Source organism: Sphaerodactylus townsendi, linkage group LG06, assembly GCF_021028975.2.
Source record: "Sphaerodactylus townsendi isolate TG3544 linkage group LG06, MPM_Stown_v2.3, whole genome shotgun sequence".
Classification (NCBI taxonomy): Eukaryota; Metazoa; Chordata; class Lepidosauria; order Squamata; family Sphaerodactylidae; genus Sphaerodactylus; species Sphaerodactylus townsendi.
Window position 1 is genome coordinate 47,042,917 of NC_059430.1, and position 144,179 is coordinate 47,187,095.

Below are 144,179 nucleotides of genomic sequence, written 5' to 3' on the forward strand. Positions count from 1 at the left end.
AAATGGGAAGGAAATGCTGGAAAATTCAGAATGCTCACTAGGAGTATAAATTGTTTCAGGGAAAAACAAGTACCTCCCCGTCGGGGAACCCCGGTCTCCCGCGTGACAGGCGGGGATACTCACCACTATACTAACGAGGATTTACTTATGTGACCAACTTTTTTTGCAACCTTTAATTTTTTTCTTCAGCAATTGGTCATCCTTGATATAATCATATAAAATTTGACCAATCCGTACAGGAGTACCTCTCGCGAAGCATCATGGGAGTGGTAGTCCAGTCTTCCTCAACAGAAGTAAGCTATCCCCATTGCAAGAACTACCTCTCCCAGAGGCGCTCTTTAAGAAGCACCCGGAATGGGGCGGCCAGTAGCCGGCAATTCTTAATCACTACGCGCTGACTTGGCTCGCGACTAGGAGGTCAGAGCGAAACCATGGCCGAGGCAGATCCTAGCTCCTTTGCTTCTCCTGATTGCTGCCGCACCCACCATCTTTACCTGCGCTGCCGCGTGGACTTCGAGAGCCGCTCCCTGCGGGGTACTGCGGCCCTTACCGTGCGGGCGGAACGCGACCACCTGCGTTCCTTGGTAACGCTGCCGTCCTTCCCTTGCAGGGCGTGGGGGACTCTTCGGTCCTTGTTGTGCAGAGTAGCGCCGAAGTAGGACGCGAGGGTGGGAGGAGTTGGCGTGAGGGGAACCGGCGGGGGTCTCCCAAGAAGCAACCCAAAGCTGTCCCGAGCATAGGCTTATGCTTAACATGTTACTGGCATGATTCCAGGGCGGTTCTGAAGTTGCAAGTGTCGCCTTTGCATTTTCTGACATTTCAGGTTCCTCAGCATTGGCCTTTGATACTCACTGATACCGTATCTTGGCTTGCGGGAGCAAACGTCCAACAGTTCGAGTTTTGCTGGTTAAGAAGAAAAAATTAAAAAGGCGACTGGTAGAGTTTTTATTATAGGGTTAACTTTTTTGGCGTAGAGTCCACACACCATGAAATGTGGCAGCCAGAGGGAGACACAGAGACACACAATACTTGTGATCAGTGGGGTTAAAACAGTGCAATGCAAATCATTTGTAAGATTATGGCCTGTTTGGGCCTCTTATGGGGTCAGTGGTAAGAAAATTGATTGATAGAGAAGCTATTTCTGCCATTTTAATTCTGCCTAATCCAAGTTTTGAATTATTGACAAATTAAGTCCAAGGTTCCTTTTGCACAGAAATCTAGCTTGCAAATCATTTTCAAGTTTTCTTGTCAGTTTCTGGGATGCCTTCCATAAGGGTTGCTCATTCTTTCAAATGTGACCCACAGGGATGAAGTTATGGAAAGTTTTACTCATTGCTGCTTCAGTTTAAATTAACTTCTGATTTATCAGACCCTCACAATTTTTGTATTTTTTAACGCGCCTGTGGACACCTGTAAGGTTTTTCTGTGTTTGTTTGATTCGCTATCAATAGATGTTTGAGCCAATTCTATACCTGAAAGTTTTATGACTCATTTACTTATGTTTAGGTTTTGGACACAAAGGATCTTACAATACACAAAACACTTGTCAATGGACAGGAGGCAACGTTTGCTCTTGGGGAATGTCATACCTTTAAAGGAACACCGATGGAGATCACACTACCTTTTGAGTTGGGGAAGTATGTCTTTCTATGTTCTAGATTTATTTTGAAAACACTTGCTAATGGCTTGGTCCTAAGAGTTACTGAGCCAGCGTATAAATTCTTAGCATAAGATAGCCTAACAGTTATACTGCTATAATCTCTTAGTATATGACAGTGGTGGCGAACCTATGGCACGGGTGCCAGAGGTGGCACTCAGAGCCCTCTCTGTGGCCACGCGCACACAGAGTTTGTCATGGGGGGCTTGCTTCTGAGTAAACCCTCCTAAAGTCATGATTCACCCATTCGAAGCGTTGCACAGATGCTTCAAAGCAAAGCCACCGACTACCACCAAGCTTACTCCCGAGTAACGCGTGCCTTGGAGCCAACCATTTTTCCTAAACTAAAACCTCAGTATTCAGGTTAAATTGCCTTGTTGGCACTTTGCGATAAATACGTGGGTTTTGGGTTGCAGTTTGGGCACTCGGTCTCAAAAAGGTTCGCCATCACTGGTATATGATATTATGCCAAAATTGAAAATATCGTCATAAAACTGAGACAAATATTTTGAATAGCCTTTGATGTGTCACTATAGTAATCAGATGTCTAAGAAAAATGCTGTGGAAAATGGCTCTTTGTTGTTGAGCGTCAACCTACATTTGGCAGCTGCTGGTATCTCTTTTGGGTGGCTGATACTGGATGATCTGTTAATTATTATTGCTGTCTTTGGTGAACATGGGAGGAGGGCTTTATGGAGCTTTTTCTTTAGGGAGTGCCAGAGCTACTTGCAGTGCAGTCTGGGGGTGGGGGTAGTTGTGCTGCAACTGGGCATGGTGCAGCCGCACCATCTCTTAAGAGATCTGCTGCGCCATAGCCAGGCAATACCTTTATTGCAAAGGGATTGCTTTTATTGTTTTAATAGTCAATTCCCGTTCCTGTTAGTTGCTGATTTCTCCACAAAGAATTGGGCAAGGCCTTTCTCTGTTTAGAAAATATGCATAATCTCCAGGCAGCTTAAGACTAAACAATCAAACATAAAGCAAATGGTCGCAATGGAAGCATAAATAAGACAATCCAAAAATAAATAATGTCAGGCCCATCAGTAAAAAGTCAACAAAAGCAATCCAGTTTTAATAAAGTTTTCACCTTCTTACATGTCTAGGACCTGTAGAATTATTGTGCTTCACAAAATGCAGCATTTCTTTTTTAAAAGTGTGACTTGCATTATAAAAGGTTTGCTCCCTTTTGGTGGACATTGTTATAGCTATTGCCTGAATAAATGTGTGAGAAATCTTTTAAGTAGCATTTAGCCATTTGTAGACTGAGGTGGGAGGGAAGGCTGCACGGTGTGGTCTAATCAGATCTTGGAAGCTAAGCAAGGTCAGTATTTGGAAGGGACATAGAGTCAAACCACCTCTGATTCTCCCTTGCCTTGAAGGCTTTTTTGGGGTCATCATAAGTCAGATGTGATTTGATAGCATTATGCACACTTGATTTGATGGCATCATAAGTATATGCAGACTGAAGCACAAGACTATTCTGTCAAACTTATTCCTGTTGACTGACAGCCCAAATTATTCCTATTTTCATTATTGCTATTTTAATTGTCTCAAAATATTGTAGAAGTTGCTTTTTGCTGCCACAGGCAGGCTTCATTCCTTTGCCATAGAAGCTTTCAAGCACTACTCTTGTCTCCAGTGGCTGCTGCAGATCTAAGGGCAACTATAAGCTTTGTTTTGGAAAGCCATCATTTCTTCCCAAGCGGCTTTAATTAATCAAATTAATTTGCTCAATGGCTTCAAATTCCAGCGAATCAACTCTTGGCCCTATTACAATTTTTTAAACATTGGTTTATACTGTCAGAGAAAATGTGAGAAAACCTTTGTATAGATAGGACATAACAATGGATAAAAGTAGCTAAAACGGAATCAGTCCACTCTAAGGAGTATTGGAAATATACTGGTAAAGTTTACTCATTCATCCCTCACATATGGTGGCAGTGTCTGGAAGCAAAAGGCTATTGGCAGAATGTATTTAAAATGCTATATATCAAATTACAAAGAAAAAACTACCTTGCAGTTCTAAAATTGCCCAGCTGGGACTGCTTCCCAAACAGCTGAAACTATCAATTAAGAATTTGGTTAAGAATTTGTAGCTTCTTGAATTATTTGGACATAACATTGGAGGCGAACAATTTTGCCAATACCAGCAGTTTGAGTTTGTAAAGCCTGGTTTAGCATGTTAATGAATAAGGTAATAGTAATCAGACAGACTTGTGATGGAAAAAGAAATGTTTCGGAATTTTTTAGTATGACTTCACAGCCATTTCTTATTCATTGACACTCATTCAAAATGAAAGAATGCTTAAGAGGAAATGTTGAGGATTGTGCTATTGAATATGTCACTTTGAAATATGAAAGCTATATGATCTGGTCTGTTTATGATATTGTGGATAAGTTTTGTTGATTTACAGGACAGGCAAACATAATTTTTTCATAATTAAAAAAAAGGTTTTAACTAAGTGAAGCCAAAATATCTCCTGCTATAGTCCTGTTCTCAAACGCATGACAATATAAAACCAACCAATAAAATAACATATTTCATTTTTTGCAGGGGGCAAGATGTGGTCATAGAGATCTCATTTGAAACTTCTTCGAAGTCCTCAGCACTCCAGTGGCTTTCTCCAGAGCAAACATCAGGAAAAAGACATCCATTTCTCTTCAGTCAGTGTCAGGTGAGCAAGCAGTGTTGTACTTTCTATCATGAGCTGCATTTTCTGATATTATGCTTCCTTTAGACCAAACAGTGAATCCTATGATCTCTTGAGCTGAGACTTGACAACAGGCTGTGTCTGAAAGAACTGTGTGTAAAAGAACTGTGTAATGTGACATGAAGAATCCCTAAAAGATTGTGGACTATAAATGTCATTGCACAGTTGGGTTCGCAGGGAACTGTCACAAAGAATGGGCTCAGTTAATGGTAATTGAGAAACTCAGTCTTTCCTTTTGCATGTGATTTCTTGAAATGACATACATTGTTGTGATTTTGGAGGAGCTGTACAACCTGGTGCTTGAGAAAAGGAGGTACTTATTGACTTTTATATCCTAATATGAATCGCATTGCAAATAAAAAAGATGACAGCATTATAATTAGATGACAGCGTCTAAGCCAGGGGTAGGGAACCTGCGGCTCTCCAGATGTTCAGGAACTACAATTCCCATCAGCCTCTGTCAGCATGGCCAATTGGCCATGCTGGTAGAAGGCTGATAGAATGTAATTCCTGGAATTATCCCTGAGAGAAAATTCTGATTCAGTCTTCTTACTCTTGTCTTTGAGGTGCAAGTACAATGGTTAAAAGGCGTGCCGGTTGCTACCAAAGGTCAAAAGTAATGTGCCATCTAAATTATGTGCTAATAGGACCGTTACTAAAGGAAGACTGTGCATAATTTCTAATAATTTTGTACCACAGACAATGCATCTCTGTTAAATCCACAGTATATGTGGCTAGGGAAGCAGCCGTGAGGAGTGCATGCTCACCCTGCCTTGATTTGTTGTGCTGCAGCCTTTTCCTTAGAGACCAACACGATTTGAAAGGTGTATAATAATGGTGGGGATCCTACAATTCCACTGATCAAAGTTTGGAACCTTCCTCTAACTTAAGTGTTTCAGGAAGGCTCCTTAGGCTATAAGAAAGGTTCAGACTGTGCTCACTGAAGTGGTAGGATCCACCCCAGCATATCATTACTTTGGGCAAGTTTCTAGAGAGGTTCTCTATGTATCTCCTAAATAATTTGAAGTTTTCCTTTCCCTTCTGCTGGTTTTCATAGCTATTTCTTCAACTTCTAAATGATCCCTGGAAAGTTATTTTCTTAGGTTATTTTTAGAAGGTTCTGTGCTTTACTTTTTTAATGAGAAAGAAAATGTATGAAATGTGATTATAGGCTACCTTAGAGAGGTCCTGTTAGCTTTACATTATGGCAGAACAGCCTCTCCTCCTGCTGAATTTCAAATTGCCATCTGAAGTTGCAAATTGGGCAGCTGGGCTCATTGAAGAGGAGAGAACCTGATAAATTTGAGTGAGTATTTAGATCTGGTTTGTGAGCATTTCTAAATCGTTGCAGTTGCAGTTTATAAATCTGCTGATGGTTAATCTATTTCAGTACTAGGAACTCCTTCTTGTGGTTTATTGCAAAATCCTTCTGTAAATTTAGTGTCTTCTGATTTTGTATATTTTCCCCCCTCAGGCTCATCACTGCAGAGCTATTCTTCCCTGCCAAGATACACCTTCAGTGAAATTAACATACTATGCAGAGGTAGATACGGAGCTTGTGGTTATATTTCCAGGGTGCACAGTTGTATTGTTCCTGTACAGAATTCAAAGTAGTGAAGCATTACACATTTTCTGGGAGCATGGTCAAGCATTTTGTGTATTTTTGATCACAATCTAAAAATATTTAGCTGAGCTCAGCTGATGAGAAAAGCCCTGCTGGATCAGCCCAGTGGTCCTTCTAATCCAGCACGCTGGCCACCGAACAGGACATAGAGACCAAAGTCTTTCCCTTATGTTGTCTCCAAGGTACCAAATTGTCCTTTTCACTTCTTACAGTCTGGGAACTCAGCTCCAAATGTAATCTGTTAAGTGAGTCTAGTTTCAATTAATTGGCTTATTCCGATGCATCTGAAGGATGCTTTCTCTAAAAAAATAATAATAGCAACACAGTTAGTCAGCTTCCTCCCAGCCAATTGCTGCATGATGCTGGCGGCTGGGAGTCCTGACATATGGAACCTCAGCCAGCGGCATAAGATAGGCGTGGGGCCAGGGACTTAGGTATAGATTTTTTATGGGGGGGTTCGGGGGTGGGGCCACACCCCCACCCATCCCTAGGGCATGGCCACGCCTCCCCAAGCCCCGTCCCTGGCCTAGTGCTTATAAAAGCAGCTCTCCAAGGTCGGGGATGGCAGACTCCCCTGCCCGCCCCTCTGGGCAGAGGCATAGAGAGAAAATGGAGCCTGGTTACCAAAGGAAATCTGAGTTTCACTTGATACCAAGCAGCTAAGCTGTGATGCTGGAATCCACCCCCCAAACAGCATCACTTTCAATGGTGTTTAAACTAGAAAGCCCAAATTCTCCTTTTAAATCCACCTTAAAGGGAGAATCTGGGGTCCACCCTAGATTAAACAACATTGAAAGTAATGCTGTTTTGGGGTGGATTATCCCCCACCCTGAAACAGCATCACTTTCAATGTGGGCATTAGTGGTTAAGAGCAGGTGCAATTTCCTAATCTGGAGGGTTTGATTCCCTGCTCTGCCACTTGAGCTGTGGAGGCTTATCTAGGGAATTCAGATTAGCCTCTGTGCACTCCCACACACGCCAGCTGGGTGACCTTGAGCTAGTTACAGCTTTTCGGAGCTCTCTCAGCCCCACCCACCTCACAGGGTGTTTGTTGTGAGGGAGCAAGGGCAAGGAGATTGTAAGCCCCTTTGAGTCTCCTACAGGAGAGAAAGGGGGGATATAAATCCAAACTCTTCTTCTTCTTCTAAACTGAGGACCTCAGATTCTCCCTTTAAATCCATGCTGAAGTGGGTGGATTTAAAAGGAGAATCTGGGGAAAATTTGGGGGGGGGGTGCCTGCTGTCAGGGGTGCAATGGTTAAGCTAGAAGCACCAAACTTTCAGGGTATCTTTAGGAGTCTCTCCTAATGATACCACCCAGGTATGGTTCAGGGGGTCCAAAGTTATGGACCCTCAAAGGTGTATCCCCATCTCCTATTAGCTCCCATTGGAAACAATGGGGGATGGGGGCACCCCCTTTGGGAGTCCATAGGTTTGGACTCCCTGGACCAAACATCATAAAACCTGGGTGGTATCAATAAGAGACTCTCCCAATAGTACATCCCAGGTTTGGTGAAGTTTGGTTCAGGATGTCCAAAGTTATGGACCCTCAAAGATGTAGCCCCCATCTCCTATTAGCTCCCATTGGAAACAATGGAGGATGGGGGTCCATAGCTTTGGACCCCCTAAACCAAACCTGGGTTGTATCATCAGGAGAGTCCCCCAAACAATCCCTGAAAGTTTGGTGCTGCTAGCCCAAACAATGCGCCCCCTGCAGGCCAAAAACCAAAAAAGCACTAAAATGTTTTAAAAACCAACAGGTGGGCGGAGCTTTGGACATGAATGGGGGGGTTCAAACCCAAGAACCCCCCCTTACCTATGTCCATGCGTGGGGCTTCTCAGTGGCAGCACCTCTGGGAAGCCCTTTTGGGAGTGGCAGGGCAGCATGGCCAGCCACCCAGTCTGTAATGGGGCTGTTAATCACATGTGAGGTACTGAATGACTCAACATTTACTCCAGTAGTAACCATATTTTTCCCTTGATTTAGATATCTGTTCCAAATGATCTGGTAGCTCTTATGAGTGCCAAAAGAGATGGAAAGAAGCCTGATCCAGAAGATAGTACTAGGACGATATATCGTTTCAGTCAAATGGTACGATTGTTCACACATTTGGTACACTAAGGTCATTTATACAATTTAGAAAAAGTGACTTGTGATGTCCTTGGTTGACTTTGTCAGCAAATAGATTAGAGGAATATGAAATATGGCTTAGAGCTCTGTTTTAATAATAACTCTGTTTCTTTACTTTTGGTTAGGTTCCAATACCTTGTTATTTGATTGCTTTAGTTGTTGGTGCTTTAGAAAGCAGGTGAGTGTCACTAGACAATACCTTCATAAATTAACAGTTTGTAGCATCTAGAAAATATTTAGTTTTGAGTTCCTGGAGAGGGATTAATTCATAAAATTGTTCTTCTGTCCTTTGCCAAGGGCTTGAGAGTAGGTTACAACATGTGTTTAAACTCCCCTTTCCTCATTTGAATTGAGAAACAGTTGTCCTATAAGATTTGTGGCTGAGAAACAATCTGAACTGGGATACCTTGCAGCCACACCAAACACTTCATCTGCTGTGCAGGTCTGGCCGTTAGATTGATCCTAATAATATGTTAATGCATGATAGGCAGATGGATTTTCTCTTGTTATACTGAACTTCTGCCTACTCAAAATATGGAATGCAAACTGTTTGGTAGACAAGTTTCTAGAATTTGATGGGAGGCTCTTTCACTTCCCTTTGGCTCACTGTTATTGTGATCTTGTTGCCCAACTGCTGGGAGAAGGGGAAGTTGTACACGATCTGTATGTGTTGCTGAGTTTATTTTGGACCAGATGCCTTTGCAGTAATGGTCCAATTGCTGAGCTGCAGAAATCATTTACATTGATACTGTAAAGTTTTGATACTGCTCTGGATTCTAATAGCCAGTGCAGACACAGTGCAGACACGTAATGACGAATCATGACTTCAGGCTGGCAGATAGAACTTGCTTGCAAGAGGAGAGGCTGGTATGATGCCCACTGCCTGACTTTAGCAACTATGACTCCCTTGGTAGCCCTTTTGCATCTACCTTGTATGCCAGCTATTAAAATATTAATAGATCCGTAGATTATTTTTATATATGCGTGCATTTTAAATGCTTTTTAATTATTGAAATTTGAATGGTCTCTACCTTGCGAACCCTGAATTGGGTGGAAAGGGGAGCATAGAAATATTTTATATTTGTGATTTTATTTAACTTTACAATTCACAAGAGGAAAAGTAATCACATCAAAGATGGCATCCTTGATTTTCCTAACTGAACTTTATTTTTCAGAGAGATCGGCCCAAGAACCTTGGTGTGGGCTGAAAAGGAGCAGGTGGAAAAATCAGCTTTTGAATTTGGAGAGGTTGGTGAAAATTGGTTAATTATATGGCTGAATTATATATCACAAATCTGCCTTACAATGAGTCAGACCACTGGCCTGTCACAGTCAGTCGCATCGACTCTGGCGGCTGCTCTCCCTGCTCTCGTGTAAAGATCCTTCACATCACCTGTTACCTGATCCCTTTAACTGGAGGTGCTGGGGATTGAACCTAGGACCTTTTGCATGTAAAGCACATACTCTGTCACTGAATCCCTCTGTTTTTTAGAATGTGAAGCTGTTATCTGTCCTCCTTTTGGTGGTTGTAAGATCTGAAGGGGAAAAAGAACAATGGATGTTTTAATATCCTAAAGCAAGACATGATAACTCTATCTGCCTAGCATTAGGGACTTGTTAAATACCTTGAATAATTTTCTGCCTTGGCCCCAGCTTGGTGGAACACTCTGCATGGTGAGATCTGGGCCCTGCAGGTATTAGCACAATTGCACAGGGCCTGTAAGACAGAGCTGTTCCACCAGGCCTGTGGTTTTCCGTCTTGACCTCCCCCATCTGTATCCCCATTCCCATCTGCTACTTGGCATCTGCCACCTCTTCCCCTCAATTCCTGAGAAATTATAAAGTTGGTGCAATAGGGGTTGGTTTTATTGTTGTTTTATGGATTTTTACTGTTCGTTATTTTTAAATGCTGTTAACCGCACTGTGCCCATGAGGGGAAGGATGGGGTACAAATCTAAAAATAAATAATAACAAATAATATCAAGCTTGAATGTTAAGAGCCAGATTCTTTATTTATTTCAGACTGAAGCCATGTTGAAAATAGCAGAAGACCTTGCTGGGCCCTATGTGTGGGGTCAGTATGACTTGCTAGTTTTGCCACCATCATTTCCATATGGTGGTATGGAGAATCCCTGCCTTACTTTTGTGACTCCTACTTTACTAGTAAGTGTCATGTTTGTAGATTACATAGCATAGTTTTCTTCAGGTATTACTTTGAACCCAGTTAGGTCTGTGAAGTTATATAGAGTCTTGGTTTCAGCAACAATCTTAAAGCTGACCTTACCTTTACCCAAGTTTGAAAAAATGGTTTTCTAATTGAGCCTCTCTGTGTATAGTGCATGATGTTGGCTTGGATTTATGAAATCTATGAACTTGACATTAAGAGTTTAGTATCTGAAAGACCATTTCTGCTAGTATAAGCTTATGCACTGACTTAGATGTTCCTTTCCTTTCTTTCCCTGAAGAACATTATCTGTCACGGCCTTAGTCTTTCATATCAGTGGCATTTGCACTAGGAAACAGCCTCTCAGACACAGTGCTATAGGTCTGTAGTATGAAAACTTTTTATTCAAAGAAGCTTTTATAGTAATTAAATTGAAGTACGGAGTTATAGCCAATTACCTAGCAGCTACTTTACCGGTAGCCCACCGTCGGGCATTTATGTTAGCCAGATTCAACAGTTTTCTTTCAGCCTCTACCAACGGAAGGTATCACCAAATTCCAAAACAACAAAGACACTGTTGCTGTGGCTCCACTGACTCTCTTACCCATGTCCTCCTAGGAGTGCCAAATAAATGCTGGATGCTGCTGTCTCAGACTAATCCATTCCCTTTATTAGTGGCGATGGAAAATGTTCTTAACCCTACTGTTGCCATATGTTTTCTTCTTGGAGATTAAAATGCTCATACAACACTTATGGTAGCTCTATACCTGGACAAACCATTTTTTAAAAGTGCTTAATTTATTCCCATTTTATTACTTTTAACTGTAACTATTTTAAAAAATACATATCTATATATATATTATACCAATTACACTAAACCATATTGGTTTTATCATTATTTGGCACAGAACTTCAAATTCTTTAAATATCATTTATCAGACAAGCGCTTAAAAACTCGATTAATTTGCTTTAACAGTACAGAAGCCGAGCTATCTGAAGTTGTAGCTAAATTTCTTTTGAAAGTTTTGTGGGGTTAGAAAAATACCTCAGGTTTTGCTAAGCTTAGCCTTGTATTACGTTTTGACACTTTGTCTTTTCTTCTTTTGAAAATGCCTAATAAAGGTTACTGAACTGAACTGAACTGAAATTGAAGCAGTGTGTGGTTAAGTTAAATGTGTGTGTAGCAGTGACATAGGTAGAGATATTTTATGGGGTGGGTTCAGGGGTGGGACTATACCCCCACCCGCCCCTGGGGGCATGGCCATGCCTCCCCAAGCCCCGCCCATGGCCTCAGTGCTTCCCTCTCTGCCCCGCCCACCTTTCCCCCTCCCCCACTGGCTGGGCTTCCATCCAGCAGCCGACAGTCCCTTCTGTCCTCCCCTCCGGGCAGAGGCATAGCTAGGGAAAATGGAATCCAGTGCAACATCTGAGTTTTGTGGGCCCCCCCAAATGGGCGGCTGCTGTGATGCTGGAATCCACCCTGAAACAGCATCACTTTCAATGTTTAAACTGGGGACCTCAGGTTCTCCCTTTAAATCCATGCTGAAGGGGGTGGATTTAAAAGGAGAATCTGGGGAAAATTGGGGGTGCATGCTGTGAGGGGTGCAATTGTTAAGCTTGCAGCACCAAACTTTCAGGGTATCTTTAGGAGACCCTCCTGATGATACTACCCAGGTTTGGTGAAGTTTGATTCAGGGGGCCCAAAGTTATGGACCTTCAAAGGTGTCTCCTATTAGCTCCCATTGGAAACAATGGGGGATGGAACACCTCCTTTGGGTGTCCATAACTTTGAACCCCCTGAACCAAACCTCACCAAACCTGGGGGGTATCATCAAGAGAGTCTCCCAACAAATTCCTGAAATGTCGGTGCTGCTAGCCTAAAAACTGCACTCCCTGCAGGTCAAAAACTCTGTTAACAAACTCTAAAAAATACAAAAAACCCACAAATGGGGCGGAGCTTCGGACATGTAATGGGGGAATTGAGCCAGGGAAACCCTCCCCCTTACCTGCGTCCTTGGTTTGTAGCATCAGCTTTCCTGGTATTAGTAAATATTTTGGCATTTATGAATACTTTGAGTAACCATTGACAGTAGGAAAGTTGGGGTATAAACATTTTAATAACTCCTAATTCTTTTTTTTATTTGCAGGCTGGTGATAGATCACTATCCAATGTAAGTGTAAGATGCTGGAACTGAAGATGGTGCATATACTTTGTGAAGTCAAAATTTAAGTGCCAAAAAAGTTTGGTGGTGTGCAAAATTAGTAAAATCACCAGAAAAGTCTCTGTCAACAGACTTAAAATTTAAATAGCATGAAATAGATAGCCTTTCTTTTATGTTTTCTTCTTCAATTTAAGAGAGATTGGCAAATCGTGTAAATTGAATGAATGAATGTTTATTTACGGTTAACAACCAGTAATACAATAATTCATAAAAGGCCAAATTCCAAATTTTTACAAAGAGGTAAAAAGTTAACATATAAAATAAAATAAAACTTATTCTAACCTTCCTCTAAAAGAACTGATGGTCCACCTGCTTTCCGGTATTTATTTACTAAAACACAAAACCAAGCTATATTACTGAAAATTCTTTGGTCCTTATCCAACAGCAAAAAGTTCAATTTCAATTTATTTTCCAGCCCATTTAGTCTAGTGTAAATTGCTGTAAAATATTAATGTCTTTGGTCAAAAGAAACAACTATTTTGGGTAGTTCCTGGTTTTTTTAAAATATCAGTTCAACTGTTTTTTGAAGCCCACTGTACCCTAGGTTGCTGCAAATTTATGTAGGAATTTTATGTAGGAATTGTATTCCGAAACTGCAATGGAAATGTACTTTTGAAAGGCTTTCCAAATTTGGGTTAAAACTTGGCTTAAAACTTTGTATTTGTGGTGGCTACCATGAGCGTAAGTCTCACAAGAACTTTGGAAAGAGTTATGATTTTTTTGTCACTCCTCTTGGGTTCTGCTGATTACTATGTTTCCAAGGAGAAGTAACTTTGCACTGTATGTTGGGAATGAGAAGGCCTCAATGTCTTATTTCCTTCTCTAAAACATGCATTAAAATATAGAAAAATGTTCTTGCATCAACTTATTTTAAAAATGTTATTATTAGGATCAAACTGTGTGTGTGTTAAGAATGCTTTGCTGTTAGAATAGGCACAGTAAAAGCTCATGCATTCTAACTTGTTAAGAAAAACAACCACTCTTATAGTTCATTCAGAGGGGAACCATACAAATAACTCCTTGCATGGGTAGTCTATTTACAAGAGTTGTGCTGTATCTGGGGGGAGAGAGAACATCACTTTTCTTCCTCTGTGGACTGAAAACCTGCCCATTTGACCACAGAGAAAGAAATGTCTCTTGATAGCAGGTATGCTGTGTTTCTCTTCCCTAGATGCTATGCCAGTTATCTTTGCACAAGTGCTTAGCTTTTAAAGAATCCTATGTGTAAAATGTTTGATAATGCTCTGACTGCAGGGAATTAGAACATTGAGATGAGATAATATGAAAATTACTTTGTTGACAATAGTTAGGATAGTGTAAACTAGATATTTTTACACAGTTCACTTTTGACATTCTGCTGGCACAGAGCCTGGACAAATAAGATTGAACTAGATTCAGGAATTGTAGAGAGTCTTAAATGGGGCAAATGAACAGTTTTCTAAAATGTTCTGTTCCACCAATTTAAAAGAATAATTTAGTTACAAAATTTCCACTTCTTATGTTATAAAATTGAGCAACTTGTATTTTGCTCAAAATCTTTCTTCACAAAAGCTGGAATAATTGTTGGGGCTTTCCCCACCCAATTGGTACCCACCATCCCACGTGTGTGTGTAATCATAGAATTATAGAGTTGGAAAGGGCCAGACAGGCTATCTGGTCCAAGCTCCTGCTCAATGCAGGTTCAGCCTAAAGCATCGCTGACAAATGTACATCCAGCTGCTGCTTGAAGACTGTTGGTGAGGGGGAGCTCACCACCTCCCTAGACAGCTGATTATGTACCCCTCAACTTACTTTTTTCCAGACTGAACATTCCTAAATCCCTCAGCCATTCCTCAAAGGGTTTGGTCTCCAGGCCCCTGAGCATCCTCATCTCTGTGAGTGAGATCACAATACACTTCCAGTATTTGATGCTTAATGACCAAGTGCTGAAAGTTTAGGGTTTAATGTATTGTCGAAGGCTTTCACGGCCGGATTCAACTGGTTGTTGTGCGTTTTCCGGGCTGTGTGGCCGTGGTCTGGTATATCTTGTTCCTAACGTTTCGCCTGTTACACAGACTTCTCTCTGTGATACACTTCTGAAGATGCTAGCCACAGATGAAGGTGAAACGTTAGGAATAAGGTATATCAGACCATGGCCACACTGTTCCAGAAACCCCTCCAAGAACAACCAATTTCTGAGAGTCTAAGTTTGAGTAAATTGATGCCTGGAACAGAAGAAACTAGGCAGTCTCTATGAAATAGAGGTACTTTTGAGTAATTTGGTAGATTTTTTGTCTTGAGCAAGTTATATGTTTTGGATTTTGAAGGGCAAATTTAAAAAATTTATTGACCACATCTGATGTTTTTGTGCTTTTCAGGTTATTGCTCATGAGATTTCTCATAGCTGGACAGGGAATTTGGTAACAAACAAAACATGGGAGCATTTTTGGTAGGTGAAATCCAAATACTTTAAATGATTTGGGGAGGGGGGGTGGAAGGAATCTTGCTTCTGTGTACTCTCATGCAAATTATCTAATCAGTTTATTTGCTGTTTTAGGCTAAATGAAGGACACACTGTTTACTTGGAGCGCCGAATTGGTGGTCGACTCTTTGGTGAACAATTCAGGCATTTCCAGGCTCTGGGAGGCTGGAGAGAATTACAAAATACTGTAAGTATTTCTGTTTATCTGAAGAATAATGTCACTTTGTCTAAAATCATGTTTACAGGATATATGTGTAAAGTATGTATGTATATATGTATGTAAAGCAGGGGTCTTCAAACTATGGCCTTCCAGATGTTCATGGACTACAATTCCCATCAGCCCCTGCAAGCATGGCCAAGTGGTAGGGCTCATGGGAATTGTAGTCTATGAACATCTGGAGGGCCATAGTTTGAAGACCCCTGATGTAACGAAAGGGGAGAACTAAGTCTCTAGCCCCTGAAACAGACATGTTGAGAAATGGCTTCAAGGCATTAAATGCACCACAGTTAGAGATGGTCTTATTATGCATTGACTTCAATTCAGTTTGCTCAAAAGAGTTCTCCCTCCTAAGCAATCTTGAAGAATTTGGGTCAAATTCATTAGTGGAATGCAGTTTTCCTACCCTTCAGACTGACCTCCATGAAATTCTGCTCCTGTGGATAGGGAACCCTGAGTAATAACTTGAGTGGGGTCTATAGTGGGAAGGGGTGAATTTATGGAAATTGACAATTTAGTGTGGATCCAAGTTACATTGTACCACTCACAATTTAGTGTGGATCAAAAGTTACATTGTACCACACACCCAAACAATCCCCTTAAGCATCTATCTGTGATCAAACTGTTGAAAGAGTCTCAGAACAAGTTTTGCCCAAAGACAGCAGAAATCTATGATTCTAAATCTGTATGAGCCTCACTAGAACTGACGAAACAGCTTTACAACTTATGCTCAACTAAAAGTATCAAATACAAAAGTATCCTTTAAAGAGAATTCAGTGGTGTGTTCTTGAACTCAAAACATTTTGAAAATATATACTGCTTGTCAACTATATATACCTGTTAAATCATCAATGATCTTTGCTTATTCTCTTGAGTGAACTTGCTGTCTTCTAGATGCTTCCACAAAACTTTTTTATAAACTAGTTCATTTCTGACTGAACTCCAGCATGATTAAAAATAAAGACCTAATATTGAATTTTAAATAGGGAAGGGATAGTAAGCCAATTGTGTTTTGCAAATTGATGCAAATTGTAAGAAGAAAGACTTCTGTCCCCAAGGAGCAAGAAGAGATTGGATGAATGAAGAAGCCTGTAGTTAGAAAGTAGCTAACTAATCTTGTGACTGGTGGGGAAATGTAATGACACATTCTGACATGTATTAGTACAGGGGTAGGGAACCTGCGGCTCTCCAGATGTTCAGGAACTACAATTCCCATCAGCCCCTGTCAGCATGGCCAATTGGCCAATTGGCCATGCTGGCAGGGGCTGATGGGAATTGTAGTTCCTGAACATCTGGAGAGCCGCAGGTTCCCTACCCCTGTATTAGTAGATTAAACTTGGTTTGTCCTTTATCACAAGTAAGTATCTCACTGTAAAATGTTTATTTCCTTATGATTTAGTATTCACAACTGTGTGTGTTCTAGATAAATACACTTGGAGGCACAAATCCTTTGACTAATCTGATCCCTAATCTGAAGGAAGTAGACCCTGATGTTGCATATTCTTCAGTTCCATATGAGAAAGGTTCTGCTTTACTACTTTATCTTGAGCAACTTCTTGGAGGACCAGGTAACTATGAAGAATGTTTTTAAAGTATTTTTCCGTTTCCTGTGACAACACTCTACTGCTATTGCTTTTATTTGCTCCTAGATATTTTCATTGGCTTCTTGAGGGCATACATCCAGCAGTTTGCATACAAGAGTGTAATGACTGATGACTGGAAGAATTTCCTGTACTCCTATTTCAAGGACAAGGTCGAGTGCTACTGTTGCAGCTTAAGATTCTATGGCTACAATTGGTTGAAAATAAAACATTCTTAAAGGAAGAAGAAAATTAACTGCCTTGTGAATGTCAGACCTGTGGCCCTTCTAGCTTGCTAACTGTATACATGGACTTGCAAAAGCTACTCCAGGATGCTGGGAAGGTTCTCAGCCTTTTTAATATATTTCTTTCAACTTGCAATACTGTGGGAGAGGAACTGAGGAACCCATTTATTCTAGAGTCCTAGTCCCATTGGATCATTCTTGCAGTATGTCGAGTTACAGGAGACTGTATGTTGTGTTATGACTGACTGTTCTTTAAAGTAGAGAATCCAGACCGGAATCTTTCCAGATTCATAGAAACAGTCCTAATTGTACAGGTGAACAGATTTCTGACATGCATTAGTGTGTGTTGTTCAAAACAACAAGGCTATATTGAGAGAAGTAACATTCTGAGAATGCAAATTTATAGTTCAGAATTTATAATATTTATAATCTAGCAGTAGTTCATTATGTAACATGCATATCAATCTGAGTTTGGCCTTGTAGGTAACTGACTCCCCTCATCCCTGCCACATGACAACAATACATTGCAAGAACCATCTACCAGAAAAAACCCAAGTTGTATATTCCACTTTTGAATAACTGAGGCAGATCAATGTCCATTAAAATTCTAACTAGAAAGCTCAGTCTCCAAAAAAACCACTCAGTGTTGTCTATCTTGAATAGCCATTTTGCTGAATCATTCAGTCAGCCTAGTCTGCTGGATTCCATAGCTTTCTGTTGAGTCTTTTTGATATCTGTGTGTTTAATATAGCAAAGTAATATTAAGCCTGATATGTTGGCTTGAATAACATGATTTGGGATCAGAATCAGTGTTCGTTTGACAGAATACTCAAGTATATAGTAACAGTCTGCCTGACTGAAGTAGTGTTAATATTTTACATTGAATGAAACATTTTTCCCCAAAAAATGAAGAGAACAGATGAACCCTCAGTTCTCACAATTACAGTAATTCAAATAAACTGATATAAGCCTTTTTATATGACTTGTAGCCAAAATTCATTTAAAAGCAGCTATTATTTTTTATCAAACTTCAAGGAAATCCTGAGGTCCTGTGCGAATGGTCTGCTTTCTATATTTGTTTTTTTCTAGGTTGACCTTCTTGACACAGTGGACTGGAATGCATGGCTGCACACCCCTGGCATGCCACCAGTCAAACCAACGTGAGTGTGTGCTCTTTCCTTGTGCTATTTCTAAGTTTCTTTACATTTCCAAGACAATCTGAAAACATTTTCATTTCTGAGAAACAAACAAATGTGAATATTACTTGGCTTTTAAAGAGAAACCAAAGGACAGCTGATATGGATTTGGGTTGCTGCTCTGGAAACAGGAACAGGAGTAATTCTGGTCCCACCCTAGCAGTGCTGGAGCACTGAAAGCTGGAGGAAATGTGTCCCCATCACTGAGCAGATGCTTTGTACATAATTGGCCAATAATTTCACTGGAAGAACTCAGTAAAGAATTTGCAAGGACTATTTATAGTCAATTTTCTGATAAGAAATTGGTCAAAATAGAATATAGATGTGGGTGTGAAATAGAATGTGTGCTTTGTGCCAACAAAATGTATTTAAAAATCCACAATTATATGAAAAACCCTGATAATTTTTTCTGACTTCTTCAGGTACGATATGACTCTATCAAATGCTTGTGTTGCCTTGAGCCAAAGATGGATAAAAGTGAGTGGATATACCATAAAGCCAGCCAGGCATAATATTTCACCTGAAGAATGTAAACCTGCTCATATAAATGGATTGGTACCAGGGTATCTGAAGGGCAATTTTCTCCCATATGTTCCTGCTCAGTAACTTAGATCACAGGGAGAAGCCCACTTGATTGTCCCACCAATGAAAAGATGTTTGTCTGGTGGGGGCACTGGAGCAAGAGACTTTTTGACAGCAGTCCCATTATTATGAATACACAATCCCAAGGAGGTGTGCCTGACTTTTGGTCTCTAGAAAGTAGTTGACAGTTTTGTTTAGGACATTTGATTAATTTGCTTTTCCTATTAATTGACTGTCCTGAATTGTTATTTTGAGGTTTTTGTGTGTGTTTTAATTGTGATTGTTTGTTTACATTGTGAGCTGCCCTGAGTTCCAGATGGTAGAAGGGCAACTAATACATATTTTAAATACATAAATGTATATGTTGCATTTTTGCATTCTCTCAAATTTGTATTTCTTGATCCGCAGTTGTAAAATGTAGTGCTAAATATGTATGTAATAATTTGATAAAGACAAGATTTTGTTTTTAATGGAAAATGAAGTCTCTAGTTATTGGACCCTTGTGCTTTTCCAAGTCTTTCATCCACTTCTTTTTCTACTTGATATTTGTAGTAGTGAAAGAGAAATTGGTAAGGTAGTTTGTATTTATTTTTATACAACGCGGGAAACAATGCAACTTTGCTCACAACAGTATGCCTCCAAAGTGTATACCTAGCTTTGCTTAAACAGGAGTTCTCATGTTCTCTTCTGCACCCAGGAGTGGATAGTATAAAAGGTAGGAAAACAAAAGTGTGCAAGTTCAACTTGAGTACATCAGCATTGCGTAGCTTCCTGGGTACTAACTTAATTCTTTCTGTATGCCTTGTATGCACTCTTCCTTGTATGCACTCTATGAATGCCCATTGGCATTCCACAGAAGAAAACTACAAAGTCTTGAGCATATGGAACCATGGATCACACTTATTGTTTCTGTAACTTAATTTCTAAGTGCAGTTTTCAAATGCAGTGATCTTGAATGGAACTGCTAGTTTTTGGAAACAAGATCTATATTGTGCATCCTGTCTGGAATGCCTTAGACCAGTGTTTCAAATTATTGCCTGTTGTATATTCTAGGCCAGTGAAAATGACCTCAGCTCCTTCAACTCAGCTGATATAAAACAAATGTCTTCCCACCAGCTTATTGAATTCCTTGCACTACTTCTGCTGGAGGTAAGTTTAGTGTGTGGGGGTGTGTTCATGTGTGGCTTAAGATAGTAACAAAGAAAACATCTGTAATTGTTCAAGTTACTCATGCAACTTCGTGTCATGCATTAGGATGGCTGACACAGCATTTAAAATGCAAAATACCTGATGTCTCTTTGATTTTATTGTGTGTAATTCTGGATCATCCTTCATAATAATAGAAGAGCTATAATGGGCCTTATATTTTCCCCTTCCCCTTTTGCTGCTGTTAGTAAAATGAAGATTAGGTGATGGCTATATATTTCTCAGGCATAGAAGTGTTCTTTTTTTTTTTACTAATACTGAAAACAGTGTTCAATCTTGATACCTTGGAAAATACCTTGGAACCCCTGCTAGCTTTCTTATGCCAGATCATTAATTTCCTGGAAAGCTGTGCACTCCAAAAACGTTTGGGTTTGTTTTGATAGAAAACACAAGTAAAACTATTACTGAAGAATCATGCCTTCATTTTATCTTTTTATTAAAACATAATTATTTAAACCTTTGCCATATAATATGTTAAAATAATATATCATCCATGCATGTTTATTTAGATCATTAAAAAAGAGCAATAATTTGAGCTCATTAGTTTTTCTTGCCAAAAGTCAGCAGATTACAGGCAAGAAACTCTTCAAAGAAGACACTCCAGTTCAATTCAACTTCCCATATATACGGGCTTTCAAAATCCTCTTCTAGCAATAGCAAGTTGTCCTGCTTGACAGGGCTTAAAGACTTCATGTATCCAAACCTCAAACATCATACAAAGTTATCTATGTTCCAATGTCATCTTTAAATATATAAAAACTATTTGTCCATTTTGTTATAATAAAGAATATCAGAAGTAGGGGTTATGGGTTTGTCATATACCATTCCAATCAACACATTCCATTTTTTCATCATATCTTCACTTCTGTATTTATTTGGACATTTATGGCATTTTCAGATGTCTATTGCTCTTGGTTCCAGACACACTAATTATACAGTTTCTAATCGAAGAGAGACCATATTATTCTGTTACTCCTTTTTTTTCTGAAATGTGTTTTATTCTAAGAATTCCCTATTTGATATGTTCACCTGAGAGACCAAGCCAGCCTTCTCTGACCTGCCAAAGCATCATCCATGACTGTGCCCCTATATTCCTGGCCATGTCCATGATAGAGGATTTTGTTAAGAGCAAGTGCTGTTTCCAACCTCCATCTTTCTCACTTCAAAAGCAAATAACCCCAGCAGAATGGGTGCCATAGTGACCTTTAGCTTTTTGGTGTAAAATGTCTAGGACTAGCATAGTCATCTTGATCCTCCTTTCTCCACTCCTTGTATCTTCCCCTTTTTTAGAATCCTCTTCCAGTGAGCCATGTAAGACGAATGGAGGAAGTTTACCACTTCAATGCAGTGAACAACTATGAAATTAGATTCAGGTTAGTAAAATCTGAAAATGTAGGGGTTGGATCCACGAACATATTCTGTCAAGTGAAAAGTTTCTTGGCTCCAACGTATAATTTGGAAATGCTTATATAATTGATACCAATTGTTGGAAGTTATAATTAAATATACTGTTCAATTTCTCATAGCAATTTTAAAAGTACCTGGCACTGAATAACATCATAAAATATTTGGAGAAGTGTGTGCCTATTGCCTAATCTCTGGAATTGCCAAACAAATGTGACATCTGGCATCTTTTTCTCACCACGATGTATTTTGCACTTCCTTTTTTAAAAAAGTGCTCATAGCCATCATGACTGGGGCCTACCTTGAAACATGACGGTGATGTCTGCTAAAACTTCAGCAGATGGTGATTGAGGAGTAGCTGATAAAATGGATTACCTGCCAAACAGCTTCCTACTCCTGGAATAATATTTCCTGGACTTTTACAGGCCTCATATTCAATTTTGCCATACATTGTTGAATATTGGGTGGTAGGAGCTTGGATAAAGTGAACAGAAAAATTAATGAAACAAATAGTACAAATATTTAACTTGCATAATCTAGTAAAAAATGGAGGGGTTTTTAAATTGGATTTTGATTTGATCTTTGCATAAAGTTAAATCTAAACTTATTTTTCAGATGGCTGCGCCTCTGCATCCAAGCTGGTTGGGAAGATGCCATTCCTCTAGCTCTGAAAATGGCTACTGAACAAGGCAGAATGAAGTTTACTCGCCCCTTGTTTAAGTAAGGAAGGCATATAGTTTCCAAATGAGTGAGCCTTTTCAGGGAAAATATGGCTCACTGCTGAATGCTCTCTGCTTAATTCTAAATATGGGCACTGTTCCTCTTTATTCTCCAGGTTTTGCAAAAGTACCAGTAATCAAATTACCATCCTCCTTGGCATTCCAAAATTTTCACCCGTGCCAGAGCTTTGATGTATGGACCGAACTTATCATAATAGCCTTGATTTGTCATAGAAGAATGAGTGAATTGCTTTGAACCACATGTTGCAAATAGATACAAGTTTCCCAACTTGGAAGTGACAGAAAAGTCACAGTGTAGCTATCATAATGCCTTGTTTTTAATGACAAGATTTGAAAATCTGGCATAAGCTTGATTACAGTATTTTCCCTATCTTTGTTCTGGCTATCTCTGTACATAGCTACAAACCAGTTATGAACATTCTCTTTGCATGCATATTTCAAACCCTTTTTTCTCATATCAAAATCTGCATTTAAAGTAAAATGTTAAATTCCAAGTATTTATTTATATTTTAAATTTCTTCCTCACCAATCTCCCAAGGGACTCAAAATGGCTTACATATATAAACACAATAAAATACAAGAATATAAAAGCACTGTAAAAGTATAAACATTAAAACCAGTTAATAACAAAATGGTGTAAAAAACTACCTAACATAAAGGAGCAAACGTTCGTGTCACACCCAGGCAAAGGCCATGGAATGATTCTTTAAAAAGGAGGTGCCCAGCTGGCCAGACAGAGAAAGCCTGGTGGAATAACTCTGCTTTACAGGCCCTGCAGAACTTCTGCAAGGCCCGGATGTCATTAGGGAGTTTATTCCGCCAGATCTGGGCCAGGGTATGTAGTATGGGTATTTCATTGATAGTGGAAAATGATTTCCTGTTCCTTCAGGTTAGAACTATGTAGTCAGCAGGTGACAACATCTCTAGTGTTAGGGCCAGGGAGGGTTGCCAGTTAGAGATTTTGGTTCCTTTGGACCACTGACCTCTCTGTATCTTCTCTTCGTTGATTCTGTGTTGTATATTTTCCCTCCTTCTGTCCATCCTCATCCAAAATCTTGAAACAGTTTGATACAGAATACATTATGCTGCTTTTCAGATATAAATATATTTTATGGTTATGCTTAAGTCCAGTTATAGGTTCTTCATGCAGAATGGATACTGTTTTAAAAATTACAATTTGACAATAACATATTTGCTACTGAACGGAATTAATTAACTTTGTGTTATGGAATCTGTTTCAGGGACCTCTATAAATTCGATCAGTCACGTGATCAAGCTGTCAGTGCTTTCCAGAAGCATCGAGCCGAAATGCACCCAGTGACTGCAATGTTGGTTGCCAGAGACTTGGAAGTGACTGAACAAACAGCCTAATCTTTGCAAAATTCTAAGGATTAACTCCTGCAAAATCTTTTCTGTCCCCGTTTTTCCCAATCATGATAACTTGCATGTTTGAGTACTAAATCAGATTTCTGTCCCGAAGATAAAAAAATAATGCCTTTCTGCTGACATTATACAAACTTCAATCATTATACAAACTTTGTGCTGACTCTAACATTTAAAAAAACTGTAAACTGTAAAAATATTTTGACAAAATAATTGCCAGTACACCTCACAGTGTACCATTTTGCTATCTGTAATGCCTACTTAAAGAAATAAATCTTTTTGATAGATCAACTTGTGTTTCCATAACCACAATTAAACTTGTACAACTTAACACTATGCAAAACTAACCTGCATATTAACATGTCCTGCTGGTACTTGGCATTTTTAAAAAGGTTGTGCTGAGTAATTTTACATAGTGCTAGTTGGAAAATGGCCAAGATAGTATTTCTGAAGAATTTCTTGTGAATGCCTTGTTCAATGTTCTTTCCCTTGTAAGGAAGTGACCAGCATGCCATTCACTTAACTAAAATTAAGAAATGAACCCATAGCACCAAGTCTGCAGGATGTAGACAGAGACCAAAATATCCATTTGGCATGTTTGGCTGGCTTCCCCTAATCTAGAAGTTTTGTCTTGTAGAGCATTGCTGGAAAGTTTGAGCCATGTTAAGATTGTATACCAATCAATTATTTGTCTGAATTTCCTATTATACATGCAGAAGCTCTCCTGTAGAGCTTTACAATAAGACTATAAACTAGTTTAAAATTTTGAACAGTTTATCAGCTTGATTTAAATAATACATCTCTTAAAATTTAATGACTAAATGCATCTCTCTTTCTCTGAGTTTTTTATAAAATCTACTATATGCATTGCTGAATTCAGATATATACACAAGTGTTTCAGTGCCTGGTAAATCCATGCATAACACTGCCAGTCTTGCTACCCACATGATGCTTGTTTAAATTGCTGTGGTCTAAAGGTTATGTTTTGATAGTTACTTTGTGACCAACACTTTTCATTGACCTCTAGGTCTACAAGATCATGCAGATAATATATTTGGATAGTATTTCATTACACTATGTGGAAACCTAATAACAGAGGATGAACTTACTATGTAATTTTCATGATCAGGTCCAGATAGATTATGAGCATCATGTCGTCTTTATAAGCAATAACAAGTTGTCCTAATAACATAGCTTCCTGAGAGACGTGGCTATTCTTGCTACTATTTAGTGATACATAGTTCTAGGTTGGTGGATCTGGTGAGAATAGCAGTCATGACTATATTTCTGCCCCCTTAGCAACTTCTCTGGCATTGGTTGTTGTGGGTTTTCCGGGGTGTGTGGCCGTGGTCTGGTATATCTTGTTCCTAATATTTCTCCTGCATCTGTGGCTGGGATCTTCAGAGGTGTATCACAGAGAAAAGTCTGTTATACAATGTGTCCAGTGAGAAGTCTGTGTTTTTTGTTCATGGTGGGTGCTTACATATAACCAGATGGATGAATAATATGAAGCACACAAGTTAACATACATCAAGGATTCAAAGTACTTCATTATTCTTTTATCTCAGCTATATTTATAAGGCAGATTTTTCTATCCTTAACCTTTTGCCTGTAAAATTACCACGTGTCAACACCCCAAACTGCTGGTCTTTGAACTATGATGTAATTCTTATTAAAACTAGCCTGTGTAAAGGATTTAAGTGCTTAGGCTTTCAGAGAGTTGAAATACATAAGCACATGAATACAACTGATAAAAGTAAGATATTAAAGAAATTTGATCACCTGAAATTTAGAACATAAAATTGTTTCTATCACCAACAGCTGAAGCACATATGTTTGAGTTTGAAGAGTCTATTATAGCATAGATACTGTTAGTCCAGAGTACAAAGTCATAGGAACAGAAAATTTTCTCCATAACATCGGCCTCCACAATGAAAAGACCCATTTGACTCACCCAGGAACTAGATTCTTAGAACAGGAATAAACTGTCAGGATTGGGTAAGAGATACACAGTTCGGCCATTGGGATCTGAACACATATACTCAGCATTACTTCCTAAAGTATATTTTGAGTCACATCCTGTTCTTTGTGACTTTTATTATTTGAGAATCCCACCCACCCCTGCCCTTTCAACATGGACCTCCAGTACTCACAGGACAGCTTAAACTGGCAATCCAAATAATAAAACACTTAAAACAAAATCAGAAGTAAGTTATCTGCAAAAGACAGCATCAAATGGCAGAAGAAGAAAAACACAGGTAAACTTGAACACATTGAGTTGAACGCTTGCCTCCAAATGTCTGGAGTAAAAACCATCCTTTGTGATATTCTATGAATACCAAGTTCCATCATGAGCCATCATGGGGAAGTGGAGGATTTTAAATTACCAAATCCAGAGGAAATATTGGAGGATGTACAAGAGAATGAGTTTGTGGAAGTCAGTGAGTGAGTGATCATTGACATTAAAGTTGCTGTACATATGTTAAGAAGTGACTAAAAAGGTTTAAAAAGCTCATAACAGGTTGATTAATCAATAGTTGAGCAGTTTTGTCAATGACCAGCAGCATCTCAGCCTGGACTTGGCACCAGTTTGCTGTTTCAGGATTGAAAAATATCACTCAATTTGTCAATTATAAAAACATCACTTTCTATGCTACTGAAAACAATTTGACAAGAGAAATACAAAGAGATGGGGGGAGAGGTGGTCCTCTTGTGCAAAGCTTATTACCTTTTCAATGATTGCTAATAAAAATCTTTCTGTGTACTACATTTGTAGGCACTAAACCTGTGTTGCCATCTTGACACAACACAGAAAGAATAGCATAATGGTAAGCTAAAGTTTCCAGCAATAATTTGGTAGTCCAATGAAAAATTTAGCAAAAGCTAATCTCAGAACAAAACAGTTGTGTCTCTTTTCAGAGATTAGGCTATTCAGTTAGTGCGATCAAATCATCCTGGAGCAACTTTTAAAGGACAGGTTGCCATACAGATCATCTAGTCCAATCTTCTGCTCAGGGCATGATCAGCCTAAAGCATTCCTGACATGTATTCATTCAGTTGCTGTTTGAAGACTGCCAATGAGGGGAAAATCACTGCCTTCTTAGGCAACTGACTCTGCTGCTGAACTACTCTACAAAAATTTTGCTACTGTAAAATTGTTTTTCCTAATATCCAGCAGCTATCCCTCCATCCATAATTGATGCTCATAATTGATGCCCATTAAGAGTCTTAGACTCTTCAGCCAATAGGATCATCTCCCTCTAAGAAACAGCCTTTCAAATATTTAGAGCAATCATATCCCCCCAATGTCCTCTTCTACAGATTGAATATTTCCAAGTCCCTCAGCCTTCCTTGTAGCATTGGTCTCTAGATCATCCTCATCTCTCTCCTCTGCACCCACACTGTTTTGACCACATCTTTTTTGAAGTGAGACCTTCAGAACTGCATATAGTACTCCATCAATGTGATGTACAGCAAGACCTTGACATCTTGCAATTTGGATGTTATGTCTCTGTTGATATACACCCCAAGGCAGCATTAGCCTTTTCAGCCACTGCCAGTGGCGTATTTGTAGGAAATGGTGTCCAGAAGCAAGTACTGATTGTGCCCCCCCCCCAATTGTGCCCTCCCTCCAAAATTGAGGAGGGCTGCAAGTTTATTTTATGTATTTATATTTTGATTTATAACCTGCCATTCACTGCAAAGCTCAAGGTAGTGAACAACAATAATAAAAACACAAAAGCAGATTAAAATATTTACAGTAAATGGCACCATTCCATACCCTTATACATCCCTGGGAGACCACAAACAATACATTAATTCAATTCAGACTCGGTTGGCCAGATGTAAAAGCCTGGCGGAACAGCTCCATTTTACAGGCCCTGCAGAAACCTGATCTCACTGGGGAGCTTGTTCCATCAGGTAGGGGGCAAGGCTGTAAAGGTGCTGGCCCTCGTGGTGGCTAGGAGATCTCTGGAATTACACCTGAGCTCCAGACCGCAGAAATCAGTTCCCCTGCAGAAAATGGCAACTTCAAACTCAATGGTATACCATTGATTGTGAAATCCCTTCCCAAATTCACCCCTCCGTAGGCACAATCCTAAATCTCCAGGAATTTCAGATGCCAGAGTTGGCAACAATGCACTCTAGGAAATTCAGCAGATTTCACTCCCATCCCTATGGGTAAAAGCTTTTAAAAATAATGGAAAGGATTGCAGTCTTCATCTGACCTATCACATTTAATTTCTTAATTACTGTTCGCCCATTGCTTTCCCTATTGGAAGAGGTGTTGTGAGTGTCTTTGATTATATACTTGGGTAAATACACATGCAGAGCAAGAGAACCGGAGAGGGTGGGTACCTGTTTGGTGTTTTCTGATTGGAAGATTGGAAGTCAGTCAGGTGATACAGACTATCACTGGTGCTCAGTCTAATACTCTGGAGTAGAGACAGCCCTAGTTTAATGATAAGAATGCCAAGGTACACAGTACATGTCCGAGGGGAATGGCTTGCTGTGCCTTGTCAAAATGGTACGAACACAGTGCGGTGGCTGGGCAAAGAAGCTGTGAGGCGTTATATGAAAAACAAGCCTGATAATGGTGGGTTTACATCTGTGGAGGAAGTGGAATTCTATGTCCGCCGTTGCAAAGGACTTGGGCTGCTCGATCATGATGACAAATTGGAGGTTGCTCTAGAAGACAATGAATTTGTAGAAGTTGGTAAGTAAGCTGCAGATGACTGACTTAAAAATCACTGTCCTTGCACATTGGAGGAGTAGTGAACAAAAATACAACAAAATTAAATATTGTGGTAAGGGAGAGCTCCATGCGAATCCCGTAAAGGTATATGGGACTTGAATGTGTTTTAAGTGTGTGATGTTCAACTATAGATATTTCTTAGAGCACAGAAACAGAAATGCCTTTTCACAAAAGATACCAAGAGCAGTATTTGTTTTGTCCATGTTTGTAAAAGGAATGAAAGGCTTACATTGACCTAAATATACTTTTGATGCAATCTACTACCTTCTATGACTCATTAACTTCACTGTTCCAGATTTTGAACACTATCTGTAATTTTGTACATTATTGTATTTTATAATTTGCTCCTTTTATCTTTTCATTCCTTGCTGTTAAGTTCTACCAGTGCAATCCTAAACCAAATCATACCCTTCTAAACCCATTGGTTTCAGTAGACTTAAAAGGGCATAACACTGTTCAAGAATGCGCTAATTATAAATGCTCTAAAGTGTTTTTCACTTTTGTTATGTACATTCATAGAAGACATGTATTTTGGTTGAGAGAGGTTCAAACTACTTGGCAATATTCTAATTGCAAAACAAAAATTCTATAACATTTAGGGCTAAGATAAATTTCACTTACTTGTAGCAGCTATTGAAAACAATGTGATATGAGAAGTGCTGAAGATGGTGAAGAGGAGTGAAGAGGTTGGAGATGTGAGGAGTTCATTCTGTGTTTTAGTAAAACTTATTCCAATTTTGAAACATAGTCAGTGATTGCTGATAAAAACAGAACTATAGAATATGGACAAAGGCCAAACAGGCAAAAACCTCAGTTAATTGTGAAATGGACAGACATTTGTGTAACTTGGACCCTTGGGTAACTTGGACTTTCCTTGGACACTTGGACACTTTAAGCAAAAATTGTGTGTTTAGTGGTTAGAGTGATGGGACTACAACTAGGAAAACACCAGTTCTGGTTTCCATTCAGACATGACGTGGGCTGGCTATTCTTTCTCAGCCCAACCTAACTCTCTTATATGCTACTCTCACATACTTGGGGGTGGAATGGGATAAAAATGTAACAGATGCCCATAAGAGAGCCATTATGGTGTAGTGTAAAGAGAACTGGATTAGGACCTGGGGATACCCAGGTATGAATCCCCACTCAGCCATGGAAGCTTGTTGAGGGACCCTCAACCTAACCTAACTCACAGGGTTATTGCAAAGATAAATGGTAAGAGAGGAAAACGATGTAAACTGTTTTGGGTCCCCACTGGGAAGAAAGGTGGGGCATAAATTAAGTAAATAAATACATGTACACAATAAGACATGCTTTGACAGGCGCTGTATACATCAATAGCTGTTTGCCTGGAAATAAATTCTGTTAGCCTTTAAGGTGCCATTGGACTTTTCTTTTACTTTGCTTTCCATGTAACCATGGATAGTGTAAATCTGTATTTGGCTGTTGTGGCTGTAGTCTGGTAGTTTGTGCTCCTAACATTCTGCCCGCATCTATGGTTAGCATCTTCAGAGGTATGTCATGGTGAGATGTGCACATCTTATCATGACATATCTCTGAAGATGCCAGCAAAAACTACCAGATTACAGTCATGCAGCCCGGAGAACCCACAATGGCCGGTTGATTCTGGCTGTGCAAGCCTTCAACAATACATAGTTCAGTATCTCTTCATCAAAAATATCTGTCCAATCTCAGTGACGAAGGGAGGGAAAACTGCGCCTGGGCATGAACTGCCTCCATGTCCCTTCCCACCCCCTTCCAACCCCACAACACCCACAACACACCCCACCCTGCCCCGACATGCCCCCACCCCCGACACGTGACTGCAATGGCAGCACCTGGGGTGAGCCGCCCTAGATGTCCCCATTGCAGCTCCACCTCTGTTCAATCTGCAGTGACCTTTCATGCTTGCGAACTTCTTCTGTCCATATCCTGATATATCTGTTTACTTAACACTCAAACTCTAGAGTTTTGGTCAACAGCCACTACCCTATGGACACCCATCAATAACTCAACATACTTTGCACCCTTACAGTTTTTTCAATAACTACTCTGGCAGCAAAAGAGTGGGCAGCCAATTTTCATAAGGGGTTTGTTTTTCTTCTTTCCAGTTATACAAGGAGATGTAAGTTCTCCAGACTTCATTCCATCACAGCCAGAAGGAGTTTATTTGTATCCTTTTAAAAGCTGTTTGTTGTCTGTTGCTTTTCTTATTTTTTGAAGTTGAATATACATAATGTGGCATGTTATATTTCCTGTTGTCATTTACATCATCTTTCCAGACTGCCCGTAGAGAGAGATTGATTCAAATGCCTCTCATCATAATCTGTTGTACCTCTAAAAGCCTCTTTCAACTGAAAAGGGGGTATAAGACATTTCTGTGAATTTATACAAGTCTGAAAAGAAACACTGATTGGGGACGGAGGATTATTGTACATTTCCCCAGTTCCTCTTTTTCTATCCCAGTTCCTCCTGTTCCCAGTTTCTCAATTTTTGTAATGATAATGGCTATTCAGTTTTTATTAAAACAAAGCATTTTATTATAGTAGTATATATGAATATTATATACGAATTTATACTATTCTGAAATGAGGTACTGATTGGGCTCAGAGAATTATTGCACATTTCCCCGTGCCTCTTTGTAATACCATATGGGGAAGGAAAGCTCAAAACAACTCTTGTGAGTTTTTCCCATAAAAGTTTTGCTACCAGCAAAGTCACTGTTAAGGCCTTACGGTGCTTTTTCTTTAACAAGGGCCATGGATTACTTCCTGCTGCACTCAAGGTTTTTAATGCTAAGGCATGCCCTCAACTCCTATATGGTGTCACCTATATGGTGTCCCTCTTCAGATCCATTCCTGAAATAGGAATATTGAACGGATCCAATCTACCTTCTTTTATAAAATCTTTGGCCTGCCCCATTCAGTACCCTATTCTGCTCTCCGTTTGGAGGCAGGTCAACACCTACTTGAGATCAGGGCCTGGAATATAACTTTCAAATATTGGGTAAAACTTTGCTTTAGACATGATGATAAGAGCTTTACCTCTCTTGCTGTATCCACTCTATACTCTTTGGATTGGTGGGCTCTTATTGAAGCCAAGATGACTGCCCTGGGTCTAACGGTGGACACCCTAGCCATGTAACTGTCAAATGAAGTGCTAAAGACAATCATAGGCAAACTTTATGAGTTTGAATATCATGGCTTGATGGCCCAGGCTAGCAAATACTGCTTGCCAATTTCCCTAGGTATTTCATACAACTCCTGGGGCATGGCCAAATATTTGTTTTTACTTCCTGATCCTAAGCTGCATCGTGCACTAACTTTAGCTAGGTGCAACCTTCTGCTGTGAGACAAGGAAGAGGTACAAATATCCCGCACCATGAAAAACTTTGTGAATGCAGGTTAAAAAGTGAGGAATCTATACATCATGTTTTGTTCTACTGCCCTCTATATGAAACAGCTAGATTAAAGCTTCTGCTACCTCTCTTGGCCAGTTCTGAAGGCTGGACCGATCAACAAAATACAGTTCTTTTGAACAACATTCTGGGTGCTGCTTTAGAGCAAATAGCTAGGTTTCTTAGGCTGATTCTGCATGGGCCAAAAACAGCGGTGTGAAAATGGTGTGACAAAAGTATAAACCCTTTTACACCATTTTCATACTGTTTTCACACTGCTGTTTTTGGGCCATGTGGAATCAGCCTTAGTACTGTTATAAGAAAGCGCTCTTAATCAAATTTTTGCCTGGTCATTGTAAGTTCATGTTTGGTTACTGAACCATGTACCATAAAAGTTTACTTCCACACATGCACCATTTCTTGTAGGTCCCCAGTTTGTACTCAAAATTAGTGAGCCAAATGTGAATCAACTTGTAGAATTTGTTTTCCTATGCGTTACTTCAGATATAGTAAATATCGAGAACCAGAAGAGGTATGGATTAATGATCATGTAAAATAATAACAAAATCTCCAATTTTCTAATATTATCAGTTCTGTAATGTCTGTACATTGAATTCACGGAATTCATTTTTTTATATATATATATTTTTAAACTTGTACTGAGCCCTTTCCCAAGAGGCTCAGGGCGGCCACAGCATCTTAAAACAAATACAATAAAATCGTAATAAATATTTTAAAACAATCATTACTAAAACCTTCTGCAGATGGCGACTTACAAAACTAAAAATGCCCCCCCCCCCTCAAGGAGGCCAAAAAAAAGATGCTAAGATGTTAACCCGGTTGGCCATCAAGAGAAGCCTGGTGGAATAGCTCCGTTTTACAGGCCCTGCGGAAACTACTCAAGTCCCTCAGGGCTCCTGGATCCCCAGCTAAGGCGAGCATATTCCATCTTTCGAGGGTAGGCTTGTGCCAGGATCTGGAAAAAAAGGCCCTGGCCCTTGTTGAGGCCAGCCAGATAGTTTTTGGGCCAGGGATTTCCAGGAGGTTTCCCTCCAAGGAGTGGAAAGACCTACTAGGGCAGTATGGGGAGAGACGGTCCCTAAGGTATGTGGGTCCAAGGCCACTCAAGACCTTAAGGGTCAGAACCAATACCTTGAAAATAACCCAGTACTTGATAGGCAGCCAGTGGAGATGAAAAAGGATAGATTTTATGTGGTCCCTACTCAAGGCTTCAACTAGGAGCCTCGTGGCTGCATGCTAAACGAGTTTCAGCTTCCGGATTAGACTCAAGGGCAGGCCAGCATAGAGCGAGTTGCAATAATCTAGTCTGGATGTGACCGTTGTATGGATCACCGTGGCCAGATCAGAATGGGAGAGATAGGGGGCCGGCCAACTGCCTTGCCTGACGAAGATGGTAAAATGCAGTCTGGGCTGTTTTGGCAACCTGGGCCTCTAGGGAAACCTTTGAGTTTAGAATCATCCCCAGACTGGTCACCAATGAGGCCAGCACAGGCAGACTAAAGTTGGCTGGTAACTCCCCATGACCTACCCACAGGACCTTCATCTTTGCTGGATTCAGTTTCAACCTGCTAGTTTTTAACCAACCAACCACAGACTCCAAGCACTGCTGGAGAGCCTCAGGGGCCGAGTTCAGCCAGCCCGTCATTGTAAGGACAAGCTGGTTGTCATCTGCATACTGATGATACTGCAGCCCAAATTTCATAAACTGAAATTTGGCATTTCACTATGATGGGTTCGTTAAAGAGTTCTTAAAAGTGCTTTCCCATTTGCGATAACATTGATTATAGAGAGGCATCGCTTTAATTTCCATGTATAAAAGCTGGTACAATTACATAATTCATGTGCCTTGATCTAACAAAGTTATTTTCTACAGTATATTTTTTTAGATGGGAACAGTCTGACCACAGAGAAGTTAGTCAGTTTAGGAAAGGGCCTCTACAAGATCAAAGTGAGTATTTGGAAAGATTGTAATTCTCAATGCCTACAGCTACTGAAACAGAAAAGTAAATAAGGGCAATTTTATTTCTAGCTTACTCCTGAAGCTGAAATTAAAGTCAGAGAGTCAAGTGATGTTATTAAAAATATTGTAGAAGATGCAAAAGGTAAGCTCTACAAAGTTCTTTTTAAACGAAGGGGTGGCAGTTGGGAATGCAATTTTTTGTAAGGGCAATGGCTATTCAGATTTCATTAAGGAAAGCATTTTATTATTGTCTTTTTAGATCCTGTCTATGGAATCACTACAGGCTTTGGAAAGTTTGCACGGATTCGTATTTCAAAGTGTAAACTACAGTATGTCTTTTCTGCTTCCTTTTTATGCCTAAAAAGCCTATAGACAACATGACCAAAAATATATAGTGTTTTTCTTTAATTGGATTTCTTTCCACAAAGTGATTTTTTTTCTTTTCTTTGCTCAGTTTTTGAAAATTATCTTAAATTCTACATATTATTTCTCTAATAATGTGTTTTTTTCCTCTCTGAGGGAGCTTCAAGTGAATTTAATCCGGTCACATTCTGCAGGTAATGAAAAATTGATTTCGAGTGGGTTTTTTAAATATAATTGTTAAAGGCAACACCAATAACCCTGATGTTTACCATTGTAGGTGTTGGGAAGCCTTTAATCCCTGAGAGATCACGGATGCTTTTGGCTTTACGGATCAATGTCTTAGCAAAAGGATATAGTGGGATTTCACTAGAAACTCTTCAGCAAACTGTTGATGCATTTAATGGTAATGTGATCTATTCTGTATTTGATTTTCATGGGGTTCAGTTGTTGGCACAAAAGTCACCATTTTGGAGGGGACAAAACTCTTATAGGAAGGCATTTTGTGAAGAAATTGTGAGGGATTTAATAGTGCACTTCCCTGAAGCAAGAACAGTTCTTTTAAAGGAGGGGAGGTTCTGTAACAGATCTTCCCAGGTCCTTTGTCAAGATCTGGGGAATCTTGTGGATCTTTCAAAGGAACTGTTGCTGCAGTCTGTTTTATGCCTTCCTGTTTTTTGGCCAAAGACTTGCAAGGAAAAAGGGATCCAGTTTTGTTGCCTCTTTTGAAGTAGCAGCTGCTCCTCTTTAAAAGACAGTCCACAATCCAGTTCATCCTTTGTAAAAGGGAGTGAATATTTCGGCTATTAGTATGTATTCCAAAATGTGCACGGAGGGTGGAAGGTTATGCAAAATGGAACTCTTATATTCTTGAAACATATTACCCTTTCCTGACCCAAATAAGCAGCACAAATCTTTCTCAAGTTACAATTTTAATGTTTGAGTGAGGACAGCTCCATGAAGGGAAACTGTTACATGGGAGCAATGGTTAATAGCACAGATTAGAAGATAATTGCTAAAGAAGTAAATCTGAAGTAGTGGAGTGGATAGATCAGGACTCCTTACTAAAGCCCAGCTTTTCTTCTTGTTAGCATCCTGCCTTCCCTACATCCCTGAGCAAGGGACTGTTGGAGCCAGTGGAGACTTAGCCCCTCTTGCCCATCTTGCACTGGGACTAATAGGAGAAGGAAAGATGTGGTCCCCAAAGAGTGGATGGGCGGATGCAAAATACGTAAGAATTATATAGACAATACTCTGCAGTAATTTTTTGTTTGCTGTTTGGTTTACCATGCATTATTTGCCTGGATTTGTACACTACAGAAACATAGGTTTTGCAGTTTTGATGCCTTAAATGATAAGAAACCACACCATCAGCTTCATATCAAACCCAGTTTTCTTTGGCAGTCTCCCATCCAAAAACTGACTGTGGCCAACCCTACTTAGTGCCTGAGTTTAAGACTAAGCTAGGCCATTTTTGCTGCAGCTGTGATATCCATCCTTGCACTTGTGAAACACGAAAGTTCCAAATAAGGGATCTTTATGTTACTCAATGAGTACTCATGCCATGTTCTTTTTCTTCTCTGTAATGTTCTTGCATAATCATTTTTTAATAATTGCAAAATATTTTTGTAAAAGTGAAGAAAAAATTATTTACACAAAAAACACCAAATGTAGTGAAAATACAGACAAATGGCGCACCATCTGCAAAGCAAAAACTTTGTGTCCTTTTTGTAGTTTACGTGTCAGACAATTACTTTGAAATGGATGTTATCTGACAAAAATTAAATTATTGTAAATAATTAATGTAAGTGTTGATTCTCTCATGGGAAAATCTTGATAGTTATATTTTGACCTGGGTTTAAATGATATTGTTGGAGGCTTCCTAAAATAATAGTCCAGTTCCATAAATATTGTCTCATAGGTAGTGATGTTCTATGCTCAGAGCACATGGATGAAGAAGTGTTGTTGGTATATTTCGAATACACTCATTGAATCAGTTCTTTAAAATTGGGGATGTGAAATACAGCTTTGTGACCATGAAAGTGAAGATCGATTGCCTCTTTTAAAATCAAAGTTTTAATAATTATTATTCATACTGTTCTACAGGTATTGGAAGCCCATGGACTGAAACCAATTAACTTAAAGCCAAAGGAGGTAATAAAGTGCTGAAAGTCTTGTTTCACTATTTGACAGTTAGGCACATCTTTTGACAGTTAGGCACTATTTGACAGTTAGGCACATGAAAAAGTTTACTATCTTTAAGACTATTTGTGGAAAGTTTTTTGATATGGTTGATAAGATGACATAGCTGCTTGAGCACAGTGGAATCAGGGAAATATAGGGCCTTTCCCCACTTACCGTAAGCCCCGCGCTACTTGAGCAGAGTAGCGCGGGGTTCCTCCTCCCTCCCCACGGCAGGGGCAGCCACAGCGCAAAGCCGGGCTCTCAGCTGCCGCTGTCGCTACTCTTAGCTGCTAAGAACATCCCAGGTCTTCCGAACGGCGCTCTTTGACAACCCTCAAGCATGCAGGAGAGCGCAGGATCGTGGGGACGCCTGGGCGCGCGCCTGGGATGCCACGCGCTGAGAGCAGCGCGCGGCATAGGGGGGATGGAAGGGAGTGGGGAAAGGCCCATAGAGAAAAGTTAACACCACACTCTGTCCCAGTGCTGTAGCCCACATCCAAATGTAACATTAATCCCCTAGCTGATTTTTTTAAAGGTTAAACTATTAATTATAGATTACTTACATGTGTATCTTAATCCTGAGAACAGTTAAGAAAGAAAATAAGGAATAATTGCTTATTGTAATGGTGATTTTTTTCCTAAAAATCTTGGATGGCATCCCACACAATTCCTTAAACCTCTGACTAATGTAAATTAAGCAAAAAGCCATTCTAATTTGCCCATTGTCCTATTATATGAGATAATATATTTTTGTCACTTATTCCTAGCACAGAACCAGCAGGCCCAAGTACTTCATACAAGGCTGAGATCCATATCAGTGTTGGATATATTCATGATATAGGACAGTCAACCTCCTGGTAGGCCTGAAGGTCTCCAGAAATTACAGTAGATTTCAGACTATAGAGATCAGTTCCCCTAGAAAAAATGACAGGTCTGGAGGGTGGACTCTATGGCATTATACCTCACTCTATGGCATTATATACCCTACCCAGGTCTCACCATAAATCTCCAAGAATTTCCCAACCTAGAGCTGGCAAGCCTATTGTGATATATTCATGATGACATGTTGTTATCACATGTGAACAGGTGCCTAGAAATGCCAGAATTGCTCAGTCTAGTTCCTTGACAGATGTCATTGGTTTGAGCATTTTTAGTCCTTATATGTCTTTTCTAGCAAAAGATTATCTCACATGCTTGAATATTTCTAATTGATTTCACACACCCATCCCCAAAAGGTCTTTTTACGTTGCTGAGGGTTTAAAATAGTTGGCAATGACATGGTCACAAAAACCTGTATATCTATCCACAGATTACTGATGAGGGGTTGAAATAGAATGAGAAAATATCTAAATGAAGCTTTGGACTTGGAATTTCAGTTTTTAAATCCCTTTCAGTGAATAAGGTGGTAACTCAAACTTGGTATGAATTGAGGGTTTTTAAAAATTCTTTCCTCAGGTAACCCAAAGAGGCCTATATCTTCACAGAAAAAGGAAGGAGGGAACACTTAATTCTTTTCAGCTCAAAATCGTGTTCCCAAGTTGATTTTTGGCCTGTGAATAGAGTGGAGTGGCCATAGACACCAGTTCAAGGCTTGAACCGGAAGCCTCGTAGTCCCATGTGTTCCCTGCCTTTCCATCCCTTCCTTCCACCCTCCTTTCCCCCCTGAGCAAGGATGTTGGGGTGTGCCAAGACTACCAGGTTGACATCTGATCTGGCAGCCTTGCAGCTGTTCCCTTCTTCCCCTTTCCCCCAGTCACAATGTTCCCTCTGTTTACCCAGCCTCTCCCTTCCTCCTCAGCCACAACATTTTCTTCCTTCCCCACCTCCCTCCCTTCCCCCAGCCACAACATTCCCGTCCTTTCCCCATTCCTCTTCCATCCCTCCAGCTGTGTTTCTTTCCTTCCCCCAACCACAACGTTCCCTTGCTTTCTTCCTCATTCCTATTCCCTTCCCCCAGCCACAACATTCTCTATCCTTCTCCCCAGCCCCCTCCCTTCTGCTCCAGCCACAATCAAACAGAAGAAAATGGCAAATACTGCTAAATGAAATTGTTGCACTATGGAAACAAACATTCTATGCATGATTTTAGGTAAAGTTATAACTTATGGCATGTCGTCAAGAGATTTCTAAACATTGCTCACTGTGGGCTTTGTGAAATAGACAGATTACTTAGTGCTGAATTAAGAATGTTGACGAATCAACCCTTGTGCAAAATAAATATTATTTTTAAAAACCCATGCATTTGTCAGCTAAAATGAATTTTTAAAAATCCCAACCCCCCCCCCCCCCACTCCCACAAACAGATTTCCAAAGGTAAAGTTGGGAGCAGTGTCTGCAGCAGGAGCAGGGGAGCCTCCAGTCCCCAAGGCAAAAACTGTTTCCAATCTGTTTGGGGCAAGGGCATAATTTCAGCGCTTGCCCCGGGCCCCATTTCCTCTGGAGATGCCCCTGCAAGAAGTTCATGCATCTTTCTAAAGACAGAATCACTGAAGATAATGAATGTTTGCTGTTTCCTTGAAGGGTCTTGCTCTTATCAATGGGACACAAATGATCACCTCACTGGGCTGTGAAGCAGTTGAAAGAGCCACTGCAATTGCCAGACAAGCAGACATAGTGGCTGCTCTCACACTTGAAGTTCTGAAGGGCACGACAAGAGCATTCGACACTGGTTGGTTATTGAAATTTTAAGGTTACTAAATGATGTACACAAGCAGCTATTTATTTGTTGTTTGTTGTTGGTGTGTGCAGGAGGTTAGACTAGGTGGTCTGTATGGCCTTTCCAAATCTATGATTCCATGATGGTAGCATTAGACCTGTACTGCATCATTTATGCATTCTCTAATTTAGATTTGATAGAAAGCAATTCTTTTAATTTATTTATGCATTTATCTCCCACTCTTCTTCCAAGGAGTTCAAGATGACCTGATGAAATAGGTTAGGCTGAGAAAGAATAGCTGGCCCAAAGTCACACAGTGAGCTTCAAAGATGGGCAGAAACTAGAAGTTGAATCTGGCACCCTAACAGCTTGGCACCCTTACTCAGTCATGAAGAGCAGGAGAGGTCAGATGATAGAGTGAGATAAGGTGATCTAAAGGAGGAGTAGGGGAGCAGTGCCTAGGTCAGTGGTTCTCAACCTGGGGGTCAGGACCCCTTTGGGGGTCGAACGACCCTTTCACAGGGGTCTCCTAAGACTCTCTGCATCAGTGTCCTCCATCTGTAAAATGGATAAATGTTAGGGTTGGGGGTCACCACAACATGAGGAACTGTATTAAAGGGTCGCAGCATTAGGAAGGTTGAGAACCACTGGCCTAGGTAGCTGATTGCTAGTAGCAGGAAACAAAGCATAAGAAAGCCAGAAAGATGACTGCAAAGAAAAATCAGCTAACTTTACACAATGGCCTTCTAAAGAGCTCCCACCTCCTTTTCCACTCTTCAGTTATGGTACTTGGGCAAATATTACTCATCTACCTTTTCACAGCTATTATTGTTGCTGCAGGGAAAACACGAGGGGAATGGTAGGGTACCCAACCAATTAGAGTTCCTAGAACTGAAATATTAGTTCTCCAAACCGATCAGTATGTTTTATGGCTAGTGATCTGTGATCTGAAGTCTGGGTGACAGCAGGTGGTGTGTGCAAGTGTGTGAGTTCCCACCCTTCAGAAGTGATGAGGAGAATCCCAACCTTCTTTCCTGGAAAACTGGGGGCTGTATCCTCACATTAGTCAGATGAGCAGGAGAAGCGTTTACCTGATACCCTGGAGTACTGTGGACCCCAATTTGTGAAACACATCCTTAGACTATGGGGAGAAATGCCTCCATCTTAGAATGTACTCCAATAATTAAACCACTGTGTTACACTGTATTCATTTCATAGAAGCTCCTCTGCTAATCTATAGTTGACAGGGAGACACTTACTAGGAATGATGCATCCCTAAGCACAGACCACTCAAGGTCTTAGTTATGCAAATGGAAGAGTAGGGTGGGAGATAAAAAGTGTCTGCCATCATCCACCTTGCTAGGCTGTCACATGTCAGGGGATAGATTAGGAAACAGCCAAATTGCTTCCTCTTGAGGTAGGAAGATCAGAGTGACTCCAGAGGTGATGGAGTCTTGAAAGGAGTTTGTAAATTCCCAAGACATGGAAAAGAAGTTTTCCTCTCTTATGGCTTCTGATCAAAGTGACAGAAGCTATGCAGACCAAAATCTTTATCTAGGCATTCCCATCCTGTTTGTGTGGGGAGGGACAATGGATAGGAGTCCCAACCCTAAGAACTCTGAAATACTGCTATGCTTCTGTACAGTAAACATGCACTTGCACCCAGGAATTTGCATCAAAGGGCTCCAGTTTACTTGACTGCCATTTGAATTAAAATATTTTTTCCAATTTTTATTCGTCATAACTGTACTCTTTTAAAAAATTAAGCATTTTAGTGCTACTTCTGAAAATACCCTTAATTTACAGAGAATAGCCCAAGTGTTGTACTTAAGTCCCTTTGTCTTAAACAGATATTCATGCATTGCGACCACATCCTGGGCAGAAGGAGGTGGCTTTTCGATTCAGGTCACTTTTAAACTCGGATCATCATCCCTCTGGAATCGCAGGTGAATAGTGATATTGAGGGATATCGAGTATACTTGTATAGAAAAGAACCTGTGACAGATTTCCGAAGATTCTTATTTCTTCCTAGAAGTTTCCAAATATAAAAATTAGAATGCTTTAAGGACATATCAATTATAAATTGTACAAGTAGGGGACCTGCAAGGACTTGTGGGAGACGTCTCGTTTTCTCTTCCCTAGCTGCCCCATGACCTTAGTCCAGCTTCCTTCTTTTCTTCTCAACCACCAGCCATCCTAGTATCATATGACCTCCCTGTCTTCAGCTTCTCCATCCCTCCTCCTGACCTTCTCCCTGGAGAAAGTCTGGCCACCTGTGTGGTAGCCATCAAGCTGGGACAGGTCCAATAACATGGTGGCTGTTGGGCTAGGCCAAGTGGTGTGGCAAGTGACTCTCTGGTGGTTGCAATCAGGTCTGTCCCCAGCAAGTCCTCTCCATCAGGGTTTATGACAGAAGAGAGGGATGGTATCCTTTTCAGAGCTGTTTAGCTCCTCAAATCCATTCTGGCTCCCTGTCCATGGCTATTCTTTACAGAAACCAAGGTCTGGAGTTTCAGCAATATTGTTATGATTGCCTAGCAACCTCCAAAATGACAATTGAAACTTCTATGGCTACAGATGTTGTTTCTATTATTTGGAAGGGTTTTAACCACTTCCTTTTTTAAAAGATTTCAGATTTTTCTGCAAACCCAGGACTTTCTTGGGTAATTTCCCCTATTTGTCTCGAGCTCTATTTTGTGGGTCTATTAATCCACAGTCTATGGCTTGGTTTGGAATAGCTCGAGACAGATAGGAGAAATTCACAAACCCAAAAAAAGTCCTGGGTTTGCAGAAAAATCTGAAATCTTTTAAAAAGGAAGTGGTTTAACTTAGTACCAGAGAGACTTAGTATTAAAGTGGCAATTAGCTGTTTCAAAACAAATCTTTTGTTTGGTTGCATTTTGTAGAATCTCATCGATTTTGTGAAAGAGTACAAGATGCATATACGCTACGTTGCTGTCCTCAGGTAAAGACAGTAATAAACTTTCATACATATATAGTCAGGGACATGTTGAATCCTATCTTCAATTCTGTAATGGTGGTTATTCAGCACAGCCAATCACATTGGTAAATGTATGAGCCTGATGTATTAAAAGAGCTGGTTTCTTCCTCTCTACAGAGAAAATATAATGAGCCAGGTATATGATAAGCAATCAGGTTGGCTGTGTGATCACTGATACTTTGTATTTGTCTCATGGGGTAGGACGAGGTCAACTAAAATATAGACATAATTATATTTGCTTATAATTATAATGGTTGGATCCAGTGATGGGCAGAGATACAAATGGATTTAATGCAGTTCTGCTTGAATTAGTGTGTGACACCTAGCACTTTCCTCCCTGTATATTTCTGTGCCCAGAAAATATTTGTATAGGATCTTGCACAAGTGGAAGTGAAACTGGCAATGCAATAAGCCTGACTTAACACCAGTGGCTACCTTGGTCATTTTCTTGCATTCCTGCTTGTACAAAAGCTCCAGTGAAAGCAGAAATTTTGTGCTGGATCCAACCTGATATTTATAATAGCCAGTATTTGATCAATCCTCTCAAGCTGACATTACAAAATTGGTTATTTCAAAAAATCAAAAAGCTTCTACATACATTACTAATATAGCATATGCAAGTTCATATACTGAAGGAACCTGTAATGTGTTAGATTAATATCTGACTTTTGTTGACAGCATGCATACAGTGTATACATGGAATGGGCACATAGGATTAGTTTTGCATCAGAGATATGAAAAGGAAGTCAGGTTCAATGTTGGGCCATGCGTCATTTAAAAAAACTGAGTTGGGTTCATAATGTCAATCTTTAGTCCATTACCTGTTTAAAAGAGGAACACATTTCAAAATAAGACTTCATAATTTCTGCCCAGTCATGAAGAAATTCTCAGGGACTGTGTCCTTGATTCAAGGGGTCTTCTTCCCTAAATTTCAGGCAATTCAGAGAAAGAATCCCCATTCAATAGGAAATTAAAGTTATCACTCATATTGCAGGCACAGGGAGGTGTGAATTGGCAATCCATGAGTTCCCCCCCCCCTTCCTTTCCCAAGCAAGTGGTGGGTGGGGGAATGTCTAGTGTTTTACAAGAACAAAATGGGTATGTAAGTGAACTTAACCTTATCTTCACCCATCTTACCTGAATGAGATCAATTTTGGGGGACATTTTTTTCCAGTCCACCTGATTTCTCTTATGGAAGCCTAGCTAGAAGGAAGGAGCTGAAAGCATTGGAGTAACATGCAGGATGGGGACTGTCACTTTGCACACTGCATATTTGTTTAAAACTAGACCCACACATCCAGTGAGCCAGTGGGGCTGCCTGTTGTTCTCTCCTGCTGGGACTTATCTTGGGGTAAAGATTCAGTTGCTTAGTGCTATGCATGACATTATACTTGTAGAGAGATTGCAGATCCTGGTTTAGCCGGTATCTCTCCCTTGGAAAAATAAGCTGATCCTTTCTCATCAGGGACCTTTCGAATTGTATTTGATCTACTTTGTTTCAAAGAGAAGTCATGGTGTTTCCACTTCAGGATATACAGTGTGTGTGAATATATACTCTTTAACCCTGTATGTTAGCAGATGCAAAGTGTTCACCGTCTCTCCTATGTAACTTGCTGGCTGACTGGCAGTGTCTACCTATTAAGGGCAGACTTTAGGAGTTGATGAACCACAGACCTTTTGTGCTGCTGACACAAGCAAAGCCTTTCCTTTTCCTAATAATTGATTGAAAAGATGAAGGTAGACCCCTGTGCAAGCTCCAGGACATTACTCATCCTTGGGGTGATGTCACATCAAGATATTTACTAGGCAGAGATGGGATAGCTTGCCATTCCCATCCTTCCCCAGTTCTCTACACTTTACCTCCAGCAAGCTGCATACTCATTTTCCTACACTCAGAAGGATGGAAGGTTGAGTCAGCCTTCAGTTGGCTACCTGAAACCAACTTCTGCTGGGATCGAACTGAGCAGATCTTTTGATTGCAGTACTGCAGCTTATCACTCTGCAACACAGGGTTCCTTAATAATGAATTAGCTCATGCAAATGGTTATATAGAATCAAAGGTCTCCCCAAGGCCCTGACAATCCTGTTCCCAACTTCCCTGCTACATATATACCACTGATACAGACTTATTCTTTCTCTTGCAACTCCTCCCACCTCCTGTTCCTTGAGAAATCAAACTCTGACAGTAAAATAAGCATCTGATTAGAAGGCTTCAGCTGGCACCCAGATGTTGGATGTGAATGATGTTCAGATTTGGAGCATTTCTGGCACTTATGACTGGGTGCTCCTTGTTCTGGATCTTGAATCCCTGTAGCACATGGATGTAGCTAAAGCAAGAAACTGCAAGGAGCACCTCATATACCTTGAACACTGTATATACCTTACACAAAGTGTGAATCAAGATACATTTCTTAAAATGTTAAGCAATGTGAAGATGACATGTTTGACAAGCAGAGATGGGATCCTGGGAGCAGGATAGAAGATTCCTTTAATGTAAACTTCTCTAAATTGAAACACTAAATTACCAAAAGACACAAAATACAGCTTATACTTGTCATTTCTTATAGGTCCATGGTGTTGTGAATGACACAATAGCTTTTGTAAAGGAAATAATCCAAACTGAAATCAACAGTGCAACAGACAATCCTGTATCTTTTTTTGTGATTCTGCTGCTCAAGGAAATTTGACTTATTTACAGTATTTACAACCTGCTTTCCTGCCCAGACAGGGACACCAAGATGGTTTGTGTTTTGTCTGTTGTCTCCCCTCAATAACTATATTTACAATGTTTCTTCAGAGAATTAGTTTCATGTAGGGACTTTAATCATTTCCTCAAAGCTCTCCAGATAGAAGAGCTGCTCAGTTCCTGTATAAAAACTCTTCCTCCTGTAAGGTGGGAAATTTAATTCCATGATCATGGACTTCATTTTCAAAGGAAAGTGAAAATTAGATGCTGCTTATTCACAGTTAAGTCTTAACTTGTCTATAAAGATGGTTTTCGCTGAAAGGAAGGAGACCATTTCTGGAGGAAATTTCCATGGTGAATACCCTGCAAAGGTAATTGAACATTCGACAAAAATATGTTAACTTATCATCTGAACTTAAGGACTTGAAAGTCTAAATCAAGAAGCACTTGCCTTGCAGGCTTTGGACTATCTTGCAATTGGTGTCCATGAACTTGCTGCAATTAGTGAGAGGAGAATTGAACGGCTGTGCAACCCATCCCTCAGTGAGCTGCCACCATTTTTAGTCACAGAGGGAGGTCTGAACTCAGGATTCATGATTGCACACTGTACGGCAGCATCCCTGGGTGAGTAGACAAAGGCTCACAATGGTGTTTAGATAGAGTGATCATAACATACTTCAGTGCTTTGACTTTCTTCCATATTCACTTCAGGTAACATGACGATTATTATACCTGCATACTGTATGATTGCCAGGGTTTTATTCACACATTTGTGAGAACCATATCAGTATCTTAATATATCTCATCTCTTCTTTTTTATTTACAAGGCCAGAATTCAAAGGTTTCCCCACCTATACCTTCCTTCTGCTGCTCATAGGATAGGTTTTCTTTCCTTAAACTTTAACTTGGGATAGAATAATGCATAAGGAAAAGTAATATTTAAGAGATTTTGTTCTGTATACCCTGACACAATAAGTGGTGGTGTCTTTAACCAGTGGTTGTGGTACAAATCATAGTTTAAATGGTTACATCCATGATGATCTGTAGTTTAGTCTATCATTTCTGTATAACAGACCAGAGTTTGTTTACATATCCCAATTTGTCTGATGCCTTGTCTGCTTTCCCACAACCAAACAAAACCATCAGATGCTGTTCCAGGCAAAGCAACATTACATGCACAGTCTACTTGCTATCAGTTTCCACTTGCTCAATTTACTCCTGATTTTTTTGTCAGCTGATCCACAAGCACTGGAATCAGTATGAACAGGGTTCTTGTTCCCTCCCTGGGAAGTCAGTTCATTTTCTTCGGTGCATCCCTTAAATAATCAGGGTTTTCAAGGGAGGGTATTGTCTTCATTAGTGTCATTATTGGTGGTGTCACAGCACCCCAACTTTTTTCCCACCTGCTTATATTAATACTATGGCTGTATTGTTGAAAATTGCACTAAAAATACTAATATTTCAATATACTGTTGGAATGAATTCCTCTCAGTTCTCAGCTTTCTTTTGTTTTTTTAAGTACGTCTTTTTCTCCTTCCCCCATACAGATATTCCTTTTTACCTATATCTCTGCAGTAGAAGAGGCTAGAGACTCACCTTTTGAAAAAATGAGAACTGATGCAATCTAGCATTACAATTATAAACTCTCTCTGTGTATATATACACACACACACACACACACACACATATATATATACATTTTAGTGCATTTAAAAATTGAAAAATGAAACCACTTGTCTTCAGAAGGATGATGGGGGGAGTGGTTTGACAGTGATGACAGCCACCCAATTATCAAAATGTGGGTAAAGGTGGGTGAGAGTGGACAAAGAAAACCAACAGAAAATTATACATGAGGAAAAAGGAGTCAATATTGGCTTCCAGAAAAAGATTGGTGGAGAACTGGTCTAAAAAGAACCAGATAAAAGGAAACAAAAAACCAAAGTTAAATCTAAAGATACAAATGTACATATGGAAATCAGGGGATAGACCAAAGCAGTACAGGGCCAGAACCAATTTTTAAAAACCTATGTGGAAAAGCCCGTTATTGCAATAAATAGGCAAGGAAGCCAAGCCTCAAGCTTGGCCATCAATCACCCTCACCATTTCTTTCTCAATGTTTCACTGCATTCCAAAGCCTTTTTTACATTGAAATGAAACGGATCTTTCACAACCGTTGTCCGTCTCTTTTTGCCATTTTGCTGCATTCTCTGCCCTTGTTTTGTCCTAGAAAGAAAACAAAAGGTTGCGGGGAAATGATTGTGGCAACATCACTCACCTCACAAAAGCATATTGGACAAAAATCATGCATCAACTGTTCACTGTTTAAATGTAAATTTCAGCTTGGCAGTCTCAATTTTTCATGGAGACCATGCAGAGATGGGAGAGGGAGTTCAGCTTTGCAATTTTAAATGTTTCTAATTTCAAAATGTTATGTTTACACACACATATATGACTATCAATATAAGATACGCTTCTTACATCTGATGAAGTGGGCTCTAGTTCATAAAAACTTTATGTCACAATAACCTTTAGAAAGTAAATTAGTCAGAAATAAATCTCAGTTTTCCTTATGCCTTTGTCTAGCACAAAAACAGCAGCATAAGAAGGTGCTGAATGTGATACACTAGGACAGCGGTTCTCAACCTGTGGGTCGCGACCCCTTTGGGGGTCGAACGACCCTTTTCACAGGGGTCGTTGAAGACTCTCTGCATCAGTGTTCTCCATCTGTAAAATGGATAAATTTTAGGGTTGGGGGTCATCACAACATGAGGAACTGTATTAAGGGGTCACGGCATTAGGAAGGTTGAGAACCACTGCGCTAGGATAACTGGGATTGGTTTTACTGACATATCTTGTAAAAAGATTTAAGTTGTTTGTCATATAACTTAAAGCTTAATGCCCACATTAGCACAGTTGCATTTGGGAAATGCCATATCAGATGGTTTACCATACAATAACAATAAAAACTGATGGCTTAAAATATAAAATATAATCACTTCCAATTATTGCGGGGAATAGTTTTATCTACTAACCTCAGATTCCATATGTGCTCTAACTAAAACAAGCCTAAAACAAAACATATTAAAAACCACAAAAGTAAATTATAGTCACATACCTAACCTACAGTGATGTTTGTTTGTTTAATCCAGATTGTAAATTACTATTCCACATTTATAACCACAAATACAGATCAAAACTTTGCTCCAGTGCTGCTTTTGTTGAGTAGCTTAGTATCCATCTCAGGATAGGCACATATTTAAATGTGACTCTAATGACTCCCACATGGCTATCTACCTCAGCTTGGGAGAGGGATTTGTGCATCTCCTAGGATTTCTCTGAACTGTGCCTAACCTGATTTGCGATGAAGTTTTGGAAAAGATCACAATATAACCGTGGATGGCTCTGTATGAAAGACAAAATTTGATTTTTCCCCCCATCCACACAGCAGTGATTTTCTCTGGGATTGCACTTGTAGCATCTATTTTCTCCCCACTCCCTGCCATAAGAAGCTTTAATTTTTTTAAATTGGTGTTAGAATTTAATTATTTTAAATTCTAAAAGTCAAGCATAAGCCCATCTGTGGATTTGTAATCAGGGCCATGCTGACATATAGTTCTGCAAACTTGGAGAACTAGGGTTGCCAAGTTCCAGGTGGTAGCTGGAGATCTCCTGCTATTTATAACTGATCTCCAAGCAACACAGATTCACCTGGAGTTCACCTGGAGAAAATGGCTGCTTTGGGAAAGTGGACTCTGGTGGCATTATTCCACATCAAAGTCTCTCCTTCCTCAAACCCTGCCCTCCTCAGGCTCTACCCCCCCACCCGCCCCCAATCTCCAGGCATTTACCGCCCTGAAGCTGGCAACCTTATGAGAGACTTGTTTCTGAAAAATCTGAAAAATTACATTAGGGGACTTAAATCCCCCTCCCAAAAAAACCAAGAATGTGGGATACACATGTGTAGACAATGACCCTATCTTCTTTGTCAGCACCTGGGAGCTGTGGTGGAAATAGTAGAGGAGAGCAGAAGCCGCATCTGGCTGCTGGTGGGGGTGGATGGCTCAGAGGAATGGTGGCAGAGATCAAGACCTGCACATGACCTGGTAGCAGAGACTGAGAGCCGTGCAGGATCCAGTGGTGGTCGCCAGGGATGGTGGCAAAGCTCTGGAGCTGCAAAGGGTCCAGTGGTGGCCTACACTGCCAGCCCAGTCTGCACTGCTACTCCTGGCGTGGCTCCACAGGTTTACCACCACAGCAGTACCCCCATCTCACCTGAACTCAAATTTGTTGCCACAATGGTGGCAGCGTAGGCTCAGGAAGCCACTACCACTGTTAAACTGGTGTCAGGTCAGAGGTAGATGGTACTGTTACTGCTGTTAAGACAGCAAACCTGGGATTGGACAGAATGAGAGGGGCCCAATTTAGTCTTCATTCGAAACCCCAGTTATTACTAACCAGAGATTGCAAGTTCAAGCCATAGTTTGTTTGTTTGTTTGTTTGTTTATTGGTTGCATTTTTATACCGCCCTCCCCAGAGGGGCTCAGTTTAGAATCCCAGTTTAGCATGCACAAGCAAAGCAAATAGTTGTTTATTCAAATTCATACATAACATCAAACCAGATGGCATGCTTAAAGACCAACAGGATTTTTGAAGCATAAGCTTTCAAGAGTCAAAACTTCCTTCATGAAACCAAAATGTAATCAAACATCAAATATAATCATGACAAATATTGTTACATGTTGTAGATTATTATTATAAAAGGTATAAGGATTCTTTGTTCCTCTGCATGATTATTGTTCAATATGGGTCATCATTTCCATGGTTGCAATCCTAAGAACACTTTCCTGGAAATAAGCCCCATTTATCACTTAAGAGATTGACTTTTGAGAAGACCAGCTTAGGGTTACTCCCAAAGTGTAAGTTTGCCTTGGAGTACAACACTTATTCATGTTGAACTTTTGCAGTTTCTGAGAACAAAGCCTTGTGCCACCCCTCTTCTGTGGATTCTCTTTCAACTAGTGCTGCCACAGAGGACCATGTGTCTATGGGAGGATGGGCTGCCAGAAAAGCACTAAAAGTCATTGAGAATGTTGAACAAGGTAAAGTGTGGGGGAAGAACCCATGTATGCCACCTTGAGCCCCTTGCAGAAAAGGTAGGACTTTTAAAAATCACCAAATAAACACTTTATTTGGCTGTATGTCCCATGGCCTTTTCTTGTATTATTTATTACATTTATCATTACTTATTACATTTATCATGCAAACATGTTGAAAGATCAGAATGATAGAGACTTAAAATCACAAACTGTTTAAGAGATTCTGTTCTATACACAGATCTTGAAACTATGACTTTCTGTCTGCCGTCAGCATTGTGTGAATGGCTAATCTCCTTTCAAATCCTCTCGATTTAATTATGCTAGTTTGCTCTCATGCTACACTGTAATTTTACAGACTAAAATTCATCCAAAGTTTAAAGAAATCAAAAGAAGTAAGTTCCTTCTTGTGCCTTAGATATGTAACTCGTCCCCCACACCAGCATCACAACTGCCTGTTCTGAGATATAGGCTTCTTCAGTAATAAACAGAATGAGTTTTTGCATTTATTTCATATTCAGATATATTTGAAGAAACAAAACATTAATATGTTACTTTTCTTAGCAGATTTAAGCTGTTTCCATAACTTCCAGTTGAGCTCTTGTTTTGCTGGATAAATGGCAAAGCATTCATTTCACATGTCAGATTAAGTATGTATCCGTTCAACCCACATTCTCAAAATGACTATGTGAACTGCCATAATATCATTTCTATATCTTCTGTGTAACACCTGGACCACCTTCAATGTGCAGAGTTTACCACTGTCTTTTCCACTGGTTTTGTTCCCCAGTGTTGGCTATAGAACTGCTTGCAGCTTGTCAAGGCATTGAGTTTCTACGCCCTCTGAAAACTACAACCCCATTGGAGAAAGTCTATGACCTTGTACGCTCTGTTGTCAAGTATGTCAAACAAATGCTCTCCAAAGATAGTAAGTTTTCAGATCATTGGCCAAACATTAACCTCTAGCACTACTACATTTAGGAGTTGTACAATTTTTCTGCTTTCAGACCCTGGTTAAGAGATCGCTTCATGGCCCCAGACATTGCAGCAGCTCATGGACTGCTTGTGGACCAGAAGGCAAGTACTGGCACTAGCAATTGATGACACTGAAGATCCTTTGTTCCTTTTGCTAATTGTTACAGGCTGACATTCTTACTTCACATTCCACCACATTCTATGAAAAAATACTTTATATATGGAATATAGGCAAATAGGCTGGGCAAACCTATATCTTCAGGGCATTTGTTTAGTACTAAAGAGCATGTGAAGGCTTCAGGAAAAGAACAATAAATAGTTATTAGAAGTTATATTAGCATAAGAAGATAATTGCAAAATGTCTATTGTTAGGCAGGTGGCTCAGCAAGCTAGATATCAAAGGAATTAAAACTAATGGCTTAGACCTTTCTGGGTTAAACTACACAAACACAAGATATCATCCATTAGCTCAGTGATGGTGAACCTTTTCGAGACCGAGTGCCCAAACTGCAACCCAAAACCCACATTTATCGCAAAGTGCCAACATGGCAATTTAACCTGAATACTGAGGTTTTAGTTTAGAAAAAACAGTTTGCTCTGAGGCACACGTTACTTGGGAGTAAGCTTGGTGAAGCAACCGTGCAACGCTTCAAACGGGTGAATCACAACCCTAGGAGGGTTTACTCAGAAGCAAGGCCAGCCTACCTGTGTGGGGGAGGCGATTTTCTGCTCCCCCCACATGACGAACTCTGTGCGCGCGTGCCCACAGAGAGGGCTCTGAGTGCCACCTCTGGCACGCGTGCCATAGGTTCGCCACCACTGCATTAGCTTATTCATTTCCCAGTAGTTTTCTTAGTCCAAAGTACAACTTTTGAGATATGTCCTCAAGTTTCAACCCACAGCATTTGAGGGACTTAGAATAGGGTTGCCAGTTCCCTGGAGGGGGTGTGGAATCCTCCACACTTTGTTTCTCACTGCTGGGGGAGAAAAAAATTGTCATAGGGCTGAGAAGCCTCTCCGAGAATTGCCAGGGAATCCAGAAGTGCCATGAATCCTCTGGTGCTTCCTAGAGAGACATGACATCACATTTTGCCAGCAGTCCCTCCCCCCACCCAGTCCTCTCCACAATCTTGTGCTGTTGCCCGACCGAGTCTGCAACCCTAACTTGGGATGGTAAAATAAAAAACATTTGTTTTTATTAATATTGACTGCCTGAGATACCAAGGAGGAGGGCCAAGAGGGACAAAATTCTGGGGTCCCTGATCACTCTGATGGCCCATGGCTGAGCTTAAGCTGCTCATGTGACTTGTAGTCATATAATGTTTTTATTTGGCGGGAAGGGGGTGGTAATCAGAGAAGAGCACCCAGAGACTCATGCAGGTCTGGGGGCCCACAGAGGTTCGTGGCAGCCCTAAGGCTACCACCTGTGTTGCTATAGAGCCATTTTAGTTATATAAGCATTTTTTGGTCTCATGCCTCCTGGCAGACACAGGAATGGAGTGGGGTGGGGGAACTAGAATTCCATAAAAGGATACAGGAAATGTTTGTATAGAAACGTAGGATGTAGCAGATGGATGGATATTGGCTGCCCATAAGTGCTTACTCATGATATATATAGCTATTCTTTCTTCACATGGATTACGATCAGGATTTTCTCTTCTGTCCCTCAAAAGAATTCCTTCCCTCTTTGATCAAAGTAGAAGCCTCTGTCGCCCCCCTTCATCATGTCTTTTCCAAAGATAATATCCCCATAAGTGTCTGTGTTACACTGTGACAAGGGAAAACAGATCACACCAGCCAGGTCTATCTGACAAGCTCTCAGAAAGCAAAGCTTTCAGCCAAGAGTTTGCTCACTCAACCTTTCAGCCAAGAGTTGCTCACTCAACCTCTGCCTCTTCCCCTCCAAACCCCCTCTCCAACTGTCTTTTCTATTTAAATTAACCATCCACTGGCACTCTGTCCTTCAGCCAACCAGAAACGATCTCTCTCTTTCATTCATGTTTCTGTAGTTAACCCTTCATATTAGATTGGCTCTACTTAGTTATATTTTAGCTAAGGAATCCACCAAAACATTCCCACAGCATCAACTTCTAGCAGTGATATGTCTTTTATTTCATTATATCTATTATTTATTTATTTACAACATTTATCCAGTGACCTGCTCAAGGGGTCCCTCAAAATAAACACAATGCAATAAAATCACTTAAAGATCATAAGAATTATCAGTGTTAAAATAAACAATGAAAACATGCCAGGAGCATAAAAGCAGCATACAATTACATCTGCTAATATTTAGCCGAGGTTCAAAGTTCATTTTTGTTTCTGATTTGAGTCTCTTCTTTTGCATCTAGGTTTGGGAAGTAGCTGCTCCGTACATCGAAAAATACCGAATTGAGCACCCTCCAGAGCACAGGCCAGGGTCCCCCACTGCTTTTTCCTTAGCACACGAAGACACCTCACACTATCATCATCATCATCATCACCACCACCATCATAATAATGAATCAGAATGATTCAATGTATAATGTATCAGTTTATGGCTTACAGCTACCATTTCAGTATTATATGTTTGGCTTGCAAGGAGAATTAAGCTGCTTACAAATAGATTCATGAACCGAAAAGCAGGGGAATTAAAAGCTTGCCATATCTTCCATGTCATGTAAGCAGTAAACATATTCTATCTTTTCCCATATTGTACTCTTATATCTAAGCCTATATATACTTCCTGGTCTTTAGTCTTAATCTACTACTATTGCAGGCTAGTGGAACTCTAAAGCAGGACACCATGGTGGTAAGACACACTGATTCCCATCTTTCACTATGTTTTCATTTGGTTTAGAACATGGTGTACATTAGTAGGATGAGGCTGTATATGTGGGGTTAATAGAGAATGTGGGAGAAACACAACACCAGAAGCAAATGGGCACTTTGACGTCACACAAAATTCCAATATAAAGGGTGAAGTGAATAAATAAATCATGCATAAAACTGGCTTTAGCAGAGGCTGGCTCTGTTTCAAATGGATTAATTAAATCCATCAAGTTTATGAGACAAATCTGCAGGTCTCACATATTGATAATACTTGAATACTACCTTTCTGACTTTAGCTTTTATAAAAGATACACAGAGTTGTGTTCTTCACAGCTTAAGAGTTTGGTTGTTAAAAATTGAAAGATTTATCATTTACAACCACCGCCAGCCAAGTTTTGGTAAATATGCATAAAACTGTGCTATGCAGTTTAACATTAACATCTGGTTATCAATAAAGCTTTCAACATTAAAAGCATATATTTCACTGAAACTTGACACCACTGACTTCAGATTTAAGATTTCTGTAGCCTGAAGAGGAAGAATACAGGAGCTGAATGACCAAGAGAAAATGTGTGTATAAAGCCAAAAGCTGTGAGCACAATATGGGAGAATGTAGAATGTGTATTCATAGCAGGGACATTAAAGTGGAAATTCTAAGTTGGGTGAGAGTCCTATTTCTGTGCTTAAAACAAAAGGTATTTTAATTGATTTTTATAAAGAAATTCACTGAATTACTTGACCCCTTGAAAGGTAGGAGGTTAATATTTAATTTTAATATGACTTTATAACAGCTTTTATACTGCATGTGTGGATATTGAAAGCAATTAAGCTATAGTATCCCAGTAATTTTTATATCAGCTTTGTAAGGAGAACATTTGAGCTATAACTCCTGTTTTTATTATTATATTGTTTGTCCAATCATTCAAGAAGCATGCTAGATATTCAGTATAGTCCACAGCAGTTCCAATATTACTCTAAGGAATGAGGGGGCTAAACCTGACACAGAATAGGTTACAGCAATCTTGGTAGGCCACAGTTCTAATAGAGTGCAGCTCAAATTAATTCATGATATCTCAACACACATGTAGAATACATCACTCGAGGAAAGGAGCATATCGAGAAAAGGAGCAATTGAAGTCACAATGTGGATTGTATTATGTATGTAAGAATCATTAATAGATTTTACGGACAATAAAGAAAGACTTACTCGACATGAAGTCTTATGAAGCACTCCTCTCTTACACATGTACACACGCACACTATAATTCTGCCTCTCAGAGAAGTAGGAAGACAGAATCACAACATACAGGTAACATCGTCTTCAATATTATCAAATTTTCAACATGGCTCCACCTGTGGAAATTTAAATTCTGAAATTGGAGCCAGGAAACAGACAAATTAGTTTTTTCTATAAACCTGAGAAAAGCCACAGGTTTTCAGAAAAATCTGAAAATCTAAAATAAAAAAAAACAAGAGGGGGGATAGCCTATACATTTAAGAAAGGAGGTCTTAGTGGCCATTGTGGAGGTTGCTACGTAACCGCAACAATATTGCCAGCCCTCAGCCAAAAGGCAGAGGGGAGAGTGCAGGATTTTTTCCAGGAGCACTTTGGCCTCCCAATTAACTCCTGCTTATCTCCTGGACAGAGAACTCATTGAGGCTGGGCAGTGACCATTGGCAACTTTCTACCATTCAAAACAAATTGTGGCTAGGACCTGATGGCACACAACTTCCCCAACAGCAGCCTCCAAGTAACTTGCACAACCTTACTTGGCTCAGCAGTGGCCATCGCCTGAATGACTTGTGTAATTTGTGTTACAGTGAGACTTTTTCCATGGAGAGGCTGCAAGTGTGGTGAAGTTGTCAGAAGAGACTCAGGTTCCGGCCGCTGTGCCATAGACACTCTGAGCTGCTGTAAATTAATGTAATTTAGCTCAATGAGTTGCTGTGAGGATAAAATGGAGGACAAGATAAAGATGTAGACTGCTTTGGGTCTCCAAGGTGGAGTATAAATTAAATCAACAATAGTTATCTGATGAAGGAAGTTTTGACTCTCAAAAGTTTAAATTCTGAAAATGTTGTTGGTCTTTAAGGTACTACTGGACTTAAATCTAGTTGCTTTGTTGCAGACCAACACAGCTACTCTCTGAAATGAAAAAATAATTAAAGTTGAATGTGGGGTGGGGTGGGAGAAAAAATAAAGGTTTGTTGGTGAGTAGGAAAGCAACAAAGAAGCAGGAAAAGGGGAGAATATGTGGGGGCTGCTTGAAGGATCGAGGAGACAATGTGGGGAAGGGGATACAAGGGGAAATGAAGTGACTCCCACAAGTCCTTTCGAATTCTCTGCTTGTTGTTACCTAAATTCTTCTCACAAACAATCTGGCTCCCCCTCTCCCCCACAACATCTTATAAATCTTACTATAGCCATCTTCTCCCTTAGAATATGCAATCTTCCAGTTAGTCATGTGTGCTATTCAGCTGCACTGGCCTTCAAAATTCTGACTGAACAGACATTGCTATTAATGAACATTCCGCTTTGAAGTTTTGGCTTAAAATCTTAGAAACACATACACAGAGGGTTTTCATCAAGTAAAAGTCAGATCCCTGCAGTATGTTACTAGACTAGGTGATGCTTCAGAAAAGCATAGGAGGTATCATTTTGCATTAGCAGGCAGCATCGATTTTTTTAAAAAACTGCTTCCTTCACTGCATGGAATGTAATGGACATAAGCAAATCAAAAGTCACCTTAGAAGTGGTCTCACTTGCCAGGGAGAGAATGGAGAGCAGGGCTTGAGGAAATTTGTTTGTACAAGAAATCTTGCTGTAATAGACATTCACCCCCATCACTCGCCAGATGCCTTGTGCATAATTGGCCAATAGCAATAAGAAAAGTTGAAGGTAGAAAGAAAAGAAAAAGACCTAACCTGAGATGGATCAACTCAAAGGAAGCTGCAGGACAGGAAGGGGGAAAACAGAGAAACGTCTAGTGGTCTGAAAAATCCCATAGAGAAGACTGACTTACGCCACACTTTTTGGTGACATAAATTGGCTGCCAGCATAATGGGTGAGCCTGGGCTGAAAGCCTGTTGGAAACTGAGTGACATTGATTCCACCTCTGTGAATGCTCCTGGAATGCTCCCCATGATTTGGTGTCTCTACCTCCCCAATGCTCTGCAAATATTCTCTGTGGATAAAATGTACCTGAAAAGCAAAAAAAAAATCTGAACAAAATTTTTTGACTTTTTCTGATTTGTCTTTTCAGCTGTATTGAAATTGTGCCTCTTTTTTTAACTAAAGAGAAGCTGGAAAATCCAAAATGGCCTTTTTTCAGCATTTTTTGTAGGGTGGGTATCGGCAGATCCAAAAGCACATTCTTAATCGAGACAACATAACTGCTGTCCATTGCATTCCATTGTTTTTGCAGTCATCATCTCATTTTTAAATATTTTATTTATTGTTATTTTATTTAATTTAAAAAGCAACAAGCAGGTTTACTTCATATCAGATATAAGATTAATGACAAGATAGCTTCACAGCCTTCATGAATACAAGTAGGAAGAACGCTACTAAGGTCCCACAGCTTGTCCTAGTAGGCAAAGGAGAAATGAGAGGGTATGTTTTCCTTAAGAAGATGATTATTCTGATGGTGCTCTCAAAGCTTTACTAGCCCAACCCACAAATGGGCTAGTGATATTTGTCAAACAGGCTAACTTCTACTTAAAGAAAATGATGGGCTAATTACACAGATTAAGCACTGGCAATATAGTGCTGGGCCATCAAGTATTCAGCATTTCTCAAATATAGATACAGGCTTCTCTTGATATTTTGTAATCAAAACCACTTCAGTATCACTTGGCCAGACATACAGTAAGTCCTTAGTAGTCCAGAATGTTTGTGTTTTTATAGATGATTTTTCCTTTCACAATTACATACTCAATTAGTTCTTGGTGACCTCCAAACTGATATATCAAATGCTCCCACCTAAAAAAATAATTAAGAGTATAATTTTATTTCCATACAAAGAGCAATGTTTTGGATGCTGTATAGCAAAACTGAAGCATAAGAGGCAATCTACATAATCAATGAAAAGTATGCAGAAGACACAGTACTGAATACTTGAAAGCTCATTTTAGCGGTAATTAAAAAATACTGCATATATGTTTCCCTGAAAAACCCTATCATGATTTTTTGGTATTGTTGGAGGATGCTTGAAATATAAACCCTACTCCAAAAATAAGCCCTAGTTACAAATTCCCTGGCACAGCCCCTACCCTGCCAGGCTGGGCACAAGTGCCTCAGACACACATATACTGAACAGGCTACACATAGGCCCACTGGTTCTGTGCATAAAAAGGTGGTCTTTCAGCAGGCATGGTTCTGCCCTTGGGCTATCTTTATGGCGAGCATTTTTAAAATTATGATTTTTAACTGTAATGTAGGTTTAACGTGTTGTTGCCACCCTGAGCCCTTTTGGGATGGGCAGAATATAAAACTTAAAATAAAAATGAATTTAAATTCATGGCTGCTGAAAGGCAACCCTTTAAAATGCATACAGCCAGCAGGCCTGTGTGTAGCCTGGGGGTCTGAGGCACTCGTGCCTGGCCTGGCAGGGGGCATGGTGTTGTGGGGGGGATGGCAGACAGACCAGGGTGCCATTTTGCCCTGGACTCTGTTTCCCCCTTCTTATGCCCCTGGGGTGCAAAAAATAAGACATCCCCTGAAAATAAGCCCTAACATATCTTTTGAAGCAAAAATTAATATAAGACTCGGTCTTATTTTGGGGAAACATAGTAGCTAGCATAACAGGGAGACCATTTCCCATACTGACTATATGAAGGTACTGTCTCTCCTGGCTAGGAACCATTTGCCAGGCAAATGTAGCATGATGCATGCAACACAAGATCCTTTAATTGGAGATGCCAATAATGGAGCCTGGGACTTTTACAAGGACACGTGGGTTTACATCTGGGTCATAGCCCCTCCTTTTAAGACCAGAGTTATAACCTTACTCTTGGTTATTCTCTCTTTGACACTATAGGTCTCCATGGCAAGGGAACTCTTGACATGTGGAAAAACTCAATGTTTCTTCACACACACACACACACACACACACACACACACACACACACACACACACACACACACACACACACACCACCCTTTCCATGACATCTTTGGACTCAACAGATACCACTGGGCTCCCTTTCCAGATCTTATTCCAAACTTGTGGGCTTTTTTTCCTGTCTTCCCTGAATTCAACTCTCTTACGCAGAGGGATTCTAAGGCCTTAGTTAAGCACCAGAATTTAAACAATTTAAGTTCTTACCTGGATGCGTTAATTATAAGAAGATCTCCTTTTTTGCCAATCTCTATGGAGCCATGAGTGTTGGATTTCCCAAGAGCATAAGCAGCATTGATGGTAGCCGCTGCTAAAGCTTCCTTCATGGACATCTTCATGTTTACACAGGCCAGATGCATTACCATAGGCTAAGAAAAGGTGTAAAATAAACTGACTATACAGTTGGATTAGGGGCATATGTACATATATACTGAACAAATATACAGTGAACAAATGTATTAACCTATGTTTGTTTTTTCTTATGATCTACGGTATTGACCCAAACCAGAAAAAACAGCCATGTACAAATCAGAAAATACAATACCAACTGAACAGCAAATAAAAATATTATAAACTTACACAAGAGACAAAGTGTTAAAACAATTTACACTAGGAATCAGCATCCAAGGTTCTCTAGTTTTTCAGTCTAAATACATCTGCTAAAAATTTTGCTATCTCCAAAGAATTCCTGCTGCTTTTATCTTCTAACAGAAAGTGGACACAGGACTGATCTGAGCTTCCTCTCAGGTTCGACAATAGGGCAGTGGTGGGATCCAAAAATTTTAATAACAGGTTCCGATGGTGGTGGGATTCAAACAGTGGCGGCGCCGCACACACGCACCTCCAGTCCCTGTTGGGCAGGGAGGTTGCTTTAGTAACCCCTTCTCGGCACTCGAGGTATCACACAAGCAGCCAGATGGTCATAACTTATTCCACGTAATGATTTCTTGTACGAAGCTTTGACTTAACACATGCGTAGACTTCTGTGAACTTGCAGAGTCCTTCACAGGTAAACTAAGAACTTGGAGCTCAACACGTGTAGAAGAATTTACGGTACCTACCTCACAAGGCGTCTGTTCTGGGGAGAGGAAGGGGATTAAGTTTGTAAGCTCCTTTAAGTCTCCTTACAGGAAAGAAAGGGGGAGGGGCATAAATCCAAACTTTTCTTCTCTATCACAGCCACTTCTACTATTAGAGGACGCACCATAGACCTAGTGAAGTGATGAGATTGCAACACCAGGATTGTTGAGTTGTCCTCTTCTTCTTCTATCCACATGACCCGAAGTCCTGAAGGAAAGCTCTCACTGGCCTGGGCAGGTTCCAATCCTCTCCCACAAATGACCTTATGCCAGATGGCTTTCCCCATCATCTGTATGCAGGGCTGCCTCTTATATCAGAGGCCAGCCCTGCCTACAACTTAGAGCCCCACCAGAGGCCAGCTACGGTGCTTCTTTCCTCAAGAGACAGCCTGCTGTCCCATTTCCCACAGGCCTAAAACAGTTGTGTAGTGGCTGAGGGTGACACCAGTTAGCCTCACTTCTGACCAAGCAAGTACAGCCCAGTACCATCCCAGTGGAGTGCTGGCTGGCTGGCAGCTCAAGATTATGGTCTTGGCTATCAGTTGATTTGGAGGACTAATGGGGAGCTTGCACTTTCCAGTAGGTAAGGTTGGGCAGGGTCCTACTTCCCAACAATGAATTTTGCCATATCTGCAAGAAATGCAAGATTTATCTGTGTTAATAAATACTCTCCTTGACAGCTCCCCATAATGAAAGTCACATGGTTACAACTTCAGAAAGCAAAGAATATCCATTCCCAAAGAAGCAAGATGGTAATTATTGGCCGGTTTCAAAAATTTTAGTCATATGAATAATAACTTTGCATCTAATAATAGTAACTAAAGAAACACCTTACCATTGAACAACAGTAAGCATTAGGGTTGAAGTCGCTGCCAAGAGCAACAATCACGCCTTCTTTTAACATTTTTCTAGCTTGTGGCTGTTTTAACCTAAAAAACAAAGAAATCACTGCCATTCAAACTGCAATGTAAAACATATCCCGCCCCCGCCCCCCACCACCCAAACCAAAGCTACAGTTTTATCTATATGCCAATTTTCAGATGCCAGCATAGTCTGGAAAGTTATTATGCACTGTTTAACATAGGCAATAGTTTAGATATTTTAAGGCACTACAAACGCTTTAAAATTAATTTAGATTTGCAAAGGTTATAGACTCAACAATGTTCTGAAACCATCAGAAAAACAAGTAATATAAACTGCAGCCCTGTGGTGTTGGTTTATGAAGTTATCAAACATCAGCACTTCAGAGAACCATACAAACAATAATTGTTTGGTTCGTGTAAGGTGTCAAAAGATCCTGTAAGTATTTGTCATCACATGTTATTTTCATTTCAATATTCTTGCATTCCCTGAATGCACAAATATGACTATGGGGTTATGGGCACAGCCTCCAACTGAACTTTCATGCCTGCAAACTGTAGATGTGTAGTTTGCATTTGGAGGTTTGGCAGCATATGAAAAGATGGGAGGGGCAAAGGCCAGCAGGAGTGATCCTGCTCTTTCATGCATGCACTGTGGAATACAGATTTGTTGCCTGAACAGGGATATAGTGGCCATATGACCATATCAGAATCTACCTCAGTATGTAGGCAGTGGTTGGTAACAGGATAGCTGCACACTTTGCTTGGGCCATTGCAGTAATTCCTTCATTGCTAATTTCTTCCAGGTGACTTATAGCCTGGGCTCCTAGGTCAGCTCCAAGCTAAAGAGATGGCAAAACAAGATTGGGCTGAAAAATTACTGAAAGAGAACATTTTAAACAGCAAAACGACATTCAGCTTATATCAAATGCCGTACAATTTGGTCTCCTTCCTGTCACTTTGCAGTTTGCATTTTAAAAGAGGTATTTATAAATTTTTGATGCTGACACTAGAAGCAAGCTTTTATGCTGAAGGAATGGAAGTTATTAATCACACATTAGAATCATTAATTAACATTGATACAATCTATACACAGTGCCTAGAGTACTGTTAGGCATGTTTCAGATCTATTTTAGCCACTTCCTTTGGGAATTCTGGTTTTTTATTACTTTTAAACACCAGGTTCCCCTGCCATATCAAAAAAAGTTTCAGTTTCAAAAGGAGTTGGGATAGGGGACTGATGGTATTTGTAAAGTGCTGTCTAGTCACAGTTGACTTGCAGCAGCCCAGTAGGGTTTTCAAGGCAAGAGACTAGCAGAGGTGATTTGCCATTGCTTTCCTGTGCATAATTACGGAAATAAGGAAAAGCAAGTCCCCCTCCTCTCAACAGTACAAATGGATAGGAGTAGAGGACGAGAAAGACAATGTGACAGCCATTCCCCATTCCTGAAGAGGGGATGAAGCTGCAGGTAAAGTTGGGCAGGTGAGCAGGGGGTGGAGTAGGAGCTACTCCAGTCACCCCACTCCCTTTCCACTACGAAGACAGTTATGTTGTAGGCATGTAGGCTAGGGAGGTGAAGTGAAGGACATGGCCAGGAGAACACATCAGCAGCAGACCACCTTTAAGAACCCCCTCCACCCATGAATTCCTTGCGGCCCCCCTTGTTTCTTAATGGACAATTACACACAAGCAGTACAAAATAGGTATATCCACCAGTGCTATCATTAATGAAAACCATTTCTAACAGATGCCTTTTTAAAAAAAATTATCGCACTGGGAAAAGATAAGCAAAGTCAATGTTTGAATGGAACATGAAAAACTATCAGCAAAGGTCATAAAGTCCAACTTTCTAACTTATTTCCCTTTCATGTTGCTTGTTACATTTCCATGTATCTCACTGCATAAATGTACTAATGTGCTTTAGTATTTCAGGATTGTGGGGTTGTCTGAGAATTCAGGATTCAAAAACAAACTGCCTTATTGTTTTTGCTTTATTAAAGAAATACCTCTGCACATTTCATTGGATGGAGTTCATCCCCATGGAAGTTAATCTGTAACCCTATATCTTTCCCCGCCTGAAGAATTCTTCTGGTAGAATTTAGATCAAAGACACCCTTCTCACAGAAAACATCTATATTGTCAACATGTATTTCACCATTAAGGTCAAGTTCCTTCAGTTTGGGAAGGTGGATGTTGATAATGTCATCAGTGGCTTCAAGGGCATCTTTGTCCCTATTAAACAAAACAAAACAAAAAATAACAACATTCCACAAGATTAATGACATTTTACATGATCTACATTCTTGTGTTCAGAAATTAAAAAGCATTTATAGAACTCAAAAAGGAGTTTACCTGTTCTAGATGAACAGTAAGTGTGTTACATAATTTTGGTTTAATTATTTACTAAAATTCGTATTTCCCCAAATGTATTTATTTATAACATTTATATCCTGATTTTCTGTCCAATGCAGCTATATTTGAAAGAAGCTATGCCTTGTACTGTATTACAAATGTATTCTGCTTACCTTTTCCCCTCAGCTCCCTGTCCAATGACAAAACTTGTACATTTTTTAAACCAATAAATGCTTTTTATTATTAAGGCAATAGTCTTAACCCTAATGGCAAGGCCCATGCTTCATTTCTGAACAACATTCTGACTGAGAATGAAAATGAAAATATAAGAAAATATGTAGCAATGTCTCAGTTCAGAGTCAATGAACATGTAGATCTGTTTTCACTACTGAAATGGGCTACAGTTTTATAAATGTGAAAAACTACTGGATGAAACTGAATATTTCTTTATATCCTCACTATACAAAAAAAGTTAACTGAGATCTTTCTGCTTGTCACAGTTTAGCTTGGATTAAGGTGGAAACTTTAATCCAAGATACTGCCTATATCGTCCATCATACTGAAATTAGAGCTGATGTCTGTCTTATGGATGGTACACAAGAAGTTCTGTTCTCACATCTTTACCATGCCTGAAATCACTGTTATAGAATTTTCAAACATTGTTTCAATAACAACTGGAAGCCAATGGAATTTAAATACTTTTCATTTAATTGGAAATTGTAACTGAGTGCTCCACTGTTCCACATGAAACCTGCTAGGAGAAATGTGGCCAGTCACAGTTCTCTCAGAACTTTCCCAGTCCATGTGAATTCACACAATGGCAATCTCCTCTGAACCTCTCTTGCCTTGAAAATCATAAGTCAGTTGTGACTTGACAGAACTTTTCCCCACCACCGAGAAGTGGATCTTGGAACACAAGTATCCGTTTTTTCAGCTGATATTGCTGGGTCATGAAAACCAACAGCTATTGGAATAGGGACTAGCTGCTAAAACACCTGGTTTATAAATGATTAGTATTCTCGATTTGATGAACAATTATTCATAAACCCATGTTTGGAGAAACATTTTACACTTTGCTTCTCAGTTTCCTAGAGGTTCTTTTTATAAATAACAAAGGATTACTCAATCACACAAATTCTTACGTATAAATCAGAAACATAGTGTGTTATAGTATGATACTTAAAATGACAAGGAAGAATATATTACTTTGGAACGGAATGAGCTCCACAGTAGGTAGAAGATATACCAATGGTCAGTTCTTGCCTGGCCCTTTCAATCACTCTGAGCATCTTAATTTCTGTTTCTAGGTTTAAACCATATCCACTTTTACATTCAACCAAAGTGGTGCCTCCTCTGAGCATACGGAGCAGTCGCTGCTTGAAACTTTGGAAGAGCTCATCTTCAGAGGTTTTCCGAGTATGCTCTACTGTGAAATGTATTCCTCCTCCAGCTTGATGAATATCCATGTAGGAAGCTCCTGCCAACTTACAAAAAAAGACAATCTGATAGAGTTGCATTATTGGGCAAAGATCACTATACGCTGCACCTATATGTGATTATCACTGTTCCTTCTCCTTTGCCAAATGTCTTTGGTGAGGAGGGGGCACCATGGCTTTGTTCTATGTGGTTAACGTATCAGCCTTATTTTTCTCACAAAGTGAGAAATATAGAAATTAAATGATACGGTTAATAGACTAATGAATCATTTAAAACACTGCAAAGTCACAGTTGCCGACTTATACGAAAATCAATGCATCCTTCAGCATTCAGTGTTTATGCAAAAGAAATCTGGTCACCTAGTTCCATATGCACATGTTTATTTATTTCAGTGCATATAGGAAATATGCAGTGTGAGTGCACAAAGATTATTGCAAACTTGCTGGATGTTGTAATGACAACTCCTCCAGGCAAGGCAGGACATCTTCCCAAAGTTCAGAAAGTGTGATGGCTACACGGCATAGATGGCATAGACAGAGTACACTCTTTCTCTGTCCCTGGAACTTTATCTCCCAGTTCTCAAGATCTCATGCCAGGGCAACAGCACAGTGCCAAATTGTAACACTGATGAGAAGACTGAAGTTTCACCTGCCTCAGGTGTCTTCCATCTTCTGGAATTTCCCATATATGCTCACCTCTAAGTGTTCTGAATTCCATCTAGGGGCGGCTATCCCTATTTTGAGCCAAGTCCTGTATCACCATAGAAACCAACCTGATTTTTGGGGTATAAGCTTTCAAGAGTTACAGTTCCCTTTGTCAGATATCCCTAGCTTGAGCCCTAGGGAATTAATTAGTATTCCCCCCACACCTTCTCTCTTTTTGCTAACAACTATTTACTAAATTATTTGACACCAAACTTCTTCCCCCTGCCTTCCCAACTGCCAGGAACCTAACGCTGTCCATATACTGTTATTGTGCATTACATACAATAGTACAACATTTATGACTTCTCGAAAGATGAGACATTACCGAATCATTAACTTGGAGAAGAACAAGGTGGATGTGTGCAAAAATGTAATTTAAAAAAGTTCAGCCTCATGCAAATTTACCTTCATAGCAAATTCATGAACCCTGTCACCAGCCCATACTGGATGTGTATGTGCATCCACCAGACCTAGTGAAAACATTGTTTTAAAAACCTCAATAAAATGTGCAGCTCAGAGATGTCATTTCATATTTCCTCAAGAAAACAAAATTGTTTAAGGTTCCCTTAGTCATCCAATTATACGAAGAAAGAAACTGAAAGAAGATTAGGGGCATCTGTTTATTATTTTAGGCTGTGCAAATTGGACTTACTTAGTCTTGCCACTTTGATGGACATGCTGTTGTGTCCCATAGACTATCCAAATAAACAGACTCAACAGTTACGAAATCGGTTTATTGATTAGAGTTCAAACAGAATACACATACACTAAAGGTTTTCAAAGTTCAGTTTTACAAGCCCTGCAGAACCTATGTCCCACAGTGCATGAGTCTCCTCCAACAAGGCATTCCTCAAATATGGAGCTACCATGGGAAAAGCTCCAGCCACAGTGGTAGACAGTCAAGCTAATCAAGCCAATCTTAGAGAGAGCAGTGGACCTTCAGACAAGATGGTACCAGACCATGTCAGTGTTTAAGGTTGGGAACAAGAACCTTGACTTTGATCCAGAAACCAACTAGAAGCCAGAACAGCTGCTTCAAGATAGGTTGAATATGCATAGACCAGGATGTGCTGGTCTAGGTTCTAGCAGCCACATTATGGACAGCCTGCAGTTTCTGAATCATCTTCATAGGCAGCCCTGCATAGAGCAAGTTCCAATAGTCTAGTTTTGAATGACCAAGGCATGAGTTGCTATGGCCAGGTCTGACTGAGACAAATAGGGCAGTAGCTGATGTGTTTAATGAAGATGAAAGAACACGGGACTTCTCTATCAAAGCACTCAAAACATTTGAAATAAATAGCTTACCCTAACACATCATCAGGAAGCTTTGTGGCTGAGCAGGGATTTGAATTCAAGTCTAAGTCCAGCAAACTAACCACTACACCACACTGACTTTCAAAATAGCAGACCTCCTTTCAAATTATGAATGCTAGTTCAAACATTTGGTACGCATAAACCACGCAGGAGCATTCCCAATGAAAATCAGGTCTAGTGAGATTGGCACACACAGCAGTCTTGTTAGTAAAAGCCAAAATCAATGAATGTATCCTTCTTTCAGAATTTCCCTTCCCCTTCTGTATTCTCCATACTTCTGCAGTGTGACTGGACAAGTCATTACATTTCTACTTAATTCCAATGGAAGTCATTACATTTCTATTTAATTCCAAGGGAAAATAATGATTGACGAATTGAACAAAGAATTTTGGCCTTTGTAAACATCTTTCTGCTTGGCACAGCAGACTATGGAATGTACCTGGTAAGATGCATTTGCCTGAACAATCAATTATCTTTTCAAAAGTCACTCCTGAAAATTGGTTGCGAATGGCATCAACATCTCCTGCTGCCTTTATATAGCCATCTCTGTTAAAAAACACACACACCAAAATAATCATCCCAAATGTGACAGATAGCAATAACTAACAACTAGTTACAACATGACTCATTTTAAAAAAGTTTAAAGATTGACAGTTGTCACAGTTAAAGCACTAATATTTTTATTTAGTTTTCATGTAATAACTTCCTTTATTCTTTTGTAATTTGAGCTATTTGAACACGGAAAGAAAAATTATCAATTTGGAAAAATCATGCTGAACTGTTCACTTTCCTCAGAAAGAGTAAATTCTAAGCAGCTGCCTATTCAGGAAACAGACTTACTTGCCAATCACCACACTGGCATTTTCTAACACTGCCAGGTTTTGCATGCCAGACTCTAGGAGATATTTCTCGCCTTTGGTACAGACGAGCACAAGCTGCTGGGCACCTTCAAGGAGGAGTTCATGCTGGCCAGCCATGTCGCTTTCCAGACACCACAAATGGAGGAACAGAGAACTAAACAACCTCAGTGGCAACACTCCGGGCTTCAGCAGGGAGGGAAGAGCGGTTCAACGTTTGCCAGGTCAGAGTCTGTCTCTCGCTTGGCTGCATTCACCCGGGGCAAACATTATTATTCTTTGATTTTCCCTTGTAAATTCCCCACACCAATGTGTAAAAATGAGGACACACTGCACAGTGGGAGTATGCTCTGCCTGGGAAAACCAAGATTACAGTTCAAGGCATGCTTATTCAGGAGTCAGCCCCACTGAGACCCAGCAGGGTCAGTTACTGATAGTGAGTATACATACAATGCAATTGTGTGAAGGACCTGTGAAACAGGGATACATCTCTTGTTCTCTGAAGAGTTATGGTACTTAAAGAATGAAAGGAGATAGTTACTGAAAGTTTACAAAGGATCCATGTTTCTATCTAGATGCCCTATTCCTTGTTCTGTGATATATGAATAAAAATAAAATTTCTAATTTAAACAGACCCAATTACATGTGAACATATTAAAGACTGGTTGTGGTGGGTTTTCCGGGCTGTGTGGCTGTGGTCTTGTTCCTAACGTTTCACCTGCATCCGTGTCTGCCATCTTCAGTGACTCAGAGTGTAACAGACTTCTCTCTGTGATACACCTCTGAAGATGCCAGGCACAGATGGAGGCGAAACGTTAGGAACAAGATCTACCAGACCACAGCCAGGCAGCCTAGAAAACCCACCACAACCAGTTGAATCTGGCCACCGAAGCCTTCGACAATATTAAAGGCTGTTTAGAAGCTTGGTGTTGGGGGCAAGCAGGGAGAGGATGCCTTTTTGTTTGGTGTTATAAAGCAAAATAGTGGTTCTTCTTTCTTAGAATCATAGAGCTGGAAGAGACTACAAGCACTCCCGGCTGGGCATGAGCAACAATAATTTCTATTGATAAATTTTGGGTTCGGGGTTTTTTATCCCAGAAATTTTTGATAAAGCTGAATAAAGCTGATATCTATTGGCTTATTTAGCTGTTACTGAAAATGTTTGTATTAAGAAACCTGAATTCGAAATTTTCAGTTCTTCTCCTCACCACCTTGCGGTTTAGGAAATGGGGGTAGAAGAATGCTCATATGCGGAATCTACTAGAGTTTTGCACAGGCAGAAACGTTCACAAGACCTGGCTGCAAAGACCCAAACGGGTAACAAAATCGCAGCAACCACTGCAATTAGTGCTGCTACTACGACCTGCATATGTGTGAACGAAAGAAGGCGGGGAAACCGCTTCCCCTGCCAGGGCGGTGTGCGCGCGGATTTCTGCTCCAGTCTCGTGCTCTGGAGCGCAGCGCTGGCCAGCTGCCCTCAACTGTCTCTTTGCCTGAAGAGGCGCCGTTGCCCCGTAGGCAGCCGCTTATTTTAGGCAACTCTTTCCTATTGTCCCCGCACTTTTTCAGGTAGGGAGAGCAAGCGACTAAAAGGACAGGCGGTGCTGTATTCTAGAAGACAGAGGGGCTCCTTTGGCGCTCTGCATTTGCTCTCAGTGGAGGGTCGTTTCCAAATGCTTAAAGTGAAAGGTGCTGATTTGCCCAGCCCTTGAGCTCAGTTCTGTGGAACCTTTTGACCCGATTTCAGAGGAATGAGCTCTGTTGACCCATTTGTGAGCAAAACGAATTCTTCTCATGCTCAAGGAGACGCTGATATCTGGGATTAGAGCAGCCGCTGGAAAAAAAATTCTGCCTAGTTAATTTTTGTTTGCTTTCTTAGTTTTAAGAAGCTGTATTCCACTTTAACTTCAAAAAAGGTTTTTTTTAAAAAAATTAGAACTTTTGGGATTCACTAAAAAAATTCCAGTGAAATATTTTCTCTTTTGGAACACGTGAAATACTTTCTGAAATGATTTTATGTAAGATTTTTATGTAAGACAATCTGTAGTAGTATACAACGATAATACACATTAAATATTTAAGAATATATTTTGTCCACAATTAAAATGCTATACTGTATAGCAGTGGTGGCGAACCTTTTTGAGACCGAGTGCCCAAATTGCAACCCAAAACCCACTTATTTATTGCAAAGTGCCAACACGGCAATTTAACCCGAATACTGAGGTTTTAATTTAGAAAAAGTGGTTGGCTCAGAGGTGTGTGTTACTCGGGAGTAAGCTTGGTGGTAGTCGGTGGCTTTGCTTTGAAGCATCCGTGCAACTCTTCCAATGGGTGAATCACGAGCCTAGGAGGATTTACTCAGAAGCAAGCCCCATTGCCAGCAACTGAGTTTACTCCCAGGTGAAGGATCGCGCTTCAGTTCTTCGCATGAAAATCAGTGAGGTTTAACAGTGCTTAACAGGGTTACCTACACTGCTTCCCCAAACTAGGTCTTAGGTTTAATGCTAATAATCGAGCCCAGCGGCCCAGGCCAGCCTAGATGTGGGGGGGGGGAGGGTGACTCTGTTTGCATGTGCCCACAGAGAGGGCTCTGAGTGCCACCTCTGGCACCCGTGCCATAGGTTCACCACCACTGCTGTATAGGATAGTAAGTATACTACCACTGAACACAGTGTTTTAAGTGCTACCAGTATCAGATATCAGATCATGCTGCTAGTCATCTTGTGACTGTGTGAATCTTTTTCTGTCCAAATTATTCCCTGGGTTGAACGAAGCTCAGTCCAGACAAGACTGAGGGGTAGCTGCAGGGGCTTGCACTCCCCATAGACTAGAAGATCAGGCTCATAGTTTAGAGCGGCTTCTTGGAGCACTGACATACCTGCTGTGGCCATTCATTGAAAAGCATGATCTGGGCACAGTGATCCATGCTCTAATTATATCCAGGCTATATTACTGTAATGCATTTAACATGGAGCTTTCTTTTAAAACTGTCCAGAAATTTGATCTAAAAGGCAAAGATCATATCCCCCGTGTGCTAAAAGACCTGTATAGGCTACCCATCTGTTTCTCAGTATCATACAAAATGCTGGTTCTAATCTTTATGGCCCTGTGGAGATGGACCAGAATGCCTGCAAATTGTGTTTGATTAAGTTGTATGAACCAAAGATTTGAAGAATCAAAATGGGGTTTCTGTATAATGACCAGCAGGACTGCATGTTAGCAGCAGGTCAAAAGGCATGTTAGAAGCTTGTCAGTGATTATGCAGGCAAGCAAAGATAAACATCTTTACGATCTTGTCACTAAAGGCTAAAACGTGACAGAGAAGACATATACTTTATAACTTTGTTTTTGGTTAAAACCAAACGTGAACAGAGAAATGATAATGAGAGATTCATATTTACTGGTATTTTACTATAATTCTATTGTATTAGAATCGAAGGTATAATTGTTAGAATCAATGTTTGTATAATCTGTTAAAGTTAAATCATTTCAAACTGGGAAAAGGGAAGTTTTATGATCTAAAGAATGTCAAACCTGCATACCCTGAAAAGGTATCTCTCTCTCTTCAGGAGTAAACTAAGAAAACAGGTTATTCTTGGAAACCAGAAAAGGCAGAAGTTAGTTTTACTGTAGCCGTTTGCATATGGGCAGAGGGACGTGAGAAACAGCATGTAGTGTTTGTATAACAGAAGGAATGTGACACGTAGAATAGAGGCTGTCTTAATGTGACAAGGAGACAGAATTATCCAATGGGATTTTAAGGTTCATGCTTATAGCACGTGAAAGGGGTATGGATCTTATGGGGATGATTGTATGACGTATGTATTCTTTGTATCCATAAAGACTAAGGTCTTTCCTATGGTGGGTGTGTCTCTCTTTCGAGAGCACCCAGAGCGTGCCTCTCCCTCGGGAGAGTTCACCTTCTGTAATCTTCTATATTCTGCTAAGTAAAAACTTTCTGTTTGTTTCTGATGTCAGATGTCTGATGCTTTTTTGGGAATTTGTCTCTAACCTATCTTTTCTCAAAACAGCTGCGCAGGCCAGATATTGAGTTCTGGCCTCACAGCCCTAAATGGCTTGGACCTGGGATCTTCTCCCAGACTGCTCCTTCAGCCAGCTGAGGTCCTGTCCTTGAGCTCTGCTCTCTGTGACCTTGTCTACAGGGGTAATGTGAGTGATGATGAGAGACAGGGCTTCTTCAACTGTGTCTCTGTGCCTGACTCCTACCTGGTGGTCTGTTAAGCACCAGGTCAAAACATATTTTACCAAATATATTGAAAAACACAAGTAAGATACAGGTAACATTTGGAAAAAACCTATTTGTGCCTGTTTTCCCCATTATGGGCTGGCAATTCTCCCACTGGTATGCACCAGAAGCCCAAGTTTTACTTTTTGAGGAGACCTTTGCAGCTTCAAGTGTTGCTGTTTAATCTACAAAGTGACCATTTTTTACTTGGCTCAAGAAGTTATTTAGCTGCATGTGGGATTTTCAAAACTTTAAAAATGATTTTAATTTTTCTTGCTAATGTTTTTCTTTCTCTGTTTTGCTAGATCCAAGCAGAGATTTATTGTGTGAAGATGGCAACTTTTGTATCACAGTCTTATTCTCCATGTTTGGGATCCAAAAATAATAGTGGTAACATCTCTCCCATGTGTTTTTGTATAAGCTTAGTAGCTGTCAATGATGTGTGCTACAAAAGTCAAGAACATATCTGCAGAGGCGTACCAGGGGTAAATGGCGCTTGGAGACAAATTGTCTCCAGGATGCCCTCCGGGCTCTACCCCCACCCTCCTAGGCTCTGCCCCCCCCCCACCACCCTGGCTCCACCCCCACAGCCCTTGACCCCACCCATGTCACCATGGACATGGGCAAGGTCTAGGGTGCCCACTACCCCCTCCCCCTTCCGGCTGGGCTCCCAGCCGCAGCCTGTAGTCTCTTCTGACCTCCCCTCCGGGCAGGCCAGAAGAGACTGCAGTTCCGGCCTTGGAGACCTTCTTTCATAAGCACTGAGGCTGGGGGGGTGGGGCTTGGGGAGCAGGAAGGGGTGGGACTTCCTGCTCCCCAAACCCCATTCCTGGCCTCAGTGCTTAAAAAAGAAGGTCTCCAAGGCCAGGACTGCAGTCTCTTCTGGCCTGCCCAGAGGGGAGGTCAGAAGAGACTGCAGGCTGCCAGCTGGGAGCCCAGCAGGGGGGGAGTCCAGGGCGGGGTTGAGGGCGCTTGGAGGCAGCAGGAAGTCCTGGCACGTGGGGGGCCGGAGTCGAGGCACATGAAAACGAGGAGACAGCAGGACTTCCTGGTCACGTGGGGGGCTGATTTTGCGCCCCCCACATGACCAGAAGAGTGGTACACAGGGACAAGGGGTACCACTTGTCCATAGGCAGATACACCACTGCATATCTGGAACCTGTCACAGAATGGGGAATAGGAGGCAATACTTAATTCTGTAGTTGTGTCTGTCATAACTGGGCCAGGTATGCTACAAAATGTCTCAGTTGCTCTGGATGCCTCCACACATGTGTGCCACATTTTGACCATGCAATACTGTGGAACTATAGTTCCTATGATTAGTACAACTTTAAAGCTCAGAGAACTTTGGCTTTCTGAGACTGACTGATCCCTTTCTCTGTTCCCCAGGTCATTTTGACAGGGGTAGGGATGCAGGTATAGCCCTTGTATGTTTGTGGGGAGGGGGATGGATGCTTCTTACTGGATGTGGCAACAAGTCCAAGAATAAGTGAAAGACTAGTGGCAAGCACTGATTTCTTCAGAGTTAACAGGGTTGTGATTGAATCCTTTTTGTCTGCTATGTGAATGCTGTCTTCATTATCATATCTAGTCACAGGTTTGGCAGAGTGTTAGCCCCCACTTTGCAGAATTTGGGGATGGGGCAGACGGGTGTAATGTAGCTTAATATAAAGATGAAAGACTCCTGCTAGAGATCCTTGGATCATATTGTGGGAAATATAAGGTCAGGTGAGATTTTCTGCTGACTCAGATTAATTAAAAGGTATTTTGTTTCCTTCCAGTATCAATAATTTGCAGCTGGATTGCCTTGTCCACATAGGTAATTGGGTTTTGAGTGGCATAGCCTTTTTCACACCTATGAGCTGCATTTCTTCATACTGGACTGTGTCTGGTGATTCCAGGGGTTGAGAGCGAAGAACATACCACTCTTTTTCCAGTGATAATGTGACAGAAATGAGGATGGCTTCTAGGCTTGCCAAGAACTTTTGGTTCTTGGAAGTTATCACTCTGACGATGTCTGGCTTTGCAGGCTTTCCCCAGTCCCAAAGGCTTTTGTATGTGTTTTTACACCTATATTATTTAATGTTTAAGGGGAAAACTCAAGCTTATAAAATGTAAGCATGGTACTTTAAACTGGCAAATCATTTTAAGGTAAAGTTTGCAATTTAAACCTTTGGTAGTTATCTAGTTTGGTAGTCATGTAGAAAGGGGGGGCTGGTTGAATCTAAAATGCTGTTAAAAATAATTTCTTTTCTACTGTATTTTCAGATGGGAAACCATCAAGTCCTTTCAGGCATCTGGACAATAAAATATTTCTTTATAGAGATATAGAGTGTACAGAAAAAGAAAAGGTATGTGTAGCTATATACTGGTCAACTATTACTGATCATGATATGCATTAATATAATTTTGTCCTTAAAATTGTTTACTATATAAGGTCAGTTTTAAAAAAATCATTCAACAAATCAGACTGAATGCTGAAATTTCTTCAGTTGATATACTCCCAACAACTGCTGATGTAATAATGAACAATAAAAAATTTTGTTTTCTCTTAACAAAAACAAGCTAACCCCAAATATTTATCTGTTTTGTTGATTGAATGTTTTTGTAGAATATATATAGATTTAGAAAATGTGACCTTACTGAATGATTTTGGATGAAATATACCACAAATATTTAGAATAGTGAGTGAAATTGTGGATCCTAAACAATAGAGAAGATCAGTATAACATTGGAGGTGGGAAATTCAGGCTGAATCCTATCAAACAATGTGGATCACTTTTGAAAAATTACGTTGCGGTTTGACTACAGTCAAGAAGGTTTTGCTATTATTCAGTTGTTATGTAGAGTTATCCTTTGGAGTTTTACTAAGTGGTAAAGGGTTTATTATCCCTTTTTTGACTGAGATGGACTTATAGAAGGACCACTGTGTAAAACAATTTATGAACTTCCTCTCTTCTCTCATTCTTCGAACATTGTTTACTTCTCCCTTTGAGGCTGTCAGGGTGCTTTGAAAGGTGCGCATGATCATTTGTTCTCTAGATCCCTGTCTCAGCCAATTGTGTATATGTATTGGTCCTTCCTGGGTAACCAATGGAGCGGAGGTTGCTGTCTTCTTACATTTTATATTTATTAAAATGTTTATGTATCACTTTTCCTCTTGGTTCGAGGTGGCTTACAATAATAGTTAAAATATCCTCAGCTAAAACCAAAGGTAGAATAGCAGGCCCCAAATTCCTCCCCACCATTAAAAGATGCCTGCCATTTTAACTGCCTCAAAACAGCAAAAAGGCAAGCCTTGCTGTGCCTCCTGATGATCTCCAAGGAGACCCTCACCACTTCAGAGAGCCTATTCCACAGAACCGGAGCCATGATGGAAAAGGACCATTCACTGGTCGATGCCAAACAGGCCGCCTTAAGAGATAGCCAAGAGATGGCTGCCTGATGACCTTAGTTGGTGCAGGGCACATATGGAAGGGGATGGTTCTTCAGATATATGGGTCTGCTGTCATGAATGGCTTTGAGGTCAAAATTATCACCTTGAACTGAACTCAGAAACAGACTGGCAGCCAATATAGCTGTTTCTGAACAGGCAGTGTATGTTTTGAAGTTAATTGTAATGAAAGTTAAGCTTCTGGCATAATTCAGGTGGTTTTGTCCTGTGTAACTGAGATCTGTAATACCCAAAACATAAAAAAATAAGCTTGATAAGACATCATGAACCATCAAGTGATCCTTGTATATGCTGACCTTTCCTGCCCATACTTTGTGTATTCTTCAAAAATTACCTGTTTACTGAATGTATTAAATGTCTTGGTGGTCAGTGGGGCTGGGGATTATAAGGCAGCTTTAGAGGTTGCCTAGACTTCTTTCTAGGATGGCCAAAGCAATCAAAGTATTTGAAGATAGCAGAGTTTTGCCATTACAGAAAATAAACAGATACCTAATATTCAGACTACATGTATACACCTCACAGGCGTAGCTACCATGGGGACATCCGGGGACAAGTGCCCCGGGCACCACCTTGTGGTGGGCGCAAAAATTGCAGGTTCGTTGGTGGCTTTCTGTATTTTTTACTGTTTTTTCACTTTTGGCCTGCAGGGGGCGCAGTTTTTAGGCTAGCAGCACCAAAATTTCAGGCTATCGTCAGGTGACTCTCCTGATGATATCAGCCAAGTTTGGTGAAGTTTGGTTCAGGGGGTCCAAAGTTATGGACCCCCAAAAGGGGTGACCCCATCCTTCATTGTTTCCAATGGGAGCTAATAGTAGATGGGGCTATCATTTTGAGGGTCCATAACTTTGGACCCTCTGAATCAAACTTCACTAAACCTAGGTGGTATCATAAGGATAGTCTCCTGCTGATACCACCCAGGTTTGGTGAAGGTTGGTTCAAAAAGGGGTGCTCCATCCCCCATTGTTTCCAATGGGATCTCATGGTAGATGGGGCTACCCTTTTGAAGGTCCATAACTTTGGACCCCCTGAACCAAACTTCACTAAACCTGGGTGGTATAATCAGGATAGTCTCCTAAAGATAGCCTAAAATTCTGGTACTGTTAGCTTAAACATTGCTCTCCTGACAGGCACCCTCAAATTTTCCCCGGCTTCTCTCTTTAAATCCACCTCCTTTGGAGTGGATTTAAAGGGAAGAAGGCTCTGGGCTCCCTAGATTTAAAAAAAAACTTATTGGAAAAGTATTGTTGATATGGCTTTTTCACAACCAGATTCAACTGGTTGTTGTGGGTTTTACAGGCTGTGTGGCCGTGGTCTGGTAGATCTTGTTCCTAATGTTTCACCTGTATCTGTGGCTGGCATCTTCAGAGGTGTATCACAGAGAGAAGTCTGTTATAAGAGAAGTCTGGACACAGCCACGCAGCCCAGAAAACCCACAACAACCAACATTGACAATGATGCTGTTTGGGGTGGATGGGTGGGAAATCTACCCTGAAACAGCATCACTTTCAATGTTGTTTAAACTAGAGAGCCCAGAGTCTCTCTTTAAGGTGGATTTAAAAGGAGAATCTGGGCTCTCTAGTTTAAACAACATTGAAAGTGATGCTGTTTCTGAGTGGATCCCCCCCCCTTCGAAAAATATCATCACTTTCAGTGTTGTTTAAACTAGGGAGCCCTGGGTGTGTTCAGGTTTGTGTGTTGGGGCATGTTCTATAATGTGATGGTGACTTTGAGATGACCTGGTGCAAAAAAATGTTGTTTGGTCATGGTGGGGGGGGGGCGCAAAACTCAGATTTTGTCCCGGGCTCCATTTTCCCTAGCTATGCCACTGATACACCTGCCAATGCTCAGGTACAGTTTGTGGGAGGTATGCTTATGTTATTCATAGTAGGTTGTTTGTACCAAATGTTATATGGTTTTCTAAGATGAATCTGGAGAATACCTTTATGTGAAAGTGACTCCTTTAGTAGAATTTAATGTGAATATTTATAAACCCAAGTTTTGCTCCTCATAAATTTGAAGCCTACATTTGATTTTAAAAAGGAGAAGCTAAGAACTGGATCCTAAACATGCTTTTCAATTTCAGGTCAGGTCAAATCAGCATTCTTTGAAGGTGTATGAAAAGAGTACCATTTCATCAAGAGCAAGGGCTCGAAAAGCTATACGACAGCTGGAGGGTGCTATTGAAAGAGAAACAGAAAAAGACACTCCCAGTTTGAACTGGGCTCTTGCTTTTGCAAAATGTAAGTGTGTGGGTGTGAGTGTGTGAGAGAGAGAGGTGCCATCAACTGACTTATGGCAACCTCATGGGGTTTTCAAGGTAAGAGCCTCCTGGGTTCTCCAGATCAGAATCTGATGCTCTTAACCACTATAGTACTCTGGCTCCTTTATTGTCAGTATGCTCAGATACAAAATGATCAGTTTGAGTGTCTTTGTGCTGAAGTCTGTGCATTCAGTTTTCATTTAAAATCTGTTGAAAACTGTTATGTGAAGTTCAGTTCATAGATCAATTTGCTTCTCCAGATGTTCAGAGCATTCCCATTTTCTACCAGCATGGCCAATTGGCCATGCTGACAGAGGCTGATGGGAATTGTAGTCTCCTGAACATCTGAGAGCCGTGAGGTTCCTACCCCTAGGATCAGAATCCTGCAGCCTGAATTAGGAGTCTGGTTTCTCCCATCAGTTCTCACCAGCATGGCCAATTGGCTACGCTGGGACAGAGGTTGATGGGAATTGTAGTTCCTGAACATCTGGAGAGCCAGGTTCCTACCCTGTCATAGACCAGGGGTAGGGAACCTGCGGCTCTCCAGATGTTCAGGAACTACAATTCCCATCAGCCCCTACCAGCATGGCCAATTGGCCATGCTGACGAAAACTGATAGGGTGTAGTTCCTGGTATCTGGAAAACCTGGAGATTCTGTCATGTTAACCCTTACCCAAAATATCTCCTGATTTTAATCTCATAAGCATCTAGTGGTAAGATTTCTGGAACGTACTGGTTAAAGTATATACATTTAGATATGAGTTAAGATTTAAATTTAAAAGAAGACATACACAATAATGTATTATTTCTTCTGAAATAGGATCATTTCACCATTAAGTGATATTTCACTGGCTCAATTCAGCCATCAAGGTCAATTGTGTCTTGTGCTAACCATAGCTGAGAATCCAACATAAACTTTGAAATTCCAGATAATCAAGAAAACTCTGATGGAGCTGCTTGTCTACTTTCATCTCCTGTCTACTCAGCATTTCTGTCACTGAGTGCTGCAGTTTCCGGAGACAAAACAACAGTGGCAGTTGTGGTTTATCTATTCATATATCACATCATTTAGTTCAAATGGGCAGGGAGATGGCTAAAGCACTGCTGGCAGGAAACATGTGTCAGGTCTACAAACTCATTCAACACAGAACTCTGGATTTTGCAACTCAGAATTCTTTATTGAAATGAACACGTGTACCTGGCTTTGCAAGCTAGTTCTGACCCCTTGCATATCTGACCCTTGCTTTATTCCCTCCTATGCCCACACATCCCCTTGTCCCAGGTAGTTGCAGTGATAGGAGGCCATCTGCCATCCGCCCTTCCTGGGAAGGCACCAGAGATGCTTCTAGTTATCTATAGTTGCCAGCATGAAAGAAGGAGAGAGACAGAACCATTAATCCAAAGAGGGTCTGTATAAATGGTACAGAAAGAACAACCATTAAGCAACCATTAAGCAAGCACTCTGACAACTTGTGCCAAATCAGAAAGAATGCTCTGTAGAGCCCATTTTAAAACTTATGAGCTGGCAGTGATTTTATCACCAATGCACTATAATTTCTATGTAAGATCACTGGCCATAATGCTTGGAGTGGGTTATCACCAATATGCTGAAGAGATGCAGATTTATACCTCATTATCCAATCCTCTGGAGACAGCTATGAAGTCACTGTCTCAAGACTGGTCAGCTGGTCAAGAATAAACAAACAGAAGCTGAATGAAGACAAGACAGAGTTTATGCTGGTTAGGAAAGCAAAATGTTTGGCTGGTGCTGGTAAATTCCATAGTAGATCAGAGTATGAGCTTGGGAGCGCCTTCTTTCAATTACATCTAGCTTGTAAACTGGCCCCTTATCTAGATCCTGCTGACCTGACTTTTACGATATGCACATAACACATACCTGCAGTGCACGACTGCTGTCTGTTTCCTTCTAGGCCCAATTCAGAGTGCTGGTTGTTACCTTTAAAGCTCTTCATGGGCTAGGGTCCTGATAGTTACCAAAATCCCATCTTGTATATGCCAGTTACGTTCTTCAGACAATCTCCTCTTTCAGCAGGATCATGGGCCTTTCTTCATGATGTGCCTGGTCCTTTGGAATAGCTTACCAAAATGGGTGGGAAGGGTACCTTCAATTGCTACATATAGGCGGGTATGTAACCCTAACCCCTTAATTCTTATGTATGTCTGAATTACTCATTAATCTGTTTAGTGCAGTTAATTTTACTGCTATTTATGTCATCCCAACTTAGTTGCTGTATTATTAATTGCTTTGAGATGAGGTGGAATATATATTTTAAATGAAAATAAATCAGTAAATCGCCCCGTCTTGAATCTTTCATTTCTGGGGAAGGTAATTGAGAGAGTGTTGTTGGAGCAGCTTCAGGGCTTTCTGGATGACACATCGGCTTTCGATCCCTTCCAGTCCAGCTTCCTTCCAGTCCGGCTTCTGGCTTCCCATATGTCCTGGTTCGACCACTGCATTCGGCAGAGGCCAATTTACTGGAGGTCCCTGGCCCCTCAATGATGCGGCTGGCCTCCACTCGGGCCAGGGCCTTTATGGCCCTGGCGCCGGCCTGGTGGAACACTCTCCCTCCAGCTGTCCAGGCCCTGCGGGACCTTGGTGATTTCCGCAGGGCCTGTAAGACTGAGTTGTTCCACTGGGCCTTTGGAGAGACCAGCCACTGAGTGTGCCCGCCCCTCCCCTCTGTTCCATGGGTCCCTAACATCATCAGGACCCATTGTCTTCCCCCCTCCTTTTTCTAGGAGGGTTTAAGTTTAGGTAAGGTTTTCCATGAGACGCCTATCTTAGGAAATAACTGCTGTTTTAATTGTATTTATGATAATTGTACTGACAGTGATTTTATGTATGCTGTTTTTATGTTGTACGCCGCCCAGAGCCCTTCGGGGATGGGGCGGTATACTAAATCAAATTAATAACAACAACAATAATAATAATAATAAATCATGAACTGTAAACTCACAGAACATTGTTCTTCTGTGTCTATAGCCAAGCATTTTTCATTTTAGATATTATCTGAAATCATGATTAAGATTCTGGAATCACAGTTCAATATGTTCTAAATTAATCCAGTATATGTGAGATCCTATTCAGTCATTCTTGTGAGGGGTGGGGGTGGAATAATAATTCCAAAATGTTTATTGTCAGTCATATAAATTCCTTGAAAGTTAATGTAATTTCTTTAAACCTGCAAACTGAAGAGATTTAAGAAATTAAGCTAATAATCCTAATTTTTTAAAGGTTGCCAAAGTGACAAGCAGTCTATATTAGATTACATCAATGAACAAAAGATGCTCTTTCTGTTGGAGGTAAGTTTTAGTTCTTTTAACTGATATCTTTAACGAAAGGGGAATGTGGTCCTCAATCAATGAGAGTAACTTTGTGTACCTAAGTAATTAGTGGTAAAGTAAAAGCGTCAGTTTTGGGTGTCAACAAAAATTGCAGAAGAATTGCAGAATTGCATAAAATAGAGTTTGAATCATGTGACTTGTACTGTAGCAAGCTAAACAGGTTTAATGTATCAGTATTTCACATTCAAAATTGCCTGCTCCAACTGTTAATGGGCATAATAAAGGTTTTTTAAAAAGCTACAGCTGCAAAATAATCTTGTCTGTAAAATCTGTGACCCATCTGCAGTTGCATTGAGCTCCAGAATATAGTAAGGGGGAAAGAGTAGTGGATCCCTGTTGAAGAGCACAGGAAAATCTTTGAATTGGGGAAGAGGTCTCATATTGGGTTAAAAAAATTAGAAACCATCTTTGGTCTTTGTACATACATTTATGAGTATTTTCAAAACAGTAAGTTATATCGGATTGTTTCTACAGCATCAGGAGCCATTTTCAGCTATGGTGTGAGTGCACGGGGGTGGGATAAGAAAGTTATGTGTTGCATTTAGAAATCATTCCATCCATGGAAATGCTGTAGGTAAGGGGCTGTCCCAGTCCCCCAAGCAGTAGGAAGCTGACATAGTGAACATTTTCACAGTAATATGTGAATCTTTGTGTGATTCTTTAAAATGTCAGATAGAAGGCAGGCACATGTAATTTGTATAAGCATTCTGATCAGTGTAGCATTTGTATTACAAAAACTGCTTGAAGCTTTGTGCGAAAACATCCAAAAAAGTTTGATTATATTTTGTTTTGATACTAATGTATACGTTTTTAAAAATGTATTTATGAAGGATTTTAGACTCCCACATTTTCTGATTTGGATAGCCCAGGAATTCTTGTAGAACTTGAAAGCTAAGCAGAGTCAGCTCTGGTTAGTACTTGGATGGGAGACCACCAAGGAAGTCTACAGTTGCTTTTTCAGAAGAAGGCAATAGCAAACCATTATTGTTCCTCTCTTGCCTTGGAAATAATTATGGGGTTGCTATAAGTTGGCTGTGACTTGATGCAGAATTTTTTAAACATCCATTACTGCTTATTTCAATCCTAATGTTGCATACTGAAAGTTATGAGTGAAGTTGAATGGTGATTACATGACTGACTTAAGAAGATATAGTAACTAGAAAGTTTTTTGTCCCTTTGGAATAAAGTTGATCCAAGAAGCCATCTGTGACTCTGTGTTAATCATAATAAATGCCAAGTACAGGTAATAGAATAGTGACAGCACAATTTTAAACTCTTATTTCTGTGCTCAGCACAATAGCTAACAGGATCAGTGGAGGGAAAGGTGGAAAGCCTCAGTATGGGGCTCAGGCAAGCTAAAATTGATACTAAATCATTTATGACCCATTTAAAACAATTAAAACAAGATCTTGCTGTATAATGGTATGCTTGAGTAAAGTCAGAATAAACACAGAATGTCAGTATTGGTCATTTTTGCTGATGAAGTAAAGCAGATTCTCTGCAGACATCTTGAAAATGTGCAAGCATTGCATGTGAAGATGTAAAGGACATTTCTTTGGGAATCTGATGTAATAGGGAAAAAATGCATCACATATGATTATTGAAAGATCAGTCCTAATCGGATACCTTTTATTCAGTAAGGCATCATTCCATTTCATATGTAAATGAGAATTCTGCCACTGTTATTCTTTCCCTGCCACCATAATAATCCCTTACGATATAATTTGGGTGATATATACACTAGGTTGTATCATTGTTTCTCTTTATTCATATTGGAATAATGACTATGAATCTCTTTTTCTTACTGAAAAGAATTGATTACCTTTAATTTTACTTCAGCAGTATGGAAAAAAAATTTAACAAAATGTTATGTTAAAAAATTGGTGAAACCTTAGCTTAGTCAGTGGCATACATTCCAGTGACATCAACTATACTAGAATTTCAATCAGATGTCAGGACAAGTATAAAAACTGAATATTCATTATCTCATTACATGAAAACTGGAATCCCACCTAGACTTTTGTAGGCACAGGGAGGAGGGTACTTTTCACTGGTACCCCTCCCATGAGACACCTTCATTTTCTCCCTAAGTTACTCATGGGAATCCCTGTTTCTTGAGAATTTTAGACTGCCACAAGAGGGAGAAATTGGCAAAATCACCCTCTTTCCCTGTACCCAGTGGCGAAGCTACAACAGGGACATCCAGGGACACTTGACCCGGGCGCCCCACATTCAAGTCACATGGGGAATGCACAATTGCCCCCAAACCCCTCCCCCTTCCTGCCTCGCCTGGCCTCACCCCAACAGACTGCTCCCGGCAGAGCCGGCTGAAAGAACAGTCTGTTAGGGACTGCTCCTTCTGCTGGCTGAAAGAGAAATCACTGCTCTTTCAGCCAGCAGAGGGAGTAGTCCCGAACAGACTGCTCTTTCAGCCGGCTCTGCCGGGAGCAGTCTGTTGGGGTGGGGGCAGGCCAAGGAGGGAAGGAGGCCAGACCCTGCCAGGCTGCCCCAGACCACTGTGGCACCAAAGGTAAGTGGGGGCATGAGGGAGGGGCACAGTCTGGGCCCATCGGAAGCCTCTCCTCCCCCACCCCAAACGCCCAGCCGGGCCTGCAGGGGCCCTGCAGAAGCCTCCCTTCCCTCCTCCCCCACCCCAAAGGCCCAGCCGAGCCTGCAGGGGCCCTGCAGAAGTCTCCCCTCCCTCCCCACTCACCCCTGCATGGACGGCTAAGGGGGACTTTCTCGCCCCTGCAAGAGCGAGCATCAGGCTTGCTCGGCTCTGCAAGAGCGAGAGACCAACCTTTCTCCTGGGAAAACTGTCCCAGTCCCCATGCCCTGCCATGTTACTCTGCCAATGTTACTACTCCCAGCCTTCCCCCCATCCCCAGCAGTCTGTCTGTGCCCATGGATGACAGGATCCATGGACAAAGACAGCTCTCCCCCCTCCCCAATCCCCAGCAGTCTGTCTGTGCCCATGGATGACAGGATCCATGAACAGAGACAGCTCTTTCAGCCCCCCCCCCCCATCCCAGCAATCTGACTCTGCCCATGGATCACAGTATTCATGGACAGATCAAGCTCCCCCACCAGCCCCTTTTAGAATAGTCGGATGCAAAAAAATCATTGTTTGGTGGGGGGCAGTCACCGGCGGGGAGAGGGCACAAAACTCAGATTTTGCCCCAGGCTCCATTTTCCCTAGCTTCGCCCGTGCCTGTACCACAGAAAACTTCACGAGATCCAAACCAAATTCTTCTTGAACCAGAAATTCAAATGTGTATGCATACAAATACACATGCACAGAATCTTGAGCAACCCTAGTTATTTCCTTAAATTAATTCATGTATGCAGTAGAATTCAGAAGAAAAATAAAACAGAAGCTGCACCAGTGAAACAGTGTGTATGTGAGGGCTCTTCTTCTGGATCAAGGCTAACTTGTTGCTTAAGGAGTGCCTCCTTGAGTGCCACATTTGTGATAGGCAGGGTGTGCATTTTGTAAATAAATAAATAAAACTTATCTGTATTGTTCCTGGTCTTAGTGTACTTCAGCACTATGGGTAATCTGTAGCAAGTACTAGCACTCTAGGTTTTATGAAAGAAAACAGGATTTTTAGCACCACTGCCAAGGCTGAGATAAAATGGATCAATTATCACCAAGCCCCTGATATAGTGTCCCAGGAGATAAATTATCTGCCCTCACATAACCTGACTTACTAGCTCACTTGAACATATCTTTTGGTACATGATTTTTTTTTGTAATTGATTTCTTAGTACAGAGTAAAAGTGAAACAGTCCACTATGACAAAGCTGGAGAAACTGGCTGCAAAGGAAGAACGAAGGGCCAAAATTGCTGAAACAAAACTGGAAGAAGATACACTTGCATTTGAGGAGTTTCTCAGAGACAATGATAGAAGTTCTGTGGATGCCCTTAAATTGTTAGACACTGTTACAATTTCTGTTATTCTTGTCTTGATTTAGTATATATATATACAGTGCTCAAACGGAGATGACATAAATAACACGATTGATTTCCATGAAACAGTATTCACAGGATGGAGACCGTGGCCCTTGGCTGTGAACTCCATCACAGAAAGCTGTATTTACATGCAATAAAGCTGCCTGGGAGAAGGTTTTCCTAGTTGGAGGTTCTCCCAGTTAAACTTATCAGCATGTGACTGAGGACTCACCTTTAAAAGTATTTGCTGCCTCCATTCTTGCTCTGTAGTTCCATGTGGAACTGTAGTTCTGTAGTTCCTTCCACTTTGCTCTTTATGAGCAACTAAAAAACTGCTGGCAATAGACATATAGACACTGGAAGCAGATGGCTCTCCAGCCATTTTTTATTTCCTGAAAGAGCATGGAGTGGATGGGAGGGAAAGTCGATGCTCCAGATGTGTGGGGCTGCAGAGTGGAATGGGGGCAGGAAGTACTTTTAATGGTAACTCTTCTGTCACATGTCTGACAAAAGTTGGGTTTTTCCCAACCAAATTCTCATCAGGCATCTGATGAAATGTACCTTGGTTAGATCCTGCAGTTAGTTCCACCTCTAGAAAGGCTGCAAATATCCCCCATTTTACACTGTAAGCAGCTGTTGCAGGTATGGGTCTGTTCAGTTTCCTGTGTAGAATTTGACATAGGATGTGTATTTTCTGTTATTAATACAGGCAGCCCACCCCCCCCCGTAGTTTTGATTTGAAAACTATGCCCACCAGACTTTCAAACCTTCCTGTCATTGGTCAATGAACCCTTTCTGCCAGTTTTAAAGAGAGAGACTCTCCCAGCTGAATTTTGTGTTCTGGGGAGTAAGCTTTTGTCTAGTCCTTCCTACTGTTGGCCATTTTCACATAGGTTATTTGCACTGGGTTGTAGCTGTTGGGAAGCATTTTTTCTGCTTCTCCACAACATTGTGGTGCATTCATGTACCTCTTTTTTCCAAACTTTATTCCAAACCTGCTTTGCTACAAAATTTTGAGAAAGGTCACATTGAAGTCTGAATGGCTGCCAGGAAAACAAAAACTTCCCTGCCCACATGGTAGCCATTTCCGCCCCCTCCCTCCCTCCCTCCCTCCCTCTCTCTCTCTCTCTCTCTCTCTCTCTCTCTCTCTCTCTCTCTCTCACACACACACACACACACACACACACACACACACACACACACACACACACACACACACACAAACCACCCACGCTTCTAATAATGGAGCTTTTTGTTTGTTAATCAGCAACTGAATATTGTTATATCATGATAGCAATCTGTGTATCAGGTTCTCTGAACCCCCATATTTTATTTTAAGGAAGTTTCCAGCTCTTTTTATTGTAGAGATGTAAAAGCATATCTCTAAAACAAAAGAGGATAGACAATTATTTTAAAAGCAATTAAAACTTGGAATTCAGAGAACCTAAGGCATAGATTGCTATAGCATTATAGTGCTGTAACTATGAAATGGCTGAAAAAAACAACTTTAAAAGGCTAGGGGGGCTCAGAAAAGATATAGGGGAACTTGCCATATGGAAACCCAATACTACTGTGCTGTACTAGCAGCTGCATCAGCAATGGGGAAATTACATCAGCCTATCCCCATGTGGAATACACCTTTCATGCAGATATAATGCTGGGACTCTTTGTTCCATGAGCAAATTCTAAGAAGGCATTCCAGCTGCCTAATTAATAACCATAGTGGAAAAGTACAAAATTTGTATAGGCTTCTGAACCTTTTGGTTTGGAAAATGAATAGCATGGGGGCAGAATGGAGGGAGAAAAAGACTGTGTATCTTTCACAATATGATAATAGACCTGTGTTTCAGGGGAACAGAACAGATATATATGCTCTCTCTCCAAACACACACGCACATAGAGTTAATAACAAATGTGTTGTTTTAGAGCAACTCAAGAAGCAAAATCTAAATTAGAACTGACAGCTGAAGTGAATGCAGCAATGAATGAGGTGTTCACAATTAAAAGGTGAGCTTTTTGTTTTGCATATTTTGTGATCCAGACTTTTGTTTGCCAAGCCAACCAATTTCGATCCTCTTCCCAAGCCTTGTTCTCTGTGCCTCCATCTACAGAAGTGAAGGCAAACTGCATGTTACCTGTGACACTAGTCAGAGTGGGATTCTCCATCTCATGTTTGTGGTACATGGAGCCCCATAAAGAGGCAAATATGGCATCTCCCTATGGCTGTTTCAACTTGGGAAAATGACCTAGGAGGGAAGGCTGAAACTCCTCCTCCCTCAATGTTTTCCTGAGCCAAACTGGCCCCAGCACTATTGGGAATGTTAGTTCCTTGGCGTCATATCCATCTACAAATGGGATGCAGTGCGTGTCATTTTTACCAGTGAGCAGCCCCATGCAGGTCTGTGAAAAAGTGGCTTATACATTTTCTAAATGGGGAAAGTGATTTCCCAAGTTGATTCTCATTGTGGTCCTATTAACCTGCAGTGAAGAAGCAACAATGTTTATTAAACAAACAAGAAATATTGCAGCTGATGTTTTCATGAACCTTGGGGGCTGGATCCAAACAATCCACAGTCAGAAAGAAAATAGCTGGCAATGACAAAGTTGATGCCTCACTCTGATAGATTTTATACCAGTTCTTGTATTTCTTCATCCTTGACCAGAGTAATATCTTTGACTTTAGCTATACTCTTTTTATACAATGCTCTCTTGTGATAGTCTTTAGCATTTTATAGACCTGGAATTCCCATTTAACAACCCCCTGGTTACAGTCTGTGACATCACAGGCAAGTGACATTAAGAGGGGAAGACAGAATTATGACTTTACTAGTGTTGAGACCAGGGCAGCAAGCCAAGAGCACCAGGAACAGGAAATTCAAGCCAAGAACCAGAGCTCTGGAGGAATCCTTGCTGCTGATATGTGACCTCTTCTTGTCTTCTCAGCATGAGAATTAAAAAGAGGAAAGTAGTACAGCAAGCTAGGTCTCTGTGCACAGTAGGAGGGCCTCCCAAATACTTCTAAAATGGTGTCAGGATTTTTATAGAGCACCCTGATGAAACCACTTCTTTCTCCCATTTTTCTTTTCCTGTTGATGATCAGCTGCAGTCAACATTCTTTAACTCTCGGAGAGCAATAAGCATTCTCCACTTTTGTCACACCATTTTATTTCATTTTCTAAAAACCTACAGAATAATATTTTTCTTGATAATGGAAATTTCTGCAAGTATGCACAGATTACTTTTTGTGGCTGGCTCTATTTCACTGGCTTACTGATAGATAGGGACCATCATGTTTGCTGTAACATAGAATGATATAAGGAATGGCCAGCAGCTGAAGTTTATGACATTTTAAAAATTCACAAATTATTTGTCAGTTGTTAACTTGAACATTTGCAGTGAGATTACAGACACCGAAGATATTCTGAGGCGGTATTTATCTTATGAAAAATTTTTGATGAGAGTTTCTCCTAAAGAGTGGCAAGAAAAGCAACTGGAAAAAAGAGGGAAATGGAAAGCAGAGAAGAGAAGAATATCAAAACCTGAAAAACCTAGTTTAAAATCACAGCCTTCTGCTATATTCAGCTGCAAATTGAGTAAGTATTCTTTTTTACCACAATCCATAGAACTGGTTTGCACTGTAGCCCTGTCTTTGCTTCATCCTGCAGTACATAATATATAGTGCCACCCTAAGCACAATTTGACCCTTGTAAGCAGTGGTGGGGTTCATCAGGTTTGTACCAATTCGGCAAAACCGAATTGTTAAAATGGTGCTTGTAAACAACCAGTTGTTAAATTATTTGAATCCCACCACTGCTTGTAAGCCTATTGACTTCAATTAACTTAGAAGAGCATAACTTCCCTTGCACTAATAATTTCCTATTAAAGTAAGGGTAGTATAGTTTGAAATAGTACAAATCTCATTACTCATGGGCCCAAATCCTGTACAACGAGCAAAATTTTTCAAGATAGCTAAATATATGCAATAGTACAGTTTTTTACAGTTGTTGCAATATGGAGTAGGAGATGCAGCTGTGTCCAGCCTGCCTTAACAGCCCTGTTTTCTGTGCTCCTGCCTTCAGAGGTAAGGTGAGTGGCAACCAGAGATTATGGCTTCTTCAGTAGTGGCCTCTTTTTCTTGAGGCTTGCCTGGTGCCTTTGTTGCTTTCTTTTAGGTGCCAAGCCAAAACACTTCTATTCACCCAGGTTTTTAATTAAGATATTGATTTTTAAAAATACTATTTTAGTCTGGAGCAGCCTGAGTAGCTCAATCTTGCTAGGTAAGTAGGATTGGTCACAGTTAGTACTTGCACTAAGACTTCTAAGGAAGACTGGAGTTGCTATGCAAAGGAAGGCAATGACAAACCATGTGTCATTGAAAACCCCATAGTCGTAGGGTCACCATGAGAGTTGGCTGTGACTTGGTGACACGCAAGTATTATTAATTATGATAGTCTAGAAACTGTGCTCTAAGCTGTCAGTGGTCTGTTTTTGTGGTTTATGTTTTTATGCTTATGTACATTTTTTAAAGTTGGATTTTAAAATAATTAATACCTTTCAATGTTTGCTCTTTTACCTCAGGCAAGTTCCTGGCAAAGCAGCATAAATTTTTTCCAAATAAATACTGTAAAAAGTCAAGTTTCATGTTAGGAATTATTCAAAAACAGAGAAAATAAAATTGCTTGGATTGTAATATCTTTATGGAGCGTTGTTGTACAGCCCTATTTAAAATACTGAGCACAACATCAGAAAGGCTATTGTAGCACTATAACATGTGTAGAAAATTAGATGATGATGATGAAGAAGAGGTTGGGGCATTTATGTGCAAGCAAAGGCTAACATTTGATGCACTTTAGTTGGAAAAAGAAAACTAAGGAGAAACGTAATGTATTGTTACTGTGAAGAAAGGAAGAATTTTTTTCCTTTTTTCATGTCAAAATTTTTTGGAGCAAACTGATCAGTAGTATTGTATTACGTTCATATTTTAATACTAATATTCCAGTAGACTGGGGATATTTTGTCTAAAACCATTGTGCCATTTATATTTTAACTGAAGTTGATAAAGAAATGTATTTATGTTACAAATGGGCTTAGAGCAGTTCCTCTAGCAATCTCCTCATTTACTATAGTGCCCAGAAATTGATTGTACAGTATCTTGCTTAAGTAGACACATAAGTGGGAGTTCAATAAATTGACAGTGCAAGCAATTAGTACAGTCTTTTTTGTGCATTCCCACTTGTGCTAGAGCTCTAAGCAGAAAATTTATGCTGGATCCAACTGTTTGTTATTTGAATTGTACCTTTAGGCAAAAACATACCTTCTCCACATGGAAAGAACGTTTTAAGTGGGAAATCATCATCATTCTTTATTCCTGGTCCGGATGCAAAAAAGAAATTCTCAATAAGCTCAGGTAAGGAGAGAATGGCTATTTGGAAAATGGCAATCATACCAAACTCATGCCTGTATCAGAAGTTCAAGCTGAAAGGTGTTTGCTGAAATCAAGCAAGGGTTGGGCTGCAACTGGATTGGATCTCCACAGTATCTATGGCCGTTTCTGCACGGCCCCCTCGCGCCCCCACGCCGGCAGGAGTTCTGTCGGCGTGGGGGCGGGAGCCTGCTCGCACGCAAGCGTGCGAGCAGGCAACGGGGAGGCCGGCAGAAGGCAGGGCGGCTCCGCACGGAGCCGCCTCTGCAGCCTCTCCTTCATTGTGTCTTCCATCGGCCTGCGGTGGTGTCGCAGCCTCGCCCACGCTGCCCTCCGACCCCTGGAGGTCGGAGGACAGTGTGGCTGCGACGCCCCGCAGGTGACGAGGAAGACACAGTAAGTGGGAGGGAGAAAGCAGTCTTCCGGCGGCGCTTGGTTCGCACTGCGCCGCAGGAAGACGATTCTCCCCAACAACAACCCTTTAAAGGGTTGTTGTTTAGGGCGGCTTGACGCCGCCCTGGGGGGAGGGAAGAGGCGTCAGGTCGCCGCTGCTGCATTGCAGCAGCGGCGCCTGTGCGAACGGCGGCCTGGGGGCGCCTTTTTTGGCGCCCCCAGGCCGTCGTAAACGGGCCGTGCAGATACGGCCTATATGACTTGGTCAGGAAGGTAAAAGGAGATTCACTCTAATAATGCTCCTCTGCCATGAATATATATGTAGTCTAGACTCCATTGATGAGCCGTAGGTACCGTACGCCCCCCAAAAGGCTCATCTTGACTTCTTTAAACAGCAAAATTCTGTCACTGAAATAATAATATATATCTTTATTATTATTTGGATGTCTCCCCACTTCATGGATGCCCATTATCCAAATTTCATGAGGTGTTCTTCTCCTGCCTTAAGCACAATTTCCTTTTCGCACAGCTGCCCTTCATCCCAGGAAAGGCCTTCTTTTCCTGCCCTTAACAAACATGCTGTTGCTCACTTATTGCCATTTTCTGACTTCCTATGACTTTGTCCATGCGGGTGTGCGTTTTCCTTGTCAGCTGGCACTTCAGTTCAGTCCAGTCATCTAAAATTCCAAAGAAACAGCATCTGAAATTCCAAAGAAACAGCATCAGGCAAGCTGGTGTTGGGAGAGAATTCCACAACAGGAAAGGCTCCTAGGTAGCCACTGGTTTTGCTTCAGAAGATCTCACCACTGTCATGCATATTTCTTGTGTGAAAGTCTAAAGACAATGGTTTTATTGTCCTGTTTGCTGAATTATAATAGCATATGATACCTCTTTGTTTTTTATTTTCAATTTCAATGCTCAAAGAAACTGACTATAGGTTTTTTGAAAGTGGATCAAAAATAAATGTGAGTCACAGATCATCATTTCTAGGAAGGAAAAGATCTGCACTAAGGTACGGTCCAAAGCTTAATTTCTTGATCAAGAGTTATTTATTTGATCAATTTTACTATTTTTAAAAAATTGAGCAGCTGAACACAAATAAATGATGACCAAAAGTAATGGGTTGTATTTGCAAAGGGCAACCCAATGGTGGAGAGGGGGAAGCATATACGGGCCCATGTCGATTTGTTTGTTCACCCCATTGGCTGCAGACTTATGCCACACAGAAGTGTGGCGTAACTGCATTTTGTCCTATGGACAATTTTCAGGCAGCTGGGTTTTTTGTGTTTTACTTGCCTTCCTGCTCCACCTGAGAGTTTTTTTGAGGTGGCATGGTGGCGCAGCAGCAGCAGCGTCTCTGGATGCATCACCCTCTGGATTGGGCGTTTAGTAAAATACATTAGTAATGGAGAAATGAGAGATACTGAGGGTTTGTAGCTTTCCCATCTACATTTTTACAGAGGTAGAAATAGCCCAGACCAGCAGGAAGCTGGTTGAAGCTTGGAAGGTGTTTGTTTTATTGTGTTCGTTCTATGCCTTCTGGCTCTGGAGTTCAAGGTATGACATCTACTGAGAAGCGAAATGACAACCATGAAGGTCTTCAGTGTGCATCATCAGCATTATTGATGTTTAGGAAACCTCAAAAGTTACTATATTCGTGTCTTGAAAAACAGACCAATATGAAATTCTTCCAGTGCTTGACTAGTAAGGCTTATTAATGCAGCTATGGCTAGTGTTAGGCCCTGTTTTACAAAAAATATTTTGTCACACTTTGACATTACATTTTAACTTGCTCAGGGTTTAGATACAAATCTGACTTAAATTTTTGCCTGCTCTAATAGCTATACAAGTGAAAAAACCACTTCTTCAGATGACGAGTTTTCTTTGGAAGACATACCAAGTGATGTGGTGATTATATTTGTTATATTTGTTGTCATTATGTTTGTTACATCTCTTTAAAAAGAAAGTCCTTTTGTTTTTAATTCTATGCTTATGCAAATGTTTAGAGAACCTCTGCAACAAAACTTGTGGGCTGCGTTGGCCCTTTTACCTCAGCATTGGATTTTCAGAGGTTGGGCAACGTTGCCTTTTTTTACTAATGCCAATTTTATTTTTATATGGTACCCAAGCTCCAGCTAAAATGTGCACCCAGTCTTGGTACATTCCATCTGGAAATTATGTGTAGGGAAAAAAATATGGAGAAAAAAAATCCAAAACTATCATTTTCTCATACAGAGTTGGGTCAGAGGATATGTATACATGTCAGCAATATGCGCATTTGACCCCCTGGAACTTGTATAACAGTGTTTGTTTTACAGACCTCTGCTTTCAGGTTAGAGATAAACCATAGCATTTGAAGGACACATTAGCAATGGTGAAGCACATTTTGTTGATTTCTAGAAAGTATGGCAATTCCTAGTTCAACTGTTGCTCATCTTTGCAGTGGTGATTATGTAAAATAAGGGAACTACTCTGTGACCACTGGCGGTTACTAGTAATTATCCTCTCAAGACTTCAGAAAACTTTTGTTCTTTCGTGCACACTTCAAAATATTCACAGGGAAAACACTAATTTGTGATCTGCCATTAATTTGGCTGATAAATATTTTTCCGGATAAAGGGGTTAGCAAAGGCCCACAGTATCTAACGCAATGCAGTCCTACAAATCTTTCCCACTCATTCTAGCTAGGATTTTGAGCTTTAGATTATTTTTCAGGTACTGTCTCCAATAACTGTTGATAACATTGTTTCTTCTGCAAAAGGAGCCAGAGATATATTTTAAAGACCCAAAAGAGTTACTTCAGATGTTCACATTTCTTGAGGAACAAAACCTTTCACTATTTCAAAACATTCAGGACTTAGCTGCAATGCTGGAAGATTGTCAGCAGAAGGAAAAAATTGTTAGAGAGCAAATGTAAGTAATCTAAAACAAGGCAAGACAAACTTCAATCCAAATGGGAAGTTGAAGCCACACAGGAAGCGACAGAAACCCTACACTGACATCCATGCCCACAGTGCCATGTAAAATGGCATGGATGCAGGCGATGGGCCACACCATAGCAGCCAAATCTGGAAATTGGCCCCTGCATTGGCAGGCCTCCGCCACAAATGCCCTCACTGGTATCATGGGGGGTGTTCCCAGAGACAGAGCCAACATTAGTTAGTTCTCAGTGTACTTGCAGGATGTGAACACCCTCTCCCAGCGGCACAGACTTATGCCATCGAAAGGTGTGGCATAAGACATTCTGGGCTTTCCCAGAGGAGGAAGATTTTCCCCTTCTCCCTCAGCATCCATGCCACCAATTGCTTCTTTGGAGGCAGAGTGGCAGCACCATCCCCAGTCACCGCTGTACCATCTTCCCTTTTTGGATTGGACTGAAGTCTGTGTCCTCTTTTTCCTCCATTTATTTAGGGCTGAACAAGATATGTGTTACTGAGCTGCGTATTTTTAAAAAGTACATGGCAATCAAGTGCCCAATTCTGATTGGAACTGTGGCATAAGAGAAAAGGAATTAAGCTCTTCCCCCTGAATACTATTTGTTCCACTGATAAAGGTGCTTATATAGTATGCATTTCCCCTGCAAGACATTTGGTACCAAATCTAGTCTGCCCCTCAGACACATGGTCGGGCTGATAGCTTAAATATATTAACTAAGTGTCAAGAGTGATAGTGAATAAATAAAACAGAGAGGTAATATTATTTCTGCCTAGAGCACTTTATGTATATTACAGAGAGAGGACAGAATTTGATGTTAAAAGGATCAGAGCTTACCTGTAGCAGGAAGGGTCTGGAAAAGGTACAGGATAAGGATGAGTAAATGAGTTCCATCTAGCTAAGGCTGAGCCACTTTTTGTTGGTGACATAACTAATCATGAATTGCAGCCCAATCCAGAGCCTGCAGCAGAGGACTGCAGCATTGCTTTGGCGCTGCCCCACTGCCTCCAGGAGGGCTTCTTGGTAGCATGGGGAGGGCAAAAACAAAATCCTCCCCACTGCTGACCAGCTCTCCATTGAGCTCCATGACATCACAACATCCAAAAAGGGTGGCGTAAGTCCAAATCCCAATTGCTGGCATTCCAGTGGCCAAAGGCCAGGAGGATGCTGACGTTGGCTCCGCCCCTGGGCATGCTGGCACAGCTTTTTGCACTGGCAAGCCTAAGTGACAGTGGCTTCTGGGTCAGGCACTGCAGAATCACCTGGTACCTAGCCGCCAGGATAACTCCCTCTTTACCGGCACATTTGCCCCTTGTGCTGGTAGGGTGGGCATCCATGCCGGCACAGGGCTATGCTGGCTCCAGAGTGGGATTTTCCCCCCTAGATGGGACTGTCCATGGAAGAATCCGGTTCTGGTTGGAGTTACTGTTCCCTGGAAGGAGAAGATGCACAATTTACTTTAAGACCATTAGCTGATAGTTCAGATTTCTTCTGTCATAGCAGCTTCAATGTTTTCTTTAAAAGCATGATTTGGTTACAGCAATCTAAATTCTTCTCACATCCAGATTCTTCTCACATTAGATTACAGCAGGGATTCCCAGCTCACATCCTAAATTCTTCTCACATTAGATTACAGCAGGGATTCCCAGCTGCTTTGGCTCTGTGGGCACATTTGGAATTCTCATACAACATGGCAAGCACAGCAACAAAATGGCGGCCACAGGAAGAGGAGCTAGTCACAAAATGATTGCCACAGTTCTACTTCCATAATACTGTCTAAATCCGGGGACCCCAAACTTTTTAAACAGGGGGCCAGTTCACTGTCCCCCAGACTGTTGGAGGGCCGGACTAAAAAAAACTATGAGAAAATTCCTATGTACAAATGATTGTAAAATGTTTGATTTCACCTTTCAGCCTTTCTGTCATGGTCTATTTTTAGAACAGTGACCAAAGTATGTCAAGTACAGGGTGGGCTCCAAATATTGTTGGGAAGGCTGTGGAATACCTTCCCCTGTAAAAAAAAAAAAGCAGATCTTTCCCAATGAAGATCTCCATCTAACCCAGGATTAGGTATCTTCCTGGGTTCTTCCTCCCTAGCAGCCAGCGAGCGATTCACCAGCCTGGCTGATGCCAATGGGAGTGAGGTGGAACAGAAAGCCTGAGAGCAACACATGGAGTAGCCGAGAGGGAAGGGCGGAGCAGGAGTCGCCACATGTAAGGTTTCCAACTCTGGGTCAGAAAATTCATGGAGATTTGGGGGTGCCATCATGTAATTGCAATCAACAGCTGTTGGGGCCAGTTCCTCCTCTCCCTCGAGCCCCCACTGCACATGAATAGAGCCATCGCCGCCATGCCTGGCGGGCCGGATAAATGCCTTCAGGGGGCCACATTTGGCCCCCGGGCCGTAGTTTGGGGACCCCTGGTCTAAATGCTTGTGCTATGGTGGCAGCTGCTGTCAAAGCAATATTTTTTTTAAATCTGCACAGCTAATCAAAACCTTACAGGACAAAAGCCCTACCCTCTTCCTGAAAACATTTGGTGCTAGAAAGGGTTCTGGTGGATGCCATGTTGGGGACTCCTGGAATAGAGAAATGATGCAGCCTAGGAAGATTTTGTACCAATTGGAGTTTCAGACAGCCCAAGAGTGCAGTGGTTAAGTTTTTGTCAAGAGTGGGGTACAGGGACCAAAGACTCTGTAGTTTGTTGTGTTCTGTCTTTAAACATTGTTTAAAGACAGAAAACAACAAGCTAAAGTTTCCCTCCCCCTTTCCCTGCAAGCGGCTGCATTCGGAGTCCCTTTAAATGATCCCCGTGCAGTCACTTGCCGGGGGAAGGGTGTGTGTGAACTCTTTAGTTTGTTTTCTGTCTTTAAGCATTCAAGGGAGTGAAATCCCTTGAAATGATGCTTAAAGACAGAAAACAACAAACTAAAGATTCCCCCCCTTCCCTCGGCAAGCAGCTGCATTCGGGAGTTGGATAAAGCTGAAGTGATTCCCACTCAAATAGCATTATTGGTGATGGTTTGCTCAAGCTGATTGGGACTATACATGTGCATCACTTTGAGTAGCAAGCTCCTACACACCATTTCCTTCCCAAACTCAAGTTCTCAGTGCTGCTGTCAGTTCCCAGCAACATTTACATTCCATGGCTTATCAGATACCAGCAGTGATGTAGCATACTTGGAGAAGCCTGCCTATAAAGAGCTTCCAAAAATATGAGTTATATTACAGTCTAGCGACAGAATTATCAAACCTCTTCATAACTTATGGGTGTGTTTTCTTTCTTTCTTTCTTTCTTTCTTTCTTTCTTTCTTTCTTTCTTTCTTTCTTTCTTTCTTTCTTTCTTTCTTCCTTTCTTCCTTTCTTTCTTTCTTGTAGGGAACAAAAAGTTAAAAGCCTAGTAGACGAAAAAGAAGCTGTTATAGCTGCTTCCATGAAAGAAAAGGAAAAATGCAATGAACTAGCATTAAAAGCCGAGATATTCTCTGCAGGACAGTATAATCCAGCAACCATGGTAACTTTTTGCTGTGTAAACAACTATAACAAGAAAAGCAGCATGGTGTAGTGGTTAAGAGTGGTGGACTCTAATCTGGAGAACTGGGTTTGACTCCCTGTGAGCAGTGGACTTTTATCTGGTGTACTGGTTTTCCTGCTCCTATACATGAAGCCTGCTGGGTGACCTTGGATGGACTAGTCACAGTTCTTTGGAACTCTCTCAGCCCCACCTATCTCACAAGGTGTATGTTGTGGGGAGAGGAAGAGAAAAAGAGTTTGTAAGCCACCTTGAGTCTCCTCACAGGAGAGAAAAGGGGGGGTTATAAATCCAAATTCTTTTAAATATAAAAAACTACACTAATATTTTGGGTAGGGGCCTGACAATTTCTGTGCTGGATTCCTTCCTAGGACTTAGCATTCTCTCATCTCCCTTTTTCATCAGCACCCCAAAATGTCTCACCATTCCCTCTCCTGCCACAGAAAAGAAAATCACACTCTGCATTCAGAAGTTCTTGCACTCATGGAAATGTTCCATGGCATTATTTGTTTGATATTTAAGAGTGAAGGCTGTACTGCTTCATTATTTGGCAGGAGTTGACATAGGGAAGGCATACCTGGGGATGGTTCACGAGAGCTATGCCTTAGTGGTGTCATTAGATATAACACAGACTGTAGAGTGAGCAGAAAACCATTATGGTATAACTAAATGAGGAATACCAAACTTTGTACACTGCCTTGAGAGGGTGTGATACCCAACTGGCTATATGTATACAACCTTCTACTAGTGAGATGTGATCTCATAGATCGAAGCTCACGCCCATTTGCTGCAGTGGAATGGTCATGATTACATTTAGGTATCAATTAATATACAGCTACAAGGAATGGCTTTTAATCTTAAAATTATGTGCAGAGGGACAAAGGACTGCTTTTAATTAGTGTTTGTTCATGTTACACAATCCTAGGATATCTGCACCAAAGATCCCAACACCTATTTCACAAACCATGTACCAATTCCACAAATAATAGATTTCAGAATGTCAGATATTCAGATTTGTAAATATAAAAGTATTTTTCTTAAAGATAATTGAAGCTTGACAGTCGTCTATAGACAATTAGATGTGCAGATGTAGGGATGAGCTGCTGACCCAGCAGAACCGTAGGCAGAGCGCTTGGCATGCCGGCCCAACTACGGCCTTCACAGGTCATGAACTACCTGGCTCACAGCCACCAGGTGTCCCAGACAAAGGGATAATGGGCCCTTGCCCCCAGGTGTGGATTAGGCCCAGACACGGACGCTTCCTCCTGCACGTACCAGCCCGATGAGATCATGCATCACCTGACGACCTCCCGGTCTCCCGTTCTCCCGCTCTCCCGGCCTCCCGCCGATCCACCCCTTTGCCCGCCCCCAGAGAAACCCTAATAAAAGGTGTCAGGAACTAGCACGCGGCAGAGTTGCCAGGATCACGGACCCCCGCGCTCCCGCTGCTGGCTCTCTCCACCAGATGATATCTCCGCGTCTCGTCTCGTTCTTACGGTGACTCCGCGTGCACGACTACATGCAGAGAAAACTTGCAGTAGTTTTCTTGCTGAATCATTCTTTGCTACCTTAACTACATAGTTTAGGTCCAAACATGTCTTTTAAAATTATTTTATGATCTGCAGTAAGTAGTACAAGACGATAAGTACCACAGATGAAGTAGTGTAATATATTCTATTGCTTTAGGCATTTCAAGCTTTTCAAAGTGAAGAATCCTATAGTGAAGAATCCTTTGCAGTGGTTCAACTATGCAGTTCCTTCAGGACTTTCTCATTATCTTATTGACATTGTCTATAGTATCAAATATCTCTTTGCAGGGGATATGTAATTACACTAGTGCATAGAAGCCTTCCATCTCTGAAGTGAACTTCACTTTTTTTAACATGGCATGTGGTCAACAGACAATTCAGAAAGTCTGAAGAATCACATTGCTATATTACTGCAAAAACAAACTCCACTACTATGAACCTTTCCCCTTGGGAAAATGCTTTTTAAGTGCTCAAAATAGACTTATTGGGGAGAAATGTACATTTGTACCTTTATTCGATTTTTTAACTTTCAACTGTGTATTGTGTTTTTTTGTGCAATGAATCTGTACCAGTCTGCCCTTTGAACTGAAAAGAAACCATCAATGAACTTGCCTAAAACGTGTGGGGGGAATATGCACTATAAATGCAATGTTGAAGATGGAACAAGCTTGTTTGCTGCTGCTCCAGAGACTAGGCCCAGGAGTAATGTGTTAAAGGTGCAGGAAAAGAAGTCTGACCAAAACATTAGGAAGAACTTCCTGACAGTAAGGATTGTTTGACAGTGGAATATACTGCCTCAGAGTATGGTGGAGTCTCCTTCTTTGGAGGTTTTTAAACAGGCTGGATGATCATATGTTTGGAGTGCTTTGATTGTGTATTCCTGCATGGCAGGGGGTTGCACTTGATAATCCTTGTGGTCTCTTCCAGCTCTTATGATTCTAAAACATTTGGAAACTGACTTTTCTAGAGTATATCCTAATACGTCATTTTGGCTTTGGTATAAATTTGTTTAACAAATCATTGCTGTACCTTGCTGACATTCTTTTTTAATCATAAGGATAAAATTCTGGATACGCTTAATAGAAAAGTGGCAGAAGTATACAAAGCTTGTGGTGAAGAAACTGAAGTATCCAGTCTGACTACCTTTCAAATGTTGAAAGAAATAGAAATCAGAGTTTCGCAACTGTGTGAGATGTTGGAAGCAATTCCAAATGAATATCTTGATGTTTTTGAAGCCAATGAAAAACTTAGGGTGAAAGAAAGACGACAAAGGTAAGTAGACAACTGATAAGTAATAAAAGTCTTTGAGACATACATTGTCATGACTGAACTTGGATTTAAATGTAGATTTCAAGAGTACCACCCTACTTTCCGGACCGAACTTAAATTTGCAGAGTGAACTTCAGTTCATAAGAACATAAGAACAAGCCAGCTGGATCAGACCAAAGTCCATCTAGTCCAGCTCTCTGCTACTCGCAGTGGCCCACCAGGTGCCTTTGGGAGCTCACATGTAGGATGTGAATGCAATGGCCTTCTGCGGCTGTTGCTCCCGATCACCTGGTCTGTTAAGGCATTTGCAATCTCAGATCAAAGAGGATCAAGATTGGTAGCCATAAATCGACTTCTCCTCCATAAATCTGTCCAAGCCCCTTTTAAAGCTATCCAGGTTAGTGGCCATCACCACCTCCTGTGGCAGCATATTCCAAACACCAATCACACGTTGCGTGAAGAAGTGTTTCCTTTTATTAGTCCTAATTCTTCCCCCCAGCATTTTCCATGAATGCCCCCTGGTTCTAGTATTGTGAGAAAGAGAGAAAAATTTCTCTCTGTCAACATTTTCTACCCCATGCATAATTTTGTAGACTTCAATCATATCCCCCCTCAGCCGCCTCCTCTCCAAACTAAAGAGTCCCAAACGCTGCAGCCTCTCCTCATAGGGAAGGTGCTCCAGTCCCTCAATCATCCTTGTTGCCCTTCTCTGCACTTTTTCTATCTCCTCAATATCCTTTTTGAGATGTGGCGACCAGAACTGGACACAGTACTCCAAGTGCGGTCGCACCACTGCTTTATATAAGGGCATGACAATCTTTGCAGTTTTATTATCAATTCCTTTTCTAATGATCCCCAGTTCATATGTTACATAGTTAATTACGGTTTCTCTATAAATTATAATTAGCACTATTGATTTTATGGGAAGCATTTTTAAAGTCTAAAATCTACACTTGTGCTTCCTTTATGCAAAAACCCTTTGTATAAAATTTCTAGGTATTTCTTGATAACTTCATCCCAGAGTGCCACAATCTAATCACAGTAAAATGCAAAGTTACCAGTCTGAGAAAGTGTGGGAGATTTCAGAACCATGTTTTCTTTAGGTTGTACAGAAGTGATATATCCTAATTGCCCAAACTTTGTTTTGTTTAATTCTTCAAGGTTACGTGAAGAGAAATTGAAAGATCTGAAGACAGCCCAAGAGCGAAGAGCGAAGCTTGCTCTGAAAAGGGCAATTGCAGCACCAAAGAAAAGGGTTAGTTGTGTAAAAAGGTGTTCACTATTCATTTTAATCCCCCCAGCCTGATACAGCTGCGCCCCTGAACATATTTTTGCAGAGGTAAATGCAGTTCACTATTGGAATATAAGCCTGCACATATTAACGTAATCACAGCATGTACTACTCAATGTTACTCATGCAGGATCTTCCTCTGTAATGAAACACAAAATCTCCAGCAGCTTGACCAAAATCTACTGACCGCCCCCACCCCCAGCAAATAACCAGTAAAGAATAAGTGACTGACAAAAAAATCTGAAAGTGATACACATGCTAGCTCCAGTAATAACAAATCCCAACCATATCAAACCAGTATTTGGAAGAATGTTAACGCATTGGGTTTGTTCCATCTTCTGTATGCTTTTCTACAAAAACTAGAAAGCAGGTTGTAGGCTGGAAGCTTGTTGGTGTAAAGACTGAAATTTATTATAGCAGATCCTAAGAATAAACAGCCTGGTACTGATGGGGGTGGGGGTGCTTTGTGTCACAATGGAGTGAAACCACGCCCACGGTGCTGTAATGCTATGCCACTGTGTGTGGTGGCTAAGACAGGTGGACTCTAACCTGGTGAACGGGGTTTGTTTCCCCACTCCTCCACATGAAGCCTGCTGGTTGAGGTTGGGTTCGTCACCTACCACACAAGGTGCTGGTTGTGGGGAAAGGAAGGAGTTTGTAAGCTGCTTTGAGACTCCTTTAGTTGAGAAAAGTGGGGCATAAATCCAAACTCCTTTTCTGTTGTCAAAATCCTTTCCTTTATCACCTTAAGTGCAAACACAGAATGCATTAAACAGAGATCTTCCCTATGGACATATAGATCAGTGCACTGCAAGTTACTTAGGGTTGGCTTCAACCCTCCCATGAATAAACCAAATTTGTAAAAAGCTGTTTCCTCTCTGCTCCACAAAAATTCACATTTGAGGGTTGGGGAATCCTCAGAATATTGCAGGAGTTGGGAATGGGGCTGAAAGTCAGGAAAAAGGAAGAAAGTCAGCAGAATTCTCTTTCATTTAGTATGCAAAAGGGGAAGTAGTGGGAAGTAGAGCCTGTTTGTTACCCTTTTTGCTGCAACCTCCAAATTGTTCCCACTAGTCCTTCACTCACAGAAGAACTGGCTCCAGCCCTCAGAGTTCACCTTCAAAGGCAAGGTATCTTGCAGACATTTCAGACAAGAATGTTCACCAAATGTGAATGAAATGCAAATCATCACAGACAAAACAGAACCTGAATGAGTTAAGATGTGCCAGTTCAGTTTCTGACTTTTACTAGCCTGAAGTAAAACCAAATTGAAGCAACCTCAGATACAGCTCTATATGAACCAAAATAATTTGACACTCTACTTGCAAGCAAATGCTCAATGACAGCACAGGTAAATTTTTTCTTAGAATCTGTTCTTGCTAAACAAAGTGATGATTTGTTTCACTTTGAAACAGTTTTTCTTGTATAAAGAAAAACCTAAAATAACATAGACTCACCAGGGAGTCTGGCCCACTGAACTCAGTCAAACTTGCACTTTAGAGAACACAATTATGGTTATACTTTAACATGATGCCCCACATGATCCCAAGAATCCATGTAACTATTACAGTTTAATGTAACAGATCTGGAAGAATATTAGAGTTCAGAAGATAATTTAACAAGGTTTGTGTTTATATTTTCCTTCATTTTTAGGTGGGTAGAAAACTGGTGTATCGCTCACAACCTCCAGAGACTAAACATGGAAAGGAACAAGTTGTAAAAGACACTACAAGAATTGAAGAAGACTACTATTTCAGCTGAACTTGAATACATGGCTTTTTTAAAGAGCTAGGTCCAGTTGTTGCAATGGAGCTTATAGCTCAGATCAGTAGAGATAGTAAGTAAACTGGAATAAGGGAAATCTCATCCAGTTTGCTTAAATGTTTTAGCTTAACATAAACATAATAGTTTTGAAAAGTCAGATGGAATCTTTATTTCATAGTCAACATTTTCTGTCAAACAAAAATTAACTTATCAACCAGCTACAGTATGCAAGGTCATTTACAAATGTACTACAGAACTCAAACATGACAAATATTGGATTTTTTTTTAAAAAAAAGAGATAGGAACACTTTTAAAAATGTTTCCAAAAACGAGTTTATTCTCTCATTTCTCCATCTTCTTCCTCCTCCTCCACACCCCTTATATAAAGGACATTATTACACCTGCAAATCAAAACAGAAATGGTTTTTATTATCTTCAGCATAAATATATGTGGTTTATATTTTCTATAACTAATTTAGACACAGTACTACATTTCCTTTAATAAGCCAATTTGCTTGTTAGTATAAAGTAAATACAAGTATTCTGTGTTTGGAGCTATATTTGATTAATTGATACTAATGCAAATAAAGATTACCTCTGTTCCCTGTATGTATTCTTCCTTGAAAAGGTAAAGAAAGCCCAGTGTGCAAGCCCCAGGACATTACTGAGCTACAGAGTGATGTCACAACAAAATGTTTACTAGGTAAACTATGTTTCTGGGGTGATTTGCCATTGCCTTCCCCAGTTGCCTACACTTTCCAATTATAATCACAAAAGTACAATCACATAAGAAGAAAAATAATGAAGCAGCACTGCATATCAAACTACCAGATCGTTTTGTGACTTGGTATCATTCTAATCCTAAGGCATTGTGTTTGAAGTACTGCAAAGTGTTCAGATGGTTTTAAACCAAGTACTGAAGCTGGAGGATTTTAGCAGAGTGCAAATACTGCTTCAGGATAAAATTGCTACATGCTAGTATTATACATACCTTATTAGAACTTCACCAAGATGTCCAGATAATGCACCATCAATATATTCTTCTGTATTTGCAAGCTTTAACAATGAAAACAACAGTTAAAGATTACAGGATCTATGTATTCCCATAAAATAAGCTTCTTGTATAAAATGTCTTTAAAAGCTTATCTTTAGGAATTGTGTGAGCAAATATATTTTAATTGGGAACAGAACAATAAAAAACCACAAGTATATATGGACATCAAAAATTTAAAAATAAAGTTATTCATTCAACTGTTTGGCTGTACAGAACAAACCAAAACCAAAGCTAAATTTCTTATTAACATTCCTCATCTTACACTGCAGAAGGGATACTGTGACCACCCATATGACATGGAACAAGTACCTCAGTTACTTCTGCAGATGAGAATTAAATTCTGCTGAAGCAGATGAGTAGGTAACCTTGGCATACCATGCACATTTTTGGCTGAACTAAAATTAACATATTTTTCAGTTCGGGGTGGGGTGGGGTGTCCCGTAAGTGCTAACATAAAGTTTTTATTTCCTTCACGCACCATACTTGATTTGATCCCCCTAACCCAGGGGTCTGCAACCTGAGGCTCTCCTGATGTTCATGGACTACAACTCCCATCAGCCCCTGCCAGCATGGCCAATTACTGGGAAAATGATCTTATTCTAATTTTTCAGAAGTTCCACCTTACTGGCTGGGTATCTTATGCAAAACATACTAAATTCAACTTTTTAAATTCTTAAAGCAACTGAACATGTGATACAAGCCCCATATTTATCCAGGTACCAATTACGTTTCATTTGTAAAGTAAATGCATCAGCTCTGGTTTACAAACAGATGTATGCACATACAAGTCAGATGTTTCCTAATGTGTGAACTGGGCCACTGATTTGACAGTCAAAAATATAATTTTCTGCAGTAACCAATGTTATCATTTTAATGGTTTACTTCAGTCACTTTTTACATGTATTTTTGCCTGTTAAATGTAGAAGTATAATTTGGTATCAATACACTGCTTTTGCCCACTAATTATGAGCCTTGTTTCTGAAAAATTCTTGGACACTTAGCCCTTGAATACAGCACAGTGATTCTGAAATTGTCATCCCCTTGTTTGTTGTAACTTACTGACCACAAACGTGGAACTCACTTGAAACAAGAGATGGAAAGGAGCTTGCAGCATACCATTCTCTAATACTTGAAAGCAAAATTTGTGATTTTATGCATGAAGTTTTAAATTCTCACAATAGAGGAAAGGGATAATTTGTAAACCAATGCTTATTAACTACTATAACCAAATCTGTGTATAATTGCATTCCAAGCTTGTGGTCAATAAATTACATCAAACAGAAGTCTGACAATTTTCTGAGACAAATACCCAGGCTGAAGTTACATACAAGTTTTATAATGGGGGTGAAACAATGAACACAAGAGAGCCAGCGTGGTGTAGTGGTTAAGAGCAGGTGCACTCTAATCTGGAGAACCAGGTTTGATTCCCTGCTCTGCCACTTGAGTTATGGAGGTTTATCAGGTGAACCAGATTAGATTCTGCACTCCAACACATGCCAGCTGGGTGGACTTCGGCTAGTAACAATCCTTTGGAGCTCTCTTAGCCCCACCCATCTCACAGGGTGTTTGTTGTGGGGGTGGGAGGGAAAGGAGATTGTAAACCCCTTTGAGTCTTCTTATAGGAAAGGGGAGATATAAATTCAAACTCCTCTTCTAATGCTTAATCAGCTGAGAAGCCTTCCAGTGTCATCAGCATGTTTGTTTTCCACTACATCCTGCATTTTGAGATTACATATCCCACATTATCATTAATCCTTCAAGGTGAAATAGATCCCCTCACCTTTCTCTGTGATATGCTGAAATTGCAAATACCAGGAAACCAAGACTGTTTTCAACATGTTAAAGAAACCGTGTCAAATATAGAACTTGCTCCATAACCAGTTTCCTACCTTGCAAAGACAGCCATACACACAAAGAAGTTTGCATTAAAGACTTGAAGTAAACAGCAAAAATACACAATTGGGATGGAAAATAACCTAGACCTTTAAAAGAGGTCTGATATGCACAAGAAGTTGGTGATGCTTTTTTTTTTTTTGAGCGGGATCAAGACGGTTGGGTGAGTTTTTAACTTGTCAGCATTAGGACTGGGAAAAGCTGAGTTCAAACTGCAGTCCTAAAACTCTCTGCATGTTGGGTAAATCACTCTTTTAGCCCAACTTATCTCGCATGGTTGTTGTGATGACAAAACTAGGGGGAAATCCATACGTGCTACCCTGAGACGCTTGGAAGGCAAGCATGACAATAATGCGGTAAATACCAAACTCGACGAGAAGACACAGAAGCATAATTAAGGAACTGAAAGCCTTGGACTATTAAGCACAGGAATGGATCTAAACTAACGTAACCGGCAGTAAACCCCTCTCCCCGCGGACGTACCTGCATGTTCATGTAACCGTCGACAGAGACAAGATAGCCTTTATATTCCATCCCCCACTTCAACTTCACCATCACGGGCTTTCCAGTCAGCCCGTTGAGGAAGGGCTTCGGATTCAGAGGCAAACTCTGCACGGGGTGGAACCGGACAAGAACTCATGAAACGGGGCTACAGCCTATTCCATCACCCCCACTGAGAGACGCCACCCCACACATGGGCCGCTGTCACCCATCCCCCAACTCACCATGGCAACCCGACCTAGCAGGAGGTAGCCGCAGCAACAAAAATTACCCGCCGGGCAGCACGTGTGCCCGCCAGACGTCCAAAGGAAAGACCAGGAAGTGATGTAAATTCAACTTCCGTTAGAGCGTAGCCAACTCCCTGCTGACCTTTCACCCTCAAAGCATCGTTTTTCTTAGGGCCGCTCTTGCCATTTGGAAAAAGCCTTTTTGCATTTCTATGGGCTCTGATGAAGGCGCCAACTGAAAAGCAACGCTCTGATTGGGGGAAGGAAAGGAAAGGCGTGACCTGTGCGTGTGGACTGTCGCCAGGGTTTGTCGTCGTTGAAAACGGGTAAAGCGCTCTCCGTTTAGTTAGGGCTGGGTCTGTTATTTCCTAGGATTGTACCGCCTAGTAATATTAGGTGGTTCTTGCAAGCTGACGGGCTGAAGAGAGGCTGCAGGATAAAGGATATAATAGGTGTGCAAAATGTATATCTAATCATAATTATAAGAGTCTTTATACGTAGGAAAATGGAAAGATCAACAGACACAACAGTGTCCCCTTTATCCTCCTGTGCTTGGGTCTCTTACCATCTATAGGACCCACTTTTTCTTTCCCCCTCTTGGGAGGGTTTTAATTAAGGTTTCTTGCGGACGCTGTTTTATTATATCGATCGCTGTGTTTTACTTTAATGAGTTTTTAACTGTGTATGTGTAAATCTATGTTGTCCACCACCCAGAGCCCTTTGGGGGTAGGGCGGTATACAAAACCCAGTAATAAATAAACAATAAATAAATAAACAAACAAACTATATTTGGATTGTTTTGCAGCGTGTGAATTTATTTTAGTGCCTCCAAAACGGAACTTCTGGCTTACAGTAAAATCACTCTCTTTGGGAACGTCATTTTCTCTAATACATACAAACACACGCACGTACATACATTCCATACTATGACAGTTGAGCAGAACAGCCCAGAGCCCATGGGACCCTGGACAAAGATTCCACCTCCCCTCCTCCCTGATCCAAACTCAATATGGTAACAAAACAAATCGTTTTGACTTCTGTTACTATGAAACTGTAGTAATAAAATAATCAGTCTATCTGTCCATTTATGACAGGCATAACTCATCAGAAAATAAAGCTAGGAGACTTAAAATGGACCACCAGGTTCAGGGTGATTATAAGAGTGCCAGGACCAAAATTGAAAGGCATGGGAATGTGACCCAGATGAGACACACCCTACACACACAGTGGTATTTGCAATGGAAACTTAGGGTCTCTGGCAGGTTCAGCTCTTCAGAGAATAACACTACATGATTGAAAACCAGCCACCGACACCAGAATGATAGAAGTTATAGTATCAAAAATGAAGGGAATTGGAATACCCTGAACCAAGTTATCTTCACAGTCAACATATAGTGGAACTTTTAAATAACCTGTACAGCAGTTCGTATTAGAAATATGACAGTAGTTAGTAGTAAGTAGTAGTAGTAAGATAATTCCCTGGTGACATGGTACCAGATGTACTAAAGTTGACTTCAGAGGAAGAAGTACTTTTACAGTTATAGAGATTTTACAGTTAACAGAGGGTGTTGGTAATATCCCACCCCAAACCAATAGTGAACAACTACTGAAAAACAACTTTAATTTAAGATTGTTTCTTATTACAAGCTTACATTTGTCTACCTTATCTATTATAATTCCAGACTAATACCAAACTATAATTCATACATGTTATTACAATGTCAGGAGATCCAAATAATCATCATATTTTTCCATGTTTTTTTCAAACTTATCAGGAGTATCTTTCAGTTTACAGGCTAGCTTGTCCACTTCCGTAACTTGATACACCTTAAGGAGGACATTCTGTATCACTGGATTGGGAAACTCCAGGCTACTGCCATCTCTGGACTACTGGACATTTGCAAATACCTCTGCAATTTCCACTCAAGACAGTCACATTACATTTGTATAATGCCTTTTTCCTCAAGAGGCCTCTTTCCCAGACTAGAGTAACATCTGCTAAGCTACAGAAAGGTTATTTATTCATGTGCCTTCCAACCATATTATTATTTCCAAATAAGTGTCTCATGACCCATAATACCAGCAAACACTAATAAACTCACACTTATCAAGATGCCATGGGCCAAATAAAGATTTATCTGAGTTTTCCTTATCTCAGCCAGTTCCAACTCAAACAACTTGTGAAAATAAATCACATGACTCACTCCAATCATGGATCCGCCTGTGACCTGGGCTCCAAGAATCTTCTCACCCCCCCCCCCCCCCCCCGCCCGCCCCACTGCCAACACTTGGCTGAGGCAGTCAACAATATCACTAAGCAATCAGAAGTTAAAAAGAAGGCTAATAAACAAAGTGTCCAAATATTTAGATACCAAAAGAGCTCTATTTTAATGTAATACATCTGTGGTCTTACTGGAAGATTCAAAAGGGCACCAAATCGCCTTGGAGCAACAGCAAAAATAGCTTAATTTGATTGGCCAGCTGCACTTGATACTCTTTTAAAGTTATTCCATCCTGCAAGCTTGTGGTACAACAAATCAAATTCCAGTCAGAATAATTTTTAGGAATAACTGGGAAATTTTCTGATTGATGTTTCAGTGCTATCTTCATCTTAGAAATGCGCACTTATCATATGGAGTGGCATGTATCTGTTCAACCACCAGATGGCAGAAAATAGGCTGTCTCGGTATTGCAGAGTACAAGAAAGACCTCTTGCCAGGAAATGTGCGATTGAAACATAGCCTTACTTTGAAAGCAAATATCCCACTTTTCTCCTAAGAATAATACTCAAAAGTGGCATACATTTTTAAAAAGTCACACAATGAAAATAATAAAAACTTAAACAAAAACCTAAACATAGGATCAAACAGCCAGCAGCAAACACCCCCTCTCCCACACACACACCATTAAAACAGAAATAAGCAGAAAGGGAAAAAAATTAAGCTAGATAGAAAGCTTAGATCCAGTAAAAAGGGTCCACAAAATCAAGAGTGATAAACTGAGCAATAAAAATCACAGCAGGGAAATAAAAATAAAATAGTACCAATTCAAACATCAGGTTGGGGAAGAAAACTACCTTCTTGAATATTAAAGCTGAGGAGTTGAGGAGGAACAAGCGGGAACTGAGTCAACTAAAGCCAGTTTGGTGAAAATCTTGTGACAAAGGCAGATTCTGCATGGGCCAAAAACAGCGGTGTGAAAATGGTGTAAACCCTTTTACACCGTTTTAAACCATTTTACACTGTTTTCACACTGCTGTTTTTGGCCCGTGCAGAATCCGCTGAAGCTGCAAGAACATCTTATAGGATGTTTATGGTAGTGAAGACTACAAAGAGAACAGTCTATGTGATCTCCATTGCATTTGCAAGCTCACTTCCAGAACAAGTGCTTAGGTCCTTAATAACCCTCACTGAGCAGTCTTAAAATAATAGAAATTTGGCCATTAGGTGTGAGGCATTTGCGAGCTTTTTAGCAGATAAAATCTTCTTGCCATGACCTTCCAGCCAACCTTGATACAGTAAGGGAACTGAGGCCCCTTGATCATCCAGTTTGGGGCCACGTCATCCACTTTTCCCAAGCCAATGTTGATAGGATTCTGGCATCTGAAAAGCCTACCACTTGTCCTCTGGAACTATGTCCCTCATGGCTGGTGAAAGCCAGCAGAGATGGCGTGCTAGCTCCCCTGAGGGATATTACAAATCTGTCCCTGGGTACAAGGGTCTTTCCAGCAGAGCTGAAGGAGGAAGTGGTATGTCCAGCTCTTGAAAAATCATAATTAGATCCATTGGATTTAGCCAACTACCGCCCATTCTTTCATTTGCTGTTTATGGGTAAAGTGGTTGAGAGAGTGGTAGCAGTGTAGCTCCAGGTGTTCTTAGATGATTAATTTACATTAATTGGATTGGCTTCCAACTTAATCATGGAATGGAGACGGTGTTGATTGCTCTCACAGATGTTCTCCAGAGGTAGCTGGATCACGCTGGGTCAGCACTGCTGATTCTTCTAGACCTAACAGCAGCATTTGACCTAGACAACTATGATCTTTTGACCCACTACCTTGCCAGCACTGGAATAAGAGTAACAGCCTTGCAAAGGCTGGTTTCCTTCCTCCAAGGTCAGGGACAGAAGGTGGCATTGGGAGATAGGACCTCATCACACCACTTGTTGGTATGTGGGGTCCCTCAAGAAGCAATCATTTCCCCAATGTTATTTAGCATCTATATGCGCCTTCTAGTCCAGCTACTATGAAGTTTCAGACTGGGTTGTCATCAGTATGCTGATGACACTGAGTTATATCTGTTGATGAGTGGCCAACTAACCATCGGTCTGGACAATTTGACCAGTTGTTTGGAAACCGTGCCGAGGTGGATGAAACAGAGTCAGCTGAAGCTAGATCCAACAAAGATGGAGGTCCTATGGTTGACCTGGGGAGGGCTTGAGATTGGGTGCCAGCTCCTGATTCTTGACGGTGTGCAATTAACACCTAAGCCATCAGTTAAGAGTCTGGGTGTGATTTTGGATGCCTTCCTTTTAATGGAGGCCTAAGTCTGGTTCTGGAGCACATACATCTGAAGTGATAAAGTTAACTCTGGTTCTTTGTTTGAGCAGACACGACATCAGCACACCACCACAAGCATCACCACAAGACAGCAGATAGGTACCAAGATGTAACCAAACGTACAGTAATGTAGATGTGTAACAGGAAAGAAACAAATTCTTATTTTATCCCCATGTAACCCTCCCTTATAGTTAATAAACTCATATATAAAATGTAACTGAGAATCTGTCTCTTCTGTTCTACTCTACTAATATATATGTATACCCAATAGAATTCCATAGGGCCTGTAAGACAGAACCATTCAACTGGGTCTGTAGTTGAGGTTGGCAACATTGTTGAGATGTCTAGCTGGCTGGCATCCCTCACTCTTGCCACACACACTCCCACCTTTCCATCTTTAAATCAGAGGGTCGTGGTATATTAGCCTACCCTAATGTGTTTTTGGCACTATTTTTATATGAGTTTTATAATTTGTATTTTATGATTTTTATAAATTGTATTTTATCTATTCTGTTAGCCTATCTGAGCCTGCTTTGGCGGGAAGAGTGGGATATTAAATACCATCACCATCGTCATCATCATCATCATCTTACCAAAGCTTCAGAAGATCAGAAGTGGAGAGGAGGGCAGCATCTCATGGATTTCTTGGGAAGGGAATCCCCTAGTTTTGAAGTTACAGCTGAAAATTCCCTGTCTGCCTGCCTGTCAATATCACATGAGCTAATGTAGGATTTGGAGCAGGGCCATCAAAAACTTCACTTTGCACAGACAGGTTTATATTGGAGGAGGGGAGGTGGTCTAAGAATCCAGGGCCGTTTCTACACTGGTGGCAGAAGCGGCTGGCCACTGGCATAATGCGGGTGGAGCAACGGGACCATTCACACAGGACCATGTGGGCAGCCCCGAAGCTGATGTAGGCTGCAGAGGCCTCCGGTCTGTATTGTTTGATTACCTTTTCTTCCCTCCAAGGCTCTGGAGGGAGGAAGGGACACGTCCACGCTGCCCTCTGACCCCCGGGGGTTGGAAGGCAGCATGGGCGTGTCCCTTCTACCTCCGGAGCCTTGCAGGGAAGAAAAGGTAAGGAAACAACACAAACAGGCAGCACCTAAAAGAGGTGCCCTCATGCTGGTGCCCTTCACATGGTGCCGCTGGGAAGATGCCATTTTCCAGATTACTCGCTCATTGGGTGAGTTAGGAAAGAAGTGTTTTCTTGCTGTTGGGTGGGGGGAGCACAGAGCTGCTGCGCTGCAGCAGCTGTGCAAACAGCGCAATGGGGACGGTGTTTTTACAGTCCCTAGGGCACTGTTTTTGGCCTGTCAGAACAGCCAAACCATTTAGCACTTTAGAAGTTAATAACTGTAATTTTGAACTGCGTTCAGAAGCAAATATCTGAATGCAGCCACTGTGATGCTGATATGGGGTAGTCAATCCAGTAGCCATTTCCCTATGGCATGGGCAGCGGTTGTACTCCTAGAACAGAATGCCAGTCTGTAACATGAGATTTACATAGATTTTCACATAGGAAGCACTGGCCATGAATTTGGTTGTCTCTTTGGCTGCCTTTACATTTATACAGAGTTCAAGTGTCATAACCAGATTCACACAGATCTAATAATATAATTGCTTAGTGAAACTCAGAGAAGCCACTGTTCCATGCCTTGATGGGTTACAGGTTCACTTAGAAAAGAAATACAGGTACACTGCCATCCTAAATTACACCCCTCTAAGCCTATTGCCTTCAATGAATTTTGAAAGATGTAGCTGCTTAGGATAAGACTGGTAGGGTTCCTACTTCCAGATTGGCAAATATCTGGAGATTTTAGAGGTGGAACCTGGGATGAATGGGCTTTGGGATGGGGTATATTTCAATGGGGTATAATGCTACGGAACCTACCTTCCAAAGCAGCCATTTTCTCCAGTTCAACTGACATTGGTCATCTGGAAATCTTTAGCAACTACCTGGAGGTTTGCAAGCCTAAAAGATCATGTACTACTATTTCTTAATGGGGCCATGAATTCACTGTCCATAGCCCCAAATCACCTGCTGGAACTGTTATTTTGACATCAGCCTTTACAAGAGACCCCTGCTGCACAGATTCCTCTCATGCGCCACTTTTCCACAAGAGAGGGCAGGAGTATACGTGCCTCATTTACATAGCAGTCTAAGGCCCCTTCCGCACATGCAGAATAATGCGTTTTCAAACCACTTTCATAACTGTTTGCAAGTGGATTTTGCTATTTCGCGCAGCTTCAAAGAGCATTGAAAGCAGTTTGAAAGTGCATTATTCTGCATGTGCGGAAGGAGCCAAAGACGCCTTGAGCTCTACTGGAGTTAGATGCATTAGTCAATATATTTGCAACATAAATCATATGAGAAGGAGAACTAAAAGTATTCCACTTTTCTTTCTGTACACAAACATAATGGTTAGTTGAAGTGACTGAGAAGCTGAGGTGATAATAAGAAGAGGGAAAAAACCATTTCAAATAAGATCATTCTAAGCTAATTAGTAGGGTATTTGCAGTGACTTTTTAGTGTTTATTTATGATGCACACATTAATGTTGCTTATTCATTGCACATTTTTTATTCAGTTTACTTATTCAGACAATTAGAAACAAGACCTGAAGAATAAAATCAAATTTCCCTTTGTTGGTATAATTGTGAAAATTGATCTGTAGTATTTCTTGAAACTCATTTTTGTACCATAATTTACTGCCAGATTATATAAGGCTGAATATTTAGCACATCTACTTTGTATGGTATAATGTAAATCACACAGTTTCTTCTTTCTCATGCTGGTAATTTCTCCCTCCTCCATATTAAAAATATAAAATGTACTAAATAATGTGATTGTAAATTCTTTCTCACAGAGGGGGAAAAAACTCAGGGCCTCTGAGGGCAACCTTTGTACCCAATCTCTCTGTGGATGGAAAAGCTTCATTTGTATGCGCCATTAACAAAAGCAGAAATTATGCAGGCATTCTACAGGGAAGCTCTTTAAAATAAAGGACACTAGAAACACCATGAAATATGCTCAGAGACAGAGAATGAGAGAACGCAGCTTCAATTATCATCTATTTTCTTTGGTTTTAAGAAAATATTGTTTCTTTTGTATTTTGGCATTCATTAATTGGAACTGAAAGTATATGCTGAGGAAAACAGTCATTTGTATTAGGAATAAAATGTTATTGTTGTTCTGATAGAGAGGAAGAACATCAATAGGGCGCTGAAGGAATTTGGAAACTCCACTTTCGTATCAATGTTTCCTCAACCGAAACTGAACGTTGGCTTCAAATCACAAGAATTGCTTAAGAGCAGAGTTCATGCCAAAGGAGATTAGAAGCATGGCTGCAAACAATATCCCTGGGGAAAATCCCAAATCTAACATACATTGTGGTGGTATAATCGTATAGAATACAAGGATTGTGCCCAGATTTAAAAATCTTGTTGGTGGTGGTAAAACAGCCCACATCTGAATAATGTTGATTAACCAAAGAAAACAAAATTCAAGGATGCTGTAGGGATATTTGCAGGGCTGTTTCATTAGCTTTGGTATCTAGGGTTATTGCTATAGCCAATATTAGTACTACTATTACTACAACAGTTATAACCATAACACTGGTATTAGTCTAGGGTGTTGCTTGGTTGGGGACCACAGGATTACTCTGCTTCCCCACCCCCACCCCATGTTAACAGCAGTGTACCTCTCAATAACAGATGGACACATACAGTGGTGGGGGCAGGGGGGTGTTACTGCTTTTTTCATCCTGTTTTCCCAGAACTAGGTGATGGCATCTTGTTGGAAAATGGATTGGGATTAAACAGATTCTTTTTTTCTTGACATGGGGACCTGTCATTAAAGCAAATGAGTGCGGCAATAACTACGTTTCCCGGAAACACATTTATATATTTTCTGTACAGAATTGTGCTGAAAGGTGCTGGGCCCACCAGCACAGTTAAGAGTTCAGTTTAATGCCACTCTGCACCAAGGGAGTACCCTTGCCTTGAGCCATACAGCTGATCAACGGTTGGCTGGTTTGGGTGAACTCCCTTCATAGATACCTGCTCACAAAGATTTCCTACCCTGGATTTCTCTGCTTGAAGATAACCAAAATCTGAATTTCCAAGCTTGCAATTCCAGTTTTGAGTTCTGAGAGGTAATATTGATTCGTCGCAATTGATGACAGTATTGGCAGCAGTATACACAGCCTGTCTGTTGCATCTAATACCAAGACTGAGGATTATCATATGGAACTATTTACCATTAGAAGAGTGGAGACATAAAGCAACTAGAAGGTAAAAGGTAGTGAAACATAAAGTTGGGAAGTTGTAGAACATTAAATTTGCATTGTTGGGTGCGACTTTCCCTCTGGCAACCAGCGTGGTGGGCTGAACGTTGGCACTTTGCTGGCACATGCCTCAGTATCGTATCTTTTAGCAGTTCTAGCATCAAGATCCTTTCAAACTGCTAGTCCTGCCTCTGGCACCTGACACAACAATGTTACCAAACTCTTTGAATTGACTTCATACCCTTGATTGACATCATGGATTGAAATAGCCTAAATTGAGGCCTGTTCACACTAAGCAAGGGGAAGGGAACAAGGAGGAAATGTGCAGCCAAGGAAGGACTCTAGAGAGACTAACCTTTGCACGCAGTGGGAGCAGATTACATGCTGCATATCTGAAAACTTATCCCACCACAATTGCACTGGGCTGCAGATGAGTTCTTCATTCTGGGCTGTTGTCGTTGCTGCAGTGTGATCCTGAGAGGGATCCTTCAGAATTCTCTGATTAGCTTGACTTGATTTAATATGTATCCTGTGGGCTACTTCCACAGCACAAAAGATTAAACAACTTCTTGAATCTACAACTAGTTTAAAATATAGATCATCCTTAATTAATTCAAAGGACCCTTTATAAGTAGCAAGAATCTATGAAAATTTAATAACATACAGTACTGAGACACTTAAGCATTCAGCTAGGCTCAGTTGGGCACTGAGCTCAGTCTGACTAGGTTAAACTTTAAACTACAGGTTCGAAGCCTCCAATTTAAAGCTGGACCAGGCCAAGCTGAGTCCAGCATTGAATTGTGTGCTGTCCACTGAACTCCACATGGAGTTTGCAGCAGGGTGAACCAATAGTGTTTGCCCTGGGCACCATTTTCTGCAGATATGCCCCTGGTTTTGCTAGTAAGCACCAAGGTTGAGGAAATTACCTGTCAAGCTGCAGCAGGGCATGGCTTTGTTGGAGACTACCCAGGAGCCAGCCCCCTTGAAAGAGCCTAGCAGCATAACCAACAGCAGCAGCCAACCCACCCGAGTTCCTACCAGAGATAATCCTGGCAGAGATAATCCAAGGGAGCTTTGACAAAGAAGCAGGGACAACAGGTAGCACTGTTCTTTTTAGAGGTGGCTGGACAGAGCAGCCAACTATTTAAAGAAGCCCAGAGAGAAGGGTCAGTGAACTCATCACTCCAAGGCAAGTATCCATTGGTCCAGGAGGTTGTTACTTCTCAGGGAGGTTGTTACTTCAGCCAGGGACTGGCTGATCCCAGGTTGGGGAAGCATTTAAAGGGTGTGCCCAGGAGCAGCCAGGGAGAGAGAGCCAGACTCATTCCAAGGCAGGTGGGAATAGGTAAATGACAGAACAGACTGGGGAAACTGGGTGCAGAAAATCTCCTGTGTTCTGGGAATTCACCCTGAGGCAGTTGCTCAATTAAAAGCAAGTTGAAGTTGTAAGGTAAAACAACCCTGGACTCAGACCCTGACCCCAGTGGAACCTGAAAGCAGAACTTTGCTTAATGGTGCACTGCAAATTGGTGACGTCAAAAAGTGGATTACAAGTAAAGAAAAGCTCTGATTTCTGAAAAGGGTGGATGGAAAAATTCAGATGATGATCTTTCAAATTCTAGCATGGAATGCGTAGATGGAAGCTTTGAAATACTAGTTATCAAATCTCAGGCCCCATGACATTTGTTGTGCTCTTTTGGTGCTATAGTGTGGATGTTCATGAACCTTTCCAGCAAATTTGAAAGCTTGAAAGAAACCTGGGTAAAATCACCATAATGATTTTTTAAATTAAATTTAATTCTATTATCATGTCAGCTCAGAACAGAGTTTCGGGATACAAAACCTGCAAACCCGTACAAAAACCTGTAGAAAAAAAACGCATATAAACCTTTGCATGTCAAAATGAATATGACTCAAAGAATGTTCTTATTATTTGCAAAGGCATACTTTCACAGTATTTATGGACTTCAAGTGAATTAACTGCTTGGCTTCCAACCAGCCGTGAATTAGAAAAGCCATTAGATTTATTTGCTAAAGACTGCAAAGTGAAACTCAAGTTTTTGCAAGCAGGGTCTAATTCCATTGACATAATACTTGTCAGATCTAGTACTGTCAGTAAACATCTCACAGCTAATTCCTGATAGAGATAGTGAGAAACTATTAATGTACTTGCATATGAACATTACACACCTGGCAACTCGTGGATATGATGTTTCTACAATAGTTGCTGAAAGCGGACAGAACAGTACTTTGTAACGGTTAAGTTGTTAAACTATTCTGCTCTGCCTAGTTGATCAAAGTGGCTTACCAAATTAAAGTGTAAGATTAAAATTAACCCATCAAACCCAATTTAAAATAGATTTAACCAATAAGAGATGCAGTGTAATGTAGAGGATAGAGTGAAGTACTGGAATCAGAGAGACAAGGATACAAGTCTTGTTCTTTAGTAATTTTTAATTTATCAACAAAAAATTACAGGAGAAGAAAAAAATTAAAAAGTAGGACAAACAGAACAATTACAACAATAATAAAAATAAAAGAGATAAAAAGGGAAGAGATAAGAAAGAAAAAGAAAAAAAGACCGAGGAGAAAAACAAAGAAAAGGGGGAGGCGGTTTCCAAGAGCTCAACAGCTCACTGGGACCAATTACGCACAAGGTCTTTGCTGTGTGGTAGAGGTGAATGTCCGCCTCAGCAAGACTTGTATAGATGTATTTCTTCTAGTCCTGCTTTCACTTTCCACTCTCTCCATGGCAAGCAAATCCACTTATAGCACAATTTTAATTTTGCTTCATTGAAAGAGTGCAACAGATTTGTCAGGTGGCACAATCTTGCCCAGGACCTCTTTCCTCTGCCCATAGCCAGCACACCCAGTCTAATCCCCCCCCCACTCCGTCATGCTGCTTTGTATGCTTTTCCCTCACCCTCCTCCCTGTTGCCAACTACTTCCCATTTCTTGTCATGAATCATGTCTATTGTCTGTGGCATTCCCGCTCCTGCATATTTCTATCGCTAGATAGATAAATTGATTCTAATACTAAAAAAATGTAAAAATAATAAGACTAGTCGATAAGTCCAAATACCTGATTTGGCACTGCATTTTATATCTCCAGCCTTGTATTTTCATATGCAAGCAATCAGTGATTCCAGACCACACTAGGAAAAGCCCATCAGTTTTGACACTTGGGTTTCCGCACATGGGGAGATGGATGATTGTGAACCTGGGGAGTTTAGCAAAAGGCAGTTCCAGAGATGTAGCTCCAAGAGGGCGGGTGACGGGGGGGTGCACGACGCACCGGGCATGCACCCCTGTGTGGGTGTGGTAAGGGCGTTCCGGGGCGGGGGCACTACAGGACGGGATGGAGATCACACTAGTGCACCAGGCGCCTTTCCCCCTTGCTATGCCTCTGGGCAGTTCACATTGTCATTTAGCGGTTTTGCACTTTGCACGCTGCCATTACCCCAACCACCCCCACGCGCACACACACACACTTCCCTCCATAAAAGACAATCCGTGTTTGGGCAAAGCATACAGATGCCATATTCAAGACTTTTCTTTAATAGTTTGTCTTTTTATGTCAACATATCAATAGATTGATTGATATATCAATAGACTGATTGATTGATCAATTTATTGATACTGATCTATTGATAAATTGACATATCAGTCAATCAAAATATAATTAATATATCAATCTATTGATAAAAGATAAAAATTAAAGATTAGATTAAAAATTAACGCATGCATGCACAATAGAGAACCCATGAAACATGCCCCCCCCAATGCAATCAAAAAGCCAGCTGATGGGTAATGTGGCTGAATGTGCCCCAAAATAAAGACTTCCTGGCCAATTCTTTTTGAAGCTGTGGGAACCTTGCCGTGCATAATCAGCCTCACACTGCTGATTCTGGATTTTTTCAGAATTAGTGGGTTTAAAATCCAGACCCTTCCAGTCCACCTGTCCAAATTAAGGTCCCCAATATCTGGGGAGGCGAGAGCTAAGAAAAATGTGCTCTGTTGCTGGCAAAATACCCCTATCAGCAATGTGTAGTCTGGGAGCACTCAGAGGCCCAAAGAGAATGAAACGTCATTCCACTGGGCTGTCCTTTACCATCCAGAGTCTTGTCACCTACCATCAATCATATTTTATCCCCTATTTCCCTGAGGAACTCAAGTAGGGTTGCCAATAGGCTTGGAGAAAAAGATCCTGTTCCTTTCATAATAACTTAACGTGTGGAAACAGGCAGATGTAGTTTTTCATGGCATGGTTTTAAATAACATCACCTAACAAGTAACATTCCATTATACAAGGCATTTTTCACTAGAAAGTTGGTAACTCTACCCACAAAACGTTGGACTGCAAAGTCTGGGCAGAGGGAGATCTCTTTAAGGGCCATATTCCACATAAGGGCCACATCTGTCAATGCCCTGATTGACACCCCTGGAAATCTGAATCTTCAGTACAAGAATATACCAGGCCTTAACTATGTAATTTTTGTGAACTAAAAACCCAAGCCAATAAAAATCTAATCATTAAAAATCAGAATGTCAATCTTATCTATATAAAAAGTCAGCCCAGCTGGTATAATGGATATAGTGGTAGGCTTTAGACTGTGGGAACCAGGAGTCATATCCTTGTTCTCCAGGAAATCCTTGACCAGTTCCATATACTCAGCCTACCAAACCTCACAGATTTCTTGTTAAGATAAAATGGGGCAAATCACCCTAAGCTGCAAGACGGACAAAGATGTGAGAAACAGCACAAAATGTTTTAAGAATCTACAACTTGGGTAGGCAAAAGTAAAAAGGCTTGTTCCAGCAAGTTTGTTAAGAGATGCCAAAGTAAGGTGAGTTAGGTAAAGGGGAGGAGGAGGCTTCATGGTTATTGGATGGGGATTAATATTCAGTAGCTGTGGCATAATCTGTGTTGCCTCTATTAATTTATGTAGTCATCATACAACCACAATGGCAGCTGCACTGAGTTGTCAGGATCACCAGGGCTTTTTTTTTTGGCCTATTCATTCCATTGGCTTTTGGCATTCCTAACTTTTGTAGGTGGTTGCCTATGACAACTCAGGTCACAAGACAACTAATTTATTTCTAAACTGCCACAGGATTTGGTACTGTTAGGCAGCCCAACTGCATGCTGCTACTGATTTGTTATTCTAATTACAAATGTGCAGGCATTTATGCCAAAGGGTGAAGGGAACCTGAAGAATTGGAAAGGAGATGCTATCTTCAAGCTGTTGGGAATAAAGCTGTTTTCCCATCAGGAATGGGGTGACTTGCACATCACATCATTAGACAGAATACATATCCCACTGTTAAAAACAGCCCAATATGATAACAACTGTCATAATCCAAAGCATGCCTGGTCAACTTGTGACCCACCAAGGCCAATGTAGACCACATAACAGCCTCCAAAGAGCTTACTACCTAGTTTGACTACATATATGTGACTGCAAAAAAATGAGAGTTGTTTAGCATCTCACAGACTGCAGTGTGGTCCATTGAAGCCAGTGAGATTAGAAGGGTGCAACTATTTAGGATTGTAGCGTTGGATACTGTAGCCCCTTTGCACATGCAGAATCATGCATTTTGAATCCACTTTCAATGCATTTGGCAGCTGGATTTTACTGTGCAGAATAGCAAAATCCACTTGCAAACAATTGTGAAAGTGGATTGAAAGTGATTATTCTGCATGTGCGGAAGGGGCCTAATTTCAGCTGAGGAGGCCAGGCCCCACATTTTCCAGGCCTGTTCCAACATGAAGCTTAATTGACTATTGTCTTTATGATGGCACCGAGGATGTGGAACCTGGGCTTGCCCTGCCCCAAAAATCTTGAATGGATACGATGGAGGATGATGGCTGCTTGAGCTGACAAGGAACTATGGAAAATGGAACGTATGGTCTGATCTTCTAAAGCCAGCTGCTTCTGTTTCTATAGAGGCAGGGGTGATGGAGGTGGAGAGGGCCCCTTTGGTAGGCTGATTCCCAGGACCTTCCTTCCTAAACACCAGGTGGATTGCTTTGGTCTTTGAATCTATAATACACATTCCAACCGACCCATTTATAAATGTGTCAATCAGGATAACTTTCTTGGCTCAGCCAAATGTAGACACTTTCACTTGGAAATAATGGTACAGCCATAATGTGTTATTTGTGCTCAAAGTGGATTACACAAGCAGGGCACTTTGCCTGGCCTGATATTATTATATCAAGAGGACATTCCTTTCCCTTCTGAAGCTTAAGATCTGTCAAAGAAACCTAATTCCAATGCTGCTGCCAACTGGCAGATTGGGAGAAACACTGGTGGTATTCTTGGAAAGTGCAGTGAATAGTGGTTGCCTCCTACTAAAGCATGATGGGAATTGGGGGGGGGAACCCTCTCTCATCACCCTCATGTTTTAGTTTACTAAACCCCAGTGTTTGAAAACAGTGTTGCATGATTAGCAACACACATCAGAGCTTGCTAAAATGAACACAAAGGCTTTTCCCGAGTTTAATGGGCCTTCGATTAAGAATCAGAAAATTAGCACTTGGCAAAATCACTCTACTGCTTCAACAGTAAAAAAGAAAAAAGAAGTTACCAGGAATAATTTTCTTCCATCTGCCTCATAGACATGTAGTTTATGGTCACATCAGCCAGAAAAAGGATCCAGAAGATATTGAGAAATGGGCAATCTGCAGAATTGACTGGTTCTATGCAGCCATCTGGTCATTTCCTCTACCTGCTTCGGGGTAGCTCCAGGCTTTGGGAATCATTTGGCAAGTTGCAATCAAATGGGACACCTGCCTGCCTCCTCCCTTCACTCTCAGCTTTCCTCCTTCTTCCTCCCAAGCAGAGCATGCAGCAACTGGACACATAAAAGTGCTTTATGGTGAGTTAGACCATTGATTTATCAAGGTCAGTACTCTGCTCTGGCAATGGCTCTCCAGGGCCTCAGATAGACCTTCTTGACCTTCTCTTCTCCAAACTAAACATAATTAGCTAGCTCCCCAAGCTGCTCCTTGTAGGGCATAGAATCCAGACCTTTTACCATTTTTGGTTGCCTTCTCTGTTCCAGCTTGGAGTTTGGCTTTAAGAAGCAATTCTAGTACACAGATGACTCCACCACCTGCTGCCTAGTTTTTGAAGTTTTTCCTGCACTGTGGCAGTTTCAGTTTGAGTAGAAGTAATACTGATAGGTTTATTCCCACAATCTCCATGAATTCTGTTCCTGATTCTCTTTGATGTAATACCTGACCAGAGAAGTATGTCCAAGTTTGGATTCAGACCATCACATTTGGTTGTAGAGATTGCTCCCTAAGTGACATGGCTCCTAAGAAAGTTTGGAAGAGAAAACATTGGGAAATTATGGAGAACATGAATATTTATTGAGTAGAATATAGCATATACTTATGCAACCAAAGGAATGTCAATCACACTTATGGTACCCACAATGAATTTAAATATTATAAGTGCTCATAGAGACACTTGTGCAACACATATGCTCAAGAGAAAAGCTAGAGAACTCTGTGTGTGTGTGTGTGTGTGTGTGTGTGTGTGTGTGTGTGTGTGAGAGAGAGAGAGAGAGAGAGAGAGAGAGAGGGGAAAGCAGAAGATGATGTTACCTGCCCTAAATAGGGGCCTGTCTGGGAAAATGCCAATCACTTGGGATGACAACAGCCTTCAGACTTATACATTCAGTGAGGTTTTGAGTTTCTGTAAAAACTGGCATTTTCGAATGAGACATAAGGAAAGTGTGTGCAACTGGGAAACGTATATTAATTTCAGAACAACATAATAAAAACAAAAGAATCAATAAGTGTCATTTCTATCTATAGCAAGCATGTCCAGGAAGGTTCAGGTCTGCAGCTACAGCATTTTCTAACTAAAATAACAAATAATCTAAACAGGCACTGAGAACATCACATTTAATAATGGATGTTGAATCTCATAACTCAAAGCACAAAACAAGCTCTGAATTGTGAGATCAGCAGGAATATCCCTTTGGGCTGATCATTCCATAGCAGTCCACTCTGGAATTCAATATCCATTTAAGTTTTCAGCCATTTGGCTTCAGATACTATGCAGCGATAGAATACTGAGCTAGATGGATAATTTTATATGCCTTTGTTATTTAATAATTCCAAGAAGAAAATTAAAGGATGGAAAAAATGTAATCATGGTGATCAAAAAAGAAAATATTAGGGATCATCTAGACATTTAATAGGCTTATCCTGTTAAAAGGATTGTAATCTTGATGGTAAGCAAAATCCTTAAAAACATTCATAAGAGATGAGATCACAAAACATCTGGAGATATATGAGCTGAATAGAGAGTTGTCATCGGGGTTTCAGAGGGGATAAATTTAGTCTGAGAAATGTAGTGGAATGTGTAGAGTGAAAATAGGGTGAAATGATGGAGCTTGTCATTCTAAGAAGACATCAAGGCTGTTTCATGCAGATGGTTTTTATCTACTTGGATATCACATCCACATAGAAGAACCACACGCACCCCATAATGAGACAAACACACAAGACCCATCAGAGTTTTGAAAGCTAAGCAGGGTAGGTCCTGGTTAGTACTTTGATGGGAGACCACCAAGGAAGTCCACGGTTGCTAGGCAGAAACAAGCAGTGGTAAACAACCTCTGGTTGTTTTTTGCCATATGAAAAAGAATGGAAAGTAAACAGAGAAGGTATATATCAAGGCAAATTAGGAACGCAGGCAAATTTATAAGTAAATAATCTAAAAGAAATGCCCATTGATGTTAGTGAAAAAATTTCCACCAGCATCAACATCTCTGGTATTAAGCTCTGATGTATGGAAAAATCCATATATCATGGGCTGGTTTCTTGTTTTCTTCCAGAGTACAGTGCAGAGTACATCTGGGGCTTATCAAGCAGTAGCTGACCTGTGTTCCATGTACACGGTACTACTCTCTTTTAACTGGCATTGGCGTGTGTGTGTGTGTGTGTGTGTGTGTGTGTGTGTGCGTGTGTGTGTGTGTGTGTGTGTGTGTGTGTGTGTGTGTGTGTGTGTGTGTGTGTGTGTGTGTGTGTGTGTGTGGTCAAGTCACAGTTGACTTATGGTGATCTCACATGGTTTTCTGTCAAGACCTGAGTATTTGGTCTTGCCATAAATCTTCAGGTGGGAGTGGGTGATGCGGCATCTAGGGTTGTGTTGACACTCAATTTTCAGCTTGCTTGCTTTCATTTTCCTATCTCTACAGCTTTGGCTGGCATGCCTGCTTCGAAACGACCTTCCCACAGGATCCTCTCAGAAAGCAGCTATACCTGCTTGTGAGAAACTGTTGCAGACTAATTGGGCTTTTGGGGAGGAGCTGCTGTAATTTCTGTTGTGATCTTCCCACCTGAACTCAGACTGATCTGGTTAGCTCCTGGCTAGCAGACTGGACAATAACCCCTTTCCAGTGTTCATCTCTACTGAGTCTCTATCAACAAGAGAGAATTAATTCATAACCGAGTCTACTTTATTTGAGAAATCTAGAGGACACAACAAGGCAAGAGACATTCAGAAATCTGCCATTGCCTGCCTCTGTGGCAGGAACTGACCCTAATATTCCTTGGAGGTTGTCCACTCAAATGCTTATCAGGGCCAACCCTTAATAGCTTCTGAGATCTGACAAGATCAGGCTAGCCTGGAGCTATTCAGGTCAGACACAGACTCTAAGGAAACAGCTACAGCATAGATGTGTTTAGCCTAGTTAATTTGAATATACCTATATTGTTGTTATTGCTGTGTGTTTTCCCTGTATTTTGTGTTGTCTCCCGACACCTTTTTAATCCAACCACTCTTTCCTTCCCCCCCCCCTTTTTTACAATAAACCTTTTTATAAAGATATTTTTTGGCTTGGTACAATCTATTTCTCTGAGATATTTCTCTTAATCTCTTCCCAAGTGCATGGGTGCTACCAGGTTGGTTATAAGTATTTTGTTACTGTTCTAGTACTGCCTTTTCAGCAACTCAGCCTAGAGGTTCTCAGGAGGTCCTGAGTGGTGATGGAGGGTTAGTCTAAGGGAGCTTCCCAACAAGAAAAGGCACCATTTCCCCTTTCCTACTATAACAACTGGCATCAACATATATCTACATGGAACTGGTAATTGTTGTCCATGAACATCCTTCACTTTGGCTACAACTGCATACGTCATATATTAGGGAATGTTTCCAGAGAAGGTGGTAAATGCTATTCCACTTTGGACTCCTGGCAAAAGATCACATGATTCTCCTTACTGTTTTTGTTTGTTTGTTTATCTATTAAAAACTCACTTTGCATTAAGTAACCTAGATATCAAGGAGAAGAGCTCTACCTTATCCTTCAAACCAATATCCTAATTTAACATATATTTTGGAGGAGGGGGGGTTTCTCCATGACATAACATTAATCCATGCAAATCTCTGCTGGCAGATTAAAGTGGTACATTCCAAGAATGGTTTTACAAACTCATTCACTATTAATGTGAATTAGATCTAAACTGAATGAATGTGTTTAATAAATAATAAAGTACAGGATAGCGTGTGTGTTCTTTTTATAAGTGATAATAATGTCTCAAATGCGCGTTACACAGAAGCAAGAGCAGAGGCACAAGGAAGTGTCTAGTGCTCATCTCCCATGGCTCCCAAGGCCTAATTTAAATGTGAGCTGGGGAGACAAAAGGGCTAGTAGTCACTCTTGAATTGACACCAGGAGACTCTGATGCCAAATGACTATATCATGTGGTTTCCTGCCACCTGGCAATTAATCATACCGTACTACTTATGTGGCTGTGTGAATATGTGGAAATGAAGCCAGTAGCAGCTCCAAAGAATGCTTTTAAAAAGAGAAAACAACACAAAGGGGAAATTTCTACCATTTCTACCCATGGGCCCCAATCATAGGGAGAAAAGGACACAGATAAGTCTGGGAGACCCAAAACTCCCATTAAATATCTGTTCTAAAATTTTTACTCACTAACCAGTACTTGAAAAACATTCCGTTTGCATTTCTGCATGTTCTGAAGGGAGAAAGATGATCATGTACCTCTTGCAAAAATGCATGTCTGCTGAATCCAGTACTAATAGTACTAGATACAGAACATTCTGTTCTTAGAAATGCATTCCAGGACTGCATTTAAGAGTAAGGCATAGCAAAGAGGATGTGGCTCAGTGGGAGAGAACATAATGTTGTATGCAAGAGGTCCCAGGTTCAATCCCTGTTATCTCCAGCTAGAGGGTATCGTGTGTTGGGAAAGATCTAAAAGAACTGCTTCATAAAAGACTCAGACCAGTAGTCCACTTAAGCTGAGAACTGCCAGTCAGAGTAAAAAATACTGAGCTAAATTACTCCGCATAAAGCAGTTTCAAAAGTTTCGCAGTTTTGTTTCTATACTCACTGGCCGTGCCGCTTTCTGCCTGACCTTAGAAGTTCTTGGACTATCAATGTAGCACTGTGCTGATGTGCCAAATTCACTCTTCAACACATGAAAACACCACATAATTGTTGCACATTCCTGAGTTGCTAAAATTATTTGACATTTGGATTCATGCCTTAAAGCACAAAGTAAAGCATGTTAATAATTGCTCTGAAGAAAATGGTCTGTTGTGCTTTAGTGCCTGCCATATTATTTAATTGCTTCGTATTCATTTGAGATAATTTCTTTCACACAGCCTTGAAACCCTTTCATTTTTGATGAAAGAAGGGAAAACCTGGAGGGCAGGAAGGGGGGAAGAGCAGAGATGGTGACACAGAACATTGCAGGATGACCAATGGAAGATAAATAGGGATCAGCATAAAATCACTATATCCTCTCTAGGGCTTTCCAGACATTGTGGATTAAGTGTAACTGAGTCACATGCAGGCCAGACTGGTGGATTAAAATGGCCTGGGCACACTCCAGTGCTACAAACTAGTGCCTATGGGGCCACTGGGCCAGACATGTCAACAATAAATGCTAACTTACCTGTAACCTCGTACTGTGGCTCAGAAGAGACTATGAGTGAGCCCTCATCTAGAGTGGAGTTGAGTGGCAGCCACTGGCAGAACGACCGGGACTTTGCTGTTTTCTATGCTGCCAGCAGCAATCTAACGGTGTGTGATCCATAGGTGGGGGCAGGGAGGCAGGAAGCAGCAAATCTTGGAAGTTACATGGGGTTGCACCAACGCTGAGGGCACCACAGAAGCCTTCCACCCAGCATGGGTGGAGGTGATCAGGGGGCATATCCAGGAGTGGAGCCAAGTTTAGTTGACTTCCTCGGGGCTTTTGGCCCAGGCACACCTCCTCTACTGGCTGCCAATTTACGGCATCAAAAGGTGTGGCACAAGAGTCATATTACACAATGGGGTTTTTTGGGTGGCTGGGGGTTTCACTGCTTTTCTCCCTTCCTGCACCACCTGAAATCTCTTGGGAGGCACCACAACTGTGCATGGCTGCATCCCCAGCTGCCTCCTCCTATGAATTGCTCTGTTGCATTGTATTTTGTGCAACTTGCTGAGTAAATGTTATTACCAGTCTGTTCCTGAGAAGCAAACCTTCCAAGAACCTTCCAGCAGGCTTTACCGCAGCACAGGTTGTCTAAGCCTGAGGAGGTGAAAACTTTGCTAGGCCAGAAGCTGCAAGGAGTTAAAATTGATTTGGAGGGCCAGCTATGCTATGAATGCAGAACATAGCACTCTATTGTTGATAAATAAATGGTAGGCTACAGTGAAGAACAGTTGGTTTATATACCCTGCTTTTCTTTACCTTTAAGAAATCTCAAATCAGCTTAGAATTGGCTTCATTCCAGCCCCCATAGCAAACACCCTGTGAAGTAGATGGGGCTAAGAGAGTTTGGAGAGAACTGTGAATACTCCAAGATAACCCAGCAGGCTTTCTATGGAGTAGCGGGGAAAACAGACTTGGTTCTCCAGATTACAGTCTGCTGTTCTTAACCTCTACACCATTCTGGCTGGTAGCAGTTGTAACATTTATATTACCTAATATTAATATGTCCTTAATATTAATAGGTCTTTATTGTTTTCTGAAAGTTCAAAACTATACAAATCGTTAATGCCAAATTCAGGGCAATTGCCAGGCAGCTCCCCAAACCTCTATAAATCAGGCAGCTGTTGCATCTTGCATTTAAAAAAAAGAATTAAAAGCAAACCTCCCTTCATGGTAATAGTTCCAATTGCCTCTAGGCTATAAATATCATTCTTACCCTACCAGCAAAATTGGCAGAGAAGTAAATTGGCAGTGAAGTAAATAAGCTATAGCCATAAGAGACAGCAAAAGAATTTTTGGCATTCTTTATTCAAAGTATATGCCAATAGAAATTCTTTGTTCTGAAGCAAATGACCCAAAAGGCTGTTCAAGTTAACAAACTGTGTGCACTGGGTGGGTAATTAATAACAAAAGGTTATGACTGAAATGAACAGTAGTAATGTATCGTTTGCACTTTCTTGACTTCAGATGGAAATAACAGCTCTTTTATGATACTTCCCCCCTCAAATGCTATTCTTTTCCAAAAACAAAAGCCTACTGTCAAAGGACATATTGCGAGCAAACATCCTGGGATCAGAAAAAAGCTCTGTTGTTTAGTCAAGGTCTGCAAGGCAACAATACAGTGCCACAAGCTTTATGCAGATTTGATTAGTGTTTTTAAATCCTGTCTGAAAGTTTGTAGCCTGAATTTCTTCTTTAAACAGATTTCCATATCATTTTTACATAACATTATAGCACAGTGGTTCTCAACCTTCCTAATGCCGCGACCCTTTAATACAGTTCCTCATGTTGTGGTGACCCCCAACCCTAACATTTATACATTTTACAGATGGAGAACAGTGATGCAGAGAGTCTTAGGCGATCCCTGTGAAAGGGTCGTTCGACCCCCAAAGGGGTCTTGACCCACAGGTTGAGAACCACTGTTATAGCACATCCGAAACATGAGTATTCCTCAGATGAAAATCCCATTATGTTTAGTAGGTCTCGCTGCCTTGAACGAATGCTTAGGAATGCATTCTTATGGAACCAGTTTTAAAAGCTGTTAAAAGAACCATTTTGAAATATATACAATGTTATAAAATAAAAACGTTAAACCTTCTGTGGCCATACTTTATACTCAGTGAGATTTGCTTCCAAATAAGCATGTGTAGGACTAGTCTGCACAGTAAACATGTGTAATTTTCTCTTGATTGCTCTTGACATTTTTCATACTTTTCAAGCCATTGTGGGAATCTTTGTTAGGAGCCCAGTTATGGCTTGACTGGAAATTCAGGGGAAAAATGTCCCTGTTCTCCTTAAAAATACAGACACATTTTCTAACATGTTTTTGTTTAGGCAGAGTTATATGAAGAACCATACTGAATAACTTATTTCAAAGTTCAACCCTTCCAAAAATATTCTATTTACCCACATTCTGAAATAAAGCTGAACATGTCTGGACTTAAAGTAGGTTGGCACTTAAATTCATTGCCTAAAGCTCCTGTGGGTTACCACCCTCACTGAAAAAATGTGTTTATGGTGTCTGCTGCTTCCAGACAACCTGCTTAAACAGGGCCTTGGTCCTTCTTCCCATGCAAGGTACTTTTGAATGTAGTCTAGCACCACATTCTTGCCTTCTCCAGCATGGAAAGCAATCTTAATGGAGCAATGTAACCTTGTACTCATTAAGCCGAAGCAAATTGTACATCTAAGTCTGCATCCACTTGCGCACTTTCCCTCCTGTGTCTGTTCTACAATAAGAGTCAGGAAGGAAAAAAGCAGCAGTAGCATCACTGCTGCCACCACCTCTTCCTTCTCCCCTGGGCACAGCTACTTGTCAGCCTTATCTCTCTGGTTGGGTGGAGCAGTGATGCTTGGAGAAATGCAAAGCAGCTCTGCTCCCTTTGCCTAGAAACAACTGCCTGTTGCCTGCCCAGCTTAAGCTCTGGCTAGCCATGACTTCCACTAGCATCTACCTTCTTCCACAAGCTGCCACCCCCACCCCCTGTCAGTTGGCCAGCCCTGTCTCCCTCTCCCTGCCTGTAGTTTCTTCTCATCCACTGAAGACTTCTTTCACCCCTTCTCATCCATCATAGCAATGTTTTCTGGGACTGCAAAATCTCTTTTATCTTCCTGTGCAAGCATAAACAGAGCTTCCCTGATCTGGGGGTACGTGTAAATCCCCCGTCTTTTTCAGTGTTGGGTTTTTTCCCTATAACCCAGAGATTCAGAATTAGATATAATGATTTGGATGTGAGGGCAATCTGGCCGCAACATCTGTCAGCCTATTGATTGCCAGGGTTGATTTGGCTGATCTGACTGGCTAGGTGGGTATCCCTTTCCTCCCTCCTCACTCAGTGTGCATCCCTCAGTGGAAGAGTATGACCATCCCAGATAGAAGGGATGTACATTCTTAGATCAAAGGTATATGATAATTGTTAATTACTTGTTGAGGAACTTTAATAAAGCAAATCTAAATATACACAAACGTAGAAAATCATGGCACACCATGCTTCCACTTTTCATAAAGATGGAAACACAAAGGGCAGCTTGAGAAATGGCCAAATGTTGCTGCTTCAATATGTTACTGGACATATTCTTAACCCCAAAGGGTATATTAGGATAAACAAGTAATTGCTGAAATCCTTCCAATCTGCTGTTCTACAAGAGAAATATTTATATCTACTCCTTGCCCCAATTATCATAAAAGATTTACCTTTTGTATCAGATAACTCAAATATTACACCAGTAGACTTTGAACTAATTGTCCATGAAAAGATTCTGCTATATAATATGTCTGTTCTGTTGTAAGTTGCATTTCTTACATGCTATAGTAATAAAGTCCATGGTTTTTTAAGGAACTGAAGAGATATAAAATAAAGATTATATTTGGAGAAAGGAAATAACTCTTTTTGAGAAACTGAATGTATGTACTGATTATTGCAACAGATCATGTCTAGATAAACATGGAGTTTGAACTTATAGAATAAAAGACATTAGATTTTTCAATTAACTATGATAATTTTTAAGAGATATTAATATATAAAACAAAGATTCTTGCACAATCACACTGAAAACCTCCCAAGTATTCACAGCCCTTTGTCGTCCAGAGATTGCATTCCTGGAAGCAAGTCCAAATGAATACAATTAGACTTACTTCAAAGTAGACCTATTTTGCATTGCTCCTGCAGCGATGACCCCTTTGGACTATGTTGTTAATATTCTGTTTGGGGTCCCATTTTGATGTAAGCAGCCTATAAATATTTTAATCAATATATAAAAGTAATTTAATGTAGATATCCAATGTAAAATCTTAGATGCCAGTGAGAGGTATGTGACATATTTTGCGGTATTGTGTAACTAAAGAGACCACAGACAAGTGCTGTGGTATGCTTGCCAGCAACAGTGTGAATAAACTCTAAGAACATAAGAACATAAGAACAAGCCAGCTGGATCAGACCAGAGTCCATCTAGTCCAGCTCTCTGCTACTCGCAGTGGCCCACCAGGTGCCTTTGGGAGTTCACATGTAGGATGTGAAAGCAATGGCCTTCTGTGGCTGTTGCTCCCGAAAGCACCTGACTGAGTTAAGGCATTTGCAATCTCAGATCAAAGAGGATCAAGATTGGTAGCCATAAAATCGTATTCCTCTCCTCCATAAATCTGTCCAAGCCCCTTTTAAAGCTATCCAGGTTAGTGGGCCATCACCACCTCCTGTGGCAGCATATTCCAAACACCAATCACATCGCTATGCTGAAGAAGAAGTGTTTCCTATTAGTCTCTAATTCTTTTCCCCAGCATTTTCAATGAATGCCCCTTGTTCTAGTATTGTGAGAAAGAGAGAAAAAATTTTCTCTGTCAACATTTTCTACCCCATGCATAATTTTATAGCCTTCAATCATATCCCCCCCTCAGACGCCTCCTCTCCAAACTAAAGAGTTCCAAACGCTGCAGCTCCTTTCCTCATAAGGAAGGTGCTGCAGTCCCTCAATCATCCCTCGCCGCCTCTCTCTGTAATCTCTTTTTCTATCATCTCTTCAATATCCTTTTTTTGAGATGTGGGCGCACTAGAACTGAACACAGTAATTCAAGCGGTCAGCACCTCACAGCTTTATATAAGGGCATGACAATCTTTGCAGTTTTATTCTCAATTCCTTTTCCTAATTATCCCAGCATAGAGTTTGCCTCTTTTTCACAGCTGCCATACATTGGAGTTGACATTCCCATGGAACTATCAACCAAGACTTCAAATCCCTTTCCTGGTCTTGTGACTGATAGCACTGGACCCCTGTAGCATGTATGTGAAGTTTGGATTTTTTGTTCCATGTGCATCACTTTACATTTTGCTACATTGAACTGCATTTGCCATTTCTTAGCCCACTCACCTAATTTATCAAGGTCCTTGGAGCTCCTCGTGAATCCTTTGTGGTTCTCACCCACCTCTACATAATTTGGTATCATCTGCAAACTTGGCTACCACGCTACCCACCCCCCTACTTCCAGGTCATTTATGAATAGGTTAAAGAGCACTGGTCCCAACACGATCCTTGGGGACACCTAACTCCCTCACATCTCCACATTGTGAGAATTTCCCCATTTTACACCCACTCTTTGCTTCCCTGTTTCTCGCCAACCAGTTTTTTTTTTTAATCCATAGGAGGACTTCCCTCTTATTCCTTCATTGCTGAAAGTTTTCTCAATAGTCTCTGGTGAGGAACTTTGTCAAAAGCCTTTTGAAATCCAAGTAGACAATGTCCACTGGTTCCCTCATCCACACATGCCTGTTTACATCCCTCAAAGAACTCTAGTAAGTTTGTAAGACAGATTTTGTTCTTGCAAAAGCCATGCTGACTCTTTCTCAGCAGGTCTTGCTTTTCTACATGTTTCTTTATAATCTTTTATCTTTAATGACAGATTCTACCAATTTACCAGGAACAGATGTCAAACTGACTGGTCTTGTAATTTCCTCGGTCCCCCCTAGATCCCTTCTCTTAAAGATTGGTGTGACATTGGCCATCTTCCAGTCTTCAGGGATGGAGCCTGATTTCAAGGATAAGTTGCATATTAAAGTGAGAAGATCAGCAATTTCATGCTTGAGCTCTTTAAGAACTCTTGGGTGAATGCAATCTGGGCCAGGGGATTTGGTAACATTTAGTTTATCAATGGCTGCCAGAACTTCTTCCTTGTCTACCACTATGTTTGTTAGTTCCTCGGATCTTCGGCTTCCTAAGAAGCTTGGTTCAGGTGCAGGAATTTTCCTCACCTCCTCTTGGGTGAAGACAGATGCAAAGAATTCATTCAGCTTTTCTGCAATCTCCCTGTCATCTTTTAGCACACCCTTTGTTCCTTTGTCATCTAACGGGCCTACCGCTTCCCTTGCTGGCTTCCTGCTTTTGATGTACTTGAAGAACTGTTTGTTGCTGGTTTTGATGTTCACAGCCATGTGTTCCTCATAATCCTTTTTTGCCTCCCTTACAGCTAACTTGCTTCTCTTTTGCCACCATTTGTGTTCTCTCTGACACACTGGTGGCAAATACAGCATATGGGTACTGGTGGGCCAATGACACAAAGGCCTTTTGATTCATGAGAAGTACTCATCTTAAGATTTAAAAAAAATATCTTTAAGATTCCTAAAGATATTTTCATTTTTAATTTGTGTTGGAAGGCTGGCTTGTTCACTCCCCTAACTAACACTAGATGTCACTTTCTTTCACTAATGGGCAATGATGAACAATTCCCAAATATTGTAATGAAGTTTTTTCCAATTTACCATATTATATGTGTTTGATTTTTGTTTGTTATTTGGCCAGTTAGTTGTGCTTCACTAAGTTATTAGCACTAGAATAAAAAAATTAGCCTCAGAAGCAACAGGACAAAATTAGGGAATTTTGCACAGGGCAGATTTGGCTCATCTGCTGTAGTCCTCTGTGGCAGCTTCCACATGGGGGAGTATCTGTGGGGGGTGGGAGGGTGCTTTTTCAAAGAACAGCTTGTGGTGCTCAGAGGAGGAAGCATAGGGTGGCTGCAGACTCAGTAGGTGTTTTCGCACACACTTTTTATTCCAGAATAAAAGCGAACCGCATTGATTCCTTACCTTTTTAATGTAGTTTCGTCGCTCGATGGCATTCACACATGGCCCCGTAGTCACACATCTTCCGCTTGCTTCGCAACTCCCGGGTTTTTGCATCCCTCAGGAATGCGGCGCAAACGACGAATCTGATTGGCTGGCGCGCAGTCCTGGGGCAGTCCGGGGGTGGGGCCTAAGTTACCCTGTGAGGCGGGTGGGGCTGAGAGAGCTCCGAGAAGCTGTGACTAGCCCAAGGCACACTCCAGCTGGCATGTGTGGGAGTGCTCCAGGCTAATCTGAATTCCCTTAGATAAACCTCCGCCAAGAGCTCAGGGCGGCAGAGCTGGGAATCAAAACCGGTTTCTCCAGATTAGATACCACGAAGCTCTTAACCCCCTACGCCTCACATACTGGCCGGGGTGTTTTTTCTCAGTGGTTCTCTTCTCCCGCTCCGGGAGAAGGCACAGGATACTCCACCTTTGTTCCGCTTTCCCAGGAGGACTTTTCAGCACTGGATCGCTTGGAGAAAGAGAGGGGACGAAAACAGTGTGAGATGCCCTCTTCTCTACCCTACTTCTTTAGCAGGATGAGAAGGAAAACGGGGGAAACTCCACACGCATCCCACCCACACCCCCCAAAGGGGAGGTCTGCAGGTGGCAAAATAAGGCACCTGGGCTATGCATGACAGCACAAGAGAATATTCTCTGCTCCTCCTCAAAGGAATGTAGGAAGCCGGGCCTCTTTCCAGCCCTCCTTGAAAATCCGCATCCTTTAAGCAACATCTCCTAGGCTCCGCCAAAGCAAGCAGGCTTTCACTTTCAGCCGCCCTTCATTCAGTTCCGGACAATGGGAGGGACAAAGAGAAAAGCAGAAAGGGGTGGCGGTTTTTTAAGCACCCTTCAAGAGGCCATCTGTGGGTCGAGCTACAAGACGTACATGACCGAACGGGATGAGGGGGGGAAGTTGAGTGAGACGCAAAAGGAACAAAGGAATGTGCGCGCGCAGCCAGAACGCCCAGTCGCACTCCCATTGGATGGATCAAATCTCGTCACATGGTGGGCGTAAACCCTTGCTGCCGCTTGATCCACTTTCGCTCCACTTTTGTTTCGCAACTAGGCACCAAATTGTGGGGGGAAACTGCGTTTTCCAAGAAAGTTGCACAAGTATCGAGCGACAGGAAAAATGCGGAACAACGGCTGGAATGTGGAACAGAAAGGGGGTCGGGACACATTTCGGCTTAAGTGTGTGCAAAAAAATGTGTGATACGGCGACGACCTCACATGCCAGATCTGCAACATACGGTGTGTGCGAAAACGCCCAGTATCTGAGTGGAGTATCCCCCCAAAGCTAATCTGAGGAGTAACCTCTGCATTCCTCTATCCCATTTCAACCTAATTCCGAAGATACTATTAATGTTCTGAACGAGTGCTTGGAGTCAGTAATGGGCTGGATGAGCATCAACAAACTGAAACTTAATCCTGACAAGACAGAGGTTGTCTGAGTTAGTAGAAAGGCAGACCAGCGACTTCAGATATATTGTGACTTGGATGAAGTTATATTCCCCTTGAAAAGCCAGGTTTGCAGCTTGGAAGTCCTACTCAACACAATGGTCAGATTAGCAAACAAAGTAGTGGTCTGGAGTGCTTTTGCCCAGCTTCAGCTGGTGCATCAGTTTCAACTATTGCTGGGTCAGTCAGATCATCTATACAGAGATCCATGCCTTAGTTACATCTAGACTGGACTATTGCAGCGCTCTCTAGTTGGGAATGCTCTTGAAGAATGTTTGGAAACTGCAGCTAATATATAATGCTCTGGCTAGACTGATGCTCAGGGTCAGTATGTGTTGGTTTTGAGTTTTAAAATCCAATTAAAATATAAAATGGTGTAGGACCAGCATATGTGAAGGACCATCTTCTCCCATATGTTTCTGCCCAGGAATTAATATCACAGGGAGATGCCCTCCCACCAATCAAATGAGTTCATTTGAGAGAGGGCCTTTCCAGCAGCAGTCCCACAATTATGGAATAACCTCCCCAGGGAGGTATGCTCCATCCCCTCCCTTTTGATCTTTAAGAGATAGCTGAATATGAAGAGAAGAGGAATTTGGATTTATACCCCACCTTTCTCTCCTGTAAGGAGACTCAAGGTGGCTTACAAGCTCCTTTCCCTTTTTCTCTCCACAACAGACACCTTGTGAGGTAGGTGGGGCTAGAGAGTTCTGAAGAACTGTGACTAGCTCAAGGTCAACCAGCAGGAATGTAGGAGTGTGGAAACACATCTGGTTCACCAGATAAACCTCTGCCACTCATGTGGAGGAGTGGAGAATCAAACCCAGTTCACCACATTAGAATCCACCTGCTCTTAACCACTACACCACTACTTAAGAATGCATTTGATTAAAGCAGTGATTTTAATTTTTCTTCTATTTTTATGTAATATATTTTATATATTTTATTAATATTACAAGAAATATGAGCTTTGTAAAAATGAAAGGTGGCTAATAAATGATTTAAACAAATAAACTTTTAAGCTCTTTTCTGTTCACATGTGTCCCTTTGTTTGTTTGATTGATTGATTTGTTTGTTTATTTATTTGTTGTTTGTTTGATTCTAGGCTATCCTTCCCCTTGATTGGCTCAGGGTGGCTTGCAACAATAAATTAAAGGATTAAAATATACAACTATACATTATAAGGTGCCATAAAATCTCTCACTTAAAATAATAAATTAAAGAAAGAGGGAAACAAAGGGGAAAAGGAAAAGACAGGGAAGGAAAAAGGGGGAAGGGAGGCCGGCTATGATGGCATGCCATTGCTGCCCTCAAAGATATAGAAACCATACTGGTTTTTTCACTACATATTTTACCACATATCTAATACACTGAGTCCTAAAATCCTCTTTACAACTTGATAGGTTAAAATAGGTAGTTAAAGTACCCATGATTAATTCATTCCAAGATAGGTTTGTCGCAGAGGCATACTGGAGGAAAATGGCGTCTGCTGCAACATCTGTTCGTGGTTGCCCCCCGCACCCCCGCCGCCACCCTGTGTGCACCCATGTCCCACTTAGCCAGCTGTTGTCCTGGTCAGTTTGGAGGGCCAAGCCTGGCAGGGCCAGGCCAAGGGGTGCCCAGCAGGCCCATGGCCTGGCCCCACCAGGCTGATCCTTCAGCCGGCAAAGAAGCAGCCTGGTGGGGCCGGGCCGAGGGGCGCGCAGCAGGCTCATGGCAGGCTCCTGGCCTGGCTGCTCCTTTAGGTGGGCTACCCTTTGGCCCAGCCCCACCAGCTGAAGGAGCAGCCTGACAGAGCCGGGACAAGGGGAGCCTGCTGCGGGCCTGCCACACACCCCTCAGCCCAGCTGCCGCACAGGTAAGGAGCAGACGGAGGGACGATCAGCCCGCCTTTGCCACCCACTGGGCCCGAGGTGAGGGCTGCCTGGCTGGCTGGCCAGCACATGAGGGGCTGAGAGGCAGGCGGTTCCACCCTGGGCCGGGTCTAGGGCAGGGGGTGCCTCCAGAAGGAACCTGGCTGGAGCCAAGCACGACAGGTGGTCATGCAGGGAATTAATGCGGGGAGAAGGAGGAGGGGTGTGGGGGTGATTTTCTGCCCTCTACATGACTAAATGGCCAGCACCTGGGGACACATGAGTCCACATGTCCCCATGGCCGGTACACCCCTGGTTTGTCACAAATATGGTGCTTGTCAAAAAGATTATGCTTGGATCCAGGGATGTACAAGTGGCATCCTGGTGCAATTCTAGTTGTGAAAGATCTTGTGCAACACCTAGTGCTTCTCTCTATATATAGTGCTCAGAAATTGGTTGCACAAAAACATAAAATCATACAGTTGGAAGGAACCATATAGGCCCTCTAGTCTAACCTCAAGCTTAATGCAGGACCAGCCTAGACAAGGACGTAGGTAAGAGGGTGGTTCTCGGGTTCAAACCCCCACCATTACATGTCCAAAGTTCCGCCCCATTTGTGTGTTTTTTGTATTTTTGGTGTTGTTTCAGTTTTTGGCCTGCAGGGGGCACAGTTTTTAGAATAGCAGCACCAAAATTTCAGGGATTTGTTGGGAGACTCCCCTGATGATACCACCCAGGTTTGGTGAGTTTTGGTTCAGGGGGTCCAAAGTTATGGACTCCCAAAGGGGGTGCCCCATCCCCCATTGTTTCCAATGGGAGCTAATAGGAGATGGGGGCTACACCTTTAAGGCTCCATAACTGTGGATCCCCTGAACCAAACTTCACCAAACCTGGGTGGTATCTCCTAAAGATACCCTGAAAGTTTGGTGCTGCTAGCTTTGGTACTGCTAACAATTGGTGCTGCTAACAATTGCACCCCCTGACAGCAGGCACCCACAAATTTCCCCAGATTCTCCTTTTAAATCCACCCCCTTCAGCATGGATTTAAAGGGAGAATCTGAGGTCCCAAGTTTAAACAATGAAAGTGTTGCTGTTTCAGGATGGGGAAGAATCCACCCCAAATCAGCATCACTTTCAGTGTTGTTTTAACTGCGGACCCCAGATTCTCCCTTTAAGGTGGATTTAAAAGGAGAATCTAGGCTCCCTGGTTTAAACACCATTGAAAGGGATGCTGTTTGGGGGTGGATTCCAGCATCACAGTGGGGATGGGGCAGGCGCAAAACTCAGATTTTGCACCAGGCTCCATTTTCCCTAGCTACGCCTCTGCCTGGAGGGGAGGGCAGAAGGGACTGCTGGCTGCTGGCTGGGAGCCCAGCCGGTGGGGGGGCAGGGGGACGCGGCAGGGGAGTCTGCCATCCCTGGCCTCGGAGAGCTGCTTTTATAAGCACTGAGGCCAGGGGCAGGGCCACACCCCCAGGGGTTGGTGGGGGCTTGGCCCCGCCCCCAAACCTCCCATAAAAAATCTATACCTACATCACTGAGCCTAGAGCATCCATTACAAGTGTTTGTCCAGCTGCTGCTTGAAGACTGCTAGAGAGGGGGAGCTCACCATCTCCCAAGGCAGCTAATCCTTACTGTATAATTTTTCCTAATGTCCAGCCAGTAGTTTCCCATATTTAATTTATATTCATTACTTTGAGTCATATCCTCTGCTACCAAAAGGAACATAACATCGTAATGGTGATTAATCACACTGGTGGCTTGGTTGTTTTTTTCTCTGAGGAGAACCGCACTCAAATATGAAACAATGAAACTTTCGAGAGAAGGTGAATTGTAGAGAAAGGATTGGAGCTTCATCAAGGAGAGTGGCCATCCTTCCATAATAAATGCCATGTGAGAGAGAGACACTCTAAGCGAGAGTTTGTATTAGTTTTACTGTCCAAAGAACTCTCACTCTCTCTCTCTCTCTCTCTCTCTCTCTCTCTCTCTCTCTCTTTCTCGAGTATCTGTCTAGAGTAACTCTCTCTGTAGTACTTACCTGAGGGTAAAAAGTAAGATTTTTAGAAAAAGAGCTAGATAGCCAAAGATAACTCCGTAACCACTAGATTGAAGTAACAGATTTATTTTGTCCAGTGTCAAAGTGACAGTAGCATCAGGAAGGCACAAAGAGAGAGTCCTGTCTGTAATCTGTATCAACTGAAAAAGTTACTAAACAAAATCTTGTACATAGTAGCCTCTCCAAAACCAGTGTACCTATATATTTTTTCTCTTTAATTCTTTGCTAGTTTGGCTCTTTTAAACTTGTTCCTGTAAATAAAATCTTTCAATTTCTGGTTTCAACTTTACAAGCCTCTGGTGCCATTTCTTCATTTAGTTCATGACAGAAAGAGAACAGGTTGTTTTAATTTTGTTTGCCCTGCCTAACAGACAAGTGCCCTGGAACAGCAGCTAAAGACTATTTGGACGGCTTCTTAGAAAAGATATGTGAGAAAACTGAAAGAGAAAGATGAGCTCTTAAACATCCTTTACACATTATTAAAAATATTGTTTGGACAATAGAAAGTTTCTTAGTCAGAGCTGTTCTGTCAGAGATTTTGGAGGGAAATTTTTTCCCCAGGGCACAAACAGTTGGCAGATTCTTGTGTGAAAGAGAGGCACACCCTCTCTCTTGCTAAGGGGACTAAGAGGTGCTTCTTTACAGAGGGCTTTCAGACTGCCACAGTTTTGCAGATCTTCGCTGCTTCCCCATGCCACCTGGAAGCCCTCTGGAGCTTCCCTAGCCCCCGCAGCTTCTGGATGGGGCTGTTAAACTGTAAAACATCAAAAGTGCAATCCTGTGTAGAGTAACTCCAGTCTGAGGCGACTGATATAGGAATCATTCTGCATATATCTGCACTGCAAATGAAAGTGCCATCCAATTTCACTGGTAAATCAGATCCTATGTATCTTATTTGGAAAAGAAATCTCTCCCATTAAAATCAAGCACTGTGAAGCATTGAGGATCAGAATACCAAAGTAATTCTCTATTACTCTTGTACTAGGTTGCAATGTTACCTCAGTACAGTTCTTAATACCTAATGTAGAAGTGAGTTCCAAGTTCAGAGGAGAAAATAATAAAGACATTGGCAGAAACAAACTAAAACACATGACACTACTTTAAGAATCCCAAAGCATCTGAATAATTGAACCCCATGCAAAGCCTTCTTGTTAAATTATAACAGACATGCCAATAAATAAAAAGTGATCTTTGATCAGACTGGTAGTTAAAAAATAAACTTCATTGTTCAGATTTGTCACATACCTGGGGGAAAAGGGGTGGAACAGGGTGCTGCCCTAAGCAAACAGCACTACAATGGGGCACAGAACAGGAGCCATCTTATGGATTGGCAGGGACAGGGGAGGAACAGATATGAGGAAGGATAGTACATCCGGGGCTAGTTCCAAAGGTCTCCTTTGGGGCGGAAATCTATTCAGGAGTAGGCACAAAGAACCAGGAACTGGGCAGCTCCAGCTGAGGGAGGCTTAGAAAGCCCCAACTGAAGGAGGTGTGTGTGTGTGGGGGGGGGGGGGAAGCAGCAGATTGTGACTGGCTAGGAGGTGGGGGGAAGGTGAGTAGCTAGCTGGGCCTAACTTGCTACTGTCTTCTTGTTGTAAGGTTACTTCTGAGATGCAAGATTGCTCTAACCAAGAAAGACTTCTTGAATTGGAAAAAACTTCAATTTGTTGTGATATAAACATTAGTCAAAACGATTTCTCTAGAAACCAGTTTACTGATTCACTTGATTAAGGTGTCACAACAAACGGCAGTTTCTTCCAAACTTGGAACATTTTAATATCCATAGAGTGTGCTAGGGAGAGGGAGTGAAAAAGCCTGAGGACTTCCTAGATTATTCTCATTACAAATACACAATCTGTGTCTTTCTTCTGGCTTGCAGTAATATGTCTAGTTTATTAGAATCACAAGGAAAGAGGAAACCAAAAGGCCATCCTGTCCTATTATTGGGGTCGTTATTGTGATTCCAGCCTCCCTTCCAGATTAATCCAAACAGCCATGATCATAGTGTGGCACAGTAGTTTTGCTTCAGCTGCCTGAAACTGTAAGGAAAGAAATAAAGACTATCATAACAAGTATTCCTATTTCATTCTTAACAAAAATTAATGATCATGTGTACAGTCTCCAAGGCACATGTTCCATATTTATTAGTTATTTTTATTGCCTGATAATGGGAAAGATCCAAATTGCTTACAGTCGACCTGGCTACCGGGATCCACACCGCAGTAACATCAAGACTAGATCAAGACTAGATCACCCTATATTGCACTGTACATTGGTCTCCTCTAAAATTAACTTGGAAACTCCATCTGGTCCTGTTCTGTCCCCCCCCCCCCCCCAGTACAACAATCTGAAGGTACCCTGTTCTTGGGTGGGACAGAGTGGGAGAGTCACAAGCAAGGTTTAACAGTTCGAATAAAAGGTTTATTGCTTAGAACAGGGGTAGGGAACCTTTAACACTCAAAGAGCCATTTGGACCCGTTTTCCACGGGAAAAGAAAACACTTGGAGCCGCAAATTAATTTTGACATTTAAAATAAAGATAACACTATATATATAGGGTTTTTTTTTAACCTTTTACTCTGCTCATTCTGAGAAGCGCATGGATGCGCCTGCCCTGCTGCCTGCAGGGCGGGCAAGGATGAAGCCAGCGGCTCGGCCTCGCCGGCCGCTGGGAAAGCGCCCGCCCTGCTCCAACGGGGCGGGTGAGAGGGGAAGCCCGCGAGAGCAGCCCAGCCGACCGTGCGGCAGTTGAGTGTGCACCTGCCCTGCTGACAGCCTGCAGGGCGGGCAAGGGATGTGGGTCGGCGGCTCGGGCTCGTGGAGCCTCACAGTGCAAGCGGGCAGAAGACGCATGACATGGCTCTTGGAGCCACGAGGTTCCCTGCAGATTCCCCCTGGCTTAGAAGAATGGAGACGCTAACTCCTCCCAGGGTCTGTCTAAAATAAAGTACTTGCTTGACTGGAACAAACTTGAAGCTGTAGACTTTATCCTTTCTTGGCTCCTTTCAAGAAAGTCCACCTTGTCTTTGCTTTCTTTAGGTTCCTTGAGTCTTTTGTCTGGATTCTGCTTTCTGTCAACCTTAACTTTATGCTCTCTATACACCTTTTGATGTAATATATACTGCAGTCTTCCGACTCCCTAGGCACCTTAAACTGACTAACTAACAGAGGGATTACTGGGAAATAAAGGAAGACTGCCTATAGGGAAATTTCTTAAAGGGACAGGGGCTAACTAAAATTCCCTCCCTTGGAAGACTATACAAAGAACTAAACCCAAGTACGAGATGATTTATTGCTTTCATCATCTTCTAATCTTGACCTTCGGGACTGGATATTTAAAGGCGATAATGCTATGGACAGAGACATAATTTTATATTCCAAGTTTGCTTCTTGGTATAGCCGCATCAAAAAAGATCATTACAGAACCCCCTATCTTGTTGGCATAACCCAATATAATATAAGGAAGGCTCTGACTATGCTACAATTTCAATCAATGCCAACAAACTTTCTAGAAGGCAGATACGCTCAAATACCAGTAGAACAATGAATCTGTATTTGCAGACGTGAAGTAGAGGATCTACCTCATTATATATTGAACTGCCCCCATATGCTGAGCCTAGGGCCAAGTTCCTTCACAGTTTTGTATCTATGCCCCAGGTATACTTTGATCCAGATAAAATATACTTTCTCCTTTCAGATTCGGATCCTTACGTATCTATAGGGTTGACCTCTTTGCTTTGGCAGCCTCAAAGATCCAATCTAAAAACTCACGGAAGTAAATAGTCAAACCAAAAGTTGCACAAGATATGCAAAGAGTAGAGCTGGAATTTAGATACACTGGAAGGGGAAACTGAGAGGGACTGAGTGTCCATATATTTGAATTTTAGCTGTTAAATCTTTTTGTTTGTGTATTATGCTGATCTATGTGTTTTGATACTGTAATATTGTGATAGCCTATGGCTCTACAATAAAGTTGTTGTTGTTGTTGTTGTTGTTGTTGTTGTTGTTGTTGATGATGATGATGATGATGATGATGATGATGATGATGATGATGATGATGATAACTAAACCCATGCTAGCTATAGGGATAACAGATACTTATTAGGGAAAATTCCATTCTACAGTTGCCCCATTAACTGCCCATCTCTTATCAAGCTCAGTTTAAGATACTAGCTGTCATATATAAAGCCCTTAGTGGCCTTGGCTTCCAAGACATCTAAAATGCTAATGTACTGGTTATGCCTCGTTTTGTCAATTGCACTGACTCACTATGGGAAATTTGAACAAGTAATCTATATTAGCAATAACTCTTGAAAGAAAGAAATACTCCTTCAAATCATTCATTATAACATATCTTTTTGCAAGTTCTGTGAAAAAAAAATTAAGAATCAGTTCCTTTTCTGTTAAAGCCAATGCAATAATTTAGAATTACTTCAATCATTAGCTTTTAAGTTGTAGTTCTCTACAAAAAATAAACAAAACAAGAGTAGAAAAAATCACCATGTGATCTGTGGAGCCCAATTCTATTCTTTTAAATAGAGGTTTAAGCCATATGCAAACTAAAAAAGATATTTTGACAAAGGCTACAGATTAGCATTAATCTGGCCAACTGTACCCTGATTCAAGGTCAGTTTAAAATGTTTCCCATTCTTTCCTGAACTAATCAACCAGAAG

At 41.2% G+C, this 144,179-nt stretch overlaps 5 protein-coding genes across 5 annotated transcripts; 3 read left to right on the plus strand and 2 right to left on the minus strand.

Annotated features, from left to right (window-relative positions):
- Positions 1 to 322: 322 nt before the first annotated feature.
- Positions 323 to 23,813, plus strand: LTA4H (leukotriene A4 hydrolase). Its single transcript, XM_048501375.1, has 19 exons — positions 323 to 584; positions 1,507 to 1,637; positions 4,212 to 4,332; positions 5,843 to 5,911; positions 7,979 to 8,083; positions 8,248 to 8,300; positions 9,298 to 9,370; positions 10,145 to 10,285; positions 12,434 to 12,457; positions 14,866 to 14,936; positions 15,045 to 15,156; positions 16,610 to 16,754; positions 16,836 to 16,939; positions 18,101 to 18,171; positions 18,630 to 18,684; positions 19,843 to 19,938; positions 21,286 to 21,368; positions 22,015 to 22,119; positions 23,381 to 23,813. Exons 1-19 carry the CDS (start codon positions 432 to 434, stop codon positions 23,508 to 23,510), a joined length of 1,842 nt encoding a protein of 613 aa, XP_048357332.1. The 5' UTR covers positions 323 to 431; the 3' UTR covers positions 23,511 to 23,813.
- Positions 23,814 to 27,992: 4,179 nt separating this feature from the next.
- Positions 27,993 to 53,369, plus strand: HAL (histidine ammonia-lyase). The gene is made up of 20 exons (XM_048501067.1): positions 27,993 to 28,239; positions 30,390 to 30,450; positions 32,180 to 32,207; positions 33,570 to 33,644; positions 33,726 to 33,798; positions 33,916 to 33,985; positions 34,176 to 34,213; positions 34,297 to 34,422; positions 35,108 to 35,247; positions 36,123 to 36,170; positions 38,721 to 38,868; positions 40,707 to 40,802; positions 41,763 to 41,821; positions 44,425 to 44,505; positions 44,849 to 44,914; positions 45,002 to 45,167; positions 49,508 to 49,642; positions 50,427 to 50,535; positions 50,644 to 50,713; positions 52,963 to 53,369. The coding sequence occupies exons 1-20, from the start codon at positions 27,993 to 27,995 to the stop codon at positions 53,122 to 53,124; spliced, it is 1,998 nt and encodes a 665-aa protein (XP_048357024.1). The 3' UTR covers positions 53,125 to 53,369.
- A 3,607-nt stretch (positions 53,370 to 56,976) lies between these two features.
- On the minus strand, positions 56,977 to 67,266 carry AMDHD1 (amidohydrolase domain containing 1). The gene is made up of 9 exons (XM_048501799.1): positions 67,130 to 67,266; positions 66,729 to 66,835; positions 65,381 to 65,445; positions 64,041 to 64,318; positions 62,489 to 62,714; positions 61,199 to 61,323; positions 60,457 to 60,550; positions 58,750 to 58,910; positions 56,977 to 57,404 (listed from the first exon to the last, which is right to left on the minus strand). Exons 1-9 carry the CDS (start codon positions 67,264 to 67,266, stop codon positions 57,299 to 57,301), a joined length of 1,299 nt encoding a protein of 432 aa, XP_048357756.1. The 3' UTR covers positions 56,977 to 57,298.
- A 1,106-nt stretch (positions 67,267 to 68,372) lies between these two features.
- Positions 68,373 to 102,554, plus strand: CCDC38 (coiled-coil domain containing 38). Its single transcript, XM_048501546.1, has 15 exons — positions 68,373 to 68,463; positions 73,661 to 73,743; positions 76,930 to 77,086; positions 80,363 to 80,430; positions 84,241 to 84,404; positions 86,351 to 86,431; positions 87,821 to 88,017; positions 89,727 to 89,831; positions 91,700 to 91,796; positions 92,081 to 92,147; positions 93,001 to 93,152; positions 96,551 to 96,686; positions 99,291 to 99,505; positions 100,664 to 100,757; positions 102,447 to 102,554. Exons 1-15 carry the CDS (start codon positions 68,373 to 68,375, stop codon positions 102,552 to 102,554), a joined length of 1,815 nt encoding a protein of 604 aa, XP_048357503.1.
- A 147-nt stretch (positions 102,555 to 102,701) lies between these two features.
- On the minus strand, positions 102,702 to 106,386 carry SNRPF (small nuclear ribonucleoprotein polypeptide F). The gene is made up of 4 exons (XM_048502140.1): positions 106,230 to 106,386; positions 105,988 to 106,113; positions 103,549 to 103,613; positions 102,702 to 102,958 (listed from the first exon to the last, which is right to left on the minus strand). The coding sequence occupies exons 1-4, from the start codon at positions 106,230 to 106,232 to the stop codon at positions 102,892 to 102,894; spliced, it is 261 nt and encodes an 86-aa protein (XP_048358097.1). The 5' UTR covers positions 106,233 to 106,386; the 3' UTR covers positions 102,702 to 102,891.
- Between the last annotated feature and the right edge of the window lie 37,793 nt (positions 106,387 to 144,179).

Excerpts from the sequence above, each read along its gene's own strand:
- SNRPF (XM_048502140.1), bottom strand. Across the intron at positions 103,614-105,987 it reads ACGGTTACATGAACATGCAG|CTTGCAAATACAGAAGAATA; the intron begins GTACGTCCGCGG and ends TCATTGTTAAAG. Across the intron at positions 102,959-103,548 it reads CTTGGTGAAGTTCTAATAAG|GTGTAATAATGTCCTTTATA; the intron begins GTATGTATAATA and ends TTTGATTTGCAG.
- AMDHD1 (XM_048501799.1), bottom strand. The coding sequence starts at position 67,266 with ATGGCTGGCCAGCATGAACTCCTCCTTGAAGGTGCCCAGCAGCTTGTG. Across the intron at positions 64,319-65,380 it reads TTCATGAATTTGCTATGAAG|TTGGCAGGAGCTTCCTACAT; the intron begins GTAAATTTGCAT and ends TTTTTTTGTAAG. Across the intron at positions 58,911-60,456 it reads ATGCTTACTGTTGTTCAATG|CCTATGGTAATGCATCTGGC; the intron begins GTAAGGTGTTTC and ends ACCTTTTCTTAG.
- LTA4H (XM_048501375.1), top strand. The coding sequence starts at position 432 with ATGGCCGAGGCAGATCCTAGCTCCTTTGCTTCTCCTGATTGCTGCCGC. Across the intron at positions 585-1,506 it reads GCGACCACCTGCGTTCCTTG|GTTTTGGACACAAAGGATCT; the intron begins GTAACGCTGCCG and ends ACTTATGTTTAG. Across the intron at positions 16,755-16,835 it reads GCAACTTCTTGGAGGACCAG|ATATTTTCATTGGCTTCTTG; the intron begins GTAACTATGAAG and ends ATTTGCTCCTAG.
- HAL (XM_048501067.1), top strand. The coding sequence starts at position 27,993 with ATGCCAAGGTACACAGTACATGTCCGAGGGGAATGGCTTGCTGTGCCT. Across the intron at positions 28,240-30,389 it reads CAATGAATTTGTAGAAGTTG|TTATACAAGGAGATGTAAGT; the intron begins GTAAGTAAGCTG and ends TCTTCTTTCCAG. Across the intron at positions 50,714-52,962 it reads GACTGCTTGTGGACCAGAAG|GTTTGGGAAGTAGCTGCTCC; the intron begins GCAAGTACTGGC and ends TTTTGCATCTAG.
- CCDC38 (XM_048501546.1), top strand. The coding sequence starts at position 68,373 with ATGGGGGTAGAAGAATGCTCATATGCGGAATCTACTAGAGTTTTGCAC. Across the intron at positions 88,018-89,726 it reads TATATTCAGCTGCAAATTGA|GCAAAAACATACCTTCTCCA; the intron begins GTAAGTATTCTT and ends TTGTACCTTTAG. Across the intron at positions 96,687-99,290 it reads AGTATAATCCAGCAACCATG|GATAAAATTCTGGATACGCT; the intron begins GTAACTTTTTGC and ends TTTAATCATAAG.